The 144179-nt window shown below is 33.0% G+C and overlaps 12 protein-coding genes, 1 long non-coding RNA gene and 1 pseudogene across 16 annotated transcripts; 12 read left to right on the top strand and 2 right to left on the bottom strand.

The window, feature by feature from the left end:
- Nucleotides 1-7561: 7561 nt before the first annotated feature.
- Nucleotides 7562-16835, bottom strand: LOC138321082 (homeobox protein Hox-B4-like). Its single transcript, XM_069264492.1, has 3 exons — nucleotides 16000-16835; nucleotides 10688-10860; nucleotides 7562-8059 (listed from the first exon to the last, which is right to left on the bottom strand). Exons 1-3 carry the CDS (start codon nucleotides 16478-16480, stop codon nucleotides 7817-7819), a joined length of 897 nt encoding a protein of 298 aa, XP_069120593.1. The 5' UTR covers nucleotides 16481-16835; the 3' UTR covers nucleotides 7562-7816.
- Nucleotides 16836-28540: 11705 nt separating this feature from the next.
- Nucleotides 28541-37739, bottom strand: LOC138321081 (homeobox protein MOX-2-like). The gene is made up of 3 exons (XM_069264491.1): nucleotides 37143-37739; nucleotides 31369-31538; nucleotides 28541-30175 (listed from the first exon to the last, which is right to left on the bottom strand). The coding sequence occupies exons 1-3, from the start codon at nucleotides 37636-37638 to the stop codon at nucleotides 29996-29998; spliced, it is 846 nt and encodes a 281-aa protein (XP_069120592.1). The 5' UTR covers nucleotides 37639-37739; the 3' UTR covers nucleotides 28541-29995.
- Nucleotides 37740-52769: 15030 nt separating this feature from the next.
- On the top strand, nucleotides 52770-57587 carry LOC138321079 (ribulose-phosphate 3-epimerase-like). 2 transcript variants are annotated; one of them, XM_069264490.1, is made up of 5 exons: nucleotides 52770-53037; nucleotides 53394-53501; nucleotides 53982-54116; nucleotides 54424-54520; nucleotides 54701-57587. In XM_069264490.1, the coding sequence occupies exons 1-5, from the start codon at nucleotides 52792-52794 to the stop codon at nucleotides 54745-54747; spliced, it is 633 nt and encodes a 210-aa protein (XP_069120591.1). In that variant the 5' UTR covers nucleotides 52770-52791; the 3' UTR covers nucleotides 54748-57587. The 2 variants fall into 2 exon arrangements, with proteins under 2 accessions (XP_069120591.1, XP_069120590.1); XM_069264489.1 differs by having other exon boundaries at nucleotides 52771-53037; nucleotides 54424-54510.
- Nucleotides 57588-59033: 1446 nt separating this feature from the next.
- On the top strand, nucleotides 59034-63701 carry LOC138321078 (perlucin-like). The gene is made up of 5 exons (XM_069264488.1): nucleotides 59034-59153; nucleotides 59896-59984; nucleotides 60124-60217; nucleotides 60723-60954; nucleotides 63588-63701. The coding sequence occupies exons 1-5, from the start codon at nucleotides 59102-59104 to the stop codon at nucleotides 63610-63612; spliced, it is 492 nt and encodes a 163-aa protein (XP_069120589.1). The 5' UTR covers nucleotides 59034-59101; the 3' UTR covers nucleotides 63613-63701.
- Nucleotides 63702-64038: 337 nt separating this feature from the next.
- Nucleotides 64039-67977, top strand: LOC138321077 (uncharacterized). The gene is made up of 4 exons (XR_011208278.1): nucleotides 64039-65368; nucleotides 66355-66443; nucleotides 66689-66782; nucleotides 67906-67977. It is a non-coding gene; the product is annotated as an uncharacterized lncRNA (long non-coding RNA).
- Nucleotides 67978-68141: 164 nt separating this feature from the next.
- LOC138321076 (perlucin-like) lies at nucleotides 68142-71350 on the top strand. Its single transcript, XM_069264487.1, has 5 exons — nucleotides 68142-69342; nucleotides 69610-69698; nucleotides 70414-70504; nucleotides 70629-70864; nucleotides 71234-71350. Exons 1-4 carry the CDS (start codon nucleotides 69297-69299, stop codon nucleotides 70862-70864), a joined length of 462 nt encoding a protein of 153 aa, XP_069120588.1. The 5' UTR covers nucleotides 68142-69296; the 3' UTR covers nucleotides 71234-71350.
- Nucleotides 71351-71766: 416 nt separating this feature from the next.
- On the top strand, nucleotides 71767-76550 carry LOC138322438 (perlucin-like protein). Of its 2 annotated transcripts, none has more exons than XM_069266465.1 (5): nucleotides 71767-73402; nucleotides 73570-73655; nucleotides 73906-73996; nucleotides 75726-75963; nucleotides 76448-76550. In XM_069266465.1, exons 1-5 carry the CDS (start codon nucleotides 73339-73341, stop codon nucleotides 76476-76478), a joined length of 510 nt encoding a protein of 169 aa, XP_069122566.1. In that variant the 5' UTR covers nucleotides 71767-73338; the 3' UTR covers nucleotides 76479-76550. The 2 variants fall into 2 exon arrangements, with proteins under 2 accessions (XP_069122566.1, XP_069122565.1); XM_069266464.1 differs by having other exon boundaries at nucleotides 72765-73402; nucleotides 73567-73655.
- Nucleotides 76551-85483: 8933 nt separating this feature from the next.
- LOC138321074 (perlucin-like protein) lies at nucleotides 85484-90445 on the top strand. The gene is made up of 5 exons (XM_069264484.1): nucleotides 85484-85709; nucleotides 86914-87002; nucleotides 88588-88678; nucleotides 89279-89504; nucleotides 90126-90445. Exons 1-5 carry the CDS (start codon nucleotides 85658-85660, stop codon nucleotides 90148-90150), a joined length of 483 nt encoding a protein of 160 aa, XP_069120585.1. The 5' UTR covers nucleotides 85484-85657; the 3' UTR covers nucleotides 90151-90445.
- Nucleotides 90446-93212: 2767 nt separating this feature from the next.
- LOC138321073 (perlucin-like protein) lies at nucleotides 93213-97151 on the top strand. Its single transcript, XM_069264483.1, has 5 exons — nucleotides 93213-93403; nucleotides 94899-94987; nucleotides 95365-95455; nucleotides 96049-96274; nucleotides 97034-97151. Exons 1-5 carry the CDS (start codon nucleotides 93352-93354, stop codon nucleotides 97056-97058), a joined length of 483 nt encoding a protein of 160 aa, XP_069120584.1. The 5' UTR covers nucleotides 93213-93351; the 3' UTR covers nucleotides 97059-97151.
- A 1433-nt stretch (nucleotides 97152-98584) lies between these two features.
- On the top strand, nucleotides 98585-101186 carry LOC138321072 (snaclec 3-like). The gene is made up of 5 exons (XM_069264481.1): nucleotides 98585-98725; nucleotides 99024-99112; nucleotides 99320-99404; nucleotides 99755-99977; nucleotides 101085-101186. The coding sequence occupies exons 1-5, from the start codon at nucleotides 98647-98649 to the stop codon at nucleotides 101110-101112; spliced, it is 504 nt and encodes a 167-aa protein (XP_069120582.1). The 5' UTR covers nucleotides 98585-98646; the 3' UTR covers nucleotides 101113-101186.
- An 11045-nt stretch (nucleotides 101187-112231) lies between these two features.
- Nucleotides 112232-139973, top strand: LOC138322191 (perlucin-like protein). The gene is made up of 5 exons (XM_069266242.1): nucleotides 112232-112538; nucleotides 113485-113573; nucleotides 114379-114469; nucleotides 139284-139500; nucleotides 139946-139973. Exons 1-5 carry the CDS (start codon nucleotides 112487-112489, stop codon nucleotides 139971-139973), a joined length of 477 nt encoding a protein of 158 aa, XP_069122343.1. The 5' UTR covers nucleotides 112232-112486.
- On the top strand, nucleotides 117798-120542 carry LOC138321071 (uncharacterized; annotated as a pseudogene).
- LOC138321075 (perlucin-like protein) lies at nucleotides 121851-124931 on the top strand. 2 transcript variants are annotated; one of them, XM_069264486.1, is made up of 5 exons: nucleotides 121851-122327; nucleotides 122774-122862; nucleotides 123070-123154; nucleotides 123511-123733; nucleotides 124830-124931. In XM_069264486.1, the coding sequence occupies exons 1-5, from the start codon at nucleotides 122303-122305 to the stop codon at nucleotides 124855-124857; spliced, it is 450 nt and encodes a 149-aa protein (XP_069120587.1). In that variant the 5' UTR covers nucleotides 121851-122302; the 3' UTR covers nucleotides 124858-124931. The 2 variants fall into 2 exon arrangements, with proteins under 2 accessions (XP_069120587.1, XP_069120586.1); XM_069264485.1 differs by lacking the exon at nucleotides 121851-122327 and adding an exon at nucleotides 122339-122511.
- Nucleotides 126346-130522, top strand: LOC138322436 (perlucin-like). The gene is made up of 5 exons (XM_069266463.1): nucleotides 126346-126436; nucleotides 127047-127135; nucleotides 127294-127384; nucleotides 129395-129611; nucleotides 130125-130522. Exons 3-5 carry the CDS (start codon nucleotides 127309-127311, stop codon nucleotides 130150-130152), a joined length of 321 nt encoding a protein of 106 aa, XP_069122564.1. The 5' UTR covers nucleotides 126346-126436; nucleotides 127047-127135; nucleotides 127294-127308; the 3' UTR covers nucleotides 130153-130522.
- Nucleotides 139974-144179: the final 4206 nt, after the last annotated feature.

Genomic DNA, 144179 nt, shown 5'->3' with positions numbered 1-144179 from the left:
TCTAGTTTTGTAGAAAACTTCCGAGGAATTGCGAGTAACAGTGAGTTACGTTATTATGACGTCACAAAGGTTCACGCTCAATTTAGCGCTGGATTTATAGATCTCGAATCAAGCACGTCATGTAGACGTTTACTTTACCGAGTAAGGCTGCAAGCAGGTCTAATAATGTGAAAACAGACAATACGACATCCAAACCGGAGTTACAACGTGACGTACATATGTACGTGGGCTATACGTCAATCTTCAATAGGATATTAAGTTTTTTTTTCCGCACGGTACGGTGTTGATGATTTTGTTAAAGGCCCATTACCTTTCCGGAACAAAATATAAAGGTTTCTTAAAAAAACATTAATAACATCAGATAATGCATACCGATGACCTAAAATAAGGTTACGACACCAATCATATGCAAGATTTCCTGCGTAATATATGAAAGCAGTGGAGAGTCAATTCGCTGATTTGCCGTCTGGCGCAGCGATAGTCATCTACCGCGCGGTATTTAGGACGAAGGCGGGAAACATAATACACCCGCGTTATGAAAATAAACATTTTATTTATTTTGATCAAATCGTTCAGAAGGTGATAATAAATGTAGTATTAACGGTAAGTTAATAATTCTTAAGACTCTACAAAATTATCGATCTTGTTTTACATTCCCATTTTAAAAATTAAAAGCCGTTTCGGAAAGGTAGTGGGCCTTTAAGTGATTGTCGTATTCGTTTTATAAAAAATATTCAACTGAAAAACTGGTGATTATGCAATAAAACAAATATTCCATGGTTACTGTGCTCAAGTTCATAATATTTACCATCACCTCGGGTTAAATATTATGAACTAGAGCACAGTAAACCATGAAATATTTGTATAATATTTCGATCTGCGTTAAGAACGAATGTTTTAGGCTATTAATTACATGGGTGAAACTAACTGCAATATTGTACATGTAGCTCAAAAGACTTCAGGCAGAAAATAGTGTTGGTGCCTATTACTGGTAATGGAGCAAAGTAATGATTATGCAAACCATTATTAAAGCGTTTGTATGTATTTTATCTTACTTGCTTTATATCACTAGCCTACTAGGCAATACAATTGTACCGTATGAAATATCAAATTCTCAGCAAGACATTATTTTTTACGTATACATATCAAGGTCTTTCTGAAGTGAATTTAAATACTGCAAGTCCACAAATTATAAATTTGACGTCTTGTGAGTGGTATAATAGTTATGTTTGTTTTGGACAAAAATATTATGTAAAAGCTTGTATACACATAAAATAATTGGAAACAACAAATAAGTATAGAAAATCGTGCCTGAATGATTTTCGGAGGCACTGCTCCGCTAGGACACATAAGAACCAATTCGTACCCGGCCGAAGGGAATAGAAGGATGGGTACGTATATTCGTAGCCAGAATTGAAACAAAAATAATATGGGTGCATTTTATTCTCTGCCGGATATTCTGTAGATATCCCAATAGCAATTTAATTTCCTTTCGTCTTGAAATTATGATAATAGTTGGATTACTTCAAAAGAAAAAAAAAATGTACATGCACACCAATTTACGGGCATTGACAAATAACGAATCTCTGGATACCACTGTTAAAAGTTTCAAGATAAATGTCGCAAAATGCATTTAAATTCTTTTGGAATTTCACTAATAGAATGCCATGATAACACTAACATTTCAGCAAACTGTTTTTGCATTTCGGAACAATTTAATGAAAAACCAGAATGGGAAATATTAATAATACATACGGATACAATCATAATAAAAATGTAACTGAATATATTTATTTTTCATACATTTTACCATATCTCAATAGCACAGTTTTTATACACGTGAAATGATTGCTATATTTAGATTTTATGGAACATAATCAGTGTTAATGTCATGTGGATGCACGTGAGTGTGACTTCCTTTGGTGGCAACAAACATGCCGAAATAGTTTCATCACGGAAATTTTGAAAATTGCAAAAACACGGTGCCTGAGAATACATGTATTTTAAAATTGGACAGTATTATCTTAATGAAATTAAATTAAATTTACTAAAACTTTCAGGAGGTGGGCGGGTGATCATGATCACATCATACTCATCCACTTGACTACATGTGTATTATTGTACCCTGATGCATTTCTCACCACACTCGGTCACTCTCTCCTCTTACTCTACAGTAAAAAGGTCCTATTAATAATTCTCCATCTCTCGATATTCTCTTTCAAACCTATACTTAATAAAGGGGATTTCCAACCGAAACAACTATTTATGATAGAAATGTCTGCTATTAGTAGTAACCTGCATGAGTAGGGACCTCTTATATAGCAAACTATCTACCATAGCAGTAGTATTCAGAGGAAGTAATACAAATATATTTGTACTGCAACAAACTACATCTGTATCAGGTGAAAACCTACTGGAAGGCCAATCAGGGTTTAGGGGGAGCTTTGATTACACGTTGGTACATTCCGTACCTATGTTTGAATTAACTGCAGGGTATATAATAATTTTATCATATATAATATATTTGATCCATTTTGATTACTCTCTATATTTTTGATACGCGTTTTTTTTTACTGATATCAAGGTTTTGTTTTGAACAATTTCAGGACACCTTTGGGTAAGTTTTGAGTATTTAGATATTGTTTTTTACTGTTACCTGCAATATAAATATTGTGATTTATCAATTTTATTTCACATTTTATACAAGTCAGGTAACTCTGCCTTCCATCTTTATTAGGCTAGTATATACGTATGTTTACTGCATACTTCCAACCTCTCACAAAGGAAAAGTGTGGCCAATAAATGTCTTGTTACCACAGTTGAGTCCACAATAATCCCCTTTCATGGTCAATCAGGATTACTTGACCATGAAAGGGGCTAAATCCCCCATTCATGGCCAAGCAAAGGTTATTGCATGGCTTTCGAGTAATAAGTCCCGAGTGACGAGAAATCATGCAATAACTGACTTACTGCATGCTTCTTAACCTCGAACAGAAAGACAGGTGGATTGAAAAATACACACCCTTCTATCCCTATACCTCTGACTCCCCCATTGTTCTGTGTTTGATTTACCTGTACCTATTATGCTTGTGAGTACTTTTCGGTACTAGGGTTCCTTTGCTCAATGTTAATACACCAGTTTGTCATAATCCATCGTAAGGAACACAAGGATTTTACCATGTGTAGAGATAAAAACTTTGATTATGTGAAATTTTGCTCAAAAATATTTTTGGGGACATGTACAGTATGAAACAATTGGATTATTATCAAGCCCTATTCAACAATTGGAAGAAAAAGAAGTATTAAAATGGGGAAATTTTTTTGAAACATTAAATGTAAGTAAATTGTATTTAAAATCAATTCCATTTGTATAATTTCAAACTGTCATTTGTTGTGTAAAGGTTCCTGATGAGTTAAAACTTTTCCTTACAATGCTTTGAAGTTGATATTCAGCTATCATATGATAATTATTAATAAATTAATAAACATTAATCATTTGAAGCTTTTTGATGTTTATTTAAATAAATGTGATTTCCGTATTGCATTGTCTTTTTGAACTTTTGAATGACCAAATCATTAGAACAAGGTGGGTAATAATTATATCCCCTCTCTTACAGCTTTGTTACCATGGTTGACGGCACACATGTCCAGCCCCTTTCATGGTCATATCATAATTCTGATTGACCATGAAAGGGGTGGATTCAGCCAATTTCATGGTCATGTAATCCTGATTGGCCATGAAAAGGGATTATGTGTGGACTCAACTGTGTTAGCAAGTGATTTATTGGCCACACTTTTCCTTTGTGAGAGGTTGGAAGCATGCAGTAAGTCAGTTATTGCATAATTTCTCGTCACTCGGGACTTATTACCCCCTCGCTTTGCTTCGGTGTAATAAATCCGGGATCCCTTATTACTCGAAAATCATGCAATAACCTTTCCTTATAGGGTAGACAGTTAATCCCGTAACCGGTGAATACTGCTAATCGCTACAACCATTATCATCGACAGCCATAGTATCACATACAGAAGAGGAGGTCATGTGATCCGGTACCCGCCATCTTTTTCTGACTATCTTTTAAACTTTTTTTAATGATAAAACCTAAAGGCAAATACATGTGAACAATCATTTTAGCGCCTAAGAAATGTATAATATCATAAAAAGTCATAAGTTTGACTCTAGTAATCAACAATGTTTTTTTAACTTGTTAAAGTTTGTTAAAATAATAATTGAGTGTAATTCAGAAATTTCAAATTAAACCATAACTTTTTTGCATGCTCATTTAAAGATGTGATATAGACACAATAGTTATAACAACGTCTTTCAGAAGGAAGAGTATCTGATCACACTAAGGATGCAAGAGTTGTCGCACTTGTTTCTTATCAATTTCAAATTAACGTCATAGAGATTAGAGTTATTTCCCTTTCATCAATGGTTATTCATGGTAAGCGAGAAGATGCCACACAATGTAGTGAATGTATCTTAAAAAAAGTAAATGGAATAATTATCAAACGGACCTAGAATGAAATGGGATAGTGTTTTTCTCGGCCTACAAACAATCAGTAAAATTTATTTCATATTTGAAAAAAGAAATTTTCTACGAAGCCAAATATAAACATATAAACTTGGAAAAGGATATCACGATATAGCAGAAAATACTGTATGGCAAGAACGTTATCAACAGATGGACAATTGCATAACTATATTCTTGTAACAGCCATTTTTGTAGGATTGTTTTTAATTGTTAATTAAGACAAGAATTTGTAATAATCAACAAAACCATTCACACCCATTTCGCTTTCTTCATTTAGTTTCAATTTGACTTAACTTCTCATATTAGCTATGTCTCCAAGTTGAAACATAATACACATGCATATGTACTATACACGAAATTACAACTATTGTAAAGCTTTCTTTATATATAAAGTGAAAATGAAGTTTCATTTTGATCATATATTTGAATTGGTAAAATTATTATTTTTCCTATAATGGAACCGGATAGGGGTTACATAATTTTCAATAAGATAATGAAATAAAATAAAAGCTCCATTTCAATTTTCTTGCTCGAAATCATCCCTGTTCTGATTGTTTTACTGGCCAAATCTAAGGACATGGTAGTCGTTTAGTGTAGGCAATCGACTTGATAAAAATCAGCTACAGTGTTCACCATATATATGACGATGATCATCTTGCAAATCTCGAATCATTGTACCTACTGCTCCCAATGCATTCTTCTTCCTAACTGACGTCCTTCTTCCTAACTGACGTCCTTCTTCCTAACTGACGTCCTTCTTCCTAACTGACGACCTTCTTCCTAACTGAAGTCCTTCTTCCTAACTGACGTCCTTCTTCCTATCTGACGACCTTCTTCCTAACTGACGTCCTTTTTCCTAACTGACGTCCTTCTTCCTAACTGACGTCCTTCTTCCTAACTGCGTCCTTCTTCCTAACTGACGACCTTCTTCCTAACTGACGTCCTTCTTCCTAACTGACGTCCTTCTTCCTAACTGACGACCTTCTTCCTAACTGACGTCCTTCTTCCTAACTGACGTCCTTCATTCCTAACTGACATCCTTCTTCCTAACTGACGTCCTTCTTCCTAACTGACGTCCTTCTTCCTAACTGACGACCTTCTTCTTAACTGACGTCCTTCATCCTAACTGACGTCCTTCTTCCTAACTGACATCCTTCTTCCTAACTGACGTCCGTTTTTCTAACGTTTCCCTTGACACCACCTCAAGTTTGGCCTTGGGATAAGTTATCATCCGTACAAGAAAGGCTGTATGTTCTGTCCTCTAGACGAGACACACCATAATTTTTCTGCCCCTGTTTAGCGCTCAATTCAAAGGGAGTGGGACGACTGGTTCGCTAGTTGTCAGTATAATGTGACCTGGATGGGATGTGCTGGTCGGTGCCTTTGGCGACAAAATTCAGTGAGATGGCTCTATAAAATGGGACAAGAGATCAATTATTACAAGGAGATAAACCACGGAAATTAAGTAGTCTCCCAAGAACGTAGAGCCATTTACACACTCCATGAATTGTAGGTAAGCCTGTCTTTAAATGACATTAGCCCAGTCAACCAATCAATCTTATATCTAGACGAACAAGATTGTGGATTAGAAATTTGATATCAACATACGTGCACTGCGATATATACAGCTTTGTCCTGGAATTCCCCACTTAATTAACTATGTTTTATTTATCATCTGTCTATCATTTTTTCTTCGACGAAGCTGGGGTAGTCCACTAAACCTGCCTATATTATTAGGCTTTTTTTTTAAATTTAAAGATGCTCCACCGCTGACAAATGGTATTTTTTCACTATTAGACGATTTAGTATTTTTCTTCAGTTACAAAAGTTACTTACTTGAGACCATTACCATTATTGAAAAGTTTGAGCTTCTAATTTTACTTCACGTTAAAAATATAAAGAATAATTAATTGCATCCCGAAAAAATTCCGTGCCACTATATCCTATACGGAATGAAGTACTGATTGCGCATGCACCAAAGACGAAGTAAATTATTTTATATTATTTTTTGTGTTAATTATATATATATATGATTAAACACCAATTATTGTTCAAATGATGAACATTTAAATATCATTTATGCTCAATATCATTTATGCTCTGTCGGCAGTGGAGCATCTTTAATTACAAAAAATAATAATATAGGTAGGTTTAGCGGACTAAAGCTCAGTAGGCTTACTTTTTCAGTTATCGTAAAACGAGTTGGATTATTGTTCTATTTCCATGTTGATGTTCAGTGTTATTAGAGAAGTCGGGATGATTCTCTAGGTCAATGTATAGTTAAGTTGTTACATGGCTCACAGTGTTTGGAACCCGCGATATAAATACATGTACAGTAGTTCACTATTGTAATGGAAATAATCGCATATGAATGCTAGCGATTTCGATAAAAAAAAGAATACTAAATAATTTTTGTCATATAGAAATAAACTGAACTAGGATGCAATTAATTGCACTTTTTAAGAGAGTTTCTATTAACGTCTTCGGGTAAATTAAAGTCAGTTCATGTCAATTTCACCAGAAATAGTTGAATTCAGAGTAAATCATTTGACCTGAAATTGACTTGAAATACAAGTGTTCACTTCAATGTTATAGACCAATTAAGTCTTAAATTATTCATTATTCTTCATGTAAAATAGAAATTATTTTCAGGCAATTTTCAAATGTTTTTCAGATGAATTTCAGGTCAATCTATTTTCAAGTAAAATTGACTAGTGATTAGTAGTGTTCACCGGTATGGGGTTTGGCATTCGTATTGCAATGTAAATATTTATTTACTTTGTATTAACATGAAATGTATTTTAAGTTCAATCCATGTGGGAGATTTTACATTATGCAATTTATTTATGGTTTCATGTTCCATTTGAATATCGTTTGTATTTGATATCACAACAAAGGAACACAACGAAATGTCATAAGGAACGGGTATATACACAGGCTTATCAAATTGTCTTGGTATATTGGATAGTACAATGCTCGTCATACTTCTCATGGTATGGATGTTTCAAAAAAGCAAAATCCAAGAAGTATCAGCCTCTGTCTACATTTAATTATGAAATCATAAAACAAAGATAATCAATATTAATACACCAAGGTAAAAAAATATGATGTCTATACCACATTCTACTACTCATTTCTCCAGTGTTCGTTGCCAAAGAAAAGTTCAAATCAAGGGCAACATTTATCCCGGCTTCAAATGCATTCAGGATTTTATCTCCATTCGCCTTTACTTCGAGAATATGAATAATGTTTAGCATTAGTCAATTATAAACACTAACACAACGTCAACACTTAGAATGCTTCGGTTCACACGCTTTGTCAAATTTGTAGTTATAGTCCGCGAATTTGTCCTCCAGGTCCGATAGAGACTGTTGGTATGTATCTCCGAAAGAGTCTGATAGCGCACTGTTTTCAGAAACGTGTGGGTTTATCATAGGTTTGATTTGTCCCGTGATTTTGTCCTTTCCTAGTTGTGCGCCTTTCACTCGTTTCCACTTCATCCTTCGATTCTGAAACCAGACTTTTACCTGAAAAATATTCAAGAAAATCCTAGATGAACACACAACAAAATGACATATAAAATATGATCGTATGACAGTGATTTTGTCATTCTATTTCAGGTTTCTGACGTCATATCATTGTTCAGATTAACCTGGATTTCTGTTTCACTAAAGACGGAAACATTTGATGTCTTAGTATATATTACTGACATATTCCTAGTATTATATGTTTAAGAATGGAATATCATACATACCTGTTATATACACGTTACAAGGTGATGGAACGAAAATAATAAGTATTTGTAGTGTTATAATTACACTGTGTGACAGACAGATGTATATTTAAGCTAATTAATTAGAAACATTTCGGAATACTTTTGAATTTCATGAGAAATTCACTTTATAAATGATTTGAACATCTAAAAAGTAATGAATGTTTAATGTTGAATACGTCAGTAAATATTACAACGATGCACATTTCGCATTTTATTACTTTTTTTTACATCGAAGCCTTAGCAAAATAAATAGCCCTGTTTCAAAATTTGATTCATGATCATGAGAAGATATTTCGAAATTTTACTTTTCATAAGTGTCTGTGTTGACTGTCTATAAAAAATCCCTTATCGTGTTCAACACAAAGACATCGTTGTTTCATAAGCAGTTTAAGTCACCATTCATCTGTCTAGACATTAGTTTATATTTTTTTGAATTGCATTTAAACGAATTTTGTTTTCGGATTTTGACGTCAATCGTGCATCATCAACACTAGGCATAGCCTGAATACAGTTGTACGATACAGGTTAATTATAAAATGAGGCCGACTTTTGATGCCCTTTTACAATTTTTTTAAAATTCTTTGGTTATGGTTAAATGTTATGTTTTCCATCGACTATCTATACAATAAATAAAATTGAACTGTAAGATCATTGTGGATACAATGTACTTCAGTTACACATTTATATTCTGGAATAAACACTTACTTTTCTACACGATGACTTAATTGACATTCTAACATTACAAATCCCCATTTCTTTTCCACAAATAAAGAAAACTGATAAAACAACAAAACTTTAATTCCAATAATTAATATGAAATTAAATAATGGTTGATTTCATCAAATCATTAATGCGTACATAGACGTAAAACTATGTGTTCTAATAGAGTAAGTTGTCTCTGTTTAACCTACTGATACATCATATAAATCTGTCAAATCCGGGTTGTATTCTTAATTGAGAAGCACGTCGACATGGACCACTGATTTGATCTATCCTAGATATGGCGGATATTCGATGAGTCTAGCTATTTTGTTTTTTATGCATTATTTTCAGAAATTTCCATACCAATGTATAATTTGCATGTAATTGACAAAATTTTAATCGACTTTAAGGTATTAATTATGGTTAGCTTTTATCCAGGTTTTCATCACTTATATGTTTACACGTACTTAGCTCTCATCATATATAGTCCTACTCAAACCAGATGTTTATTTATATGTATAATAGACCATATGAAGGTGCTTTCTTTTCCAGCAGGGAACTATAAGATGTGGAAGATGAAAACGAGGCTTAAGACTTTCATATGATTTGGAACATAAACAACCAGTGATTGAATATGAAAATAATTAAAAATCCGTTGGTGAGAATGACCCATACCTATGGTACTTGAATACCTGGTAAGTACAGGTACTTGAATACCTGGTAAGTACCTTTGGTTGTTAATCACAGTATATATTTGTGAACCGTGACCAATTTACTTGTTGAAGACAAAAAGGACGTGGTGGTAGAAACGCTTGGAAAGTGTATAACTTTCAGGGCATCCAGTTGACCCTTGACTTTTAGCAGTTTCAGAAGTCAAATCACCATTTCTGAGAAATCTGAAGAGTCAAAACCTATGACAAATAGACATGTGGTTCAAACCCAAAAGTCAAATCTGATTTTCAAGAGTCAAAAATATACTTTCAGAGGTCTAAGGGATGCCCTGCATTTCATTTACAATTTTAAGTTTGATTTTGCGCAAATAATTTTATTATAATCATTGTTGCGAGAAGTAATAAAAGTATGACTTTTCCAGGTCATAGGTCATGTGCAGGGTATTATGTTCATGGTATTTAAGCAAATATTTATTATCATGGATAATGTTTGAACTTTTACGTAAACAGTTGGTAGGTGTAGAACTATAAAATATGGATTGACTGCAAACTAACTTATTTTCCCCATTTTGCGGGTCTTAGATATCGCGAAATTTAATATACACGAAAAAGTGTCAAATGATAAGAATATTCTAGATTATATATTGTCATTAGAAATATTTTCCATAGTTTTGTACAAAAGACGGGCAGTCCTTTGTATGACCTACATTATTTACCTGTCTCTCGGTGAGATCGAGAGCCACTGCTATTTCGTAGCGTCGTAGTCTTGTCAGGTAGTTGTGGATGCCCTACATTATGGCCTACATTATTTACCTGTCTCTCTGTGAGATCGAGAGCCACTGCTATTTCGTAGCGTCGTAGTCTTGTCAGGTAGTTGTGGATGCCCTACATTATGACCTACATTATTTACCTGTCTTTCTGTGAGATCGAGAGCCACTGCTATTTCGTAGCGTCGTAGTCTTGTCAGGTAGTTGTGGATGCCCTACATTATGGCCTACATTATTTACCTGTCTCTCGGTGAGATCGAGAGCCACTGCTATTTCGTAGCGTCGTAGTCTTGTCAGGTAGTTGTGGATGCCAAACTCCTTCTCTAGTTCCCGTATTTGATTTTTAGAGAAAGCTGTCCTTTCTTTTCTAGGCTTTGATGATAGGTCTAATTTGAACGCCGAATTTTCCCCATCTGAAACATATAACAAACAACAACGTTTTGATAAATAGAGCTAATTGAAAAGATAACATTACATAAAATGCAGGTTTGTTTATATTTTTCATAAGATAAAATTAATTTTCATACGAAACACACAAAAAAGAGATAAAAACACGCTTTGAAAAATATTCCTGTCCATAAAAAACGAATTGAAAATATATAAAATTTTAATTTTTGATAGAGATTACATGGAGTTGTAGTTATCTCAATGTAAGGCAAATAAGAATTCTTTACTAGCTAATCGAATAGATAATGTTAACAAAGTTGAGATTTATAATTATCGATTGAATCGTTAGTCAGATTGTTTTTCATATTTTTCATATATTTCTAATTTTGTGCATAAAACAACAGTGAAGCACTAGTTTGTAGCATCAGCCTTTGTTCTTAGGTACATCAGGGATAGAGAATTTCAGCATTACATGCACGATATATTACAATATTGTTTTTGCATGAAGCAAACCCTTTTTAAATTTAGTGAGGGTTTGAAGTGACATAGGAAATGGACTTTCCGGTAGGTTTCTTCTACAGATATACATAGAATCCTGGACCTAATAATTTAATAATCATTAATCGACTAACTAGCCAAAGGAGAACTGACCCAGAACACAGGCCAATCAACCCCCTTCACTAATTCATTCCGGCGCTGCTCCGTCTGCGGTTTTGTCTTTTACAATTGCATGTCTGGAGAGGCGCAAAACAGGGAACAATTTCAGAGGATCTCGTATTTTAAAAAGTTGTTTCGTTTGTATAAATATGGAGAAAGTAATATTTAGAATATTTGTTTTATCAGTAAAAAGTCTACTACTTTATAGATGTTTTTAAGCAGTATGTAAGACTAGTTAATTCTCTAAAATAAGATTGTTTATCATTTCTCGTGAATTTTACCCTAGATATGGCCCAATGTACAGTACAAAATAGCTGAAATTCGACAATTAAACAGATAGCATGAATCTCTTGAAATGTGGCGAAAGGTTAATTGCAGAAATTCGGCACAGAACGTCGATGGAGTGATAACGACGGATAAAGTAAATTAAGTAATTTCTAAGCTCTTAAACCAATCACCGGTCCGTCAGATCCGACAACGAGTCAAAACCGCTTCATTGAATTTGTTTACGCAAAGTAGTTAAGGGTGCATTACATGTATCTCTTGGGCTAATTAGAGGTAACCGTTCGTTTAAGTGTAATTCGAAGTGAATGTTTGGGTTAAACATTTGATTCTACTATCGCGCCCTCGAGGTTAGAAATCAAGTATATACGTTTGATTTGGGTGTTCCGTGTGGATGTAAGGACACGTGTTACTAGTATATGAAAACCACACTCCTTACAACACGTTTTGGTTTTGTACTTCTACGGCTTAAATTAGATTTAAAATTAAGGCGTGGCGACATGATCCATTCATATGATACTGTTTCGTACAAATGTACAACAGTCTTAAACAATCACAACATTAATGGTGACATTTTTAACGTTTTCAAATATCAATAGAAAATAAAAGAAAATAATGAAAAAATGAAGAAAATAATATTTTTATGCATGTTTCAAAATGATAAGCATATATTGTAACGTTAATAATTAAAAGAAAGTTTAAATTTCAGGGAAAGTTAACATTTCAGTAGATCCATGTATGTATACAGTGTAAGCGATTTCACTATACCTTGACATTGATATTTCTGAGAGTTTATTTATTTGCGTATTGCTTGTCATGGGACGTCAATCGAAATCCACAAGATAATGCATTTCACGTCATGACCCTTTCTGATTACGAGCTAGAATTTGACCTTCACATTTTTAATCGTGCCATGAATTATTTTACCTTCGTTTGGACCCAAATCTATGTTTACGTATTCCTATCTTTACTTGATTGTTCAATCCTTACATACAAATCTAATTAACTTTTTTCAAATCTTCCATTTCTGTTAATAACGGTTTTCAACCTTCGCTTAAAATGTTTGGGTGGCGGATGACAATATCATACTATTTATTGTCATTTTGGCGGATATTCCGCTCACATTTGCCTATTTACTTTTATGTAAAGTTTGTTTTCATGTTAGATAAAATAATATTATTATCAAATGATAATTTTGATGTATACTTTTAAAAAATGAATATTTTATGCGGCCACTTAACTTAAGAAGAGAGCTAATGATCGCCACTCAATTCACAGTTTGTTACTATATGGTAATACCAATCCCAGTATTACATATGCAAACAGATCTAGAGCTTCACAGCATGGAGAATTCAATGAATGCAACCATAATTTAAGCATAGAGTATATATGTATATGGTCGAGTGAGGCCGACTTATATTGATATATTTGTCACATTATCCATTTGACTTTTTGTAAAGGGGATTGCGTATTTTGCAGGAGGGGAAAATATCTTTCTTTTCTTTGCAACCTTGGTTTGTAACGTATCTAATTAACAAATGTTTTTTTTTTTAATATTCGCTTAACATAAAGAACCTACGTTTAAATATTTCTATTTTTCACACTGGTTAGCTATTTCATCGATATTAACATGATCTTGGGATTTTTCCTTATCAAAATGAATAATATCGAGGCAAATCTTCTAGTCTTCTTGTTTCTATTTTTATCGAGGAGACAATTTCGCGAGTTTTTCAAATACTAATCCACGGGCAGAATTGTTCGTGCACTGACAACTTCTACCATTAATAAGTTATACAAGGTTGCTTTCCCACCAGTCTTTCTATCTTATTCACGAGTATTTATTTTCGTGAAAATCACAATGTCCACATATTCAATATTCCAAGGAGACGACAGTGATAGTAACCAATAGAATATCGAGGATACCGCCCGAAAAAAACCCAACTAAATTTGTATAGAGTTACACTGGCCATCAAAATAAAATCATCGGCTGAACACTGAAATTTTGGCATGATAATGTCCTGCGACATGTTTGTTTCCTAAGTTTCAAAATAGTAGGAAATAAAAATCAATATTAGAATTCTGTTGGGAAAATCTTCGATCTATCAATAACGTTAAATTATGTTATTTTAACGTATACATGTACCTCGAATATAAAATATTTATCTTGTTTTTTTCATAGTTGAAATATTACAAATACCATGAATATTTATTAGAGAAAACGAAATTATTTCAAAATCAATTCATTTTGCATCATTGTGACAAAATAAAGTTCAATTTGGATTGAAACTGATCTACACAACTTTATGATTTTTATATATATATAATTCTTATATATTTCAAAGAATCATGCGCCATAATAGGCAATTTTCGCAATTATTTCGAATATTTATGCAACTTCAGCTTAATACACAGTAACTATTATGTCTTTATTATATTATTATGTAATAGGATATGACGTTAGATTTTGTGTATGACTAATACTTCAACCTTACTTGTAAGCAGTATTGTCATTGACTTAAAAAAATCCATCCAAATCATCCAATAAAGTAAAAATGTCGTCACCATTTGTATTGTGGAGTCAGAATTGTGAAGTTTCATAGGATTACAGGGAATTATGAGAATGACCTAAATAGACTATATTATGCTATACAGTTGTATCACCAGTGTGCCGTTATCATCAGTTTATATTGTGTTAGAAAACAGTCTTATTTGTATATCGTATCTCCGTAACATAAAACAAACCTAGTAAAACTAATCCTTTATTTTATCTATCATATACAACAATTTAATACAAACATATCAGTAGATGGAATCGTTTGTTGAAAATAATGATTTTAGCTGGAAATCAAGGCATTGTGTACGTTACGAATTAGGATAGCTTATCTGGTGAAATACTATTTATAGAATTACCTATTAAATATAAAGGTGAAATAAAAGCGGTGGCTTCATTTGTCATTTAAGACAGAGGCATTTCGTACACTCAAACAATCTTTATGCACCAAACATAGAAATGAAGCTTATACTTGTTTACATCTTATTCAAATAGAAAAAAGAAGTCATGCATTGCGACAGAATCTTTAATCTTTAGAACATTTAAATGTTTTGCTCTTCTTTTAAAAGTGTAACAGAAAAAATAAAAAATGACGAAATTGATACCATAATTCGAACGTACAAAATGCACCGGTTTTTAATTTATTGCAATCCGCCTAGGAAATGCGTTGATTTCTTAGAACGTTTGTTTTTAATTACCCTAGATTTGGACATCCATAACCATTTACAACCTAGTTTTTCCAATATCAAAATAATGTTTTTCTTCAACAAATATACATCAAAACATACAAATATCTCATATGTTGGATTGTATATTTGTGATACATTGTAGATTGTTGATGGGAAACAACATTGCACAAAATCAGTCATAATGTACACATGTTTTGCACATGTATTTGAAATAATGACCCGTCCAAATAGATAAAGAAGTTATATCGCCTTATAATAAATAAAAATGTTATTTTAATATTTGAAAGAAATATAACCAAATCACTATAACAACACATAATATCTCATCATTGTATCTAAAATTGAAAAAAAGAGATATAATAGAAATAAATTTAGAAAATGTATTTTAGTAGCTTTTTGAGGATGTGAATCTTTATTTATGTATAGTGCAAATGGATAGATACGTTTCTCCGAGATAGGCAAATGTCCAAAACACTACGTTCATGACCGCTAAGAAACACGATACACGATAAAAAGATCAAAATTCAAATCCTGAGGGCATTCTTCTATTCTTACTTTTTTGGTAGAAGCCACGTTCTTGTATTTATAGTTTTTAAATCTGCTATATGTGAACATTTCTTTGCTGTGAACATTGACGTTGACGTTAGTATTTCTCCATTAATTACTTTTATATTTTAGTTTCCTTATCACTATTACTTTATTTGTTTGAGAAATTATAACATGTTATTATCTATATTATCAGATAAAGTATTTCATGACACGCATATTATTTAGCACGGATTAAGAAACGAAAACATTTTTATCCAACTGTCTGCTTTAGATACTGAGGGAGGAGTCAGAATTGAAAGAGGAAAACATGATTAGGTAGAATGGTTTTAAAGAGTACAAACACATTTGTCAGAGAAATTAAGATAATGTGTTTGAGTAAACATTAATTTTTTTCTGCAGGACATCACGGGACGTGGTATAACGGATAATTGTCTTACCTTCAGCCTTTGTACACGAGATCGGTGACGATGACGTCGATGGTGGTGAATCTGTTCGCAATGACGTCAGCTGTGAGTAAGATGATGACGTCAGGTTTCTGTCATTGGAAGGAAGTTTGTCCAGTCCAGAATTGGATAGAATGTCTTTACTGGAGACTGGAGAGAACTTATAGTCAGTTGTTGTTGTCGTGTCTCTTGACGACAATGACCTACTAAAGTAGTCCGAGTGGTTTGACGGAAATCCGCTTCCGAACCCGAAGTATCCGCCTGAAGGTCCATTTCGGGAATAACGATAGTCCGTTCCAGGATGGGGATATGTATAGCCCCCGGAGGAGCCAGGTAATGCAGTAGAAGGTCCTCTATACACTTTAGCTGCGAGACTAGCCTGGTTTTGGAAGGGCTGGCTAAAACCATAAGGAAATCCCGACGTGTAATGATGGACGCCCGGAGAATTCACGCCGTAGATAGTCTGGTGAGCCATGGAATTTAATTATCCAGCAAAAAGGCCATTACTAACACCAAAAACTCAGAGACCAAATAAAACAATCTTCATCAAAAGCGTGCGCTCAATATAAATATATTTGTATTATAAATAACTAAACGTTCATGATGATGATGATGATGATGATGATGACGATGATTACTGTGAGTATGATGACTGAAGCAATGATGATGATGATGAGGAGGAAGGTGGTGTTCGTGGGGTCCTTGGATCTTTATCGCTTTCTGCCGCATTTGTTTTACTTTCAAGTTCGCAGATGTTTTAGTTATGCCTTCGACATTGAAATTCGGTATAAACCATTTTTACTGGAGGGAATATTTCCTCCACGTGGAATCAGAGCTATTTGGAAGACAGTGTAGTAATCTTGGAACAAGACTATCGATTTCCCAGTTAATTCGCCGATCAACGTGGTTGGTCCAGCAATAAAAGGTGGGGCTAAATCATCCAGGCGTCTCTGATGGACAGAATGGGCGGGGTTGGTTCTATTTTTATTTTCTCTTAACTCCAGATGGTAGCCATCTTAGATAAGTGAACTGATAAATCGTTTAATTTTCTAATGTGTACAGGTTTTTTACAACATTTACCATGCCGGAGACGAATTACATACAGTTGTATGCAAATTAGATGAAAATGAAGATGATTAGTTAACCGATAGTCATCTCTTGCCAGATATGTTATTCTTAAATTTTTTAATTTCACGATTTTACATCTGTAGTACAAAATCTTCCTTAATGCATGGTCGATATGAACTATTGATGTAAAATGCACTTTTCAAAAATTGTTTTTTCTCTCTCAATTAAGTAACAGATAAGAAAGATTTAGAATAGCTTTCGGTTATATTTTATATGTGTTACTATCCTTACTTGTTAATTGGCTGAATACTGAAAACTTGCCCACTTAGTGTGAAACATATATCTTTGTGTGAAATAAAGTTTATCTTGCCTACCTTGACTAGTCGCATTAGAAGCGAAACGACAACTAAGACCCCGTCGTCAACATTTGATAGAATTATTTACTTCTTTTTATTATACTGTTTTAACATCATCATCATCATGAATACCATAATTCGGTAATCATTTAATTTATTTTGTTTCACATCTTAGTCACGATTTTTGTGTATAGTACGAGAGAGTAATAGTATATGATCTTAAATCTTAAACAAAATATGTGGTTGTGTGCGAAGTATGAAATTCATACCAAATAATACTGAATCCGGAATAAAGGTTAATTCTAGACATTGAAGAGGGAAAATATAACGTTTATTATGTTTGTCTTAAATTATGATGATGGTTGATGGAATGGAAAAGCTTCTTCTTCTTCCGAACCACCTGATCCCATCTTGCTTTCACATGTTTTTAGAATTTACAGAGTGTTTTTAGAAAACCTGTTACGACTCCAAATGAATTTTTATTTTATCTTTTAATTTTTAATCATGAGATAAGAAACAACAATTAACATATGCTATCATCTTTTGTGGGAACTATGGCATTAAACTATGTTGTCATACATCATAACCTAACTGATGACACCATCAAAATAAGAACATCTCTGTTTAGCCATATATTTGGCAATTTCAAAAATATTTTTGGCGTCAAAATGTTCCAAATTATTGTGAAGTTACGTTTTATGAAATATAAAGGGATTTCTAGCTTATTTTGACATTTTCTGTATAAAAGATAATTCAGAAGAAGGGTATTAGTATGGAAACGTACTCAAATGCCATATGGATTTTTCAAAATGATCTCAGCTATTTGTCTAATCTCTATTTCTCTTTTCTTGTTTGTCAGCATGAGGTAGAGTTCGAGTTGGATTTCGTCATTTCGTCGATGTTTATTCTTTCATCCTGAACTACATATCAGTTCTTATGTTGTATACGTAGTTGTCCATGCTTCATTTCGTGGGGAGAATATTTCGCGGATTCCTAAGATACTTGTTTGTAGGTAAAGATTTTCGCGCGTTATCAACTTCTATATATGCTTATACAAGTTTTATCGTTCTTTCCATTGTATTTGCGAATAATTAATGATTAAGTTTGCTGCAATTAACTTGACTATAAATACAGTAAAAACTGCTTAAAACATCACCATATAAAGGAAACCTCTTTAAAAAGTACAGGCTCATTCGGTGCAATTTACTATATATATCATGTTATCAAAGGACATTTTGCTATGTCACCTTTAGTGTCCGTAATCGACAGGTTTATCTGTATGGCGAAATTCCCCGAAAATAAAAACATATTGAGATGTTAAGTTATTAACTCGACAATAACATTAAGTTTCACATATATAAGATCTGGTAAGTATATATGATAATTAATGTGATAACATTTCAGGGAGCATTACTACTTCACATAAGTGTATGATAAACACATCAGAGGGCAGTATGTTGTTTAAAACATGCATGTGGAATCGACCACACAGATGCATTACCAAACCAAGAAGGGAGAAAACCAGATTTCGAAGCATGGTATATATTAATTGGGGTAAAATGTATTGCATTAAAAGATATTTGTAAGGACATGCTATGTATGAAAACAATATAACATCTGAAAATTTTAGTAAATAGATAAATACAGTGGATTACACTTATTTAAGTACCAATGAAATGGTGCATAACGTGACACGGCTTGGAATATGGAAATTAAGTATAACTAGATCACGTAAGTTAATTAAGTATAATAACGATCGTGGTAATGTTTAAAATGGGGAAGGGTTAGCACTCATATTAATGAATGATGCTTCAATAAAGCAATAGTTTGTCATCTTAGTTCTTTTTAATCAAAACTAAGAAAAGAGAATATAAATATGACAATGCAACATCAAATTAGGTGTCAACAATACTAATCAAATGCAAGTAAGTTTCCTGAAAAGTTGAATGTGATCCAACGACCATTTATGCGTCAAACAATCCAATCTAAAAGTACATGAACTGTAAACATGGGACTTATTTGCTCCTTAACAAAACCAGTATGGCGTAGTTAATTTCACAATGGTTACCATACGTTGTCTACGTATTGTACAATTCTCTATGATTAGTTTTTGTTTACTTTGGTCGCCTTGTCTCAAGTTCTCTTATAACTACTATATACTTCTATATGGCTAATGTAGTGGCCATTTACTACACCCTAAGCTCTCATATGGGGAGTACATCGGTGGAGGTATATAGGTATTTGAGGAGGCAAATTAGCGCTCCAGATTAATGAGGTTTCCAGACTGTTGGTCAGGTTCCTTAGGGAGAAGGTAACGTCTGTGGACATGGTAGCATCGCTGGAGATCAGATTTTAATTTTGAGAATCACAAAACTTGATTTACTGCCTATAGTTATCAGTAGATGTGTAACGTAATACTGGAGATTGGCTCCCTTTTGATACTTTGAAACTATCAATGTGGTATGAACTTAATAGATTTTAAATAAGATATGCAGGGTATTTAACACACTGTATATGTACAATTAGGATAGATAGATTCTTGGTTTTCAATTTTGTATGATTATGCTGTTGCGCTTTTCTTCACTACCTCTGTGAGATATTTAGAAACTTGATTAAACAATACACCTGAAACATGATTGAGTTCAACAACAGATATGTAGCAATCATATGATTATTAAAAAAATAATGAATAAAAATACATTTTCCTCTTTTTTTCTAACCATTATTCAATCATATGCAGAAGATATTGAGCCAGTCTATTAGCTATTCCATAGACTACTCCTAAAATGTAATTGATATTTTGAAGAGAACTGCTAGTTCATTTAAACTTTTGCTTCTTCTATTGCCTCTAATTGCTCTAAATGTATATATGCTCTGGCGTACAGCATTATACAACAACCACCTACGTAATAGGAACACTTTGTGATGACCCGAAATGACATTTTTTATCATCTTTTTGTTATAGAGATCATTTTCTCGTTATTCTTTGTGTGGGCTTTGCGATCTGACTGAATAGGTAACTTTTACCAGTGATAAGTGTAACTTCACCCTAGACTGGTCATCAGTCTCTAGAATATTGAACATCATTAAAATTGGGCTTGCGAATCCGACGTTTCAAACTAGATGGGATAGTGTAGTATTATAATTCTGCTGGGAAATTCTGATCAATAACATAGGGTCTGGAGACCAGTTTAGCCTGTCCTTTTATTTTACCTATTGTGAGAACAGTTGTCGCTTTTCTCTGGACGCAACCTACCAACACGTGCGTCTGCGCGTGAGTGTAGTACAGCTGGGCAGCACCTGTGTCATAAGGCAGTGGTGTGAGGTGTGAACCTCATAAAACATATTCTACTTCCTCTTCTCGTGACAGGAAATGGAATAAATCGTTTTAAGATTTTTTTTATTTATTTTTGAAAAGATCTTTATTACCGTTTGTTTGCACATGTACGTCTGAGGCGTCCAGTGATAAATGGATTACTTGTACATGTGGTTAGCAGATTGAGTGCTTCTTCATCTGTTTACCTCCTGTATACAATATCAATGATAAAATGAGATATTTATATCCACAATTAATAGTAAAAACTTCCTAAACGTCATTTATTGTCAGAATTAATGGCAAAGCCATGAAAATTCCATACTATTTTAAAACAAAATGATCTCTTTATAGGATGCAATTGTATTGCTAATGATTAAAAGAAAGGGTTGAAACATAATTTTCGTTCTAAGAATTAAATGGTAAAATACGAATCTGTCATACCATGCGTTAATAATCAAATACAGAATATTATCTTACATGTATCAAAACTCGTGATTGAAAACAGAAGTTCATAAGTTTATAAAGAAGGATCGAATTCGTTTTACAATTTTAAAGATTTAAATCACCTACTTAATCTTATAATTTTTTGTAAATATAGCTATGAAGAACAATCAAAGTTTCATAAGTACATGCATGCATAAACACTTATATGTATTCTATGTGTCAACTTAAAAGGAGTGCAAACTTCTTTATTACCGTATTTGTGCTTTCATCATTGCATGAACATAATTCAACGTGATGCCATTTGGTAAAAAACCTGTTATTTCTCGATTAAACACGACGTAATATGTGTAACGTAGACTCCCGTTTTTGTTTTAGATTGGTAGCTAAAGAGTATGTCTTGGACAGTGCAACTCCATTATTCCGTCAACGAGAACATTGTCTGACATTATCGACATTCCGTGTTTTCTACTTCTCTTTGACAATTTAAAAAGTCTTTTTACCACTTAAAGCATAAACTTAAAAAGCAGTTTTGTATTTAAAATTCGAACCCGCCACGTCTGTGAATTAAGCATCATTCCGCCGGTGGTATCGAGATGAGCGACGTTCATGTTTCGCCACGGCTTTTTCTAATTAGTTTCAAAAGGCATTCCTAGCTGGCTTAGCAGTTAATGCCAGAGAGGCAAGAATAACAAATATGATTAAGGGATCTTTAAATGATAGGCGAGAATTAAACATGGCTGGTTTATACAGGTGCGATAGAGAAAACCTGGCCACACAAGCATCATAATAGTTTTAGGGTCTTTCTGGTTTTATAAAACAAAGAATTCCTAGGGATTGTTATTTTTATTATCAAAATAAACACTGGCCATATATTATTATATATGCCATTATTTATCACATTTTCAGCTATGAATTTAAAGGATGCTTTCATTTTGATATCATTATTGCATATATTATTTTGACGATAAAAGACACAAAAGATAATGAACATCTACAAATCTAGACAAACTAATAGAGATACTACACTGGCCGTCTGCAATACTGACCAGGGATTGAAGCTTAAATAACAAGGAGTCAAGCAAAAAGCACACATTTTAATGAAAAGAAATATGCAAAAAAATCTCATCTTTTACATTACTCCAGTGTTTAGTAATTTTTTGTGCGAAACCGTTCTGAAAACATCTTCTGGAAGGACAAAAAATATCCAATTAAAATAAGCTTACTTTGGATAGTTTAAGATAAAATTCAAGTATGTATCCAACAGCAACCATGCATTCTTTACAGTTTTTAATGTATTGGTTTTATCATTTGTCACATTGTACGAGTAAGTATATGTCGAATCCTTTTTTCAACTTTTTTGAATATCAAACCAAAACCTATATAAAAGTCAAGGGATCGACAGTATGGTTCGGATTAAAGATAGGGAACAAGTCTATACGCTGCCCAGCGAAGGATTCACGGATAATAAAAGCCGAAGAAAATAAATCAAATATTTGAAAAAAAAATATAAAAAAATGAGAGAACTAAAACTTATGGAATTGTTCTTTAATACCATGTAGGTTAGGGGAATCATCAGGGTATTTTTTTAAGGAACCTGTTGTGAACATTTACGCTAGTTTAACTTTAAGCTACTACCTTGGAGTGGATATATAATTACTACCAATATCTGACAAACAATGGGGCTTACTGGTTCTCCTCTGCGGTTGTTTGATGTGTATGAAAAGAAAATGAGAAAATTCTGCTAGAAATTTTGTGAGCAATTATTTTTTTTATAAAAGCTCCGGTGTCTTCCAAACTGTCAGACGAGGAAATTCACTCCTTACATGTTAATGCTTTGGTAAGTGATTATAATTAATTTTCTCTTTGTTTCTGGCTTACCGATGGCAGTTTAAGATAGGACATGTATGATGAGAAAATTTTAGCATTTTTATATTTTTAGACTTACAACAATGTGCATAGCTTAAAAATAATTTATTTCTCTATTCACGATGCCATTTGTCCTCACATTAGTAAATATGACCAGCCCTGAAGCATTATGCTTTCTAATAATCATAATGGAGCAATGTACCATTCTATAAATTATTTTATTTTTAGTCGGTGTCATATTGTTTTCCAATTTTTATGACTATAGAAACAATCGTGTGTTCGGTTATTGTTTGAACACCCTAAAAAGGGTAACTGTATAGTGTCGAATGATAATGGATACTTTAACGCCACAGGAGTTACGAAGATAATGATTGGTGACGAGCATGGTAAAGTGTTCATACCACACACCAAATCTCATATTGAAATATTTCGTTCCCCTACTCGATAATCCACATATCTAAGATACGTTTTAATGATTGCCTCATATTGCCATTACTTTGTTCCACGTCTGAGATTGTGTCATAAACAGGATTTAATTAAGTTTTATGTCATCGATAATATAGATGACGGTTATTACTCCGGTGCAACTGGTTCTATACTCCCTACGCGTTTTCAAGAGCATCTGGACGGATGTTTAGTTTTATCATACCATCCCGACGTTTATAACATCGATATTTTTGGCACTCTTTTCGTCAAGCTACTACTCCTGTAACTAATCGACATTACAGACATTGTATGAAAGTCTTATTGATACGCAACAAGATGAATGAAATTAGATAGACTTTGTTACCGAATCACTCGAATTAAATATAGTATACGTACATGTCAAGATATTTATAACATATATGTATATGGAAGTCGGATACCATGTCCTAAATTAGATAAAAAATTGAAATAACACTCATCTGCTTTCAAACATCGTTTTAATAATGACAAGTGCCATGAAGTTATCAGTAGAACAATTGAATATGCAAATTATAACCATTACCAATTACGTTTGTACTTACAAATTAACAAAATGAACTGTGTAAAGCACAAATTTTAGTTTAGAGAAATCATATCCCAAGACATAACATGCTCTAAATTAAATCTTTGAAGAAAGAAAATGGCTAAGGGCGTCCATGTTTTGTAATTAATGCTACATGTGTAGAAACCGTAGGCTGAATCTCCTCACAACAAAACCTTCCCTTAGGGTTAATGAGTATTAATAAATAAAACAAAACGCTTCTGAAAACAAAACTCCGTTAGAGCAAGAAATTTTACCATGGATATCGATGTCGAAAATACACGAATAAACAGTTAAAAAATAAACATCTTCAGACAGTTTCCTCTCGACCGCTGGAACTCATGTCACATCAATACTAGGGAGCGTGCGAAGAAAAACATTGCGGCAAAACGTTTCGAGTCCCGCCCTCGAGCACATGGCTTGAGGGTCAGATTCCCGCCAAATCTGCCGACCACGTGTGTTCCCCTGAGTCTGTCAACAATCCTTTCCCCCCGTGCTCCCTAGAGGTGATTTATCGGGGTACACGCAGGCTCAGGTGAAGCGAGAAATCTCTCTGGCATCCCAGAAATAATGGCGGGTGTAACTGCTCCTGTAGCCGGTCAGTGCAATGCTGCTCAAATATAACATTGATTTGTTCAGTTTGGGAGTTAGTACAAATGTACAAGAGTAATTTTACTGTAAAAGGTTAGACGACCTCTTAGAACTAGCCAAACCTATTTTTACTTGTTTCGTTAAAGGATAAGGTTTTTTCATCGTCGATCTAAAACAACCAAACACAATTAGGTTGGGTGCAAGAGAAAGGATCTTCAGTAAGCGAACTCCTACTGGAATTCTACACCTAACACAAAATACAGGAGCGATCCGCGTACATAGGTTTTACTCTAAAGGATTTCAGCAAAATAATTCCATGTTATTGTGAACTGTTATTGTGACACACAAAAAGCTAAATAACCACGTATATGCGTGCTATCATATTCAATAACTACTTCAATTCCAATCCAGTAAAAAGGACATGAAACATAAAAAATAGAAATGAATAATTAAATAAATAGAAAATGAAATGAAATTTAAAAAAGAAATACAATTCTCTTTGAGGACTTATTCTCGTGACACATATTTTCCCATTTTGCGTAGACAAAAAGTCTCGTAATGCTTCCGCTTTTTAAGATGTCATGTTCATCTCGACTGACCTTAATATGTTTTCATGTATATACCTGTTTTAATTGTGAAGTGCTTCTATCTAACAACCATACCTGCATTTTAGATAAAAAGGACTAAATAACAGACTGTGAAAACATTCCAGATTTCCCACTGTGCCATTCGGGTAAAACTGAGTATTTTTGGCAAAGAGGATCCGTGAATCTGTGAATCTCATCGCCGTTCCGCCTTCCGATCTCGCGTGATTTGTGAAACATCTGTACAACAAACGTTTTTTTGCCATATTTCCGTTCCAGCATCCGTACAGCTGCTCTCAACGAACAGTATCCCATGGTAGGCCAGCCACAGAGAGAAGGAGTGGGGATGGATGCTGGTACTGCAACAGTCGCCTTTGATCACAGGGGTATTGCACCCTTTGTAGTCTGTACTCGTTTGTGAAGTTACTGTTCGATTGGAAATATTCCGAATAGTTTCATGTGTATTTGTTTTGAATTTTTGAACCTACTGGTGCAAATTGAAAGCATGTCAACCATAGAAAAGTCTTTTTCCCCTTTTTGAAAAAAATATACTTTCAAGTCAATACTGACAATTATAATTAGATGTGCCGATTCAAAAGAGATGGGGAAGATTTATAGTGGTGATTGAGCGTAAAACCTCAGCAAGTCATTATATTTAAAAAAATGCACCAAGAGCGTAACATATACTACAAAACAGTGTAAAGACTTATTAGAATAATATATTTATAATATCTATGATTTTCACAAAGGATATTGCGAAGACCTTTAATGATCACCACTCAATTTGGTTGCGATATAAAGCTCTTGTTTGTTCCTTGAAGTAAAAATCAAGCACTGACTTCATTACTTCTGTCACAATAATTAATTAAGTTTATTTCGTGATTCAGTAATTAAACGCAATTAGCAATGAAGTAATTTAAGCAGATTACCATTACTATGCTTAAAAATATGTAAATGACATGCATGATATAACGATGTATCACCTTTTATGAAACTTATCAACCATCCGTATTCTAAAAACCGAATCTAGTAAGAGAAACAACATAATTATATAAAATGTTGAAGAGCATCGCGGAGGGAACAGATGTATCTAGTATTGAAATCAAGTTTTACTTTGTAATTTTTGGTCTTATTTGTTCAACATCTTATCAACAAATATTGCATTGTAATCTAAGGACACCACAGATTGCGGGCGTAAGATTGATTATCATCTTCAGTGGTGTGACAATTGGACGGAGATATCTTTCGTGTAAAGTTTTGGCTGCTTTATAGTGCTACCTCATCGAAGCGTAATGCCAAAGACCTACTGATAATGGATAAACCAGTCGTCCCATTCTCGAGCTACTTGGAATTGAACAGGAATTGCAATATGCATTGATATAGGTTCTGGTATTTTAGTCCTCGGAAAGATACCAAAAATTCTCTCATTGGAGATTTCCCCACAAGAGTAGACGATTAAACTTTGGTATAGTGATGTTTTATTAGAAACAAAAGTTTTATTTAAGAATAAAATACGATCACCTTTTCATATCATCGCAATTAAAAGCCTAAACCAAAGTATGACAACAAGTATGACAAGTGGCCCTTGCTTCTGTGAGCACATCCATGATAGCAATATAAGTCAGACTGAGGAAAGTGACAATCACGATACAAACATTATTAACAATATTTCTTTTCAATCGATTTCATCATTACCTGAAGTCAAAATCCCCAACAGTGGTTTTGTAGGGTAAGTTCTCATCCTCAATACATTGTGTGACCGAAGTTCGCATCCCTAGCAGTGATTGTAAAATTTCACCTACAGAGGGAAGTTGATGATATCAGAATATCTACAAATATGTCAGAAATTAAATTGGAATGCCCAATTTGTCAGAAAAGTTTAATAATAACGGGCTTCTGGTGTGAGAATGACATTTCAACATGTACAAGACGAACATGTGTTCTCTTATCTAAACGCCTGTCAACAGTCTGGATAGGATTGCAGAAAACGACAAAACCTATTAATATTAGTCGATAATGACTCCTTCCGAGATGAGCCCTCTGTCAGAATAGTAACATCTAGTGTAAGTTATGGGTGTTGAGCCGGGCTTTATACATACGTACCTGTGAATAGTCCAATTAGCAAAATATGGTAATAGGGTGGGTATTCAATGAGACCTGTAAATTACAGTGTACAGCAACATATTAAAATCAAAGAAACAATAGTATTCTGTCAAATCTTTAAAATGATTATAGTTTATAAAAGTGACAGTAACAGTAAGCCTTACTTGTTCAAAATTGAGTAAAAACTTGTATTCGTTCAGACATACTTAGTGCACTATATTGACATTCAAGTATATTTTGGTATCAGAGTTGTAAAAAAATGTGTATGGTATATGGATAATCAGTTTAGCGTGTTAAACAAAATGTAATTTTACAGGTTAAACATTGTGTAAAGTATCAAAAATCTAACTAGTATGATCAACATATTCGACCTGTGATATACTGTTACTAACGGCATTTCGCGGCTACTTTTCGCGAAATCAATTTCCATACACGTTCGCCAAGATTAACTTTCGCGAATTTTAAGATCGAATATAATTACATTTGTATCTCTATAAGTAAGGTAGATAATGAGTATTCGAGGAGACACACTTTAGAGAAATTACTTTAATCCAGTAATTTGCGAAAGTAAATCGCACACGAAAAGAAAATTATTTACAGTATATTGTACGGTATTGATACTCTGCCAAACTTGTTAAATACGATGCACATTGTAACTTTTGCATATTTAACTTCAAAACAAACAATGGATGATAGCGAGTACATAATGATGAAGGAAGAAAACTGGGTAGTTTATGGTTGATATCTTGTTCTTAGCCTATTCTACTGTTTCCAAAGTAGCAAAAGTTACAGTTTTACAGTTATATTGTCACCATGTGATTTGTGTAATAAAATTTAATTAATTAATGAACAATCCTTCAAAGTCCAGATACAGTATATATGGATAGATATATGTCAGATCATGTATTGAATTTAATCTTATTTTAACAATCCTATTGATTATTATCAATAAATTTGGTTGAAACGAAATAATATATTTTACTCTTATATTGAAATTACTTGCAAATTTTATATGGATTCACAGTACTGTATCCAAGTCAATTTTAGGTAAATTTCATTTACATTTCGGGTAAAAATCAGGTACATATAATCTTAATGCTTTAACGATTCACCTTATCCTAGGCCAATTTTATATCCAAATATCTCCATGAACAAATAGTTCTGAAATTTCCTTGAACTTTGTCAATTGTCAAAAAACACAACAAACATACATAATGATTATATTAACATTTTAATATCGTTCTAACATATTTGTACCAATTATTCTCTGATGTATTGTTATAAATATAGTAAAGTATTAGTCTTATTTATAAAATTAATTATAAAGTATTGTATGAAATAATCAAAATCACAGTTATAAAAACATCATTTTCCACATTCATACACACACATACGAGTCAGAGTCGCTTCAGTTTCTATATTATCATAATTATCACGAAAATGTAGTTTGACAGTTTAGGTTTTGCCTCGATCGAGATATACGAGCGTACGACTCAAAGTTTCAAGCTAGAGAAGATACTCTAAGGGGTATCATCATTCCGCTGGAAAATTCTTACCGTAACCTCAAATTAGGATCTTGTGACTAATAAACTGCCATAGATACAGATATTTTCTTATGATTTACAGATCAAAATTGCATTTATCTATTTCTCTGATTTGGTTGTAGGCTTTATAAAAGACGTTGAAAATACCTTCAGTATACGTAAAAAAGTCATTTTCATCACTATCACCATTAATATTTTTCCCTCGCTTTCTCAACACTCACGGCATATATATTATAGGTATATTTCTAAAATTAACTCAAACATTTACTATACCCGATCTCTCAATATACTGTCCATTTTCAGTCACGATTACACACATTTAATGGGTACCTCATCTCGTCCTCGATAGAATTAAGGAAAGTTTAGACGCCGTATACATTCAAATAAATGTGCTTTCTACGCAATAAAATGTATAAAAATTTTAATTTCAAACATATCTAACCCCCACTGTATGTTTATTACGTGATCACACATCGTACATATTATATCACGGTACGACAATCACATTTTCAAAGGGTTATAAACTCGTCTGATCAATATTAAACTCTACCGTTATTTTTACTGGAAAACTGACTTCATTTCCAAGGACAATAGTAAAACAAAACCATTTTCCTTGTCACGTTACGTTTTAGTCTTTTCAGACAACCAAATACACGCACTGGAGCACATGAACCCATGTGGTCGGGTCACTTAAGTAACCTTTGACCTTATCATATCCTCCTCTTCACGCCCTGTGGATCCATATCTGCCATTTCGATCAGTTCCTGCAAATGAACATTTGATACCCGGAGTATATCGCTCTAGAAATACAGGATATATCGTTAGGCCATTTATTTGTTTACACTCCTTTATTTACCGACATGGTCGCTGGACTTAGAAACGCTACTAACGTATTGGTTCACAGAATCATCTCTCACTTTCCCCGACAAAATGTCCGTCATCAGATTGTTCGATCTGTGTACTTTCAACCTGTCCACAATGTACGCGCGAATTCATCAGCAACAACAAACCATTTTCAAAATCTTCTCGATCTTAAAAGCCATCGATATTTGTTTTTCAATCGTGCAAAATGTTGCTCTGAATTATCACAAAAATGAATTGAATTTTTTTTTTCAAGATGGCGGCATATCACAAACGGACGTCCTTTGAGAGTCGTCTGCCTGGGACACACTGGTAGATGTAATGTTCGGAGCCATTATTGGCTTAAGTTGTCCGTCCACTTTGTCTTTCACTAACTTTGTACCTTTCACTCTCTTCCATTTCATCCGTCGGTTCTGGAACCAAACCTTTACCTGTAAATAGCAAAGGTTCATGACATATCACAATAGGTTTCGTTCAACAATTTGAAATGGTTAGTAACCTTCAACATTTTCATTATAATACCGCCTAAAATGCTTTACTTTAATGTGACAATTCAGTCTAAGAGAACATTAAAATTGGTACATATATCGGAAACAACCCAGTTCTAATGGAAAATAGATCAGTCGGTTTTATGTGATATGCCTGAAAAGCCCATGATGGTGACATGTGTGTGAAATGTTCAAACTCGTTCGCTGTCCGCCGTTACACATCGTGGTCAAACTTCTTGTATGCCGAACCTTGTCCCTTGCTCGTAGAGTAATGCAACATTTGTCTAGAACTGCTCAAATCGCTCTGACAGTAGTGTGTTTACCTTATTAGGTGAATTATCTTTCCTAAAATCATTTTATCACCTTCTCAGTGGTTATGTAGTTAATTTGTTTAACGTGCAGGACTTTGGCTCGGGTATAGTTACAGCGTCCATATTCTACCAGCTTAATCGTATTAATCAACGATTTGATATTTCAACGATATTAATTAAAATACTAACAATGTCGTGGAATTTTGTAAATGTTTTACGTTATATGTTTCATAAGAAATGAACAATACATTTATGCTATATTTTGCTTCTTGGTTATGTAAAAGAATTAGCCTATGTGAATTATCCCTTTAATATGCAACCCATTTAATAAAAACGGTCGGAATTTATCAATTGCAAAATAATTGCTTACAAGCAATGACGCGAACAAATGCAACTTCATAGTTAGAATTTAAAGAAAAATAGAAATAAATACTTGCTTCCATCATAAAGTCTTATCACTACTGATTTAAAATAATAATAAATATGATTAACTTGGCTGCATCTAATATTAATCATTCCTGAATAGAATGTACCTTATATTAATGGGTCCTTCATTGTTTGTAACTAATGATTAATGGCCCATTGATTATTTGTATCTAGCATTTATGGGTAATTTATTGTCTGCCCTTATATTAATCAATGATCGACTGTACCTTACATTAAATTTTAATTTTATGAAACTACGAAAAAGAGTTGTCTATAATCGACTTGCCTAATTTATTAATGTATTATTAACCTTGTCTTTTATTATCACTATATAATACGTGTTTCTGCATATTAAATGATAATTAATTTACTCAATCTAAATTAATGCTAATCGTTTACCTGTCTCTCTGTGAGATCGAGAGCCACTGCTATTTCGTACCGTCGTAGTCGGGTAAGGTAATTGTGGACACAGAACTCCTTCTCCAGTTCCCGGATCTGATGTTTCGTAAATGCTGTCCTTTCCTTCCTGGGCTTTACTGATAAATCTAACTTATAGGGGTCGCTTGTGTCTGAAAAGTAATAATAGATATATCTTCGGTCAATCTTGTTTTCTTTTTTTAAAGTATTTTGAAATGTCAAGTCAATTTATGATCTCTTCTGGTCAATTAAAATGAAAAACACAAACATACAAACAAAATCCTATATACATCCATTCCCTTGTTATTGATTTATAATTGACGTTAATTTTGTACTTTGCTTTTATTTTAGTTTTCTACTCGTAGAGTGCATGTTCTCAACAAGTCACCTATTGCTCATGATGATATTGTTTTCTGGGCTTATTTTGGTCGCTGTTTCACCTTGTTGGACAATTCCAATTTAAATTGTTTATATTTTGGATTCATAGATTCCTTTAGATTCAAAGTTTAAATGCCTTTTATTGTACTTTGTCTATTTAACAACTATTGACAAACTTTATTTCGATTTAAATTAATGCCCAAATGTATATTTACACAACACAGAAGAGGAAGAAGAAAACTAAATAGAAATAAGTTAGAGATTGCTTTACTCCAATATCCACAGTTTAAAATCTGTCGGGAAATAATTTCGTTTTAAAGATCGAGATACAGGCGATCTGGAGAATCATCTTCCTCCACTTGTCTATATCGCGCTTGAGTATCAAAGTAGGCCCCGCATCCACAGTTATGGCATTCGGCGCGCTTCACTGACTACTCTGATGCTGGGAAATGCGTTTCCGAACGAGATTACGCATATTTTCAGTTTTATATACGTTATATCAACAAACATGTTTTCTCAAGCATCAGAGATATATTTTGGTTACGAAAAACAAATAATCTGGGAGCTAATCAGGACAGACGTTTGGGGTAATTTTGTTATTATCTATTTGTGAAGGATTCTCTTAGTTGGCTTACTGTTGGGAGTGATATGTAAATATGATCGCCATTTGTATTCTAACAGGATAGTGTTACACAACAGTTACAGATACAATTATACATTTATCATTTACTGAAAAAAACCCACTGAAAGTGTTATCCTGTGTATTAATTTTATATTTTTAATTGGTAATTTTGATATATATATAAAATAATTTGATAAGAATAATTTTCTATTTCAACAATTTCGTTGTCATTATTTATCACATGTTCATGTTATTCTAATAATCAATTTTTGCATTTGCCTACTTATTTAATAAAAGTGCGTCATATATCAATTTTCCTTAACATTTTTCTATTTGCATTTTGTTAATAAATCTATATGTAACATTTCACACAGTATTTTCTTAATCATTGAAAAATACCAACGCCCTATATAGGTCCAATGCTTTTTACAAAGCAACTAACGTGATTGTTAGATGTTACTAAGACTTAAGAAGATACAACGGATATTTTATTTGCTTCAAATATCTTATCTGAAGTATAGGTCAACAAATCTAGTATTCATCATAATTATCAACAGCGTATCCAATAATGTCACTTAAATATTTATTCCAATTACGTGTTAATCTAATGACTATTTACAAGTGTACAAGCTGATTCTAAGGTATTATAGTGAGACAGTGGAATACAACATAGTCATTAACATACCGTACTAATCTATTGGGTTCGCTCTATTAATTGTACATATGTCATCATTATCTGGTGATTATTGTCTTGTTCTATTGTAGGCAGGTGCTACTTATATCCATGTAAAGAAATCAGGCAATGGTTTTCAATATAGATAATTTTATTATTTATTATTTTAATTATAGACATTTTCCACAAATTTTCACCGAATTTCTTTTATGAAGAAATGTTATATACAATATATAATAGATAATTGAAAACTTTTTGGTAGAATGCATTATTTTATATCAAAATCATAGCATGGTGCTTTTAAAGTTACGTAAAAAAAAGATATGTGAGTGCAAATTTGACCATAGTTTGGTATCCAAAATAAAAAATAAATCGATGAAAAGTGCATAAGGTGGTTATATGTGAATGAGGTTTAGTAATTTATTGAACATTAGAATATGGCTCAGTTGCATTCGTTCAAATGGTCCAATTGATTATCATGTGTACGTAAATATGTCTGACAAGTCCTATCAGTCGATCTTACTAAACGTTAATTAATTAAGTGATTGAGCGCGCGGGAGTAAATTAGCGATATATTAATTGACAGCGCTGATTAGATTGGGCCCATGATTTATGTGTTAGGGGAGAGTTTACAGCACCTTAGGGGCACGTGAAGGAGGGACCGGTATGGGGAGGGCCAATCACAATAGTAACACGATCTCTGGAGAAATTGAAAGACGATGGGAAACATATGTTATAGGTGGTATAGAAGAGATCTAAAAATTAGATTAAATTAAATTGATGTGACTAAATGTTCCGTGATTAACTTTGTGTTATAGGGTTAATAATTATCTATATATTGGTTCTAAAGTAGCGTTTAAAAGTACATTGTCCGGTAAAAATTACGTTATAGTAAAGCATGGTACTGTTGACACGAAAATCAGGTGTCAGTAAGTAAAAAAAAATAAAATGTCTCAAACGACTAACTTTAAAGTGATGACCATTATTAATACGCCGCTTAGGTATTATTTAAAAAGATACTTTGGTTATGGGATAAAGTCTATATGTAATTTTCATTTGGATGGCCAAGCAGTTTAACTTTATTAGTATTAGTATTTACCATTTGTGTTATTAAACATTTCTTTATGTTTAATTGCACACAGTATGCATGTTTGGGGAGTAAATTGAAATGGGTTCTGCCTATAAGTCAAACTAATTAATCATAAATGTTTTGCAAAAGCAAAAGTTTGGAATTATTCAAATTGGTATCAGGGCATTTATTAATATCTATATTGCTTGTTATTCCACAAAGACCGATCGAGTATGCAATTATCATAAACATGAAAGATAAACTGAATACTGAACTTGTCAACCAGTATTCATTTTTTAGTATACTAATTGATACAGTGATAAACTTCCAGTCAGATCAACAATAATTTGACAAAAACAAATACCATTTAGAATTTTTGGTCGTTAGTAATGACAGTAGGTACATGTATGTCATATGTAATTTTAATTCAATTGTTCAAAAAAGATTTCCAAAATCAGAGAATTATTTTTATTTACAAAACAATAAAATAAATATGAAATCATTTTTAATTTCAATGAAGATGTTATTACGCAAAACGTGTATCTTCTGAATTTTTCATACAACTTGATACAAAAATAATAAGTAATTTACATTTGTCATTAAAAATAATATTACATATACCAGACATAATAAAATCATGCGAACATTTTATTCCATACTATAAATATATTACGTTGTTTATATGAATGTTATATATATATATATATGTGTGTGTGTGTGTAATTGACATTTTATATATTTAACTTATTATTTTTACGTTACAGGAAAATATAAAATAATGTAATATGTACTGCATTGTTTATATTTTTGTACTATTCTAGTCAGAGTAAGGAGAGTTAGAATAGCGTTTTTATTACAAATCTCGTTATGTCGATATTAGGTATAAGGTTTGAATGTGACATTTTAGTTTAAAAATCGCTAAAATATATATACAAAATAATATGCACCTTTCTTGGCTAATATGGCACGAAGACACGGTATTACCGTTATATATTTCATACACAATATCCATCGATGTGATTACTGACAGAAGAAAGTAAAGTGTATTTATATTAACAGGTGTATTACTGTTATCAGTTCTTTATTTATATATAATCACATTTGAACGTTTATGCAAAACAAAACGTGCTTTAAGTTTACACTGTCGTTATCTAATTAAAAATTACATTGTTTTTATCAACAACTTGTAGTTATATATGTTTGATTGTTAAAATATAGGAATAATTTTTCTATTGTTTATTTGATATAACGGTGTTAAGCTAAGAAAATATTTATTACAACAATCAAGTTTTAATGTCAATAATGCAAAACTGCATATGATACGAAACAATCTTCATTTTGTAGAGAAAGTGAGAAAAAGTAAATATAGTCAAACCAATTACACTGTTGACTTGGTAAGCCTCTTGCTGCCTTACGGGTGAAAACAATTATCTAAACGAATCTAATAATTCATCATAATATTGATATTTGTCCACACAAATATACATACATTCAGTTTGGACGTGATATGTTATATAGAGTCAAGCCTCCCGTGCCCAATGAATAGATTGGGATATAACAAATACGTTAAAGTGGTGTCTTAAATTCTTTAAAATGTCATGAATCAGCGAATCCACGATACATTTGCTTATTTGGTTTGTATATAGTTTCCTCTCAGGTTATTTGACTAACTGCTCATTCGCAAAGATGTTTGGAAAATTGATGGAAACTACACAAAAATATTTACATTTTATGTAGCTTAGGTTCGTCGATGGTGCTTAGATTTGTTTATTTTAGGAAGTCAGGCTGATACTGTCCGAAAATTATATAAGGTACAACTACAGCAAACAATTTTATGAAATTAGAAGTACAATAATGCTTAAGAAAATGTGAAGGAAGCTTAGTGTAATCAGGAATCTGTCCCTGGACATTGTTTTTCCCGAAAAAAATAGCGTTTCTAGTAAAGGATCTCTTTGTCCAATATTCCGAGAGTGTCGCCCTGTCAACAATATGCTTTAGAAATATGCACTATATACGTAGAAATCTGTTATATACATATAAGTTATGTTCTACAAAAGACAGAAAAATTATATTAAAATGATTTTTGAAATCATATCCTAACCCAGAGTTGTTTGCAATGTTTCATTTATATTTATTTTGGTGTGTTCCTCTTTCAAGTTACCTACGGTTATCTTTAGTGCCCCTGATGAGTATTGAATGACTATACATGTTGCAGTGTCAATTTGTACTAGTTTATTGCGTTATATTTACAGTATGTGACACTCATACCATCCATGAAAATACAGTACAATAACATGAACAACAATACATGTGCCTTTAGTTTATATCATAGAATGTCATTTCATCGTTAATATAGCATATTTATCAAGCTATGCTTCCCGTTAATTATGTTTTCCATTTTTGTAATAACCTCTGAGAATTGATGGTACAATGTAGCCTATTTATATAGTCTATTGAATAACTTCGGATGTTGATAATATATAAATGTAATAAACAAAACTCGTTATCTACATCTTAGCAAGCTTCACTTATGCACAATGCTATCTACATTTAAGTTTGTTCAAAAGTTTATATCAAAGTTGAAAAATATCGCTTTTCAGTGTGTTTTATAATATAGTTTAATAAATTAGCTTCTCCCCTGTAAATAAACGTTTACTTAGTAGATATTTCATTTGTGTAATTTACGGAATTTAAAAGCGGCATGGATGTAACATTAATAATTATCATGTATTGGATTTGTTAGATCTGAATGTGTTCGATTCCATCTACACCTATATGAAAATATAGTCATTTCGTTACAATTACCAAGGTATTTTTAGCATTTTGGAGTTTACATTTTGATTTCAATATCACCCCTGTTGAAATGATTCTAACTTATATTAATGTACACATGATTCAATGACATTGGATTGTTTTCTTACTAGTAAATGTAACATTGACGTATCTTGGTTGCATTTATGTAAAATCGTTTATGTTACTATTTGTTTACGTATGATGTAATAACAGTGACTTACCTCTGTTCTTATTCTCCTTCCGGTCTAACTCGTCCGTTAGACAGGGGCCCGTGGGGGACGGGCTACACGATGACCCACACACGCCGGACTCGTACGCGTCTGATGTTTCACATGGCAGTACCCCAGAGGTGGGGCTGGACCCTATTAGGGGTGGGGGACCTGACGTCACGGACGGTAAAGAAACATTAAAATCCCTGGATGACACGGGAAATAAGTTGGCAGATGGAGAGTTAAACGTCCTGTTAAAGTTAAATCCGGGTGCATAGGACCCTGACATAAACCCCCAATCACCGGGGTAACCGGAATACCCGAATCCCGAGGGTGGGGGAGGGGGCAGCCCGACCCCCACTCCTACACCACCAGAGGGAGGGTGCATACAGTCAAAGGCACTAGATCTCTGGTGGAAAAACCGGCCCATGGTCGAGGCATATCCGCCACAGGTACTGTTAGAACCATTCTGTGCGCTTGGATTAAGCGGTCTTTCTGGTTCTTCCATTATGACGAGAAACTAAACGACAATTGCGATCTCTCCGTCATAAATCTGCTACTTAGGAACGGTGCGTTGATGACAATGATCATTTCAGCTGGGCCCATGCATTTGTGTCAGTTCGCAGACACGCTATAGATAAGAAAAATGCTGCAGTCACTTTCAGAAAGGATACCATTCCGTCTCGACCAATCAGCTTAAGCGTCTTATGTTCGTTTTGGCTCTCATCACCATTGTCTCAGCCAGAAATATGTTGAACCCATTGTGTCTTTTGTACATGTAGGTTTTTTAACTAATGTTACAGTAGATATGGTTCTGGATTAGGGTTGTATATCATAAAATGTTAGTTACAGCTGAACAACACCAAACTGTGCATTACAGACACGGAATTTCTATTAGGCCTGTGTCTCAATGTTCTTTACGTGTTTTCGTTAATTAATTACGTAATGCATTATGAATTATATCTTTAATATATGATAAATTCTATACATTATTTTGTAAGACATCGCAAGCTTACTAACGTATATTTGAGATAAAAAATCATAAGCTCCATGTGACAGTTATATCAAAGTTGGTAGAGAATCATTACGATGTGGAAGTCAATAAAAAAATTTTGGATGATGTCGTAATACGAAATCCAATGTTATTTTTAAACTGAACAAGCATTGTTTGTTTCTGGTTATTCCATTTTCGTCTCTGTTAATGGTGTTTAGTGGGTATCACATTTCAGTTGATAGTATATGTCATTGAAAACCTCTTGCAGAGACAAATGTAAAAATATTGATTGAAATCGAGGTCATTTGGTTATTTTCATTTTGTAAACTCATTCGATAAAAGTTATAAGCTACATAATATCTGTTACGATATATCTTTAGTGAGAAAAATTTACTTTATATACAGAAAGATGTAATTAACCATCATCTTGCATAACTTGACAATTTGATACGACTCTTGTCTTCTAATGATCTAAAACTTCTACAGGATTTAGGCCTCTTTGTTAAAAAGTCATTTGAACTGAGTTAAAGCTGTGTTGATAAGTGTTTAAGTTGTTGTTTTAATATACTGTAAGTTATGTATGTTTTGTTATCGGTCCCTTTTGTATGGATGTAAGAAAGGATTAAGTTGAATTGAATTGAATTAAATTATCAAAAGCTTTGCTGACTAGATGATGATTCCAACACTTAAAATGGGTTTTGTTTACTTTCGATAAGTTAAGGTTAATGTTTACTCTATCGGTATGGATGAATGTGGTGTTTGGGTGTGTTGTAGGAGCTTGATGTATCTATGTACTTATTTCTATAATGTAGTGTAACCTCACTGAAATTGCTGATTATACCGAGAAGGACATATCATTATACTTACAACATGCGCTTCAGTCGTCCCTGTTCAAAATAGCGCAGTACATTACAGAAGTAATTAGGAACAACTAACTAGACTCGTCATGATTATTAATGAATATGCTATTATCAATATCTTCTTCACAGGGCCGGGTGTTCAAGTCTAAATCAAATGTTGATATTCGGTTATTTATATATATATATATATAATTAGATAGAAAAAAAACCATAAACCACTTCTTCATACACTTTGAATAACATGATTATATGTATACACCTCAACTAACAACAACTACTCAACAGGAAAAACAGGATGCATTTTTATAATCCACTGTGGGGATAAAAACTTAATTATTTAACGGATACCAGCACAATATGCAGAATGTTTATAATAACCATTCCAGGTATTGTCTACCAACTTACATTCATGACGGTTTGATATTTTATGATCGGCGATTTTTTCTTGAAAACATTTTCGAGGCGACTTAACTTGGGATTAAAGTAATTGCCATTTAAAAGTCCCTAGTTTTAAAATCGCGAAATTACGTCACCGCGATATTTAAGTTGGTGTACAATACCACGGGTATATATGGATTGGTTTTAATGAAAGTACTGAAATTGCGATTATCACAATTAAATTGTTTCTTAATGTCAAAATACCACAATGGCACAAAATATTCTTTTCATGGAGAGTGTTTACAACTTCTAGTACTAAAGGTGTGTCATTACTGATATCATCTATCATTCTGTACACACAGAATTATAGAGGTGTTTGGTTGACGGTACTACAGAGAGTATACGACCACTCTGTTTGTTTGTGTAGTAACCCAGTCCCAGTAGCTCTCACTGCCCTAGTACGCGTTATCCTTTGTCGATTCCGTTTGAAGTAGAGAAAATAATATACAAGCTGAGAGTCGTAGATCTTTCATTTTAATGGAACAAAATGTGTTCCGGAGGATAACGTATAGTCGTAGGTCTTTCAGAGGCGATCTCATAAATATAGCAATAAAGCAGCAGTTATGGTTAAAGAAAATACTCATTAGTGAAGAGGGTGTGGAAAATGGCCGCTTAGTATACACAGGAGCTCAACTTCAATACATAATTCAAGTCTCTGAGATCCGAGAAGGAAAATGAAGGTTGTTGCTGTCAAAATAGGAAATAAATGAGAACATAATTTGTGGTAAGTGACGCTATATATCAAATCAGCGTTTCCTACTGAAAGTGGTACGTAGTTGAAACTGTAAGTTGATGCCAGAGATCAAACTAAACTTGGAGATACCGTTAGGTGTCCCATAAGGGGATAACTGTTTACTGAAATAATACAACTTAGTAAGATACTACTAACTACAAAACAAATAAGTCTCAGTTTCATAATGATACGTTCTTGAAATAAAATTAATGATACGTTCTTGAAATAAAATTATCTTGACCAAACCATGTGTTCTCCCGACAAAACATCGGTGAATCATCAATGAATTATAATTATGTTGAACACAATATACTTAATTTGTTTGTTCTCAAGCTGGTAATGTTCACATTTGCCCACAAGTCCTTAAACATTTAAACACCGTGTACTACATGGAATATCACAATGGGATCGACTTGAGTGTATGTGTGAGAGGTTAAAACTAAGTGCTAAGTACAGTTAAACACTGTTATAACGAACCTGTCGGGACCAAGGAAACCAGTTCTTTATAAGCATACTTCGTTATAAGCACACTTTGTTTTATACGTATTAAAATTAAATCAAAGGAACATTGGCGAGTCGTACTGAAAAAATAGTACGATGTAACCATGTAACGTTGTAAGCGTTTTTTTTACTAAAGTTGAATGTGTAAGTTGGCTGATTCCGGTGATAAAACCATACTTGGGTTTACCATTATATATCCCATAATGATCCCACTAACGACAGGCTAAATAATAATAGTATCATAACTGTGTGTTCGATAAGTAATTCAAAAAATACACTCAGTCCGTCCAAAACCAAATATCGTTTAATGCATAACACTAGTAGACTAGCCAACAACTTTAAAAACACATGAAGAAGTTTACTTTTTCTCTTTAAGGTTTAAATAAGTGATTTCTGTATGCCTATATATCACTTAGGTGTACTTGAACATAACTTTGTTGATATAAACTGTTCATCCATCCGTCCTTACTTGAGATATTACTATTGACTCGTAGATTGTTGTATTTTGTAAATTTCGGCGCAATATGCAAACAAAATGTCCATTTTCATTGCAATTCCACAGGGTTTCGTTCATATTTCTGTCACCAAAAAGCCATGCCATTATATTTACTAATGTTAATAGTATGTAGTAGAAGTGATGGTTTTGTGAGAAAATATAAGTGCTATTTTTCACCCGAACATATATTTCTATCATTGATATTTTAACTCAATATTGACCGATCAGAACACAACATTTATAGTGAAGCCATATTTTTTCCTGGAACACTTTGTTTTTGAAATATCAAACAAGATAAATAATATTACGTGAATCTTCTCTGTTTATTTCATTTTAAATTGTTGGGGCATTAATATGTTGCAGTAATTAATATTATGTCATTTTCCTTGATATGTGCGCCATGTGTGGAACTTAAATTAGTAAGCGAGAGAATCGTGGCTGATGAAATGAATATACTGGTATCACTTGGCCTAGTTTATTCTTAGAATCGAGAATAAAAAAATGTAATAGATAGAATATGAAATGGAAACATTGATTTTCACCAAGAAACAAGAATATGCTATATCTTCCCCTAGTTTGAAACTGAGGACAAAATTTGTGAAGATTATTATAACATTTTAGAGACTGTTGGCTAGTCCGATGCGGAGGTAATGATGTCATTTATACTGGGAATGTGCATGTTCTATTCTATCGAGGTGAGAACTCAAATTATTTTGTTCTATTTTGCATAGAATCTTTAAGAAAGTTCTTACGCCTAATCTTTGCTTTTTCTTTCCATGACCAGAATATTGGTATCTTCCAGCCTCATTTTTCACGATAAAAGATACAAATGAGCGTATCTATTGGGATGAGCCCCATGACCATCCTGTCATGAAATATTGGTGTTGGAGAGCTGGCCACGCGTACCGATCAACTCGAGAGCGGTAACACATACCGCGCTAGGTAATAAATCTAGTTATTATCTCCAAACAATGGACAGCATTCACGCGACCAAGATAACACAATAGAATCGTGCAGATAAGCAACGGTCGGACGTAGTTAACGTCTCAACTCGATACCTCAATGGAATATTAGTATCGGCTATTTACGATAATAGAAAAGACAACGGTAAGATCTTCATGCAAACGTAGCTGCATTTTTCGGCGAAATGCGGAATCGGGAGGCATTAGACTACATCTTACAACGCTGTAGATCATTGCACAGGATATGATGACCATTATCAACGTAGAATTATGTAATATTCACCTCGAACCCCAGCGTAAACAGGTGCAAATTCTTTTCATTGAACCGTGAAAAATGTACGTAATATTTCTGCATGCTGATGAAGGCCACTGGAGGTGGCGGTGTAATATGGCCCACAATGATATCTTGTTCCTCCATTATCTGGTCCAACACGTGCCGAGGGTGTCTGTGGAGTAGCGGATTACAGTAAAGGTATTATCTACATGCAGAGTGCAGTGATACACAAGGTTAAGCGTCGTGTGTACACTATAATGTTGCACCCTTTATAAATAACATTGATAACAGCCCTTGATACAGCGGATAGTCTCAGAGCATTGTGAAAAATGGACTTTTCGAAAAACAAAATAAAATCAGGGAGATTAGAATATGATTCCTTTAGAAACACATTCCAGTGAGGATTTTGTAATACGATGGAACTTCCGCCTGTATGATCTGATAGATAGTGATAAGTTGAGTCTTCCCTTTGTGATATAGAATTTTATTTTATTTGTTACCGCAGATACAAAATACACAAAAAAAAAATCAATATGAAATGCTCTTTTATTAAATATTATGTGTATACTGCAAGTTTTAGGTATTAATCATGTAATGAAACTTTAATCAGTCCCAGAACTTTAATTAATATTTATTTTTATGTATTATAGTGGTAAAAATGATAATACCTTGTACATAGATATATATTTACATGAGATAATTCAAAATTCATATATAAGATTCAAATTGTAAGGTATTCAGTTATATGATTCCCGCTTAACCTCATTCAAAAACGTATTTTGAATTACGTATATCTTAATAGGTGCTAAGTGTTTAAAGGTATATTTTAAAATGAGAAGTTGATGTACTTTCAGATTTACTGAGACAGACTGATTTAATTTAGAGTTTATGAGATTTCAAAAATAATGTTCTCAGACAATTTTTGTAAAAATTATGAAATCAATGTTAAGGGCCACTACCTAAGACAAACTTTTTGCAAAAAAAGGCAAGGAGTACAGAAAAATAATGCAAAATAAGAGCAGTAAGTTAAAACATCAGATTATCAGTTTATTATCAAACCAAAGTCGTTCTCCTGTATGCATTAACGCATTAAGCAACATCAAATAATGTAGTTAATAATGTCTTAAAAATATTCTCAAGCCCCCTTCATATTACTGAATAACAATATTAAAATACTCAGCATAACAAAACATAATAAAGACATGAAGCAATGAAATTACTCAGGACAATATCATCATGTAGTTTGGACAGAGAGACGTTGCTTAGTTACATGTACTGAGACGAAATATGACAAAAGTTACCAAGATGTTGTGAGAAATGCGTTTGTAGGACTTTGGGGGAGAGGTATCCGGAAAAGCAATCAATCCGTGCACACATGTTTATTTCTCACAAACGACCTGACCAGACCTAACTCGGGCACTCATTTACAGAGGTACAGTTACAGCTAGGCTAGGGGAAAGTCTTCAAAGACTGGTGTGAAGCCCGGGCCGGGTTGATCGTGTAGCGATATGATGGCTATCGACTTTTAAATTGTCGACCGGCATCTTATCGACTCATCGATCAACACTAACCACAATAGATAGGTTTGGTGGTGGGGATTTATAGCACCCTAGATGTAGCGGGGATCAAGTTTATTACTATGAGGAAGATTTCGTCTGAGATGCTGACAAATTAGTCAGGTTTATGAATGTTTGCTGTCAATAAGTGTCAAGTATCGTTTCCGAACAAATGACGTTACTTCATTTTGTCATTTCTGAGAAGTACATCTAAACATCATCATCATATCGTATTACTTTAAAACCCTATGTTTTTGTAAACAGTCACCGTTTTCTTTTTGTATTAATGCGCCAATAATTTATAAGGAATTTAAGCTTATTGACAATTATAAAATTATGCATTCAAGACATTCTTTATTTATTTAATGGAATTTTTTTCATAACCATTAAGAAAAACATAGATAAGAAAATTAAATAGTCTTCATGATAACACAGCATTTGCTTATTTACGTAACGGAATCCTATTGTCATTATCATTAAACTCCCCCCCCCCTATTTCTACAAGCAATAATAAATATCAGCTTAGTTTTGACTGCGACATGGCACATTTTCGGATGTATTCTTTTTAAATTCGTTTTTCTACAAAACGGATTTATGTAAATATCAATGAGAGGTAGAGACAAAGTCTTTGTAATACCATTTAGACAGAGCAGTAGAGAAAGAGAAAAAGTGAAAGCACAGAGGACTAGATTGTAGATAGTCTGTGAGAGGATTGATATGCTCATAAGTATTGAGATTACAGATTGAATTCCATAGTGTAACCGTAAAGAGGGTAGTGAGAAGGGAGAAATCAATTTTATCAATTTTGAGTATTACTATTATAATTATAATCTAAAAACAATATTAAAACATTCACGTATTTAGCATTGCATATATAGGATTTAATTCTATGACTAGAATATAAATTTTGTATAGTCTTTCTCTATCGTTATCTTATTCTCCTATTTTATGTTTCATTCTTAATTTTGCATTTTCCTTTCATTTTTACTCATTATATTCAATAATATTTTCTGTGTATTATATAAATATACTCAATTTGCATTGCTATGGGTTAATATTTGTGTTTCCGTCACAGAAGTTACAAACATATTTGACGGAATATGCTTGTGTACAACTTTAATATTTATGTAAACATGATTCTGTTTAGAAAGACAGCGTTAAATAATTAAACGCGAATTAAGTACAGTTTACAGATTATTTTTTAAACAAACTGATGTGCGAAATTGATATGTGTCAACGTTAAGCACAAAGACATCCCCTTATATTTATGCTGGATTTAGAGAAAATAACAATCCTTTTTGAGATGCAAAACAATTTAAAGGTACATTGCTATGTATAATGGCAAAACGTTATCTGGAGCATCATCTTATAGATATTTCAAAAACGTGTAAAATGGTGCATTTGATCTTCAAAATATACGGATAGGCGTAGCAGATATCAAATAATAAGTATATCTACTGAATAAGAAAATAATAATGGTTCTACTAATTCTGCAACTAACAGGGAAACTTCTCAAATAACCAATACATTGTTTTACATGTACAGTTAATCATGTACAAAAGCAAAAGCTAAAACAAAGAGCACTTATTTTTCTTCTATTTTCAACTAGAAGAGAATCTCGGGTCTCTCAATTCTGTATGACAAATTATGTGACAGACCATGCCTTCACTTGGTGTTTGGGGAATTTGAAGTTGATAATTTTCCTGATCAATCTAGTGTCTTATTTCTCGTTAAACTTTCGATATTCCAATGCGAAATGCATGCATGTTGTATATGAGCTTTGGCATGGTGTGTTAATTTGTCAAACAATTGTCCTCGATTCCTCGGTATATCAATAAAATCGCCTATTCGGTTGTGATTTCATATTTTAATGATAGGCTCACAAAATAACAAAAAATATTAACTCCATTTTTTAAATTCCTTCGTGAAATTATATAAATATGTATATTAAAACGTTTTGTAAAAATTCATTTCAGAGTTCCATCAATGGCATTTTTCATACCCGATGAAATCTTAAAGCATTAAATTTTTTTTGTAAATCCTTACGACAAAAGTTTAAAATAGTAAAGTTTCCCGACTCAAGTTTTTTACCAAACTTTAATTCACCCAACCCTCGTCATACTCGTGCATATCATCTAGACACCTTCATTATCAAGCATGTTTATTTGTACAAATGTATGTTAAGTTATTTAATTGGCAGTCTGATGGGATGCATTTGGTGAGTACGAAAAACACAATAAAGTGAATTTGAATATATAAAAAACTTAAAGGCGCATCGATCACCATGCAGATAGTTTACCATTCCTTACTGCTGGCAATATTAGATGATCATATAGAAGTATGGTTATGGGTTTAATGTTGTTAGATAAGAAGACGATCTTACTAAATAAATATATTCGTCACACGTTGTGACGTCATATAACATTAACTAATCAAGATTATTAATTAATTGATTGATTAATACCCTGTTCTTTGTTGTTAGGACTGATACAATTTCTATGGAATGTCCTTGTGAATTACCGTCCGTGTGTAGACACATGAGGTTGTTTTGTGTATAAATACCTCTTGTTGTATTTAATTAACCCTGTACTGATTGATTTGCATTTCGACATTAGGTTCTCTCGGAAACGTCTGAACAACCCCCATGAGAATTCTGGCCATTTCTTTGTGGGTTAGACCCGTGCCTCGTGCACCTTTTAGCCCACTTGTGAGAAATAGTTCGCGTTCCTCCATTGCACAACTGAACTGCGCCCTCTGATAATGATGTCATGATTCACGTTGCCGTGAAATTGATTCGACAACTGCTGCGCGCGCAGCTGACAGGGAAATCGGAACAAGCGTCTGTCAATTTCATAGATATCGTGTTTGTAAATAAAAGTTTGCAATCGAGATGTTTTCATTTTATTTCATCATCTACATGCTATATGTTTACATATAACACTGACAACTGACAATAATATCTAGAAAAATATCGATTTGTTGAAAATTGTATTAATTGTATATCTGGTAATATTACAGTTTTATGTGATATTATTTTAACTGAGCTGGCAATGGTGAATAAATCATGTTGGATAAATAAGCATCTATAATTGAAATATATTACAATAAGACATAGAAATATGTATATTGTTCTGTTGAAAATGTAGTATGTAGTGTGCTTGAATATACATATATGTATTGGATTATTTATAAAAGTTTACTCTAGGAGCTTTAATGATTTTGTGCAATATTTCCAATCGTAAATTTTCGCCCAAATAATATTTTTGCACATGTCACTAGTGTAATATGACTTGGAGCGATTTTCATTGGCTGGAAATCCATTGTGACGTCAGACAGACACAATAAAATGACGTCAGGAAAAATTATGTGACGTAAGGATTACGAGGACGGCGGGACAAAATAGCGGCCTTTGCTGGATTTTCGGAATACATTTTGACGTGAAATTCTTTGTTGTGAAAGCATTTGTAGTCATGTGATAAAAAGTATCCTGAAGTTGTACCAAGGCTCGCAAAAATAAAAAACAACTTCTTAGACTTGTTTCATAAAATCTCATATGAAATGAACATTCATGTAAGATCCTATATTTTCGAAATATAAGCATGCCTTTATTAGTATACACTGTATGTGGGTACGTATTACTGATATCTAGCTCAAACGGTTATTTCCCACGAAACTGGGACAATGCGAACCCGCTGTATCTAGGAAATAATACACACTTTCCCCCACAGAACACAAAGCATACGGAGTCTTACATTTTCTGGCGTTTACTGGGTATTTTTTCAGCAATTAGTTGCTTAAAATATGTTTGTAAATCCCACTAACGACCAGACTCTCTCTGCTTGGATGGAATTGAAGCCGCGCATTATTGTCGCTTCGCTACCATCCAAAATAATTTTTCGTCTGAAGTCGACGCTACCTGATTGAAAAAGCAGACTCGGAACATCCCGGTTTTTACCGTAAAGTTTCAATTCTACCTTTGATGTGTACATTTGGGAGATATTTTGCTGAAATTTGATTCACCATCAGACGAACGCGCCTGTTTGCGCGTGAGCACGCGAGGTCATCATTCAAACCTCCCATGCTGAAGAGTTACAATAGAGTTGGGATCTCTCTCAGTATGCGATCATCGTTTTTGATCGGTTTGATTTAGATCAAAGTGCACAGATTGCCGTCAAATTGAATGGTAGATATATCAGAAGAAAATATAGAGAGTTGGAAACAAGCACAGACTTTTTCCTCATTTCCGCTAGAAAGCTGCTAATAGAATATCACATCAAGTTGTCATGTCAAGACGCCAAGACCTTTTGAAAAGACAGCTCAATTATATATAAAGATACAGTCACATTTAAATATGTGCTTCTCTAGAGTTTTCAACCCTGTGTCTGCTGACCTCTATATTTATAAGACAGTATTACATCGATGAAGCCTAAGACATTTTTAAGTTTAGACTTAACAAATCTCGGATGACTTAATGTTACAATTTTTTAAAAATATATAATTGGCTATACAAATGTAGTTAATTTTCTAACATGCTAAGATTTTATATATCCATGGGGTTAATGGGGAAAGGCAATATTGGCTATCAAAATTTTATGAAGAATAATTCTTGTTGCGGCCCTCATCACAAAGCAATAAGCAGTTTATCTTGAGAAAAATGTATTATTTGGTTTTGTTTATATAAGTTACTGATCATTTAGTAAGATGGCCAAGACATCTAAAACTACCGTTGTTTTATTAATTAATTAACTCACTGTGTTTTTACTCCTTTCTATGGCAGTAGATTTTACAAGTCATTTAAAGAAACTACCCAGCCAAATTTAAACTAGTTCAACTTACTCTGATCTATTCCAGTAGGAATTAAGAGAATAGTTCTGTTTTTGTGTTATTGTTTTTTTTTTTTTTCTATATTTTTGATATTCTGAAACCAACCAGACAGCAAGCGAAAAAAACACTAGCTAATAAACGCAAACTTCTCCGAAAAACTAATTTAAAAAAAATCAGGCATTAAATTACATAGGTTTCGTAAATTGTTTAACAAAAATGAATGATTTCTATGCAATTTATCAAACAAAGATTTTGTTTTAATTAATGTTACATATCTTAAGATGGCAATATGTACTTTCTCTATATCTGATGCACAAGTCTTTTATCGCCGAACTCCTTAACAGTTTTCTAACCTTTTGACCTTAAACCTACCGGCGCGAGAAAGCAAAACAGAAAATGCCATGACACTCATAATGAAAATACAAAGGTCTAGGAGATAGCAATACCAATTGTATTATTTTTATTTCATAAAATAAATAATTATATGGTAAATTGATATCATCATCAATCGCTTAACCTAATATCAATGTGCTGTGGCAGCTTACTGTAAGGCGAGTTTTGTTTTTGGTACAACGTTCGTGTGCAAAACATAAAATTTATCATCGTTATTTCCAAGAATAAAATAGAAGATAGATAAGGTGTTAAGGTATGTTATTGTTGGTTGTATACTTGTTATCTTTTTTACTTTTTAATTTTTATTTATTTCCCCGTATGCCATCGTGGAGAGCATTAAGTTAAGATGGTAATTTTACATATTTGTGATATAATCAAATAATTCAGGATACCAAATAAACAAAGTCTTGTCGTAAATACAATTAATTCTTAGTCCATAATTATCTAACTTAATTTTCACTAACGATGAGTGATCGAATGATCAAAATGCATCTATCAGTTTTGTTGCATGTGTACAAAATGTTATTTCAGTTCGAAAAAAATTAAATATATTAATTTCTTCATTGATTGATTCAATAAATACGTAAAATTTCTCATCCCTTGAATGTGTAGTATTGTTATCACCTCGTATACCCTTTATAGCTAGTCACTGTTACGTGATGTGTTTGTTGCAAGGATTTATAAGTATATACGTCCTTGGTTTGTTGGTAATCCATAATAGATCTGATGACAATAACAAATCACTAAATCGAGACGTCACACGCGCATTACTTGTTGTATTAATGTAAAAGTCAGTGAGGTTCAATTGTAAAGAAAACTACACTTACTTCATCATGTTCACAAGTTATAATTGAAAATGTGATGAGTTATGTTAAATATATCAAATACTGATATGATGCTGTCGACTTTGACCTGTTGCTCCACCGCCGACAGAGCATAAACGATATCCATCATTTGAACTATAACTTATGTATAATAGTGTTAATATGTGTCTAATTAACACAAAATGCATATGAAATATTTTATTTTCCTTTGTGTGCCTGCGCAATCAGTACTTCATTTCACACAGGGCATAGTGACAGAATTTTTTTTTTGTGGCGCAATTAATCATTTTTGATATTTTTATCTGGAATTAAAATAAAATGTTCAAATGTTTAAATGGTGGTAATGGTGTAAAGTAAATTACTTTTGTACTTGAGGAAAAATAGTAATCCGGCTACTCCTGTTTTTGATAGGGAAAAATACCATTTGTTGGCGGTGGAGCATCTTTAAGTTGTATAGAAGATGTAATATTTTGCAGTTTTTTTAATTTGATGTCGCATGTGTATTTTTACGATCACACACGATCTTTTTCAGACATTGTTTGTGGAAATCGAAGTGGTAGGAATTCCAAGAGATCGATGATGATATGATGAGGTCATGTCTAATCACAAAAAACACATACGATGGCGAGAAGTTGTACTTGGCGAGTATTGGACGCTGACCAGTATCCTTTCTGTCATGAAGAAAATGTTTCAGAATAAATGAACTACATTTTTATGATACACATGTCCCGCTTATATATAGTTATTGTAAACCGTTACTTAATATTCAACTATAGCATTGATAACATTATTTTATTTTCGAAACAGCACATCCCCTTTTCTCCCTCGTCTACTTTTATTAGTGTTAATAATGCATTACTACTTTTCTTACTTTTCCCCACATAATATAATGGGCTATTTTCTCAAATTCTATTTTAATTCTAAATTTGTTTTTATTTTTGTTGTATAAATATATTTTGCCTATACAATCTTTTTGTTTGCATAATTTGATAAAAAAATTGCTCTACAACTCTATCTATGTTCCCGTAAAATGTTATGTTACAACAGTTATTGCGTTTTATTCAACTAACCATCTTCACATGTCAAGGCAAGATGTAATTGGTAGGCGAAGGTGTCAACTAACATACGCATTAATTGCTATAATAACCACACTGTATATTATCATACTTAGAGTATACTGTTTGCTATTTCTGTATATGTACTACTGATATTCTATAAACTATCCATAGCATGAAAAAAGTATTATTTATCTTTGACGACTTTCCTTTGTTAATGTTACAACCCTACATGGAAATCTCGGGGCCAAGTATTTATGGTAGACCTAATATATTTAAAGCATACAGCAGTTAAATAATCATATTAGTTTTCTTCTATTCACTTTCCCAACACTTGAAAATTGTATTGAAAATTTTGACTATCAAAAGAATGAATATAGGCCTTAAAATCTTTCTGGTGTAAACACTTAATTACTGAAGTTTAGATATTCGTTGATATGATGTAGTTCCGTTAACTGGCTTTTTTCAGAACAAAATTACTTTTACCAATATCCTATTCACAAAATGTAAAATGTTTACAAAAATACCGTATGTTTATTTCAATTTACTGTCACGTGATACATGTATATAACAATATATTACTTAATAATGTATAACAGAACATATTTCACGTGCACTTGTAACATGTCCTAGCTACATTTGTACTTTCTGTGATTGATTTCCCATTAAATCGGGATCCCTTCATTTTAAAAATCTTGCTTATTGTGACCTGGTTATTGAAAAGGAGAATGGTACAAAAGGCATTTTGAAGGATATTTTTTCTCTCTCTTTCTCGTTTCAACATTAATAAAAAAAGTTTTGTGATTTTCAAAAGATAATTGTCTCTATTTGTAGCAAGTTACCATATAAAAAATATGTCAAACCATTAGACTTCTATTTTTTTTATGCACTATGTCGGCCATTTTGAAAAAAAGTGCATTTCTTACATATTGTGGAGAGATAAAATTTCGTCCTAATTTACTTCAATATTTTCACTTGAATCACCTTTACGACAACAACAGTTTTACCTATATCACGTTTTTTATGTAAATCTTTTAAAGGTTCACTGTGATGAACATATATATTAAACATTTCAGTGTGAAATTATAACATATTGGGCTATAATTTTCACATTTTAGTGAAGTTAATGTAATTTTAAATTTTCTACCGGAAATGCTGAAAAATAAATTTTGTTTCGGGACAAAAAATCCATAGTTTTATGATTATTTCAGAAACAGCAACTTGTTTTCTTTTGAACTGCAAACTTTTAGAAAAAAGTTTATCATCAGAACGTTTTTCTGCGAAGCTTTGGATGTGTAAAGTCATTAAAAAAAAACCCAAAAACTAGGAATTTTCGTTTTCAAAATTTAGGGGGGGGGGGGGGTTAGTCCATTCAGTATAATGGGTTGACTGTGTTATATTATTATTTTCTTAAAGAAAACATTGTTTTTGAGCTTTGTTTTTATTTTGCAAATATTCATACATATTAAACAACCAATTTGCAAAAAGTACCTTTAATTCATAATAGTGCAAAAAGAAGCAAATCACTTTTTTCAACTTTATCTAAATTAGAAAAAAATTAAGTCATCAGATGAAAATTGACGTTTCACCAGAGCAGATCCTTGACACTTTAAGCGTTCCATTGGACTAAATAAAAAACTATACTTTATTTGACATCAAATGCATTGAATGAGATATCTTTAACGTTTAGCGGGAAAATAAATACGAAACAATGGTTGTAAAATAAATTTGGCTTCTTGTTTACTTACAAAATGGCGGCGCCCACGAAAACACCTTCTTGTAAAATTGGTCCATCTATTTTGAATGCAGACCTCTCTGATCTAGCATCAGAATGTCAGAGAATGATGGACAGCGGTGCAGATTATTTGCACTTAGATGTGATGGACGGACAATTCGTCCCTAACTTAACATTTGGTCATCCTGTTGTAAAATGTCTCCGACCAAAACTTCCTGGAGTTTTCTTCGATATGCACATGATGGTTCAGAAGCCTGAGCAAGTGAGCTTTGTTTTTATTTAAACAAATAAATAATGGAATAAGTTTATTCGAATACTGAAAACTCTTATCAATACTTTATGAGCATGCGTTTGACCTAGTTTGATCCCAGTGTCTTGTGTACAAAATATGTACATGTTTCGCAGCACGTTTCATCAAATATTTGCTTCAATTCACAAATCTATCAATGGATTCCACGATATTACGCAATACAAAACAGCATTAGAGATGAAAAGCATGAGATAGAATCTGTTAGCAAACATGGTCCTTTACATTTATTGTAAATTACTAGCCTACATTGTAAATCATCCTTTAAGCAAATATATGTTCCGAGTTATCTCCCTTCCATCGTGTTTTAGTGGATTGAAGGAATGCATGATGCTGGTGCCGACCAATACACATTCCATTACGAGGCGACAGAGGATCCAGCAGGATGTATCAGAAAAATCAGGGAAACAGGGATGAAGGTAATAAGTTGTATCAACAGTCTGTATACATGTTAAACCATTGTTTCAATTCTTCACTAAATGTTTTGAGTTATATTGACCGCTATATATATATCTACGCATAAAAATGTATGGGTAAAAGAAGTAATACCAACAGTTATTTTCCATATAGCACTGGATCCTTATAAACATATGTCTGTAGGATACGAATTACTTATTATTTTTATGTGTATATATAGTAGGAAAAAGAAGTTATTTTAAAAGTGGGGACAAAAGATTGTCGAATTTCGAGGCGATCTGCCCCTTTGTCAAGACACAAGAAGAACTTGACAAAGAGGCAGATCGCCTCGAATAAAAATGTAATTATACTGTTCACTTAATATAAGGACATGCCATGTTTAGGAAGTGGAGGGAAAGCCGGATAACTCGGTGAAAAACCATCACCCAGCGGTTAGTACCTTGCAAGTGATTGTTTTAGTGAGGAATCTACCTTTGTTTTAGGCTGGGATTGGCATCAAACCTAACACTCCCGTGGATGTACTAGTTCCCCTAGTCGACTTAGTGGATATGGTCCTTATCATGACCGTAGAGCCAGGATTTGGTGGACAAAAGTTCATGCAAGATATGATGCCAAAGGTAAACAAAAAAAAAAAAAGTTTTCAGAAATAAGTGAAATAAGCATAAATAATTTCTCTATAGATTATTTACTTAAACTCATTATAATTCTCTTATTGACCAGGTTTTTACGGCAGTTTCATACATCATTACATGGAACTATGAACTGCCTTTGATGCAGTATTTTGAAAGTTTAAAAAAATGATGACTTTTATATAATAAATATATGTAGATATTCTCAATCTGTACCAGGTATAGGCTTTTATTATAATGTTGTGTTTGTGTATGATATATATGACATGTATACTGTAATGATTTTTTTTTCAAGGTTCAATTTTTAAGAGAGAATTTCAAAAGTGTAGATATCGAGGTTGATGGAGGAGTCAGCCCTGCAACCATTCAGCACTGTGCGGAGGTAATATATGGTGAGGTCTGATCCAGGAATATATTTCTCGATCTGTTTGTCAAAATCATATTTTGGATGTGTATACATGTTACAAACAAAAACAGGGGATTTTTTTTGTGCAAAGGCAAATAACTCTGATTGTGACTTCAATATAAATGTAGTGGTACTACAATAATGTCTGTTTCTTTTTTTTACATAGGCGGGTGCAAATATGATAGTGTCTGGGAGTGCTGTAGTGAAGAGTGACAATCCAAGGGAGACAATGCGACATATGAGGAACATTGTTGATGACTCTATACAGAAATCTATGCTGGAAAGATAATTCATTGTATATGTGTTTTACAGATATATGAAAATGTGATAAAAGTGCTAAAAATGATTTTCTGTTAAATACTTTGCTATTAGCTATTTTGATCAAAAGTCGAAGTTATATATGTGGTAGCAGAGCTTTGATTTATTGATCATTAGCACAAGATATTTAGTACAATGTAGCTCAAAAAGTCTGCTCTTGAGTTTGAATTAATTGTATTATCAGTTTGTATGAACCTCTGGCTGGCAGCTAAATTCCTCTCCCCACTCCCCATGTTAAAATAGTGGTGAACTTAACAAAACTCTAGATCTATTTCAATGATTGATAGTACAATTGGCAGGTGCTCAGTAGAACTTGGATACTTGGATTGTAAAAATAAGAAGGAGTTTTGATTGGATCAATCGTCACAGACCAGATGTAATAGCTCAAATGTTAGTATATGTCAGATAGGAGCTGGCATTTCTTGGGTTTAAATCTAAATATGGCAATGTTTTCTTCTGTTATAATATCATCGTGTAAAGGAATCCTGTTTTAATTAAATTAAAAATGGCCAGTTGTTTTGTATAAAATTGTATGCCTACATGTAGGTAAATGTTCATCATAATGGTCAAATTAAAAAAACAATTGAACAATTGCTATTTATGTGAATTATGCCAACAACTAAGAATACATTCAAATTTTTATAGTGTAACATTAATTGACTCATGGAATGTTTTTAATGTGAATCTCAATGACTTTTATATTTATTTTTAATATTTGTGATATAAAAGCCTACTTTCATGAAGCTTACAAATACTTTGCATTACAATCATAACGCATCTGACCTCTTGGAGTTACTTCCCCTTGTTTCGCTCCGTAACAGCTGTTTAAGGGATGAGTAGAGGTACCTTTATAATTTCTATAATACAAGAGAAGTGATAATGGCTAACTGTGATGTATAACAGGAGAGCTGTGAAAAGATACGAGAAGTTGTATTAACTTAATAACCAGATATACTATATAGCCAGGAGATTAACTACTGTATAATGTGAGTACCATCGGGGTAAAGGGTATTTAAGTTTAGAGTTCATTTATGTACTTACTGTATATATATAATGTACTAATATGTGTTTTTGCAGCTAAGAATTAGTTGTTCCCTTTTTGAGAAAAAATTGCCATGTTTATATATTTTGTTGAAAGATTTATATATACCGGTATGTGTATCTCTTCTGTGTATAGAGATTTGGATTAATTCTCACTGATATAATATACAATGTATATTGTAAAATAACTAGTATCCCTTTGTTTATGTGGTCTGTTTACATAAAACAATTCCTACGTGTATATCGCATACCATTTATAATTTATGTATACAAATTCATATCTTTAGAAATCCAATCAGAACCTTGATTTGTTCTACAGATTTCTGAGTTTAGTATTTGTTTTGTTTTTCCGGGTTTTTTTTATTACTTGTTCCTGTAGTAATGGTTTTATAGTATTATAATATCATAATAGCATTACTATTAGCTTATGTCAGTGAGCTGCTGTAAACAGATTACAAAAAAAAAAAAAAATCCTATCGTTACAAAATTTCAAATTGTTTTGGGTGATAATTTAATTGTTTCAGATATGTTAATTGATACACCTTTTAGTGTATTTTAAGCACCCATGAATTTGTGCAGTGTAATTTTTATAGGTCTGCATGGTCTTTCCATAAGAAATTATTTTTATTTTGCCTTTTTCAAAGAGGCCGCAGTGGCCGAGTGGTTAAGATGTCTCAACATATTACCACGAGCCCTCCACCTCTGGGTTGCAAGTTTGAATACCATGTGGAGCAGTTGCTAGCTACTGATCGTTGATTGGTATTTTTTCTCCATGTACTCTGGCTTTCCACCAACAATCCAGGCACGTCCTTACATGACCCTGGCTTTTAATACGATATAACCAGTAAAACCATGATTTTCAATATGTATTTCCTGGCTTCTTCGAATAAGGATACCATATAGTCCAGGGGTGTAGAGATTGTAAGTGATCGAAACCTCTGAAATATCGAGAATGAATCAAATGTGGATATTGCTAATGTTACAGATTTAGTATATTTTATTGAAAGTTTTGGAAAAAATGTGTATGCTATCAATGATAAAATCCATTGCTTTATGTATGAGGATTTTCCTATTTATATAAATCATAAATTTTATTTATTGCCATGCGTAGAGGAAACATCTATACCTGTTAAAACCAATAGGACAGTCTATTGTAATTGATATCTTCTTACTCCAAAAACTTAGGAAAATTATAAAGTATTTCATTATGAAATGTTAGTTAAAAAAAATCTGTTCTCATGGAAATGTTTGATGAATGAAAAAAACCGAATATTAAATTAAGAAATATATTTCAAACATAAATAAATCATTTATAGTTAATTAAGCTTTAATAACAGCAGATGAGTTTCCTTTATCTTACAGGTACTCTTAAAGAATGAAGTTTTAGTAATCAGTAAGAAACTAATTTCTGTGTTGTTTTACTTGTTGTAAAGGCCTTAATTATTTTCCATTTTACAGATACTGTAAGAACAAATAACTGTTAACCATGGTGCCAGTCGTTGTTAAAAAACAACCAAACATGTATTCAGTGATGATGTTGTTGATATTGATAATGATGATGATGATGATGACATATTTTGATTTTACTTTGGTGCAAAAACAAATGAATATGGAATACTGTCCAGAACATAATAGTAGGTCTATGTTGCAAAATATTTGTTAAATTTCACAATAAAATGTCAATTTATACAGTTGAAAAATGTATATTTGTTATTTTTTGCTTCAACCGGAGGAGAGAGAAAATGCTTGTCGCCCATAACTAGATTTCTCAATGTTTATAATTTGGTCCAACAAACTTTCAGACTACTATTCGTGATATACATCCCTGGACTGACTATCTCGTAGTAAAACTGGAGGCAGTTCAGGAGAACAAAACCCACCAATCACAGGCTTGAAGATACTTCCTTTGGCGAGCGACGCCCAACTTCAAAGCAACACAGTCAATCACAGTGTACCGTTATATAATTCCTTTGACGTACATCAAAGGATCAAATTACCTGTGTCTTACGTTGCCTCCAGTTTTACTATGATATAGTCCAAGGGTGGATATAAAGTCAGTGATAGTAACCCCTGGAGTATCGAGGGTTGTGTCAATATAGTCTTCATATTTAAAGACAATTTTAAAGTCACGTTTATTTTAGATACGTGTTGTTATGCAAACTTTTTCTAACTTATAATTCCAAAAAGCAAAACCGAATTTGACCTTATTTGTTTAGCTGCTTTCATCAATGAAACGTGTGTATAAACGTCATGTACGATTTATGAAACATTGATCATAAAAAATTTTGTTCAATGATCTCTAACTCAATCTTGGAATGTGCTTTCCTAGAAAATGAAATAAAAACGAAAACTCAAACATATGGATTTAACGCTACGTTCAGATAAATATTTCAATAACGCTTGAGATCGGATAGATTCCCTAAATGTTCATTACCCTGACGAAGTGATTGTCGTCCAGTGCCGATGTCTAACATTGATGTCTTCTAAAGTCATATGTGCTATAACGATTAGATAGATATGATCAGATTAGAAGAAGAAAAACGTCATTGAAGTCCGCACCTATTGATGAAATAAACAGCTGCAGAGTTTATTAAAAGCAAAAGACAAACATCTTTGATGCTTTAAAAGCACAAACCTATCAAGGGTTAAATATCTTTCAAACTGGGTTTCCGTGCATTTCGGGTAACTTGATATGGATAACAATACAACCTTTACAATGTAGAGATCATTGCACAATATCTTTAAGACACCGTAAAATGTGAAATAAGATCGCAGACCATTGCGAGTCTTCATAGTTTGACCATATGTACGCGCATTACTGCATAGCAAACGTGACTATGTTATTTTCGTTTACCAGTATTAACCAAATAAAACGAAGGGAAGTTCCTCTGGTAGACCAGTATGTAATAGTTTTTCCAACGCTATCTAAGTAGTTGGGTTATAGAATTAAGTCCGTGTATTTGTAAGTATTGCAATTCCTTGAATGCTGATAACTGTTGGTGCTAAAAATTGTTCTTGATTTGCCTTTGCACACTTACATATATATAGTGATGTATAGTTTAGTATATAGTTACTTGGCTGATATTGTCCTTGAGATAAAGGTTTGATAAACACAATTTTATAGCGTGAATGTCCATTATTACAGTACGTCAGTCTTATCTGTGAATGCCCTACCTTGGACAGGTTATATACGTATACACTACCAAACATGATGTCTAGTATACAGTTGGTTTTGTTTCTGTTACTTCTTTGCATACGAGGTAAATATGGCGACTAATACCTACTATACTGTATGTTATTTATGGTAGTATCATCCTGCAGAAATAGCGAATAATCCATCTACTTTATATCAATATACGTTCCACATCTTACATTATGTAAGTAAAACCGAGTATCTGAGATAGTTTAAACATTTTTACATAAACTTTTGATAAAATCATTCTGATTTTCATAAATATTGATTTCCCTGTTAACTAAACACTCTGGAACCACAGTTTGTGTTCGTTCATCTTCTATATATCCTTCTACTTACCATCTGCTCCAAACACGGATGCCAAAACAAGGTCACTGTAATGTGTGTAAATTGACCTTTGACCTACATAATGTCTGTTTTCTGCACTATTTACCCCTAGAATTCCATATCATCTCGCGGTGACCTAGATTGTAATGTACCAAAAGTAGGTTACAGTGATACGTGTTTTTGATGTTTACCTATATCATATAAAACATTTTTCTGTGTGGTGGTACATGTATATTGCATTGTGTTCCAAAAGCAGTTATATGTAATTGAATGTTAAATCTTTATATTTTGAATATTTCCCACTAGATTATTTTTGCTGTCATACAGGTGTCTAGGTGATACGGTATGTTATGGAAGTCTTATTTGTCTTTTTTATTTGTAACCAATTCTAAACGACACTTCGTCATGTTAGTAAAGCATTTATGCATACTATTTAACTAACACCATATATACATGGATGCATTGCATTATATTTGCTACAGAGATTTCCTCCTGTGAGAATGGATGGGAGTCATACGACGGACATTGCTATATGTTTGGTGATGTCAAGGTGTCCTGGGCTGTAGCATCGGTACGTCACCTATAATTCATTTTCTTATAAAGCTTTGCAGATTGTTATAAATCCATAAGACTGTCGAATTATTTACTATAAAAGTAAACCCTGTACAAACTGGTGTATACAACTTTATAAATGTATTGCTATTTTGCAGGCGATATGTAAATCGTACGACAATGCCCACCTGGCTGTTATTCCTAATTCTCACGTGGACAACTTCTTACGTCAGTTAGCCATGCGATATGCATGTAAGTATCGGAGAAACTAAAGGCTAATGTGAGTATGGATTGGAAGGATGGGTTTGTCCATTGTTAATAATTATATACTCCTCGTAGAAGGAGCTATTTGATGTCTTTGGCAGTATGTTAAAGTGATATAACACTATAGGATAGACTAGAGTTTCTACTATCGCAAGGAGACTTAACATGGATATACAGCAGTCACAATTATGCTTACATGAAGACCGTCACAAATAAATTGTGGAATGTTGTACAAACTCATCCAACTAAATCAAATCATTTATTGACTTAATGCTTTACAGACCATCAATATACAAACAAATGCACATGGCTTACGAGATTTGCTAATCCAACAAAAGAAGTTATCTTTTTATATTATCTTTAATATTTTCCTGTATACTCAGTTCCTATTTATTTCTCTACCAATTGTAAGTAATAAACATACACTAGATTACATCATCAGTGCAAATATAAGATCTAGACCAAGGTAGACAATTTGTTTGTTTGTTATTAGATGGACACAAGGAGATGATCCATTACTGGCTGGACGGAAGTGACGCTGTGATTGAAGGAGACTGGATCTGGACAGAGAGTGGACAACGAATCTCCTACACACACTGGAATCACGGCGAACCAAGCAACTCAGAAAGTGGTACCGATGACTGCTTGGCAATGCACAGTCAGATGGGATTCCGATGGGACGACCTTCCTTGTCTGTATAAAGCAAGGTTTATTTGTGAGGCAGGGTAGGTTGTTGTCATTTACAGTCCCTCTTAATATAGTAAACGTTTATAAATGGTTCAGAAATTGATTGTTTAATTTTGCATATCACCAATTGTAACCCTTCTTAATACTTGTGTCTATAAATGGTTCAGAAAATTGATTTGTTTAATTTTGCATATCACCAATTGTAACCCTTCTTAATAGTTTGTGTCTATAAATGGTTCAGAAAATTGATTGTTTAATTTTGCATATCACCAATTGTAACCCTTCTTAATAGCTTGTGTCTATAAATGGTTCAGAAAATTGATTGTTTAATTTTGCATATCACCAATTGTAACCCTTCTTAATAGCTTGTGTCTATAAATGGTTCAGAAAATTGATTGTTTAATTTTGCATATCACCAATTGTAACCCTTCTTAATAGCTTGTGTCTATAATGGTTCAGAAATGTGTTTAATTTTGCATATCACAATTGTAACCTTCTTAATAGTTGGTGTCTATAAATGTTCAGAAAATTGATTGTTTAATTTTGCATATCACCAATTGTAACCCTTCTTAATAGTTTGTGTCTATAAATGGTTCAGAAAATTGATTGTTTAATTTTGCATATCACCAATTGTAACCCTTCTTAATAGTTTGTGTCTATAAATGGTTCAGAAAATTGATTGTTTAATTTTGCATATCACCAATTGTAACCCTTCTTAATAGCTTGTGTCTATAAATGGTTCAGAAATTGATTGTTTAATTTTGCATATCACCAATTGTAACCCTTCTTAATAGCTTGTGTCTATAAATGGTTCAGAAAATTGATTGTTTAATTTTGCATATCACCAATTGTAACCCTTCTTAATAGTTTGTGTCTATAAATGGTTCAGAAAATTGATTGTTTAATTTTGCATATCACCAATTGTAACCCTTCTTAATAGCTTGTGTCTATAAATGGTTCAGAAAATTGATTGTTTAATTTTGCATATCACCAATTGTAACCCTTCTTAATAGCTTGTGTCTATAAATGGTTCAGAAAATTGATTGTTTAATTTTGCATATCACCAATTGTAACCCTTCTTAATAGCTTTGTGTCTATAAATGGTTCAGAAAATTGATTGTTTAATTTTGCATATCACCAATTGTTACCCTTCTTGATAGTTTGTGTCTATAAATGGTTCAGAAAACTTATAGTTTAATTTTGCATATCACCAATTGTAACCCTTCTTAATAGTTTGTGTCTATAAATGGTTCAGAAAATTTTGTGAAGATAGTTTTTGTAATTAAAATCAATTATCTATTAATGTATAATTTGAAATTTACACTTTAATTGTTGTAATCATAAATCAATAACCTTAACACCAGGACATTTCCCGTGGGATCGTTCTATTAATTAGCATATCAATCACACAGGTTTCTCTGTTGATTTAGGTGATATCAATGTGTTGTTGCGATGTTAACAATGTCATAGACAAATTTTTCTCCCTTGCTTGACAGGGTTATCCTGTGGTTACTAGGGAAAAGATAACTCTGTCTTTTACCGGGGTAGGGAAAAGACAGCTCACACGCGCTAGACAGTGACGTCATCAATACAAGCGGTGACCATTTTTACGCACAGCGACGTTCTTCACCGTTTCTCATGAAAGTATGAGAGAAAAATAATCTTACATGGGCCTGTCAGGTGGACAGGGATATCTCAACCCTTGTGAAAGATTTTGACCATCAACCCTCGGCATCCTCGGGTTGACCAGCCAAAATCTTTCACTCGGGTTTAGATTTCCATGTCCACCTAACAGGCCCATGTAGGATTCTATTAATCTGTTTGTTTACAAGTAAGAATAACGTTCCTTAATTATTCCATTCGAGAATACACAGAATAGTTGTGAAAGTAAGAAGTCGTTTATAGATAAAAACAATAAAGAATAAGAATATTCGTCGGGAACAAGGAAATTACAAGGATTATGGATGAATTGGATGGGTGTGACTACCTTCTGAAGAGGAACATTTTCTTCAACAAAATCACTACATACATATGTGGGGAGCGTGTCCACAATCAGCAATCCTGCTACGCGGATTTACACACAGACAATTTTTAAAGGGACAATTCATTCAGGCTAATTCTTTTACATAACCAAGAAGCAAAATATGGCATAAATGTATTGTTTTACATTTCTTATGAAACATATAACATAAAATATTGACAAATTCCACGTCATTGTTTAGTATTTTTATCTATACCGTTGTAATTATAAATCGTTGATCAATACGATTCAGCAGGTAAAATATGTTCGCTGTATCTATACCCGAGCCAAAGTCGCGCACGGTTAAACAAATGAACTGCATAACCACTGAGGAGGTGATAAAATGATTTTTTAGACGAGCCAATTCACCTAATAAGGTAAACACACTATTGTCAGGGCGATTTGAGCAGTTCTAGACAAAAGTAGCATTACTCTACGAGCAAGGGACGGGGTTCGGCATACAAGATGTTCGACCACAATGTGTAACTGATCTAATTTTCATTAGAACTGGGTTTTTTCCGATATATGTACAAATTTTAATGTTCTTTTAGCCTGAATTGTTCCTTTAATGCCTTCATGGAATTAAAACAAGTATTGAGTTTACGTTTGTAGCAGTTCAAAAATAAGGTATTGATCTGTTTTACATGTCAGTGGACACTGGACACAACTCGGTTAATGAATCAATCAATATCACGTCCTCACTTGTATTATAGACATAAATAAATTGTATATCAAGTGTAAACAAATGCCTTTGTCGTATATACTATATAATATACTTACACAGACCAGTACAGCTTTATACTTATTTTTTATGCTAAATCCGACTTTCTGATTGGCCTATTTTTTTCTTCATACTACTATGAAGATAAATCCGACAATAGCGCGAAAACTCGACGTTTTCATGTGCCATCGACGTTGCATTTTGACATGGAAAAATATTTCCTTGAGAAATCATTGGAATCGTACGTGTATTTTGTTAAATCAAGTCTAAAAATAATTAGAAGCATCAATGAAAGTAAACTTTGTTGACAAAATCGTTAATACCCAAAATAGACGTTGTGAATTGATTTTGAAAAGAAATCCCATAACTGACTTTTTTTTCGAATAGCCTAAAAATAATTATTAAGTATTCGTTTGCCAACTTTAGTGAGAATTCGCTATCCGTTTCAGACAGTTTTTTCTTAGCCCTATGGATTTAAAAAAAACCCAGCGACATAAATGCTTAAAGCATTCGGTTTAAAAAAAATGAACTCTGGAAATATCAAAACATTTATTACAGTTCATGACATATACATTCACTGGTATAACTGTTCAATAGCCCGCCCTGACAATGAATACTTCTATAAAAGAAATATTTTTATATGTTAAACCCGAAATTACGTACACACTAATGTGTCATATCATACAATACCATAATGAATAAAAATTTCACTATTTATTTCTTTAATTAAGCTAATAATGCTTTGCACCTTCCCCGATACTCCAGGGGTTCCGATCACTTAATATCTCTACATCCCTTGACTCATAGTAAAACTAGAGGCAACAATTTTTGAACAACCGAGCCCTGTTACTGTTGTGTAAGAGGTTATGTCGAGCGTTAGATGGTATTAATATCCAGTTAAGAATATAAAACTCTTTCATATGTGGATATAAAGGATAGGGATATTCTACCCGAGGGTCACAAAATGTAGTAAAACCCGAGGCTTGCCGAGGGTTTTGCAACATTTTGTGATCCCGAGGGTAGAATATCCCTATCCTTCATATCCACTTATGAAAGAATATTTTTCTTTCATACCTCGACCTTTTATTGCAATTTTACAACTATAATATCCCGCCATTTTAAAATAAATTCGAAGAAATCCACGACTGGAAGTCAATTTTCCATACATGAAAAATTACGTGATATTTTCAACACAATTTCCGTTGTTTGCATCTTTTATAGTAAAACCAGTCATATTTGTGAAACAAATGTTAATATTTTACCGAGGAAATAGATATTTTGTTGACGCCGTGACGTCACGAGGCTTTATTGCATGGGTAGCCATGCAATACAGCCTCAGGCGACATGAGTGTATTGCCCTGGACCAGCCAGTATTACACGTGTAGGTATGAAAGAAAATACTATTTTATGTATCGTAAATATCACTTCAAATGCGGAAAGTGTTTAACAATATGCGAATATATTGTACATACCTTTTTCATTTATGGCCGCCTTTACGTTTCATCTAGGATTTTGTTATTATCTCGCCTGTCTGACCTAAATACTTTTGAGACTACAAGTATATAGTGTATGTACTTTTATCACAACCCTGCACTATTGCACTGCGATTTCGTCTTATCATTGAGCTTGCCTCGGACAGACCACACAACGCGACCAGAGATGATGCACCAATTGCTGTTTGGTCTTTTTATGCTCGTCCTTTACTCGCATGGTAAATATGTCTGAAAATCATAAAAATCAAATGAAAATTCGATTTTCAAAAAATCAAATTATTTCACTTGATTATAAGTATTTTCGCATTTATGTATAAGTATTTAACTACTTTTAGAGAGAGTTTAAAGAATGACAAATAAAAAGTGAGAAAAGGCAAAATCAATTGCTCGCGTTATTCTTTACTCAAATACTCTATATTACTTGTTACTATAATAAACAGGCAATATTTACTAATTTGAAATTGCCCAGAATTGACCAGAATTACATGTTAAAATTCTGACCTGAAATTGACTTAAAAGGAACAGAAAAAACAATTTTAAATTAAAGATGAAAATTCCCTCAGATCAAATTCTGCTCAAATTCATATGAAATTCTCGTCAATTTCGGGTAAGATTTTTAACCTGAAATTAACTATTTATCTCTTTTTAGGTCATTTTGACCATACAAACCTAGTTTTTTTTCGTGTCATTTTCAGATCAATTTCAATGTCAATAAATTTCCTGGTAAATGGTTCACTTTAAATTTCAACACAGTATTCATAGAATTTGAGCTGAAAAACAACCGGGAAAATCGTAACCTGCATTTAAGGTCAAGAATTCTTAACCTGTAATCAGGTTAAGGAATATTTCCTGTGTAGCATGAGAAAATAATGAATGTATAATGAATAAACATAACTAAAAAGAGAAAAGGATATATAGCATGATTCCAATATCCAGTGATTGGTGAAACTTCGGTCGTCAATATGTATATACCATTTTGTGTTATATTATGAATAATGAGATGGCTTCACGTAAGTTGAAATACTAGTGCCCAATCCATTGTATACAAAATATCACAATACAATAAGTTTAAATAGAAATACCCATAACTAACATACATGTAATTAGCAAGCTTCTGTGTTTCATAAATGCCATCAGTGATAGGATAGTTAGGTACACAATGTAGCTGCATCGTATGACCAATTTGTAAGTGTTCTATTTATAGAAATTTCTTCATGTGACAATGGATGGCAGACGTACAATGGGAATTGTTATTTTCTCGGAGATTACGAAGTGACCTGGGCCACAGCATCGGTAAGGTGATACCTCAGTACATTAGGCTTTGATTGATTTATATGGTGATATAAGGTTTCTTTTTAATTTGTATTTCAGTTTATTTTGATCATAATCTTTGGTATATTGAATTATATTGTCTCACCTTACACTTAATAATTTAATCAATTTTATTGAAAAAAATCATTTTTGTGTATTTGCATATCTTATAACATTTGTTGCTATGTACATTTAAACATTATTATGGTTCATTTTACATATTGCAGTCGATATGCAAATCATTTCACAATGGACACTTGGCTGTTATCAGAAATTCTGACGAGGACAACTTCTTAAGACAGTTAGCAACACTATACACCCGTAAGTTTCACGAATCAAATACTATCTATAATTATCATTATATGATATTTGCAATAACTTACAAGGCTGATGACAAAGCTATTGTGTCGGTAAGGCATAGCTACACTGAGAACATCTGACTGCATTTTTCACGTTCATAGTGAAATAAAGGTATGTTAAGACATTACTTCGTGTTTGAAGTTGTGTTTTCCATGTAGAAAATTTATTTAAGAATATATTGGTATTAAATATGTACATATTTAACCCGGTACACTAGTGACCTTTGTAGATTCCCTTGTCCTTTTATATAGTATATATACACATGTACACACATCAGATTTCTCACAATCTACGTTACCAGTCTCTGTGGTTTTATTGTCATACATATGTACCTTTAATAGTGTATATTCATATCATTACTGAAAATACTTTATAGCAAATGTATCCCACCAATGGTCTTTCTTGACTGATATGTTTAATGTTTTCTTGTTCAGTTTCATGCAAAAAAAGTGAAGGGAAAACTTGTCTGTGCGGGGAAGTCGGAAATTATATTGTTTAAATGTTTATTACATTTCATGGCATTGAACTTAATAGAACATGTGTCTTCAGTTGGCAAATAATGGATCTTACATGGGTGGCTATGTGATATGAAATTTATCAAACGAATTTAATAATTTGATATGCCACGGAACTTAAAGCGAGTGGCATAACAAATTATTTTATGAGTTTAATTTATTGAGTTCGAATGTGACGTTTCCGTTTACTGAGGCAATCATGCGAGCCATACATATATTATGACGTCAAAATTACATGTGACGTCATAATTGTGTTATTACACATGTGTCTTACGATATTTACGACATAGTATGACATTGCTGGACGGGCCAGTTATGTGATAAAGACATATTTGTAACGTGTGTTTTTGTTAGTGATATGTTTTTTGTTCATTATCATTATTATAACTAACTAGTTTCAGAAGGACCAATAAGAAGCTATATGGTGTACCGTTTTTTGATACACTTTACAAAATCCTATATTTTGCGTTTCTATAGAATGTTATTTTGCTGCATGATTTGCCGAGTCAATTAATTATACCACTGAGTATACACAATGCAGTTTACCATCAGATCTCTTTTCCTGATAGGAGGAGATAGGGGATTGTAAGCTTCTGGCTGGATGGGAGTGATTCTCTCATTGAAGGGGATTGGATCTGGGCAGAGAGTGGACAACATATGCTATACACAAACTGGTACCCAGGAGAACCGAGCAATTCGAGACATGGAACTGATGACTGCTTAGTCCTCTATAGTCCTATGGCATTCGGATGGGATGATCAGCCATGTTCTCGTCTTAACAGATTTATTTGTGAAAGATCTTAACATATTTATTTTTGAAAGAAGGTAGGTCAGGGAATGTCACTTTAAATATTACCATCAAGCTTGAAACGTGCTATTGTATTGGCCTAATATTTTATGCGGTAATTTCATAAAAATGACATCGCATTTTGTATTATCGCCTCCGACTAGCTGTTGCAATAAATACAATGTCTGAGAAGAAGTATTCTATAAAGTTTGAATTTCACAAAATAAGATGGAACGTTGAGGATTAATTTAAATGTTTGTTATGATGCTGTAAAACTATAACGATATTATCCTCTCATTGATGGCGTCCCGGTTTATTACGTTTACACCCTGATTATTTTACGAAAGCACCATGGCATAAAATCTGTTCAGGTAGTCTTTAATATCAACAATTGAGTGATAATATATCAAACTTCTCTTCTAATTGGCACAAAGATATATTCAAAACGTAGCAAAAACTATTTTTGATAAACGGTTACGTAGAATACGCAGATTTCTAACTCCAAATTATAACTACTTTACAATTGAAGCACAATCAATACTAAATCTCTTTAATCGCCGTATTGTAAAGACAGAAAAGTTTTGCAAAAAAGTCTTATTTTTTTCTTTATTAGTAGAATATCCTACTGACAAACTAGTCAATATCTCCTGCAATACAAATTGAAATAAAGCAACGCAAATCAGATTTTTGAACGCACTTTTTTTATCTTCATAGCTCGTACAGTATAAAACTACCGAACATTTTTTTTGTACAACGCAGTATGCAGTATCTATGGGATAGTCCATGGGTGGATTTACGACATTGATAGTAAGTCCTGGAATATTAAGGATGACTACACGTGTACACGACGCCAGAAAACAAAAGACGACCCGCGCTACGACAATTAATATTTAAATTTTCCATTTCAAATTATCTATGAACTGATGGTAGTATTCACGGCAGGTTAATAACTTTTCAGACTCTACAAAATTATCAAATTCGTTTTACAGATGTACATTGTACATCTTCAAAATAAAAGCCTTTTTTTGCTTAAGGTTTGTACTTTTAACAAAACGTTAAGTAATATGCGGGTTTTTTTATGTTTTCTGTTATCTTTATAGTATCTTTATAGTTCACGGTCGCTTCTTATCATCGAGCTAGCCTTGGTCAGACCACATAACATGACCAGACAGTATGCCTCTGTTACGGTTGGTTCTGTTTGTAGTTCTCTGCATCCATGGTAAATGCTTTCTCAGCTTGAATACTCAATTTCCATATGGATAAATGCTTTCGTGAAAAATATCTTCAGATAAGAGAATTTTCTCTACCATATGCAGGAAACGCTATTGCAATGTGAAGCGGTAAACTCTCAAAATTATAAAATATTTTTTAAAAACTTACGCAACGCAGAAAAGAAAACATTTTTGACGAAATTTTATTTTATAGAAAATACATATCTTGCTGTTTGTACGTCGTTATTTTATGAATTTGTTGCGATTTTTATCAGAGATTTCCTCCTGTCGCAATGGCTGGGAGACGTATGACGGACATTGTTATCTTTTAGGAGACAGAAAAGTGACCTGGGGAGATGCATCGGTAACGTGATTATTATACTGAACACACACGCTACATGTTCTTTAGAAAATGAGCATTGAATCCCTTTAACATCTTGTCTATAAAATTTGTTGAAATAAAAAAAAATTATATAGATGAAACCAATTATCGACAAAGGAGAAGTGTCAATTTGTCAGTTTGCAGATACAAGGGTTTAGGACACCATGATATGACATGTGATTAAGGTCATATCGGAGTACTTTGTGAGTTATGGGGGGGTTAAACAGGAGGGGCAATTTTCTGTTTTGTCCAGTTTTGTTGGAACTAATTGATATTTTATAACGATTGTTCATGAATTATAATGCATTTATATGTTGAAAGCAAAAAATTTGGAAAATATAACTTAGGGTAAAAAATAGGTCACAGTGACCCAATTTTGTTAAATGTCAATTATTCAAGAATAAAATTCATCTGGTGCCATAATATACCATATCATGATATCCTAAACCCCGGGTATCTGTAAACAAAAATAATGCTTATCGGTCATGGCCACCAGAGGGCCCAAATTGACACTCCCCCTTTCCTTATTCTTTAGGTGCAGGTTCTGTTGCTTCCAGGTTTAGTCTCCACAAATATCTTCTGATCTACATTGAATAACTGACAAATTGAAAAAAAATACAATCGTTATGCAAGGGCAGATAACTGTCTATGATAAGACTGGATATTCATACAGTTAAAGTCATCACCGTTTTTTCAGGCGTTATGCAAAGCAGAACATGCTCACCTGGCTGTTATCCCAAATTATCACGTGGACAACTTCTTACGGCAGTTAGCCACTAAATACGCATGTAAGTATTAAAACAATATCGATTGGAGGTATATGATCTTGTATTTTTATGAGAAAACATAATGTAATTTCGTATAGTAGAGTAAATGTTTCAGGGCCCTTTCTTACAATATAGCTTGTTTCAGATGGACACTCGGAGACGATCCGTTTCTGGTTGGATGGGAGTGACGCTGACATTGAAGGAGATTGGATCTGGGCAGAGAGTGGTCATCGAGTCACATACACACACTGGAATCACGGCGAACCGAGTAATTCTAGACATGGTACAGACGACTGCTTAGTACTTCACGGTGGTATGGGATTCCGATGGGACGATATTCCGTGTTTGTACCAAGCCAGATACATATGCGAATCACCGTAGGTAATGTCTATTTTAATGAATATTATTTTGACGAAATAGTCTTGCATGGTTTGTATAATATGCAGATTTATTTGTAAACTGTCCTAGGTAATATTTATAAGTTTTATTTAAATAATTGAAAAAAAAACCCTTTGTGGTAGACTTTAGAATAGTTCACCCTCTTAATGTAACCAGTAACCATAATAGGGTTGAGATAGGGATTTTCATCGATAGAAGTATTATTATCAATATGGCAAAACGGAAACTTTGACAAAACAAAACGTATCTGTTAACAAGAAAAGATCACTCAAATTAACTAAACGTACAGGTGCTAGTTTTAAGGCACTGTGGATTTGTTGCATTTATGATGTTGAAACATTTGTCTTTCAGTGGACATGGTGCTACGTTTTGGCTGATACACCGATACTAATCATAGGAAATAAAGCATAGTGTATTCAATTTAAATATATTGTTTTTGAAATAAATGTATAATGTATTGTATGTGAATTTGTATTTGATACTTAATTAATGAAAATGTAGTCGGAATGACCAACCTTAAGCTCATATTTACACCCGTTCCGGTTGTATGATTGTATGAGCGTACATGTAAGTTAATGTATGAACACATTAGAACGATGAATTATGTCAAACAGGATTTAGCTCCCAAAAATGTGAATGCCGTTAATGCTCTTTTTGTATGTCGTTATTGTGCCTACCGTGTATATGTCGTCAGGGTGAGAAAAGTAGCTTTAGAGCCTTCCTACCCTGACGATTTAGACAGCATGGATGCATATCTCATCGTAAGGTATGGCCCATATGCTGGCATGTATGTGACTTATTCTAGTAAGTATTTATCGTTACGGTAGTTTATCATTTTATTTTAAATTTCCAAAACATTCTGGTCAAGATTTTCCAATTTCTTCTTTATCTGATATTGACATGATATCAGATGTTGACTTCAGGCTTGATGTATGATGTTTATTAAGACAAGAATTTTTAATATTTCTAAATAATTCAATTTTGCTTGTAAAGAACATTTTCGTTGGATCAAAATTTACTTAAGCCCATAAGGGAAAAAATGGCATCGCCGTTTGGAACGTCACTTCTGATTGGCATAATGATTTCATAGACACAAGAGTCCAAAAATGAATTTTGAATATTGAAGAGATTATCTTAAAGTGAACAGTCGGGTAAGGATGGCTAAAATCGGTAAAAATGGTGTGAATGTATCCAGTATAATTTCTTATGAAATGGAAAAATAAAATCTCTCGTCAAAATCTGTCTGCGTACGAAGAAATTAATCTAAAAGTATGGAAATTCTAAAACGTCCTCCCGGCTCACTATGTCCGTGGTTACATTTCCACGCAGCCTCGCTTTCAATGCTTTCAACTTTTCTTTACTTTAATGGTCAGAACTGGGAAACTAAGCAGAACTTGACCGTCGTATTAATATGTGAGAACTTTTGGAAGGCCAATGAACGCATTTAGACTGGTTTTCTTTGCCCGACTATTCTCTTTAAGTAAAATGAATTGTAAGCATTAATTTGAATTTATTTTTTTATGTTATGGTCAATGAAGATATACACAAAATCTAAGTGTACTCTCATAAACCGGTTTATTTAGAGTACACTCAGATTTTTGTGTTATATCTCCATACCATAAAAAAGTCGTTCAAGTTAATCCTTTATTTTATCATTCATGTCATTTTTCTGGTATATGTTCAAACAAATCATATTAGATATTATGCAAGGACCTCCCGATAATGTTTCAAGAAGTTTCATTTATACATATGTACATTATGTTCATGCTTACATAGCGATTACATTAGAAATATCAACAAGCCTTATATATGAAGCAATTTTGGCATTTTGACATATCGCCGTTTTGACTTTCTTAATAAAGACTGTGATATCAGAAAGGAGGATGTATAGTCTGTAGCGTTTTTGGCCCTTTAATACGTCAAATTTACATAAAATGTACCTGTTATTTAGTGATTAAAGTATTGAATTTCAAATATCGGGTTCATTCTTGGTGCAACAAGTATGATTTGTGTGAAACATTGCGGTTGTAGTTGCTATGGAAACCATCCTAAATATCCAATAATTGAGGACGTTTTGTGAATTTTGAAGTCTCTGATCTAGAAACAATAGGAAGCATTCTTAAACAAAATTTGTATTTCTCCTAAAGATGTATCAAGTGTCAACATATTATCAGTAAATATTCATTACAACTTTCATTACAATTGAATCAACTATATACAAAATATTTCTAATACAACACCTTAGTTTCTTTATACTTATATTAAAACATTGAACTTCCTCTTGTGGCACAATCAACTAGTTATCAAAACAAAAAAGGATGTTTTATATTAGAGTTTGATCGATCTATGATGATAAATATTGTACTCGCTCATACGACGTGGGTCGCAGTCTTGTGTCAGTTCCTTGTGAGATAAGCTACACTATCTTCGTCGTACACCACCGCAATCTCATAAAGATGGGCTCCAAAATGACATACATGCTGTGCAAAGGTCTTCTGTTGGCACTCCTCATTGTGTATGGTAATCTTCATATTTACACACATTATCTCAAATAATAAGTCGAATTTGACATTGTTCCCAATTTTTGTGTGGCTCTTTCTTAGTTATCATTGTAACCGCGTCATATTTTGTTAACTAATAACTGAATAAAAGCGCTTTGTATTAATTAACACGAATATTTATAGTAGTCCGAGGATGTCCGAATGGTTGGGAGACATTCGATGGCTCTTGCTATTTTGTATCCGATTTTATAGAGGATTGGACAACTGCATCGGTAAGTTTGACATTGTTGTATAACGAAACAGGTTCTTGTTGGTATGAATAATCTTCTGATAATTAAATTTTATATTTTGTGAACATAAATCTTGCATAAAATAAAAAAAATGTAAAGATTTTTTGTTAAATGGTTTAAGCTATGTAATAGAACTGTCTCTTATAAGATTGAAACTCATCTTTGCATGGAAACATAATTTTTCATGGTTCTGCTCATTTCTATTTACGAAAATATTTCAATAATCTTTCAGACCGCTTGTAGACTATACCATGCACATCTCGTCGAAGTTATAGATGCAAAAGAGGAGAACTTTCTCAAACAAATAATCTCAAATTATCATGGTATGTCATGGTCCTACGGTTTTTTTATTTCCTGTTTAACGTTTCTTTATGAACAGTAATCGTTTTGTGTAAGAATAATATGAGTGCTGTTATTTTGCTTAGTGTTTTCTGAGGACAGCCTTCCCGCCATGTGGTAGGTGTGTGTTAATTCATCAAACAGAAATTTCACTTCTAAGATCATACCTAAAATACAAAAAGAAAATGGAGACATTATTACTAAACAAGAGGAAGTCCTGTCTGAAGTAAGATTAGTGATGACATTGATATAACTTTTAGAAATTGTAATATTCCAAAAGCCAGTAATGTTGAATCAGATAGCTTAGAGGGAAAATAACTTTTGAGGAAGCTGGACAGTTCTGAAAGGAATGAAAAATAATAAAAGTCCGGATCAGATGGTTTCACTTCAGAATTTTAAAAAGTTTTTGGATAAAATAAGAAACTTTTGTTGTGCGCTCTTTAAATCGTAATTTTAAAAGGTCAATGTTCAGTTACCCATGGACTTATTGTGTGTATTCCAAAGGGAGATAAGCCAAGCAACCTCTTAAAAAACTGGAGACCAATTACTGCACTATTTCATTTTCTATTCTTTGATATATGCTGTAATGATCTGGTTTTCAAAATAGTCTAGTTTTTTATTTATTGCAAATGGAATAAACATAATATCAAAGAGACTTTTAAAATTGGCTTAAATAATCTAAACTTCAGAGCATTTCCAAAAAAGGTCTCCCATTTTAGAACATAAAGCATACAGTGAGGATTATTTGAGATACCAATCTTAAAAAGATAAGTGTAAGTTGTTAGTGAGATTTTGGAACTGAAGCCACTGACGTTCAGTAATATTGGTAGATATGAAAGGCATATTTTATATTATGTGTCCATGTTTTGGCAAAAATCTTGGACTCCACGGTTAATTTCAATGTAATTTCAAGACTAAATGGAATAATTGGGTAAAACAATTTTTCGTTTGGTTCATTAATGTTTTTCAGATCTGTACTTTTTAATGCTGAGTATACATTTTGCATGATGAGGAACATAATTACTTATTACTCCATGAATATTACAAAACTCATCATACGTAGAGAAAGAATATGGCGAAGCACTTTTTAACAGCTTGTTATAATATTAATTCCCTTTCTAAACTATGATTGGTAGAGAACGGTTTTATTTTCATCAATTATATTTTTATTGCGCCAAATCGGTGTCCTATGTACAATTTATACTTCTGCTTCAATTGTGTTCTTCTTTAATCTTAGTTTGTAAATAAATCCTTCCAGAAAGCATTCTTACAATAAGATATAATATATTAATATACTGTCCACAGTTTGCCAACTAAATAAAGTCAACTCTTTTATTTAGAATCCTACGCCATTTAGCATTTGATCTAACTCTTCTCCGTAACCAGCCAATTATAATGAGCATATAAAGGATGTAAGACGGATACTTTTTAAACCTCCATCTATATAATTCGCTTACCTTTATCTGAGCTACCCTTCCATAGAAAATTAAAAGTAACAGTGTTAAGATATAAAAAGTCATCTGGATTTTAAGTGAAACAAATAGATGTTAACTGGGATATTAATTAGATTTTATTATGCAAATTCTACCAATTGGAGATATTTTCTTCTGTTTCATGTCTTTATTAGTTTTTTTTATCAAAGTTCCAGATAATTTATGTGTATTACCGTTTACTTTTACGATTTTGAAAACTGATACTTTGACCATTTAACAGCTGGACATCGTGACGTTGTTGACTACTGGATAGGCGGTAACGACATGTTCGTGGAGGGGGACTGGCGATGGATACATTCCGATCAGCGTGTGAACTATACAAACTGGCACCATGGGGAACCAAACAACTACCATCACCAAGGGGAGGACTGCATGTTAGTGTTCATAAACAGCCGACAGCTGTACAAGTGGGACGATCGACAGTGCACGGAAAAACATAACTTTATCTGCGAGCTCGGGTAGGTCGCTAAAGGAACATTGTGTTTGTAAGGCCAGGGTATGATTTCTAAGTCTGAACAAAAGGTAGTATTGGACTCTCCATAAACTTACTTTTTCGGAGAACCGGTGTCTTTTTCTTTAAAAAGTAATTGAATTTGCATTACCCATTTTCTACATTAAAACCTTCCTAGCACGTTCGGTAGTTTTTGGTCGAGCAGTTTATTAAGTTTTATCATTTGAAGAAGAGACATTTTGTTTTATTTACTTGTTTTTATTTCAGTAGTTTTTCTGCACTCTATATTTAGTCAGCGGATTACAGTTTTGCTTCGATTTTCTTTATTGTTTGTGAACCCATTATTGTTTTCTGGTGAAAACATGATCATTTGTATGTCAAAAACATACAGCCGGTTACTTCCGCTGGTCACATAAAGGATGAGATATGCCATTCATTTATTATTATTTTTCATAGGAACAGAAATATGATGTTCGTAATTCTATTTTCAGGGATGATACTGCTGGAATAGTAATTGGTTGACTGTTGAAACTGTTGAATACAAAATTCGACCAAATAATGTGTATATACTGAATAAATATTATTCAATATTTAGCACGTATTTCTTATTTATCAATGCTATCCAATGTGTTTTGCATACGCCACTACCACGTGGTGTGGTGTGGTGTGTGGTGTGGCATTACGTTATATGAAATTTCATTTAAACAACCGCTGGTACATGTGGACTATTAATGTGATCAGAATGTGAACGTCTTTAGCAATGAACTTTGACATAAATACATCGAACAGAGGGACAAATCGTTATCACTACGTTAAAGTATATAAAACTAATAAAGTATATACACGGGTTAAATTGTGTAGAATACTTACCATCAAATTTAAATTTCGAATTCAATTGGGACCCTTAAAACGTGGTATTATTACAAAGGTGGTGTATATACAGAGGTGATCCCTAAATAAGGTTTTCATGCTTTGAATGGAAAAGCCACTCAGTTTATTGAGGCCTTAATAGAATGGGATTATCATCCGGACAATTTCCGAAATCATCGTCACCGGACTTTTACGATAAGTCATTTTATGCACACTCCACATACAGAAAACAAAGAGTTAAATAAATTGAAAAAAGGCCACCATAAGGTGACATATTTATTATAAAATTATATAAAACTCATATCAAAGTAATAAAACAAATATTATGCAAACAAATTGACACTATGCAAACAAATTGACACTATGCAAACAAATTGACACATAATTCAGTTTTATAGAATTATGTTAAAAGATTATGAAACATAACATAATCTAGAACATCTCAATATTGATATTAAGGTGGGGGTTCGATAGAACAGGGCCCAAAAATATGAAAAAATCTCAAAGAGGAACTAAAATAATAAAAAATTGGGCGGGTATACAAAGGGTGGGTTTTTTGGCAATTTGTTGAGTTATTATCAATAAAATGTTGCACAAAATGTATGCCAATATGGCGCCCGTGAAAATTTTTTCTTAGATGAAGGGCTGATGGCTTAGCCAATCAGATTCTTTTACAAAAAAGGTGACGTCATACGGTACCCCAAATAAGGGACAGTCTAGCAAAGGGGAATAACTCCTACTTAAATTGTACACAATTACTTCTATATGTGTCAGTACATAAAATTAGCTATACGTATAGCTTGCATTTATGCACACTCCACATACAGAAAACAAAGAGTTATATAAATTGAAAAAAGGCCACCATAAGGTGACATATTTATTATAAAAATTATATAAAACTCATATCAAAGTAATAAAACAAATATTATGCAAACAAATTGACACTATGCAAACAAATTGACACATAACTCAGTTTTATAGAATTATGTTAAAAGATTATGAAACATAACATAATCTAGAACATCTCAATATTGATATTAAGGTGGGGGTTCGATAGAACAGGGCCACAAAGTTAAAAATATCTCAAAGAGGATTTTTAACATGCCAATATGGCGCTCGTGAAAAATTTTTTCTTAGATGAAGGGCTGATGGCTTAGCCAATCAGATTCTTTTACAAAAAGGTGACGTCATACGGTACCCCAAATAAGGGACAGTCAAGCAAAGGGGAATAACTCCTACTTAAATTGTACACAATTACTTCTATATGTGTCAGTACATATAATTAGCTATACGTATAGCTTGCATATCTCCCCGTCGGAAGTAGACAACATACGTGGACATTGAACGGTTTCTGCTACCGACAATAATTTTCATAGTACGTTTAGGTCTGATATTTACTTCCATTTTTGTACAAGGTATTGTTCTTCTCTTATCTAATAGTTTACCAGAATGTTAACTATATTAGTAGGATATTACATTAAATTACGTTACATGCCATCAAACAATAGTTATCTCATCTATGTTCTATATCAAGATTAACTTTGCGATAAAATAAGAAAAAGAGTTCGTATATATGTCAATTGGTAACACAAGTGTATTTTTTCATATCTGCGACATTGTAAGTTGTCCATGTCCTAAATAAGAACAAATATGGTCACTATATATATTTTGACATCTAAGTATTACATTATATAGCTCGTAATAACGATTATTATTCATTGATCTACAGTCGTCCTAAGATGTCCGAACGGATGGACAGAATTTGGAAATTCCTGCTATATGGCATTCTTTAATAACCAAGACTAGTCAGCGGCCTCGGTAAAGTATTCTTGAAATACAAATGGTCATATTTATTTGAAGGACTACATTTTCATAGTCTTCATGTACCTTCTGATAATTGTTGAAACTAATATCGACTTACTGATTGCGCGTGTACCAAAAGCAAAATGAATTATCTGATACTATTTTTTGTGTGTTAATTAGACATATATACACACGATTAAACACCAATTATTGTTCAAGTGATGAATATCATTTAAGCTCTGTCGGCGGTGGAGCATCATTGATATTGTTACCTTCGTCAAAACACTTAAATTGTCAAAAGTTATCTATATATAAAATGTAGTGGTCAAAAAACTTGTTTTTATAACGTAACGTCACCGTACCCCATTTGGTACACGACCCCTTTTGGTACAAAATTAGGGTTTTCCCCTCTAAAATCCTAGTTACTGTGTTTTGTTATTTATACTATTGTGATATGAAAATACAAGTATAAAATGACAATTTAAGCTCAAATTTGACTTCGATCGTCTAGATTATATTCGTATACGCCTACATCGAAATGGGCGAAATGGCCGTAAATGTTCGACGGCTATTTTATGCTACATTGTTATCCGTTTTCATCTAAAGTAAACGCATTAAATGAATCTCTATATCACTAAAATTCTTCGGATATCATTTCCATAACGATACCTCTTTTATTAGCGCAGATACGCCACTTTTTCTTTGTATAACACCGCAATTCAAAAATCCCGCTTCGCCATTTTTGTTTTACTACCAATGCGCATGCCTCAACGTTGATGACTAAAACGATCTACCAGGCCAGGCGTGCTCGGTTGGGGGTTTTAATGAGATCCGGATTTTAGCAGCAAGGATATGTATTATGTGTTGGTGTCAATTATTACTTTCTGTCTATTAATCATTAAGATTGTATACGATAACCTACATGTACACCTCATATGAATTTTTGTCCCTTAAATAAAATGGAGATAATCAAACAACAGACCAGTGACATTTCCCTCAAGACAATGACATACAAATGTACTCAGTACAGATACATGTAACTTAATGTACAAGCAGTATCTCAGTTAGATTTTTTAAAGTGGTTCCTCAAAATTATAAAATGACTTAATCCAGATTTGCAGGCAAATACTATTTCATTGTTAATAGAGTTCAATTACACAAAAACAGCAATAAACTGGATCAGTGTTGAGAATCACCATGGGGAATTAATGTCACATACAGTCATGGAAAAAATATAACATTGAACTTACATGTACATCCTAGATCTTTCATTATATAGAAGACATTGCTCACAAATATTTCATTTATTCTCTCTCTCCATCTTTTCTATTTACATTAAAAGGGTTGTTGTATTCTTGATTTAAAGTTGCAATGTTATAAAATATAATATATAGAAATAAAAATTCTTAAACAGGTATGACAAATTCTGCATTTCCGAAAACTGTGTTTAGGAATCAATATTGATATATCCAACCAAAATATGAATGTGAGGCCAATGTATACACATACATGTATATGATATTTCAGATGTCCAGATTGACCCCTATGCTGATCCTGAATTTGAACAAACGTGGATCATTTATTTTCATCTGATAACTTGGAAGAAGGAAATTATAAGAATTGTAATTGTGTGTTTCTGTATTGTAGTGTTTAAATGAACCTGTACTACCTCCCTTAGGCCCTATTGCATACATTTTATCCACTAATAAACTTAATGTGCAATTTTATACAGTGTACCTTGCATGTATTTACCTAGTAAGTCGTACACAGTATTAAGGGTACATGTACCATGTTATAATATTGCACTTGTAACTATACTGATTACCATGCATCTACTCATATCTTGTGTGATTCCCAGTATGCTATAAACTTTGAACAGAAAGAACAAATTGAATATATCTAATGAGTGCTGTGACTGTATTTACTGAAAATTTTAACAAGCATTAATTTGAGGGCAATTCCAGTGATAAACAACTAACCTGCTGTTTTTGTCTTAAAAATCATACTTAATTGTCACAGCGTAAACACTCCATTTTCTGAGACATATCACGTCTTCATATAGGTTTTGCATATGGCAATAGTGTTCCAAAATTATTGTGCTATCAATGTCTGAATGCTTGCAGTTTTTTTTTTTTTTTTTTTTCCAATGGAAGCAAGAAGAATATTTTGTAACAGATGGATGAAGACGCCCAGGAAATAAAAAAGAAAATATTAATGCGTTTCCATGCATTATTAATACTGTTCTGAGTGTTTTACATTATAGAAAAGGTAATGTGTAGTCAAAACACTTAAAAAAAATTATACCAGTACAGAGCTATTGATTATAGGGTATCTTTGTTCTATAGAGAACAAAATGCACCATGTACAGGTAAAAAATACAATATTATTGCACTGACATGACCATTATGAGGACTTTTCTTAACCTCTTATTTGTGGTCTTCCAGTAAAAATGGACAGGATATATTTATATATATCATTCCCTGTATAATTTTACCATTTTACAGATAAACTCCCCAGGTAAAAAATGATTTACATGTAGATAATTAATTACATATAATAAGTTAACAGAAGGAAGGATATCTAGTCATTGGTGATTTATATACCCAGTAATTGAATAGAATGGTATTTGTTTTACCATAAAAATATCTATATATGCTATAAAATAATTATACATGAATCACATGTATTTGAATCCTCTTAATAAATTAATATGGGAAAATTTAAATATGTTATGTTTTGTAATGCAAAACCTTTTAAAATAAAAAATGGAAGATTATAACAAAATTGAGTTGTCAAAAGTTATATATATATATATAATGTAGTGGTCAAAAACTTGTTTTTATAAGGTATATCTTTCTGTGTGTCAACGATATACACAATACTGTTTAACTGTTGTTTTTTTTTAAATTCTCGTTGTTTGATTATGATTACAGTTTTTAAATTCTCGTTGTTTGATTCTGATTAACAACACTTGTTGTAAGTTTATACCTTTTGTAGTCTACCTGTCACGAGAAATACTTCTATCTGGCCGAGGTCGATGATGAAAAGGAGAACAACTTCCTGAAACGGTTGGTCGGTAGACATCATAGTGAGACTTTTATCATTATTATATAATTTTCTTGAGTCTTTTTTTTAACATCAAAGATACCGCTTCATTTACCTTGATCTATTATTTATATTTTCTTGTAACACTATATATACATATGGTGATAGCATCACATGTCAGTAATCTACACTGTTATGCTCTAATTTTTAACGAAGCTGTTAATATTTTTAGTTTCTCCTTTTTATTCGAAATAGACTGTATGGAAAATTTAGTGAAAGGTATTCGGGGTATTGTTTATGTGATAAATGTCTTTAGTATGGGATGGACGTGATGAATCATGTGTACGTGGCGTGGGGATTTATCAACCACATTTCAAAGTTACATTTGAAAATTCCAAGCTGTTTCGGTTAAGGTGTTACTTTCAATTATTTGGTTTTTATCAATATTTTCATGTTTTGTACATATTTCCTTAAGTTTTTTTGTTTTTGTTTTTTTTTGTTATTTTTTGTTTGTTTTTTTTTGTTATTTTTTGTTTGTTTGTTTCTTGTATATGTTTTTATTTCTAATAATATTAGAACAGCATGAACATTTCATCCGAGCAGTTGTACGCATTGAAATTCTAATGAAACGCTTTTGTGTTGTTAAAGGGGCAATTCAGTCTAAGAGAACATTAAAATTTGTACATATATCGAAAAAACCCAGTTCCAATGGAAATTAGATCAGTCTGTTTTACTGTGATATGCCTGTTAAAAGCCCATGGTGGTGACATGTGTGTGGAATGTCCAAACTCTCTCACTGTCCGCCATTACACACTGTGGTCAAACTTCTTGTATGCCGAACCCTGTCCCGTGCTCGTAGAGTAATGCAACTTTTGTCTAGAACTGCTCAAATAGCTCTTACCTTATTAGGTGAATTGTCTTGCCAAAAAATCATTTTATCACCATCTAAGTGGTTATGTAGTTCATTTGTTTAACGTGCGTGACTTTGGCTCGGGTATGGGTACAGCGTCCATATTGTACCTGCTTAATCGTATTGATCAACGATTTGATATTTAAACGATATTAATTAAAATACTTAAGAATGTTGAGGAATTTGTCAATGTTTTACGTTATATGTCTCATAAGAAATGTAGAACAATACATTTATGCTATATTTGGCTTCTTGGTTATATAAAATAATTAGCCTGAGTGAATTGTCTCTTTAAGGACACGAATCCTTCTGGTTAGGTGGTTATGACATTTATATGGAAGGGAACTGGCGATGGTGTGAGAGTAATCTCGCTTTGAACTACACAAACTGGCACCATGGTGAGCCTGACAACCACCACAACCACAATAACCACGACGGAAACTGTTTAGAGGCCCAATATACTGACTCTCACTGCATGTGGTAGGATGTACCATGCACAGTAAATAGAAACTATATACGTTAGGCATCATGGTAAGGGTATTATTTTAACATTATAGTCTCACCTGCCTTAACGACTACATGAACTTCTGTATAAAGTCCATTTTCTTAATACAACCATTTCCCTAGGGCTGCAAATAACCAATTTCAATACACATTGACCTCAATCTAAAGACTACTTGGTCATAAAGACCACGGTCACTTAAGTGTAACTGTAATTGCGTTTATCAAATATGTTTGTATATTTTATTCTGTGAAGATGGATACATTATCTCGATTGTGATAGTTAGCTGGTTAACACAGGCCTTTCCATTTAACACACTGATGGATAACACACTGATGGAAACATTTCTGTCCACGGAATTTAGCCATTTGTATTACTTTTATCAGTGTTTGGTGTAAAATTATCGGTAAAAGTGTTAACTCACTAGTAATACTGTTAATGGATCTTTCTACCACCTGATGTTGAAGTTTCTTTTCAGATATTTCCCATATCATGAAGTTAGTGAATTTGAACAAAAGAACTGTCATGACGAAGTTGCATTTAGATCAAATGCGTTTATTACTACAATTTGTAAATTAATGCCATATACATGCATTAATATTTTTTAATGTATTTTTTCTGTTTACAGAGGTTAATGGATACAGCTCGGATAACGATCAGTAGATCATTCCAAGGAGTAAATATAGAGAGCAGTAAACTGACTCAGAAAATGGATATGTTTCGTTCAACACAAAGGCAGAAATCTTGAAATCAAAATAAAATCGTAAATATACGTAAATTGTATGTAGGTTTTCTTATGCATAAACTACCAAAAAAGCAATCATACGGAAGCCTGTTAGGGTCATATTGAAAAAAAATTTCGTTATAACGACTTGATATGTTGTAATAACGACTTAACTATGTCTTAATAACGACTTGGTATATCGTAAGAACAACTTTAACAGGCTTCCGTACAATCATTAATACAATATTGAATTTGGAAATAAAAAAAAAATACATTAAAAAAAAAATAATAAAAATAAAAACAATGCCATGTATCAAAATAAAATCATCCATAATATTACATGTTTTTACATAGTTGATCTGTCTGCACACATTGTCTCCCGTCTTAATATGGACAACAACTTGGCTTTGTCTATTCATTTCGTTTCAGAATATATTATATTGCCAGATGTTAAAGACAATATTAATTGGGCAACAGTCAACATGCCTATACAGCCCTCTGCCTAAATATTAACAGTACATACAAATCATTAAACTGATACATACAGACATATATTAATGTCGATTACTATTTATCAAATGATAATGATACTCTAAACACATCAAGCTAGACATTGATAAACATCTTATCCTGCAACTGTCCCACATACTGACCGATAACTACTGCCGGATAAACTTGTGCTTTATCCGTCAATACGATATGCTTTATCCGTCAATACGATCACGTGAATTTGTTCCATATCTGACGGAACTTTTCTAACTTGACCCAGAACTTGAACCTTCCGGTGAATGAAACGTCATTCAGTCCCGCTAAAACGTGACGTCACATTCACCGAAATGACGTCATTTTTAAGATATCGAAAATCTCGTATGGCGGTGTGTCGTCTTTTCCTTGGCTCATGACAAAGGTATGTATTGTTAAGTAATTCTTTAATGTGTATTTATTGTTATTTTAGTATTTTCATTTCCTTTCAGTGACATATCACACTGAATAGAATTACGGTTACTGTTTGTGAATGCGCTTATTTATTTCCCACGGCAGTAAAAAGGAGTACACTCTCATTCGGTTAAGTGAAGGAATCTTTACCTCCGCATCAAAGAAGCGTCTCGCTTCGAGCGAAACAAAGTAAGGAACTGTCAATTTGCTTTCGTTTTGAATGCCATTATTGTTGCAGGATAAACAGAATACACGGTTAGTATCTTACAATACAAGTTTTATTTTGGTGCTCGACACGGAAAGCCGAGATGACTCGGCAAAGCCTCGTCATCTCGGCTTTCCTAATTCTCGCACCAAAATAAACCTTGTATTGTAAGATACTAACCATGTATTCTCTATATATCATCCAAAACTTTTACATCATTGGAAGTAGATCACACAAATTCTAGAAGACATTCAAAGAAAGTCAAATGAAAAATAATCTGTCAAATCACTGAACTTTATCAAAGAAAGCTTAATTAATATTAATACAATGGCATATTTACATACTGTTTAATTTGAAATGTATTTTTTATCGCTGTTCAAACATATCTTTTTTCTTTCTGAATTGTTATAGAAATCTGGATAACTTTAGTATATTTTCCATTCCCCAACGACTTCAATATAACTGGGTTCTACTGTATAACGTCTTTCAGAGCTATGTAAAATGTTTGTGTTGTCACTGGTATATCATTATCAAGTTCCAAAATAGAATTGCAAATGTCTTTATCTATTCATAGTGTCTTAAAGAAACAGGACGTATGATCCAGACATGCATTTAAAATGAACTCAAATATCAATTTTAAGATAAGCCATTATCTCCAGTTCGGACAAAACCTCTGGGACTGTAATTGCCGTCTGTGCCACCGACAATGGTTTTCACAGTACACTTATATCTGATGTTAATCCCTGTCTTTATACAAGGTATTGTGTTCTTCTCTTATTTCCTGTCTAACTACAATCTCACAAATTATCCCACACTACACACGTGGACTTCCTTAGAAGGACACATGTATTGATAAGGGTATCTAGATACAAGAAACAAAAGCGTAACAATCTTATCTGGTATGAAAAATTATGTATTATATAAATGTGTTACGAAATAACAAATATTTTACGTGACTAAGTAAATTGTTAAGAAAAGTATTTTTGCAAGCTTTCAATACGAAAATGATATGTATGATTACCACGATAATGTAATGGTCTTATAATCACATTTTAACATAATGAACAGAAGATTTACTAATTAAAATCTTATTAAAATAGCTAGCAACACTATACTGTGAACCAACTCTCTTTTGAGTGCAATTTACTAAAGCAAATTTCGCAATGCAGATAAAATCGCGAAAGTTTGTCTCCGTAAATTTATAGCTACACCATATATATTTAAGGGAGTTTCCATTCATTTTCGATAATCCGCAAATGTTGATCACTGCGGACTTGTTTTTAGAAATCGCAAAATTAAGTAGCAACGAAAAACATTGGTTTACAGTATACAAAATAGATATTACATTTATTATTAGATATCTTCACTGTAATCACCGGTTCCAGGTATAAATCGCACCCTCATTTATTTAGGCCTGGGTATATAGGCCACTATTAATTGGCTTCCCTCGTAGATATCCCCACAAGAATTATACGCGCCCAAATAAAAATGTGCATGCATGCGTGTCAGAGAGCGAACAAGGGAATGTGTAATCTCGAAATTTCGCGAAAGTAAATCGCACGCAAAAGAAAGATGTTTAGAATATGAAAACGGAATAAAATTCACATGTCCCCGCTATATGGTAAAAATCCAGACGGACTTTACTGCAGGCAACTAGGTGAAAAAGTTGTTACATGGAGCATGCACAACTTAACTAGTTATGGTTTCTACCTCAACTCATGACGGAACCAATCAAAATCTACCTGAACTCAAAGCAGAACCAATCAAAATGTACCTCAACTCACAGCGAAACCAATCAAATATACCTCAACTCGTGACGGAACCAATCAAAATTTGTGATTTAAAACGTGATTTCAGTGTGGTTTGCACATGGAACCAAGGACGTTTAATTCGAGAAACTGTTGAACATAGTCATTTCAGGCAAAATATTCGTCTATTTGTCTATTATACTCTGATCTACAGTCGTCCGAGGATGTCCGAACGGATGGACAGAATATGGAGATTCCTGCTATATGGCATTTTTCGATACCCAGGACTGGTCAGCGGCCTCGGTAAAGTATTCAAGACAAATGAAAATTTATGTGATACCAATAGCTGATGTATGCAACAGTAAGCGAAATACTCATTTAAATGAAACAAATTGTTAATGTATACAATAAAGTAATATAGGCACTTATATAAACACTTTTTTATCATTCTGTAAAACAAAATTTGTCGCAAGATAGATTCTCGATTGGAAAAATCATCCGGTCTTATTTTTAATGGCAATATAAACTGTTACTGTATGGATAAAACTATTTTCTAAATACATTAATAACCGTTATTCCATGCCAAATTAATTCCGTAAATGATATCTCTCAAGAATAAACAGGACGGGGGGGCAAACATGTCTTTTTGCCCCCCTCCCCCTCCATTTTCGCCGACTGAAATTTTCTAAAAATGCTTATTTGAAAGAAAAAAGGGTCCTCCTACACATTTTTCGTACTTCATTCTAAAAAAATTTCCGCTGCGCGGCGCATTTCCTAAAACGTTCAAGCACATAATGTCAAACCTTAAATAGTGAAAATTCAATACACACAAACTAGACTAAAAATGTCCATCAAGGGATTCTATGTGCTATTTAAAAAAATGTCTCTTAAAAGATCAATTTGTTTATATGTCTTAGGGAGACAATTAATTCATTTTTTGTTATGTTACACAACAATGTGCCGATGGTGTGAAGCCGGTATATTCAGACCGAGTAGGGTTGCATAATGTTATGACGACACAATTATCATTTCTAAATGCAGGTAGCTTTAAATCGAAAAATTACCATGTTAAGAACGCTTTATAATCATTAAACTTTATCGTAAAAACTCATCTCAGCCATTCTAAATCGTATTTTTTTCCCCGGGGGAGACCCCCGGACCACACTAACACCAAATTCTCGCGCCTTTGGGCGCTCGCAAATTCATCAAAATGCATCGTAATAATCATCTAAGCCATTCTTAATCGTATTTTTTTTCCCGGGGGAGACCCCCGGCCCCTCTAACACCAAATTCTCATGCCTTTGGGCGCTCGCAAATTCATCAAAATGCATCGTAAAACTCATCTCAGCCATTCTAAATCGTAATTTTTTTCTCGGGGGAGACCCCCGGACCCCCCTAACACCAAATTCTCACGCCTTTGGGCGCTCGCAAATTCATCAAATTGCATCGTAAAAATCATCTAAGCCATTTTAAATCGTAATTTTTTCCCGGGGGAGACCCCCGGACCCCCCCCCAAACACCAAAATCTCGCGCTGTCGGGCGATCGCAAAATCATCAAAATACATAAAACTAATCCCGGGGGTCACCGTCAGACCCTAATAAAACACCAAAATCTCGCGCCTTCGACGCTCACACGCTAATTCGGCCAATTTGCGTATTCGTTAATTTCCTTTTAGCGACCCCACTGTCTATAAATGTGTACAAGGATTAAATTTAGTGATATATGAAAAATGAACATAAAGCATATATTATATGGTTGGGAGTTGAATTAATCTCCTCCTGTAGGTGTGGCGGGGGGGGGGGGGGGTTTACAAAATATTGAGGACCTTTGCCCCCCCATGACGTTTCATCTTCCTAAGCCACTGTGATATGTGATATGTTTTTGCAGACTACCTGTCACGAGAAAAATTCCTATCTGGCAGAGGTCGGTGATGAACAGGAGAACGGTTTCCTGACACGGTTGGTCAGTACACATCAAAGTGAGACATGCTTGTATTATCATTAAATAATTGTCTTGAGTTTTTTCTTATATCTTGGTCTTTTATAAACATTTTCAAGTAATATTTCATATACATACGGTGATAACATCACATGTCAGTAATCTGCACTGTTATGCTCCCATTTTTATTGAAGCTGTAAAAACAATTTTTCTTTTATTCGAAATAGACTGTATGAAAGATTGAGTGTGGTGTTATTGTTTATGCTTTAATGTTTTAGTATATAGGATGAATGAGGTGAGCCGTAGTGATAGTCAACTACTTCGCGGTAGTTAGGATTACTGCGGGAATCATAGCACGACCCGCGATAACATTTATATAATTTCTTTAAAATTGTTTAGGATGTGATTATTATAAGTGTAAGCTATATTCTTTCGGGACTCTACAAGATTATAAAGCTGATTTCAAAAGTTATATTATAATTTTTAAGGTATTACTATTAATTATTTGTTTTAATCATTATCATTGTTCTTTTATTTCTTTTTCCGTCTTCAGTTTCTAATAGCAATAAAACAATTTGAACGTTCAATTAGAGCATTTGTACGCATCGTAGTCTTAATGATTTTTTTTTATTTGGTAAAGGTCACGAATCCTATTGGTTGGGTGGAAATGACATTTTTGTGGAGGGAGACTGGCGATGGGAAGAGAGTCATCTCGTTATGAACTACACAAACTGGCGCCACGGTCAGCCAGACAACCACCACAACCACAACGATGACTGTTTACAGGCCCAATTTACTGGGTATACCTTCATGTGGTCAGATGTACCATGTACAGCAAATAGAAACTATATATGTGAGGCATCACGGTAAGGATATTATCTTAACATTATAGTCACACGTGTATTAACGATCACCTCTGTATAAAGACCATCTGTTTAATACGACCATTTCCCTAGGGCCGCAAATTACCAATATCCATCAACATTGACCGCTGTCTAAAGACGACCACTTAGTTATTATGACCACGACGTTCTCGTTGTCACTTAACTATATAGGCATGGCTGTAATTGCGCTTATCAAATCTGTTTTTGTATTTTGCTCTTTGAAAATGAATATATTATTTTGATTGTGATTGTTAGCTGGTTAACACAGGCCTTTCCATTTAACACACTAATGGATAACACACTGATGGAAACATTTCTGTCCACGGAATTTAGCCATTTCTATTACTTTTTATACGGTGTAAAACGTTAGGTTAAAATGTTAACTCAGCAGTAATATTGTTAATGGATCTTTCCAACTAATGTTTAATGTGTTTTCAGATATTTCCCATATCATAAAATTTGTGAATTTTAAAAAAATCAAAAAAATCAAAGAACTGTCATGTCGATGTTGCATTTTGATCAAACGTGTTTATTACTATAATTTGAAAACCAATGTCATTAACATGTATTGATATTCTTTAATATATTCTTTCTATTTTACAGAGGCAACTGGATACAGCTCGGATAATGACCAGTAGATTGTTTCCAGGAGTACACAAAGAGAACAGTAAATTGACTCAGAAAAAATGGACATGTTTCGCATAACACAAATGGTAGATAATGGCAGAAATCTTTTTGAAATCAAAATAGAATCGCCAATGTATATCAATTGGTTGTTGGCTTACTATCAAACCGAAAATATAGAATATATAACTCTAGATAGATTTTTAAAGTTCAGTTCATGTTAAAAAATATATTTATTTTTTCACAGGACAGCTGAATCGTCAGTATTTCAATTTCAATAAATACATTGTCAAATATAATGGCATTTTATCCTTCTATGTTATCTATCATTGCAATTATTTAAACAGAATGCTGATACCTAGAGAATGATTCATACCTTGAAGAAAAGAAAGCATTTTAAAAGCTCGAATTCCTGATAGCGAATATTGACGTTGTTTATTAGCTTGACAAAGGGAATATTCTAATCAATAAATATCCTACGTGTTTTTATTTTTGGACAATATATGACAAAACCGAAAAGGTTTTTGTTTTATTTTCATTCAAAGAAAAACCAAACTGCAACCTTTTTTCGCATTGAAGATGTTTTTTAAATTCGATAAAATAAAATTTCAATAATGGACGGAATAAATCATGTTTATAATTTTGGTTTTTCTGACCAAAATAAAAACAAAATTAATTATAACGAATTGTCAATACCTGGCCAATGACGTCATGGTCTTCTTGGCTTATTGATCAGCTACATATCCCTGCAGGTAGAACGTACCTGCTGCCCCTATTGTATGATCGTAAAAGGAACTGTAAAAAGGGCAATAAAATTCCTCTATACAAGCAGAAGCAACACCAGTTTACCACAGTCTCCCAAAACAAGCACCTCGCACTTCATACAAACAACACACAGCATACATGGGAGGCCTCACTTACGTGATCCTGACTGTTGATTACGTTAATGTAATAACCCAACATTAAACAGCTACAAGCCACGCATGAGGCGTATGACTTAAGTTGAATATACACCTCAATTCAACAATCGAGAACCTTCGGCACTTTCTGCAAAGGGCACGGAAATTGCCGAAGATTCCTGATTGCTCCAATTACCAAAGGATGATTTTATTATATAATTAATTCTACAAACGCATTGTTAGGTATCAGTTGTGTATTCCGATTACTACCAATACATTTGTATTCTTTATTTGCATATCCAGTTCCGAAATATATCCACGCTAACGTATTAAAACTTTTTAGACATGCCGGAAGTTATCGCAATCGTGCACATAACAATCTACTGCAAACGTGTGTTTTTCATGTGAATATTTTCGCTTAGTCGATTTTCGATTTTTTTTTCACTTATCAATTTTTGCACTTGTTATGTTTGCGCAGTGATATATTCAAAGAATAACAAAAAAAAAAAAAAAACACCAAAAACACAATAAAAAAAATAACACAATACTATGTATTTGCAATATACATTGAGTATGATAAATTAACTACAAAAAATACAAGTAACACATTATTGTGTAACTTACTTGTGATAAATTAAAGCTGACAATGCAAGTTAAAATTATTAACATGATTTTTTTTAAAAATAAGTATACTCGTTTTTCCAAGAATCGTTTATGAGACATTCCCCGGTTGAGGACAGCCATTTTTGTTTTACATTCCGACGACTCACCGACCCCTATATAAAGCGCGTGAATCGACACACGTGCGCTCATTCATGTACCTATACACCTAGCAGTCCACAGGTTATATCACCTACAAATAGGTAAACAAAACCCTCACCTGTAAAACTATATGGGACTTTTTTTTAGCAAGAAAACATGTCAACTCCTCTAAGTTGTCATTTAGATGTTTCTCAAAATAAAATTCCAACGCAAGTGAATAGAAATCCAAAAATAATCCGTCCACATATCTTCACGTATATCATCGTACCCGACGCACTCAACTGACCATATACACGTGACTATGTACCTGACCCGAACGAGCGACAACTATCAAGGACACACACGTGTCGTTGTACATGTACGTGTAAAACTAAATGTATATTGAAGTGTTTTATTAGTTCGTATTGGACATATGTTGGGATATAGCTGACAACACATTCATCTATTACTTCAATGAAATATTGTCAGGTGAGTGCAGTGTTTATTTTCAATTTGACATTGTTATTTGCAATATCGGGGCATGTGTATCTAAGACAAGATATGCTTAGAATGATACACGTGTGTCAAGTGTCCCGTGCTTTATATAGGGGGTTGGCCAGTGAAGGTTACTAAGCAGAGCAAAAGAAAAATGGCTGCCACTTCCTTAGATACCACACTGTCATAACTAGGGGATGTCTCAGAAACAATTTTTGAAAAAAAATATTTCGTTAATATTTTTTTTTTTAATTTCAACTGCATGTTTTTAACTTGCATTGTCAGCTTTAAGTAAAACTATTCATTAGTATAGGGATGTGAATTCCTTTTACATCAACCACCAAAATAAACAACCATTAATACAATATTGTAAATTTATAAAAAAACACAATTCTAAAACAATGCAATGTATTACATAAGTTGCATGATAAAATCATCAGCGATAACATATGTTTTTGCATAGTTGATCTGTTTACACTCGGTGTATCCTGTTGGGGTATTGTGGACCGATATGATAAGGGCAGTAACTTGTCTGTGTCTATGTGTCTATTCATTTCATTTCAGAATAGTTTATAGTCAGACGTTAAACATGCATATAAAACCCCCTCCCAAAATATTAACAGTTCATACAAATCATAAAACTAATTATATTTAGATATCTTGGATTACTACTTATCAATATATGCTAAAAATCGAGCTATCTGTTGACAAACATCATATCATAAAAAAGGTTACCATCAATATACGTAGATTGAAATGATTCTACAAGACATTCAGAGAAATTCGACGAAAGATGTTGTTATCCCTCACAAAGCTCGGAACTTTATCAAAAATAACTATGAATATTAATATCAATGTCGTCCACAGTTATGTAAGATGTTTGTATGATCAGTCGTATATCAGTATCAAGTTCCAAAAGGTCTATCTTTATTCATAGCTGTCTTAAAGAAACAGGACGTAGGATCCGCACATGCATTTAAAATGAACTCAAATGTCACTTTTAAGATAAGGCATTATCTCCAGTTCGGACAAAACCTCTGGGACTGTAATTGACGTCTGTGCCACCGACAATGGTTTTCACAGTACACTTATATCTGATATTAATCCCTGTCTTTATACAAGGTATGGTGCTCTTCTCTTATTTCCTGTTTAATCACAATCTCACAAATTACCACACATATACTACACACATACACCGTCCTTAAAAGGCCTTAGCTATTGATAAGGGCATCTAGTTACAAGAAACAAAAGCATAACAATATTATCTTATATGAAGAATTATGTATTGTATAAACTTGTACCGAAATAACAAATATTTTACATGACTCAATAAATTGTTAATAAACATGTATTTTGCAAGATTTTAATATGAAAATGATATGCATGATTACCACGATAATGCAATGGTCTTAATCACAATTTTACATAATTAATAGTAGACTTACTTATTAAAAAATGAGTAAAACAATGTTGATCTTCGCGAACTTGGTTTTGGAAATCGAGAAATTAAGTAGCAGCGAAAAAAGTTGGTATACAGTATACTGAGGAGACATTACATTTCCTATTATATGTTTTCATCCCCATCACCGCTTCCAGGTGTAAAAAAGCACCCTCGTTTATTTAGTCCTGGGTATATAGGCCACATTTTAATGGCTTCTCTCGTTAAAATTCACTGTTAGTATACACGCCCAATATAGCATATGCATGCACGCGTGACAGAGAGCGAACAATATAATGTCTTATCGCGAAAACTTGTCCCCTGGAATTAATATCTACACCATAGATATTGAAAGGAGTTCGAATACAATTTTTAAATTCGCATTAGTGAACTCCGCGAACTTGTTTTTGGAAATCGCAAAATCAAGTAGCAGCGAAAAACATTGGTTTACGATATACTAAAAAGATATTAGACGATGTTTTCACCCCATCACTGGCTCCAGATGTAAAAAAAAGCACCCTCGTTTATTTAGTCCTGTGTATATAAGCTACAATTTAATAGTTTCTCCCGTAAATATACATGTAAGTATACGCGTCCAAATATACAAGTGCATGTACGCGTGTCAGAGAGCGAACAACAAAATGTCTAATCGCGAAATGTGCGAAAGAAAGTTGATTTGCAGTGTCTATGATAACAGAATAAAATTCCTATATATCCGCCCTGTGATTAAAATCCAATGGACTTTACTGCAGCCAGACATGTGAAAAAGTAGTTACATGAAGTACGCAGGTGTTTACTTTAGTAAACATTAGCTAGAACTTGTCACGATTTCTACCTCAACTCATGGCGGAACCAATCAAATCAACCTCCAGTCATGACGGAACCAATCAAAAGCTACATCAACTCATGACGAAAGCAATCGAAATCTATCTCAACTAATGGTGGAACCAATCGAAATCTATTCCAACTCATTACGGAACCAATTAAAATCTCAGGTCATGCATGACGGAACTTATCAAGTAATCAATGGAATATTAGTTATGTAATTAACGCATTCTATGCACACGGGTATAATAACGATTTGCACATGGAGCCGAGGGCGTTCACTTCGTGCCACTTTTTATCCTAGTCATTTAAGATATATATTCCTAGTAATGTCTTTTAAACTCTGATCTACAGTCGTTCGAGGATGTCCGAACGGATGGACAGAATACAGACATTCCTGCTATATGGCATTCTTCGATAAACAGGACTGGTCAGCGGCCTCGGTAAAGTATTCCAGATAAAAGTTCATTGTTTATTTTCATGATGCAAATTTGATTTATGCAACACGAAAGTGATGATATTTTATCATTCTAAAATCAAAATTAGACATAAGATAAATTCTCGATTGGAAAAAAATCAGCAGGTCTTATGTTCAATGACACGGTTAAATGTTACTGTTTGAAAAGAAATAAAAAAAAAGCGGTAGGAAAAATTGCAATGAAAATATATTTTCTAAATACGATAATAACGATATTCTAAACCAAAACAATTTCGTAAATGATATATCTGAACAATAAGCATGGATTGCATACACAACATAATCGAAATAAGGCTAATAATAAAACCAAATAATCCGGTTTTATATCATATGTTTTTGCAGACTACCTGTCACGAGAAACACGCCTATCTGGCAGAGGTCGCTGATGAACAGGAGAACGATTTTCTGAAAGAATTGGTGGCTAGATATCACAGTGAGACGTGCTATTATTATATCTTTATTTCTTACAGGTTCACCACGTTTCCGAAAGAAAAATGAAATACAATTGAAAGAATAATGTTGCTTTGTTTCTCTGTTTTCTCCCGTGGCAACTTCACCTTAATTAGAACGACGCAGGGAAACAGAAACATAAGGCGACCCGCGTTATGAGGGTTGATACTTATATCATTCATTCATAATTATCTAGGTAGTGTAGTATCCACGATAAGTTAACAACTTTTTGAAATATACAAAATTATAGAATTATATTTACACTTGCTAGACTTGTTCACTATACACAAATATACTAGCCAATTTTGTTTACCATAACTGCACCGTTGTGGTTAATGTATGACCAATGGTATCTAACAAAATATTTTACTAAAACGCTTTGCGTTCGAAATTCCTATACTGGAGCACCTGCGTTTTTCTAAACATTTCTTCAGAATTGTTCTGTTTATTACTAGTTTTGTTTTCAATAATTGAATTTATTTTTATTGTTATTATTCATTTAATTTCTTACCACTCATTCACATATCAAAATACTCATCACAGTTAACGTTGTATGGCGCCATTTTTTTTGTACAGACCACTCTAACTACTGGTTGGGAGGTAGCGACATATTTGTGGAGGGAGACTGGCGATGGGGTGAGAGTGATAAGTTTATAAACTACACCAACTGGCGCAAAGGTGAGCCAAACAACCACCACACTCACGGTGAGGACTGCTTACAGGCACACTATAATGGCGAACGATTCCAGTGGATGGATGCACAATGCACAGTAAACAATAACTACATTTGTGAGCAATTAAGGTAAGTTGAACCAGTTGGTATTGGGATATGTTGAGCGGAACCCGTTCTGTAAACTTTTGTCGCTCAAAGTGATATGTGCCGTAAGTTTCATACTTATGATTCAAGATGAGCTTTTTACCAACATTTTTGAGAATGACAGTACTTACAATGCAAAGGTTTTAGTTTTAAGATGTTATATTAGGTCTACACAATTACTGCCAAAAATTGTTAGATTTACGTCTACAAGCCAAGTTGTGGTCTACGATTTCATTTCACATTTTTATAGTGTTATTAATAATTGCAAATTGATTTCTGCAGTTATGGTTTCATATATAGCATAAAAACAAGAACTTTTACATCGCAAACCTTTTGTGATGTGACTGATGTTTTATAAGACATTTAGTTGTTTGCCGGTACCTTTAAATGATTTTCACAACGTAATTCATAAAGAAAACATAGTACTAGATTACTGAAGAAAAGCAAAATATTAAAAATTCAGATCAGTTAACAAGGGTTGCATGGTAATTAATCATTTCTCCATTGGATAGACCATAGTATTCAAGTTTGTCTGGGGGGGGGGACCAAAAACTATAGAAGAATTTTTTTGACAGTGGTGAGAATTCGAAGGCAAGATTTGTATAGAGGATTTTCTTTACTATGGAGGTTTCGTTATATATTTCTGTATATATTAAACATTAATATTGGTTTTTAAATAAGAAATTATGAAAAAGATTTTGCATGAAAATTAAATGATTTTAAAACATTTTATTTGTTTTACAGTGGCACATGGATACCACTCGGATGATTACCATTAAATACATCTCAAAAATATGAACATTTTTCGGTTAACATATCCATAACAGATATATTGGAATTGGAATAAAAAGTGAACATATTACCAGTCGACGGTGTTATTTTTCATACCTCGATGAGATGGAAGGGAGTTGAAAGTACGAAATTGTGACGTCATAATATCTATTAATTTAATATGAATAAGACAATATTTCATTTTTATTTCATAAAGTATTTAGGCCAAAACTGAACAGTATCATATAAGCATTATCTCCATTTATTACTTCTCACGTCATCAATATTTGACGTCATATATTTTTATCGATTATTACTCATCATTTACTTAAGCATCAAAAATATTTGGTAATTCATTTTTCTACAATATATTACAGATACGTCAGAAAATACATATTGCTATGTATTTTTTCTTTCATGTAGGTTCAAAATATTGAAATACAGATATACTGCTAAACTAAAACTTTATATATACATGATTCATAACTTCTACGCTATGCTAGGGTGAGAATTTACAGAGAGTGGGATTTTGTCCGACATAATTTTCGATACGTGAAATATGTCTATTTTACATTTATTTACATCAGAATTAAAGCACTTCTCATTTCTAAAACCTTTTAATAGAAGACGAATAAGATTAATAAAATATGTATTGGTAATGTTATTATTATATTTGTTAATTTATTGTACTAACAACAATTAAATGGACCAGTTATAGCACAATACGTGGGAGATATAATACCTCTTTGTGGGAATAATCTTCCTCTTAACTCGTGAGTATACGATTAAAATTGAGCGGGTTGGTTTCACAGTACCTACTGCCAAAGTATCAGAAATTGATGGGTTCATGTGACAGAAACTCCATCCACAGCTATTATCATTGCGATAACTGGACAACATAGTCAGTTCAGACCAAGAATTATACGTACGAGAAGGGTATGAGTGATTGCAAAATCGTTGAAGCTATTGAGATTCTTATCCATTAAAAGATAGATGCTCAATGCAACGATGTTCTTCAATTATGAATGTATTTATCTAAGTCCTTTTTTAATCTAATACCCTCTTACCAGCTATGGCCATTGTAGGTCGTGTGACTTAGTACAATAAGTTTCCAGAACAAATCCGTCTATTTTTGATAAATGCATTTATTTACATACGTCCGCCTCAATATCGTAATCCGGAGTGGAAGGGCGTGTTGTATCATTTCTGAACAAAATCATCAGTGAGGATTCCGCGCTGATCATGCCATCCATTTCTCCAAGTTGTAAGCTAACTTTGATAACAGTTCTTGTTTGCTATTTACATATACATTTGTAGAAGTACATTTATTCCTTATATACACATAAAAAAATATTATGACCCAATCCCGAAAATAATATACTGAGAATATGGATTATTTTTATCAGCATTTGAGGTGTGTCAAGACAAGCGGCCATTTTTGACTGAAAGACATGCTGCCTGTACGGACCAAGAGAGATAAATCAATATCCGCCGTAAATGTAGATTGTACGTCAGCATATGCATGTCATTTGTTAGATAAGCTATTATCATGTATTGAGTTTAAGATAACTGAAGGTCTAAAACAAATGTTCCTGATAGTCTACGCACTTATAATAATGTACACTGTACGAGTAAGTCTGGTGTTTGTCACGCTGGGTTTCCAAGGTATGCTGACCATTGTTTTATATCTTACAATATTTAAATACGTTAACCCTTTATATTTGTTTCTCATTCAATGTTTTTTGTTTGAATTTTTTTTTTTTTTTATTTATTTATCTGTTTGGTAAATATTTCTTAAAACGTAACGATAATGTCCAAAGTTTATCTATATAATATATAACTCTTGTTTGTGTTCTAAGTGGACATGCTGTAGCCGTCATTGACATGTTATTTTGTTTGTTTGTTTTTGTTTACATAAATGGGCAGTTCACCTAATTAAAGGTCTACTATTTACTAATTTCAGTGGCCTTTGGTTGCCCGGACGGTTGGAGCGAATTCGATGGTTCCTGCTATTCGGTTCAGTCGCAAGAGTTAAATTGGATGGATGCCATGGTACCGTAAAAGATCAAAAGATAATATACAAATTATGCTTGCCTAATTTTACGTTCTCTAAATCTTATGTTGAGATAGAAATTAAAGGCAATGATTATTCTTTTCCAGTCTTTACACTCGAATCAAAATAAAGTTACCATCAGTCAAGATGTACGTCCTAGTCAGTATTAACTATTGCCAAAGTTTATTAGATATTGTGTATTGCAGGATGCCTGTCATAAAGCACATTCGTATGTGGTTGAAATTGGGAGCAAAAAGGAGAATGATTTTTTGGAACATCTCACAGGACAAAGTATGCATCTTTAGGTGTCAAACACATATCGTTGTGCATTATTGTCTTATTATTCATTCCTATATCATATTATGCACATTGATATCCTCTATTATTGAAATAAATTATTCTATTTAAAAAATTAAAAAAATCAAAACGTTCAAAACAGATATTTCTTGTCAAATGTAAATATCAGTCTAATAGTTCCTTTTTAACTAGTTTCCTGGAATATCTATGGGTATCTTGATTCTCTTTAATCATACTGGAAATTGAAATAAAAATTTTAAAAAAAATCGTATCATTACGTTAAAATGGCAGAAGGAATCAACGGTTACATTGATGTTCGCTGAGAATAAATTTCTATCATGCAGAACAAGACGAAATCTTCTGGCTCGGGGGGAGTGACGCGGTCGTAGAAGACCATTGGCGATGGATGAGTGAATACCAGACATTCAACTATACGAACTGGTATCAAGATGAACCGAACAATCTAGACCAGGGAGAGTCCTGTATAGCGGCGGTACACAGTGCATCTCGCTTTGAATGGAGGGATTATCATTGCGAAGATAAAAACAAGTTTATTTGTGAGATGAGGTATGTAATTAAATTGTCACAAAGCTTTTACTCTTTTTGTACTTGTGTATGTAGAGGAAATAGCCCGTGTCTTAAAATAGAAGGTGCACAGCGAATATCTTAAAATACTGATATAATGTTAATTCTATCCTGATTATTGATGAATGTGAATATCATAATGAAAATTAACATTAACCCCGAAACAAATTTAAGTAATATTTCTTTACATATATTGAAACGTTCTGAAGGCAGTCATACCTGCATTTATGTAGCGTATATGTTTTCGCTTATTTTAATCGAATAACATTTGAAGGATAATAAATTACTCATATGATCAGATTTATAACATTATTTATTTTTGAAAGGGTTTTTTATTATGATATAATAAAATTTTATTTAGATCTTTAAAATGTTTACTCGGGGTTCCTCAGATGGTTCCAATGTCACTGCCGGACTATCATTTGAGATAATTATTCATTCCAAATTTAAAACAATTTGAATGACGCTGTTTACAATAAAGGTGAAAACGTTTATACTTCCGAGGCACATTTTTATGCTTTATTTCGTTTATCAGCAGAATGTGGAGTGTTACGTAATCATTGTCAAACATGTTTAACTTTTTTTTCGTTAGAATATCTTTAAACCTTATACTGTGTTTGCATATTACAGAGTTATCTGCTCTTGCGGATAGGTATTGATTGTGACGTCATGTGTTTTCGAAAGTATCGTTATACTTTTCGGAGAAACAACGTGAATTGCGCTCACAACATAATGACGTAACAATCGATACTTACCCGAAAGGAAGATAATAGGCAAACACCGAATAAAGAGTATGTCGTCTTAGTCGTTGCATTATATCGAATTGGATTATCAAAATTGAATATAATGCATGCGTCAACTATATACATGTAAAGATAAAAGTATGTGTCCAAAATAAAACCCAACGACTGTCTTCTAGTACTTTCGCTATTTCTTGATTCCTCTTCATCTTATATTCCTTAAGAGCCTTCAAGAATGGCGAAAGTACTAGAAGCAGTTCGTTGAGTTTTATTGTCTACATATGTATGTATATATGTTACATATATATGTATGTATAAATATATGCTGTTTTTCCTGTTTTATTTTCAGGGGAGGATCGTGGATGGTGGTTGGTTAATTAATCAATCAATGTCAATCAATAGATCACATGTAAAGGATAATTGAAATAAACATGTTGTACAACACATTGTAGATATGCATGTATTGTTTTTATTTGCAAAAAGTTATTACACACAGTTTAATTCAAATAGTGTGGTATACGAATTCAAGTATAGCATTGTGCGGTTTTTTCTCCAATTTCAAATATACGAATTGGCAAATCAATGTCATTTGGTTTAGGATATTGATATCTTTCAGTTAAACTGGATTCAAATGCAGATAACAAGTTCGATGATTTTTACACGCAAAAACTATTAACAGCATCGGCATCATCACGATGTATATATCATAAACTGTGTGCTTTTTGGAAAGAAACACATACTAATCAAAATTGTAAAACAAAGGTAGAATAACCCATTAGAAAAAAAGAGCAATCTATACTTAACGCTAACCTCTCTAACGTCTCTCACGTCATATTTCATAAGGTCTCTTATTTCCCCACTAAACTATAGCTTTTACATAAAGTACAGCTTCGTTGTTAAGGTTTTGCAAGTCCTACTAGAACATTTTACATGGTAAAATTACATCAAACGATTACTGGTAGTTCAATTCTCTTCCATAATACGTGTGACGTGACAAACACTGAGAGTCGGGACTAGTCACTGTCAAATGACGTCAGTAAAGAAAATCCGTGGTATAAGATAGTGTAAAAACAACAGTTATGGCATGTCGGAATAATATGGCTATTCACGAATTCTTGTCTTGACCAATAATGATTTCTGTAACTAACTTTTCTCTAAGGCACATCTAGGCATTCGTTAAGACGTGTGATGTGTATTTAGAGAACATCATTAGGAGAAAGTGAATTATAAACACTAGTACGTCATGGCAGATAACGAGTATAGGTAAGATATGATGCGCTACTTATGACCTCGACGACAACGACCACTACGACGATGATGATCATCATGATGATCACCATCATCATGAGACATGAAGAACGTTTATATTAGCTGTAATAGTTCGGTTTTGCTTGTAACAAGCATTTTTATTGACTTAAAAATTACTCAATCGGTCGATAAAGAGAAAAATGGCGTCTCCATTCGTAACGATGCTTATGATTGACCGATATAACGCCGTAATGATTTCATAGATAAAAGTCGTAAAATGAATTCGGAATTTTGAACAGATTATCTATAGTTATTTGAATTGAAAACATTGAAAATGATCCTTAAATATTTTCTTTTAAAAACGACTAAAAATAAAAATAAAAAAATAACTACAGTTATATTTCTTTGCCTTTTATTCTATTCAAAAGCTCTATTCAGAGCACAGGTACCCATTTCAACTTTCCAATAGAATCCCATTTCTTTCAATGGTAATGTAAGTAAGAAAGTTTGCCCATAACTAAGGTATTTCCGGTGTGAACGTCATGTATTGGACGGTTCACTGTACGTGACCACTCGACGAATACACGGAGTATGATACACGTGTCTGATTGTGCTCTATAACACTATTTATATTAGTAAGTATGCCGTTTCCAGAATGCGATTAACAATTTGCGAGATAAGCTACTATCATCCTTTGATCAATGAGATATGAAAGGTCGACGTGGTGTCATCGACTGTGGACAATGATGATGTATACAGGACAACTGTGTCTGTTAATAGTCACCCTGATTATACAAGGTATGGTCGATATGTCACAGGGTATCAAAATAAGTTATACTGATAGACTACATCAATATTTAAGGATTAACTTGAATAGATTTTTTATGTTATGGAGATATAACACAAAAATCTGAGTGTACTCTCAACATAAACCGCTTCGCGGTTTATTTAGAGTAAACTCATATTTTTGTGTTATATCTCCATAACATAAAAAATATATTCAAATTAATCCTTATAATTCAATTTAGTAAAGATAATCTCTTCAAAATTCAAAATTCGTTTTGGGACTCTTTTGTCTATGAAATATTTAAGCCGTCATCTCAACCAATCAGAAGCAACGTTAAATGAGCTGATAAAGTACATTTTTAATCCAATGAAAATGCTCGTAACATGCAAAATTGAATTATTGGATGTTAATACGCAGAAACCAAAATGAAAGGTAGAAGCATAGATTTATCTCCATACAATTCCCCAGGTAAGGGTTACAAATATTTCCGTAGTGTATTAAACAATATTCAAACTTAACGAGCGTTCAATTATAAAAAATATACATTAAAGAAATTCTTTGAATAACGATTTCTATGTCTTCAGGAAATCAGGGATGTTCACCAGGTTGGACTGCGTTCCGAGATTCTTGCTACATAGTAAAACAGATTCAAACAAATTGGACATCTGCCTCGATAACTTCAATTTCTTAAAAAAAACAAGCTTTTCTATCTTTAATATTGTAAACGTAGTGAAACGCAGATAATAAATCATGATGGAAAAGAAACAAGGTATTCGTGATTTTCGAATTCGATTGAACAAGAGACTTAACTATTTCGATCATTTTTACAGAGTGCTTGTGATTCCATGAATGCCCATCTTGCTGAGGTTTGGGATGAAAACGAGGATAATTTCTTGAAAACCTTGATCTCCAGTTATTAATGTAGGCATTTTATCATTATTTTTTATACTCATATACAAAATGCATTATACATTATAACTAATTATAGCTGAAATAACTTTTTCACTATTATTATTATTACTTTAAATATTTCTAGAAAGGCTAAAAACTTTAAACACAGACTTTAATTATGAAGTATCTCAATGGTCCGAGCAAACAAATATCATTTTCTTAACACTTTCCCTTGTAATTTGTATTTATATTTTTTATTTGGTTGTATGTTGTATATTCATCCAGTAACTCAAAATATAAGTATATCTCTCTGAATTATTTTCAAAATCAAAATTTCTTTCTTATAGTCCTGAGGCTTCAGCATAAAATCGTGCACTTTGTGATACGAATATGATATTGGGTACACCATTACTATGACCTAATACAAGGTATTTGAGAACGGGCTCAAAATATGGCAGCAAAAAAAAATCACAAGCTTTATATCTTAAAAACGAGATGATTTTTTTCTATACCCATATTTTCAGGGCAGCTGAGTGCAAATATAAACATTAGCAATTGGTAAAAGCCGTCGGTCATCTTGTTTTTTTTTTCTCAAAATTTCCTACATAGAAATGTTTATATTCTAATATCTTGAAAACTTATCGATATAGAATTTTAATTCTTGTTCTATACCTATATTTTCAGGGTTATTGAATAACAATATGAATTAGTAATGGGTAAAACTGTTGTCGGTCATCTTGGTGTTCACAATGGCCGACATTGAAATGTTAAAATTCTAATATCTGGATAACTAATTGATATAGATTCCTAGTTTTTCTTCGAAACCTATTTTTGTAAGGTTACTTTAAGCAAATATGAACGTAAGTAACTGGTAAAAGTTGTTTTCAGCCATCTTGTTTTCCAAAATGGCTGCCGTAGATATACTTTGATTCTTAAAAGTATCTTAAAAATCAATTGATGTAAAATCCTATTTTTACGTCTTTATTTTTATTTCCAAAGTTACTTGAATGCAAAAAAAGAAATGTTGAAAATAGTAATGTAAATAGTGAAACAATATTGTATCTTTTTAAATGGCAACCGCGAAAAAAGTCAAAAGTGTGATATTTGTTTGATTGGCGTAGAATCCTTATTTATGTGTCAATGCCTTTATGAAAGTTATTGAATGTAAAAAAGGCTTTCGGACGCCTTATTTTACAATATGGCCACCATTTTATCAAATGGGTTGATAAATAGATAAATAAATAATTGACCTTATTTAACAAAAATACAACCTCTTTTGGCTATATTTTCTTGGCACTGGAATTTCATACCTGGTGCATGGGTTCGAGGAGTCGGTGGACGGAATACCAACACCAAGGAACTGTGACATATATTTCATCCGTTGCCATCCATTGAAAAAAAACCTGTTCCTATGATATCTTCTATATCTTAATATAGATCTATAAGTATTAAAACAACTAATGATATTGAAAAATGGGCACCTCTGTTTGAAATGTATACAATCTGTTGTCTATGCGTGAACATCTGTTAGTTTAGGAGACTGAAATTTATAAGCATACTGCCAAAAGACACAGAAAACACATCTAACCCGAAAACATACTGACAATAGCCAAGCCAGGTTTCGTATTAAATATGCTAAGCGCTAAGCAAGAACATAGACTACTACTTTTACAGACTATTGTGTCTCTCGGCAAGAGCTTTCCTCATATCCTTAACTCATGGCCAAGAGTATGCCGATGTTTGAAGAGAAAAAGAAACAACGTAAGATCCCAAATTTATTCGCATTTGACGACAATGCAATGATGGCAACACGTACCATATCAACACCCTACTTGCGGTATAGTTCAGCATATTGGCCCATCTAGGTGAGCCACTAAGCAATATAGTCGAATCAGATAAAAAAGATTTAACTTTGACTTCAGCTTCAGGAAGAAAACAAAGCATTTTGGTCTTTCTACCGATTAGTATGAGGTATTGGAACATCGTGAGATGTAATTGGTCCTTTAGGGATTGTTGCCTTCTGGCATATACGGCAAGGCCCTTTAGTTCGTCAAATTAATGGTACTATCTTATGAATTCATTTATTTTCAAGCAAAGAAATAGAATGTGTAAACTAGCTTCGATCTCAAATCAAATATTTTTACATGATAATAACAGAAAGGAACCAGTTGCTACACTAGATCTAGAATATGGTGGTCTGCATAGTTTTTGATATTAATCTCATCAATAGAGGTAACGTTCAAGAGAAAAATTAATCAAAATCACAACTATGCTTTATATCTCACTGCAAGTGCTTTAAAAATGTTTCAATAAATATAACATATTATTAATTAATGCACTAAACTGCAGTTAGGGCGTTAGAAGTGTACCTGCCGTCCCAATATTGCATGATCTAAAAAGAAGACTTCCTAACTGTTAAATGAACGCCAAGCCAAATCAACCAACCAATCAACTAATATGGTTAGAAATTGGTTTGACAATAATTCAATTTATTCAAAACGCAGGAAGAAAAAATATACATTTACATTACCATCAAAGCCATTTTGAAAAAAAAGAAAAAAGAACAAATTGGACACTTTTTTGATGAATATATCACACCAAATCAAACACACACAAACTATGCTTTTGTATTAGTTTTCAATATATTTAAAAATTCTAGTATCCGTTTCATGACAATGAAATTAAATTTGGTATGTGTTATACCGTCTTACTTAGAATTACCCAAACACCAAATTCCAACGCCTTATACATGTAGTACATATGATAATGACAAGGCAAGGCAATGCATTAAATGTGGACAAATGGACCAATAGAAGAACACGGCACAAACATTTACTTCCTCCCACGGGAGTTCCCGATCGATGATTAAGCGATTCTTGTCAACAAATATCATTTTAATCATAACAAAGCCACACATTAAAAATATCTTCAAAATTATTCAAAATAAAAAAAAACATGGCCTACAGTTTTTATCAATTATTGATATTTGCAGTCACCCGTAAAATATAGGTATAGACACAAATACAAGGACTCTTTATGGATTAGCTTTCAGGGTATTAGATTTTAATTATATCTACGGCGCCCATTTTGATCAACAAGTTTTCAAGATATTATATTGTTCTATATCAATTATTTTTCAAGAGATTAGAAAATAAACATTTTATGTCGGCCATTTTGAAAAACAGTTTTTATCAGTAACTAACGTTCATATTTGCATTCAGTAATTATTGAAATATAGGTACAAAACAAAAATTAGAATTCTGTATCAACCAGTTTTCAAGATATTATAGTTTAAACATTTCTATGTTAGTCATTTTGAAAAATAATATGGCTGATTGCTTTTACCAATTACTAATGTTTATAATTGCATTCAGTAACCCTGAAAATATAGGTATAGAACAAAATCAGGATTCTGCAACATTCAGTTTTCAAGATATTAGACTTTGAATAATTTGATGGCGGCCATTTGGCGGCCATGACCGTCAGCAGCAAGATCCGCTCAGGATTCAGTTTTCAAAACCTTGTATTAGGTAATAGTTTATATATATATATATAATGGTGAACCAAATTTCATACTAGTATCACAAAGTGCAGAATTCTTCCAAAATGGGGCTCCAGCATACATAAAACAATGGGAGATTTTACGTTTGAAAATTTGAAGTAAAATAACCTATGCTTATTTTTATTTTTTCAATTTATCAATTTACGAGAAATACAATGTGGTATCAGTATTGCAATTTTATCTTTGATTTTCTAGCTCACAAAAATTATTGGCTAGGTGGAAGCGACGCTAATGCTGAGGGAGTTTGGCAATGGATGCAGAATAATCACCCAATCAACTACACGAACTGGGGACATGGCCAGCCAAACAATCTTCACGGCAAGAACTGTCTGGTACTGCATTACAATCCTCCAGACTTCAACTGGAAAGCTTTTGATTGTATGAAATATCACAACTACATTTGTGAGACTGAGTACGTTATATACATGTCAATAACATTTAAAGTCATGTTGAAACGTATCATTTAGTTTGATTGAATGGTTTATATTAGATTTGTCTTTTTGTGTATCAGTTAAACATGATATAAAATTAACTTAACATATGAAGTTTTGATTTCACAATCTTTAATTGATTTAGTCCAAAGAAAGAAATTACAGTAGCATAACTATTTTTTTTCTTTGATATCTTTTTCAGATGTTTCATTCATGTAGTATAGGTTACGCAGAACATGAACTTCTTATTAAATTGTTATGTTCATTACGTCAACAAAGTTGTATTTATACTTGATATACATGCAATGAACAATACTAATATTGCTTATCATGGTCAGTTTTCTCAACTTGATCATAACATGTCAACTTTGTAATCTTTAAGTGAGTTGACCGTTGTATTTGAGTCTGATATTAGTTAATATGTCAGATTTAGTTTGATCTAAATATCATTTGTACTTTTCGAACAATTAATGGAATTATGCTTTTGTCTTTTCAGAAATAGTTCCTGGATCATTCTTGGTTAAAAGTCAACACTCGAATATCATAGCATATACAAACAAAATTTTCTTGAAATAAAGATACGTATGGGTTTTTTGTTTTTCTTTTTATGTTTCGCAACGGTCTTTACAACGTTATGAACGTAACATTCAACAGTATTTGCTATTTTTAAACGTTCCATATGTAACGAAAAGCCGGCTATTTTTGCGATTTGAAAAATGTAATTTCCACCTAAAACGTGAGATAAATCAACTTTTCATGATCTCGGCGACAAGTGTACATATGAATTATTTATATCTAATATTTTTACCGAAAAACTTTTTTTTCTATATTGTATCTTTAACTCGATAAAGCAAAATCTAAATATAAAATGTACTTGAACATTTTTATAAGCAGTATAGGCATTGCGATTTTCAATCATTTATTGTATTAAAATTGTCTTTCTGTTAATCCTAATAAAACCGATATGCCGGTTCACCGAACATTTTCCGCGATAAACTGTAATCGAGGGAAAGGAATTATAATAAAAAAAAACTATAAAATGCAAAAAGAGGAAAACATCATGTGAAAGCAATCGTTTCCTTTCAAATAACATTTTAATCACTTTATATTTTATTTGTTTATCTTTATTTTATTAATAGAATTCCATTTCTTGTTATTTTCATTTTACTTCATTTCAATTTTACCTTATCATTTGATTTTTTTTCTGTATAACTTCTGTATTTAGCTTTAGAAGAAATAACTATCCTCCTGTACTATAAATTGACCACTTCCCAATCATTAATCCTACATATGAATTATGCATGATTATATATGGAACAATATAGATGACGTACATTTTGTTATATTTCTTCTTTCGCTTTTTTATTAACTCTATGAAAACATAAATCCAAAAAAAATGTCCCTAAAACCCTAGATATCGTGATGTCACAATGGATACATCGACGTTGTGAATTAATTTTAATTATTATGCTTTATTTTTATTTTTGATTTTAACTTTTCATGCCCATATAAAATTTTAAAAAAATAGTTGTATCAATACTTGAAAAAAGAGAACACTGTATTATTTATGAAGCCGGTTACAGCATTAAACATACGTTACCGACAATGTGACTTGATGACGCTAATTTATGACAGTTTTGAATAACATGCATCATTATTCATCATAGAAAAAAAACCGGTATTTTTTATATAGTATTTTTTACAATCATCCAATGAAGTGTTCCATGAAGCATTTTCATTCAAGAAAACACCCGACTCAAAATTAGACCTAAAGACAGACACCGCGTATCATTATTTTACAAGATATTTTAAACTTGTTCTCGGGTTTACTGACATTTGTCTTTTATTAATCTGCATTAAGTCCAGATCATAGTTATACTAGTATATTTGTATTTTTATATGAATGAATGAACAAAAGACCGTGATAATTTGTATTGAAAGTTAAGATTTGAAACCTTATGCTTATATATCTTGTATAAGACACTTTCCTATTTTCTAAATATTCAATATTTTATATCGACTTACTTTCAAACTTGTTTTAATGGAATCTGAAGTCAGTCATGACTTCGAAATTGTGTTCACAAAATGTTCGTGTATCTATGGGTTCAATATTGATTGCCTCTGTGTATTTAGAGAGTTTCGTTTGCTGTCTCCTATTGTATATTTTAGATGGCCAAGTATATATTTCCATTTATATCGATTTTATTTGTATGCACTGTATTACTACATTTCATGTCATACACATAAGGAAAACAAATGTTTAAACAAATCTTTCTATACAGATAATATGAGGATAAAAAGTAAATTTATTACTTAATTTTGATTCGATTTATAAGCAGCGTTAAAGGATACTGATCACTACTATGCTATGCACATTTTTCTATATTTTATAGTCTTTTAAAGTGATCTAATTGCTATTATCTTTTCAATCTTTGTGTCTGTCCCAGAAATACACTATTTGCCAATCGGTGTACATGAAACATGTGATACAGAGGAGCAATATTATCATTTATTTAGATAAACAAACACACGACACCTACTTCTGGCTCGGTGGAACCGATACCTTTGTGGAGTCCGACTGGCGGTGGATAGGTAGTAATGGTCGTTTGAACTACACCCACTGGGGACACCGCGAGCCAAACGATTACCACGGACAAGACTGTTTGGGAGGCCATCTAAGTGGATCTTCTTTCTATTGGATGGACTTGGAATGCACGATCAAATACAACTTTGTTTGTGAGATCCAGGAGGAAAAGCATGTTCTTATTTAAAACAGCTACATCAAGAAAATACTCTGTATTTGCATATTACAGAGTTATCTGCCCTTGTTGGTAGGTATTGATTATGACGCCATGTGTTTTAGAGCGTAACGTCATACTTTTCGGAGGAAACGAGCTAAATTACGTCCCTATTATAAGGACGTCACAATGGATACCTACCCGCAAGGATCTGATGGTAACATAATGACTGGTAATATAATTAAATCGCATTTCAAAGAAAGGAATTCAACAATTGTTCATTAAAATTATTTTGTCGATCATTAAACCTTCTAACAGTCTTCTTCAAAATACAAGTTTAACCTGTAGCTTGTTTTTCGATACCGTATGTTTATGCAATTGTATTTCCTTCAGTTGGAGAATTATTTATCTGTAGCCTTGTTGGGTTTTTTTACCTAAATTCAAGTTTATCATATGAAGACATCTGTTTTTCCAGTACCGGTACTTCTGGTGGCATTGTCATTGGATGAAACCTATCGGATCTACACTAATGCAATAAATCATGAGATATGATGTTGATTTTAAAAAATAAATTCTATTCACGAAAAGTTTTAATCTTTTATTCCTTATGACTTTATGTGGATAAATGTAATTCATGTTCATATTCAGTGTATATGAAAATCAATAATATGACATTACACTTTTTGCTAAGTAAACACATTGCATTCAATCAGAATTAAGATCTTTTTATTTCTTTCTCCTATTAAAAGATTTCTGTCTGAATTCGGATCTATCAAATAAAGAAAACTCCATCATAAATGAATATAATTAAATCTACTCTAGATAACAAATTTGCGTAGTTCGAATATTCAGTGTTAGACAAGCACGATAAATATTTTAAAACATAACAATAACTGTCTAGTCCTAGTAAAATAAACTTCACAAAATTTTACATTAATTTACCAAGAAAACGAGTGGTAAGTAACAAAATGTTTTCATTCTCTTTACTACCCAAACGAATTTTAATGACTTGTGATTCTGACGTTTTCACTTCATACTCAGTTATTAAGGTTACACGCGGGGTTGTTCGATATGAATTTAATTGAAACGAAATTGAGTAAGCGTCTTCTTGTCACCTTTAAAGATAACTTCGTGATTTCGTGTCGTGTGATCTGTTTCTGCTATCATAATATCGTATAGTAAGCCGTCCAGGTTGAGGAAACATATTTACTTACCTCATATCATTTACTGAAATCTAGAACCTAGATGAATACATTAACTTACACAATAAAACTGGCCATCGAAATATATGTAAAGATGTTTACGTCAGTGTTATTATGAAATCAAGATTTTTTATAACCAGACGAATCTAAATAATCAATGCTTATATTTTATTTTTCAGATAATTATTTTTTCAAGCTAAAATAGATTTTAATATACGAATCCATTAGATTTGATCATCTGTTATCAAGTTGATACGCAGAATCGTTGTCTCTATTATGGCGGGACGATAACGCCGGTTTCTTGTGACATTCTCTGATATTATTTAGGCATTCGTGGCATGAAAAAAGAATCGGTCAATCATGAAGTATAAAATAAAGAAAACAATATTCTAATTACTGCCAAATAGTGACTAAAATGTAACCAAATTTAAGATCAAGTTTGTTAGATCTACCAAAATCATCGGGAATATCCGGTACAACATATCGCCAATCATTCAATGCTGACGATATGTATATTTGAACTCGTCGAGGATAGGGCTTCATTTGATATTTAGAATAGTCATTGAATTCTCAAGCTAGATTGTTCACAATGCATTCACAAAATAATTCATAAACATCAACGCTGAGTGACGCGGCACAGTCTGTGTTAAATTGAATCTTTTATAGTCTTATCAATGGAGTTCCGTTTTTCAATTTTACCGGTGCGAAAGTCATATAATAGAAACCTTTTCCGCCCGCACATAGCCGAAGACAACGAATAAAAATAGAGAACGCATTGCGTAATATACGGAAACAGTTTGTTAATTGTTAAACGCAAATGAAACTTGATAGATAAGTCGCTATCAGCTGTTCTATGGGCTTCACTGACACCGACTGTTTGTGAACATTGACAATGATGGCCATATTCCGATTACATTTGGTGATAATTACACTGTCGATGCAAGGTATGCGATAATTTGGTCGGTCTAGCCAGGTTCCTGGATTATAAGGTTTTATTTGTTGTGAAAAAAATAAGGAAAATATCTTATTATAAAACTGGAATTCACATGAATCCAAATTAGACAATAGCCGCGTTGGACAAGTTATATCAGGTGGTTTTTTTCAGACTTTTTTTTATATTAGTCAAATTAAAAACAAAATACCTTTATTTTGTACTGGCATGTTTCAAAACCTGATTCTTGAAATCTGTAGTAAAACTGCTAATGTAGTTTTGACTTTCCATTTCACACGATTACTAGTGTTGCATTATGCATTATTCTCTCATACCTCTCATACAAAGGTGTAATACTGGCTGGTCTAGGGCAATACACCTATGTCACCTGAAGCTCTATTGCTACCCATGCAATTAAGCCTCGTGACGTCACAACGTTTTTTTTCAAAAACTGGGCTGGATTTACTTTAAAAGATACAAGCAATGGGATTTGCCCTGAAAATATCAATCAATTTTCCTGTATGGAGAATTGACTTGCAGTCGCGTTGTTTTTCGAAATTAATTTCAAAATGGCGGAAAACAATAGTAGTAGTAAAACTGCAATTAAACGTCGAGTTATGAGAGTAAAATATTCATTCATACAAGGACATGAAGGATAGGGATATTCTACCCTATCACATGATGTTTTTAAAAGATTTTGTGACCCTCGGGTAGAATATCCATATCCATCATATCCATATATGGAAGTGTCTTATAATATTAATCAATCAGTCAAACAGTTAACTCGATTGTATATATTAAACATTTAGAATGAAGCTGCTACATGTCACAATTAATGTATAAATTATTTTTGAAAGATGACTAGATTTTTGTAACATTTTCTGAGCAAAGATTTACAACGAATATGCGATTGTAGATGGCAGTATGTCATCAACTGCTAACGATGTCTTTATTTTCAGTGGCCAGAGGATGCTTACCCGGTTGGACAGCATTCGGAGGTTCCTGCTATTCACTATCCTTCGATAAGCTCGACTGGATAGCTGCTTCGGTAACTTAAATTCTTTTGACCATATACATATGTAGCAGATAATGTTTTTGAAAGTTAAAACAAACACCAAAAAAGCTAAATCATAGATAACTAGAAGTACTAATTTATTTAGTATTTTTGTTTTATATCCATATAATCTAATCGTTGTTATCATATACGTTACAGCCTCTGCTAGAACTCTAGCTTGAGGATTCATTAACTATCCTTAATATCAAATGAAGCCCTATTCTTGTCGAGTTCAAATACACATGTCATCAGCAGAGGTGTCTACATTCTCGATACTCCAAGGATTACGATCACTGACGTTATATCTATCCTGGACTATCTCATAGTAAAACCGGAGACAGTCTCGGAGACAAACTGACTAATTATATTCCTGCAGAGACCGACGCCTTAAAGCAGCACAGTAAACCAGAATATGCCGCGCATACAATGCCTTTGATGTACATCAGAGGATAATATTACCTGTGTCTTCTGCTGCCTCCAGTTTTACTATGACAAAGTCCAGAGGTGGATATATGACGTCAGTGATATCAACCCATGGAGTATCGATGATGAGGTATCTAGTTTGGCTTGTATTTACAAAAAATGCACGATCTATAAGAAATCCTGCCAAAAAGCTGATGAAAATTACAAGTTGCTTTATGGTCGAGTGTGGATTTGAGACAAGGGTAGTACTAACTTTAATAAAGTCTTTCTAAATTTATCTGAATGTTGTATATCCTTCCATTCAACCTGTGTGATGTACGAGTACATATTGAAGTATTTTAATAAAATTAATAATAACAATTTTTTTCTATTACAGGCAGCTTGTTGTTCTGTCGATGCTTACCTTCTTGAAATTGAAGGTGAAAATGAGAATAAATTCATAAGCGCGATTATCACAAATCAATATAGTAGGTATTGTTATCTCTTGGACAATGGTAAATGTTATCAGGTATTGCTATAACATTGTATTGTCATGTAAACGTGGAATATATTTTTTCAATTTTAGAAAATGTGATTAAACATAACAATGCTTTACTTTTTTAAAGACATTAGTTTATCATTTATGTCATCAGTTTCTTATGTCATATTCTGTATTCACTTAAAATAGTCATTCTCTACCAGAATGTAAGTGAATAAATACGACCTGATACACATCTTGTGTGTCGATGTCATTTTCCTCGACTCGTTATATGACGGTATCGCGGCCAGAATCACGTTCACGTGACCTCTAGCAATTAGCCAGTCGGCATTAAGTGTACAACAAAAATTACAGTTTTAAATAATTAAAAGAAGACTCACTGATTAAGATATGAGTAAAACAATGTTGATCTTCGCGAACTTGTTTTTTGGAAATCGCGAAATTAAGAAGCAGCGAAAAAAAGTTGGTATACTGTATACTGAGGAGACATTACATTACCTATTATATGTTTTCATCCCCATCACCGCTGCCAGGTGTAAACAAGCACCCTCGTTTATTCAGTCCTGGGTATATAGGCCACATTTTAATGGCTTCTCTCGTTAATATTCACTGGAAGTATACACGCCCAATATAGCATATGCATGCACGCGTGACAGAGAGCGAACAATATAATGTCTAATCGCGAAAACTTGTCAACGGGAATTAATATCTACACCATAGATATTGAAAGGAGTTCGAATACAATTTTTAACTTCGCATTATTGAACTCCGCGAACTTGTTTTTGGAAATCGCAAAATCAAGTGGCAGCGAAAAACATTGGTTTGCGATATACTAAATAGATATTAGATGATGTTTTCACCCCATCACCGGCTCCAGGTGTAAAAAAGCACCCTCGTTATTTAGTCCTGGGTATATAAGCTACAATTTAATAGCTTCTCCCGTAAATATACATGTAAGTATACGCGTCCAAATACACATGTGCATGAACGCGTGTCAGAGAGCGAACAACAAAAGGTCTAATCGCGAAATTCGCGAAAGAAAGTTGGTTTACAGTGCCTATGATAACGGAATAAAATACCTATATATCCGCCCTGTGATTAAAATCCAATGGACTTTTCTGCAGCCATACAAGTGAAAGAGTAGTTACATGAAGTACGCAGGTGTTTATTTAAGAGACATCAGCTATGACTTGTCACGAGTTCTACCTCAACTCATGGCGGAACCAATCAAAATCAACCTCAACTCATGATGGAACCAATCAAAATTTACCTCAACTCATGACGACGAAAGCAATCAAAATCTACATCAACACATAAAGAAAGCAATCAAAATCTACCACAACTCATGAGGTAACCAATCAAAATCTACCTCAACTTATGACGAAAGCAATCGAAATTTACCACATTCAATGGCGGAACCAATCGAAATCTACCCCAGCTCATGACGGAACCAATTAAAGTCTACCACAACTAATGGTAGAACCAGTCGAAATCCATTCCAACTCATAACGGAAACAATTAAAATCTACCTCAGGTCATGCATGACGGAACTAATCAAGTAATCAATGGAATATTAGTTATGTAATTAACGCATTCTATGCACACGGGTATATTAACGATTTTCATATGGAGCCGAGGGCGTTCACTTCGTGCCACTGTTTACCCTAGCCATTTAAGATATAATATTCCTAGTAATGTCTATTAAATTCTGATCTACAGTCGTTCGAGGATGTCCGAACGGATGGACATTCCTGCTTTATGGCATTTTTCGATAAACAGGACTGGTCAGCGGCCTCGATAAAGTATTCCAGATAAAAGTTCATTGTTTATTTTTATGATGCAAATTTGATTTATGCAACATGAAAGTGATGATATTTTATCATTTTAAAATCAAAATGTGACACAAGATAGATTCTCGATTGGAAAAAATCAGCAAGTCTTATGTTCAATGACACGGTTAAATTTTACTGTTTGAAAAGAAATGAAAAGAACGCGGTAGGGGAAATTGCTATGAAAATATATTTTCTAAATACGATAATAACGATATTCTAAACCAAAACAATTTCGTAAATGATACAATAAGCATGGATTGTATACACAACATAATCGTAATAAGATTGATAATAAAACCAAATAATCTGGTTTTATATCATATGTTTTTTGCAGACTACCTGTTACGGGGAACACGTCTATCTGGCAGAGGTCGGTGATGAACTGGAGAACGATTTTCTGAAAGAATCGGTGGCTAGATATCTCAGTTACACGTGTGTTATTATATCTTTATTTACAGGTCCACTACGTTTCCGAAAGAAAAATGAAATACAATTAAAAGAACCCCTATTCCTGTATATTAAAATATATTGTCCCGTGGCAACTACACTTTAATTAGAACGACGCAGGGAAACGGAAACATAAGACGACCCGCGTTATGCGGGTTGATACTTATATCATTTATTTATAATTATCCAGGTAGTGTAGTATTCACGGTAAGTTAACAACTTTTTGAAATATATAAAATTATAGAATTATATTTTCACTTGCTAGGCTTGTTCACTATACACAAATATACTAGCCGATTTTGTTTACCATAACTGCACCGTTGCGGTTAATGTATGAACAATGGTATCTGAAAATAATAATAGCACTAATGGCAATAAACCATATAGTGCGGTTATCGGAGGGCACCTGTTGATTTGGTAGCGTGATACCTCAAAACGTTATGTCAGAATTGCTGACGAGTTATTCGCCCTTTTTAAATGAAGACAACTTGGTACAATGACAGCTTTGATAGAGGCTAAGTTTATGTGAAAAAATAATTGGTTTGAACACTCAATTTCTTCAAAAATTTCGATGCATTTCTTTTGTTTGATATCTAATGTATGTTTTTCATCTGATTTTGGATTGATTTCTCAAATACATTCTGTTAGATGGGAATGGATTTATTTCCGTCATTGACTTCATAATCCGGCATGGCGCCGGCGTGATCGATGGTTTGGCAAAGTATTAAAAGTAAAGTCATACTTTTTGTGATACATACTGAATGCATCGAAATTAATAATTTGTATATTTCATTGTTTTGAATCTGTTTCACTATAGGATATATCCTATCATATTCAACTCGGAACAATTTTGACGATCGTGAATGTACTTGGGCCGAGTTTTACTTTGTTGCCGAGATCGCACATACATTTGTAAATGTAGGCTAGCATGAATGTGACCGATCATTTAAATATTAAACAATTAATTGTAACAGTTAAACACTTCCTTGGAGACGATTGCGATCGTATTGATTCACTTTACCCATTCGGGGCGAGATTCCCTGTTGGGTCGAGTTTACCTAGCGGTCATGACCTATGTATTTCGGTCAAGTCGATCGGCGTACCAATGTGAACCGTTTGCGTTTCTGTACATGTACAAAATTGTTATGGTTACATTGAACAGTACTTGTAATTTTTTGTTTTGAAAGGTGAGTTTTTTTATTCATGCATGACTGCATCCGTGGCGAGACCCCTATAGAGACGGAAGAGGACAGGACCAGCAACAGTGCCTGCAGAAGTTGAGTCGGTGACGTCGACAGTTGGGCCTAGTCATGGGACGATTTCAGGACCTCTTGCAACTGGGAGTGGAACTGACCATTATATGCCACCTGAGCTACCGGTAGCAGCAACACCTCCTGTATTACAAGACCCGGGTACGTCCTTTGGTGTAATGCCAACCCCTATTGCAAGTGTTAATGATATGTTAGGCTTGTGTGTATCTGTTTCAGTGAAGCATAAGATTACAAATGGAAAGTATGCTGTACTTTAACAATTGTTGTCTAACTCAATGGGAGATTCCCATCGGGCTCATAGGATATCTCTAGTTGATGGGGGCTTCTTATCAAACCAAAAAATCAATATCCTAAGATTTTTGACATCAGTAAATGGACAGATGCATTCATTATATATATCAGCATTTATACAGCTCTGCACCCAGAACAGTTGCATGGGTTTTTAAAATACATATGTTGTTTGCCTTGGGGCTCAGAGATGTGGTGGCATGGACTGGATCAAAGATGACGAGCAATATAGGTTAAGAAAAGCTCTTAACTTCCAAGGGGCATGGGACATTATTGACAATGAATTATACCTGTTATATATGCAGCCACAGCGGGTCCCCCTACTTCAGTCACAAAATCAAAATTCTAACACCCTAAAATGTTTCGACTACAATTATAAAGGAAATTGTACACGCCCACACTGTAGCTACTATCACATATGTATTACGTGTAGTGGGGGGCATGCTAGTATGAATTGTGTTAAAATGAATACAAACAACTCATATTCTTTCCGAAAAACAAACAACAATACAAAACAGCAAAGACAGGTGGGAAACAAGCAAGAATCACAAACAGGTGTGGACATTAGGAAACACACCAATAAAAATCACAGCTCTTAGCTACTGGATAGCTAAGTACCCACAGGTAGCAGTAGGGACACAGCTTCTTGGGGAGGGGTTTAAAATGGTTTTAGAATTCAATATCTAGGCTCAAGGATCCCGAGAGAATCCAGAAAATTGAAAGTGGCCTCCATATATCTAACACACACAGACATATCAGAAAATATTTCAGGAAGTAGAATTAGGTAGAGAAGTAGGCTCCCTTTGATAGGGTCCCCTAGATTTAGTTCCCAAAAAGGTGCAAAATGGAGGTTAATTACTCACCTTTCATGTACTTCAGGTAAAAGTATGAATAGTAATATTGATCCTGATACAGTTTCTGTTAAATTCTCGTCATTTGATAAAGTAGTTAAAATTATAGCAGTTGGGAAACGGGACTATAAGGAAAATTGATATTAAATCTGCATTCCGTCCTCCCAATCCATTCGGCGGATTTTCCGATAATAGGATTTAAGTTTCAAGATAAGTATTTCTTTGATAAGTGTTTTCCCATGGGGTGCTCAATTTCATGTAGTCTATTTAGAAAAAAAAATATCAACATTTATTTAATAAGTAGTTAAGGAGAAGTGCAGTGAGCAAAGTCTAGATCAGTATTTGGACGATTTTATATTTGCTGGAAAAGAACAATGTGATACATGTGCTAGGCTCATGTCTTCTTTCGAGAAACATGCAATGAAATGTGTATACGTTTATAAATCAGAAGGTCTAACTACAGTTTTTGTGTTTTTTGGGTCTTGAAATTGACACTATTAAAATGGTAGTCAGGGTACCTTAGGAGAAAGTGGTATATCAGGTCAGAAATCGTGAAAGTGTTGGAAAGTAAAACTACAAGAATTACAGTCTGGCTGAGATTATGTCTTGTTGTGCAAACGCTATACCAATAGCTAGGACCTTTACACGGCTATGTTTAATGCAATGACAGGCATACGGAACCCCTTTTATAAAGTAAGAATATCTAAGTAAATTAGAGCAAACTTAAAAAATGTGGTTGCTATTTTTGAAAGATTTATTTTAATGGGTCCTGTTACTTTGCGGAGAGTACTTGGGGCATTAATGTGGATTTAGGTCTGTATACAGGTAGTGCAGGGAATTGTGAATTAGTTTGTGGTTCCTGTTGGGTAAGTAATTGAATAGTTTTCAGGTGTCCAAGTGATTGGCAGGGAAAATCCATCATGAGAGACATAACTTTCTTGGAATTGGTGCAAATAATTTTTGGCAGTCCAAGTTTGGTCTTATGAGTTCAGGTTTAAGAAATTATTTTTATGAAGACTACTAGCTTAGTAACTATAGTTTACTATACAGAATAACAAAACACCAAAGATACATAAAGTAATGCGATATTTTGCATATATATGTCTGTTAAAGGCTATTCCCAGTCTGCAGTTCAAGCTTTTATTGGTTTGAGTTTTAATTGCAAGCTAGGTGGTCATGATGATCTTACTCAACAATTTATTGTTAAAAAACTGTTGGAGGGAATTAAGAGAGATAGTGAGGAAGGTGGTGACACCAGATTACCTATAACAGTAGACTTTTTGGCTAGCATTATTAAGGTATTTCCCAATTCCTAGTATCAGTATTGCCAACCTCTGATGAGGTCAAATCGGTTGATCACCTTTGAAAAAACGGCTGAAAGGGTCAAAACAAGGGTCATATGCGAAACAACATTTTAATGTAATTTTTAACACTTTTTAACACTTTTTTTGAGGAAGGATAAGCGCCTTATTTATGATGATTCAGTTGCATTAGAAAGCATTATAGAACAATTAATATGTAAAAATCTTTCTTTTTGATAAAAATAATTAACGTGGTCCAGGGTTTCATTATGCTATGAATGATGAAGGCCATTTTTGGTCACCAACAGGAGCATTGTACCTTTTAAAGAATTTTGGCAGAGAGTAATTTCTGAATTTTGAAACAGCTATTAATTGAGCCCTAGTCTAATTTGTCCTCAGCTGGCTAAGGCCTAAAAAACGCATCATAGACATCTTAATGACGCTGAACAGTTTAATTGCTTACAATTTCACACCTTTATTAAAAGTTTGTTAACCTGCATTATAACAAGGGCACTAATATAGTTCTTAAGCCCTGAGATTGTAATCTAAATGTGAAATGGATATATCTGATGTAATTTTGTGCAGCTTTGTAGACAACTTTGGTCCCAGTTGCTTGAAAATCGGGTTATTTCTATTTCTAAAATGCTTACAAAAAACCTCTTGGTGCACGTTTCCTTGCAGGTATTGGTATAATTCAGCATTTTACTTTCCCGGTTGAAATCACAGTCGGTACACATGCTCTTTCAAGGTCTGATGGACCGATTTATATTGATTGATTGACATCATATTGATTATCATATGATGTTTATATTGACGGATTGATTGATTGAATTTATCCAGAATCAATAATTTATTTGATTGATGGCTTGCCATTATGGTTTATTGATGGACCGGCGGCCATCTTAATTGGTGGATTACTGTTTCCCAGAATCCATCAATAAATTTGTGTTGCAATTTTGATTGAATTTGTTTGATGGCGTGCCATTGTGGTCTATTTATGGACCGTGCCGCCATTTGTATATATTCATTAAAGCTGTGACCATAAATCCAAAATTGAAATTCTTTGTTGTCTGTGCATCTAATGATAATTCACGTATAGCACAATACGTGGGAGATATAATACCTCTTTGTGGGAATAATCCTCCTCTTAACTCGTGAGTATACGATTAAAATTGAGCGGGTTGGTTTCACAGTACCTACTGCCAAAGTATCAGAAGTTGATGGGTTCATGTGACAGAAACTCCATCCACAGCTATTATCATTGCGATAACTGGACAACATAGCCTGTTCAGACCAAGAATTATACGTACGAGAAGGGTATGAGTGATTGCAAAATCGTTGCGGCTATTGAGATTGTTATCCATTAAAAGATAGACGTCCAGCGCAACGATGTTCTTCAATTATGAATGTATTTATCTAAGTCCTTTTTTTATCTAATACCCTCTTACCAGCTATGGCCATTGTAGGTCGTATGACTTAGTATAATAAGTTTCCAGAACAAATCCGTCTATGTTTGGTAAATGCGTTAAGTTACATACGTCCGCCTCAATATCGTAATCCAGAGTGGAAGGGCGTGTTGTATCATTTATGAACAAAATCATCAGTGAGGATTCCGCGTTGATCACGCCATCCATTTCTCCAAGTTGTAAGCCAACTTTGATAACAGTTCTTGTTTGCTATATGCATATACATTTGTAGATGTGCATGTATTCCTTATATACACATCACAAATATTATGACCCAATCCTGAAAATAATATACTGAGAATATCGATTATTTTTATCAGCATTTTGAGGTGTGTCAAGACAAGCGGCCAATTTTGACTGAAAGACATGCTGCCTGTACGGACCAAGAGAGGTAAATCAATATCCGCCGTAAGTGTAGATTATTCTCAACATGTCATTTGTTAGATAAGCTATTATCACGTATTGAGTTAAAGATAACTGAAGGTCAAAACAAAAGTTCCTGATAGTCTGTGCACTTATAATAATAATGTACACTGTACGAGTAAGTCTGGTGTTTGTCACGCTGGGTTACCAAGGTATGCTGACCATTGTTTTATATCTTACAATATTTAAATGCGTTAACCCTTTCTGATATATTTGTTTCTTCATTCAATGTTTTTTGTTTGTATTTATTTTTTTTTTTGTTAATCTATTTATTTTTTTGGTAAATATTTCTTAAAACGTTACGATAATGTCAAAAGTTTATCTATATAATATATAACTGTTTGTTTGTTTTTGTTTACATAATTGGGCAGTTCACCTATAGCTAATTAAAGGTCTACTATTTACTAATTTCAGTGGCCATTGGTTGCCCGGATGGTTGGAGCGAATTCGATGGTTCCTGCTATTCGGTTTCGTCGCAAAAGTTAAATTGGATAGATGCCGTGGTACCGTAAAAGATCAAAAGATAATATACAAATTATGCTTGCCTAATTTTACGTTCTCTAAATCTTATGTTGAGATAGAAATTAAAGGCAATGATTCTTCTTTTCCAGTCTTTACACTCGAATCAAAATAAAGTTACCATCAGTCAAGATGTACGTCCTAGTTAGTATTAACTATTGCCAAAGTTTATTAGATATTGTGTATTGCAGGATGCTTGTCATACAACGCATTCGTATGTGGTTGAAATTGGGAGCAAAAAGGAGAATGATTTCCTGGAACATCTCACACGACACAGTATGCATCTTTAGGTGTCAAACACATATCGTTGTACATTATTGTCTTATTATTCGTTCCTATATCATATAATGCACATTGATATCCTCTGTTATTGAAATAAATTATTCTTTTGAAAAAAAAAATAAAAAAAAAAAAACGTTTAAAACAAATCTTTCTTGTCAAATGTAAATATCAGTTTAACAGTTCCTTTTTTAACTTGTTTCCTGGAATATCTATGGGTATCTTGATTCTCTTTAATTATACGGGAAATTGAAATAAAAAATTAAAACAAAATTTCGTATCATTACGTTAAAATGGCAGAAGGAATCAACAGTTACATTGATGTTCGTTTAGAATAAATTTCTATCATACAGAACACGACAAAATCTACTGGCTCGGGGGGAGTGACGCGGTCGTAGAAGACCATTGGCGATGGATGAGTAAATACCAGACATTCAACTATACGAACTGGCATCATGGTGAACCGAACAATCTAGACCAGGGAGAGTCCTGTCTAGCGGCGGTGCACAGATCATCTCGCTTTGAATGGAGGGATTATCATTGCGAAGATAAAAACAGGTTTATTTGTGAGATGAGGTATGTAATTAAGCTTTTACTTTTTTTGTACTTGTGTATGTAGAGGAAATAGTCCGTGTCTTAAAATAGAAGGTACACAGCGAATATCTTAAAATACTGATATAATGTTAATTCTATCCTGATTCTTGATAAATGTGAATATTATAATGAAAATTAACATTAACCCCGAAACTAATTTAAGTAACATTTCTTTACATATATTGAAACGTTATGAAGGCAGTCATACCTGCATTTATGTATTGTATATGTTTTCGCTTATTTTAATTGAATAACATTTGAAGGATGAATAAATTACTCAAATGATCAGATTTATAACATTATTTATTTTTTGAAAGGGGTTTTTATTATGATATAATAAAATCTTATTAAGATCTACAAAATGTTTACTCAAGGTTCCTCAGATGGTTCCAATGTCGCTGCCGGACTATCATTTGAGATAATTATTCATTCCAAATTTAAAACAATTTAAATGACGCTGTTTACAATAAAGGTGAAAACGTTTATACTTCCGAGGCACATTTTTATGCTTTATTTCATTCATCAGCAGAATGTGGAGTGTTTACGTAATCATTGTCAAAAATGTTTAACCTGTTTTTCGTTAGAATATCTTCAGACCTTATACTGTGTTTGCATATTTCAGAGTTATCTGCTCTTGCGGAAAGGTATTGATTGTGACGTCAGGTGTTTTCGAAAGTATCGTTATACTTTTCGGAGAAACAACGTGAATTGCGCTCACAACATAATGACGTAACAATCGATACTTACCCGAAAGGAAGATAATAGGCAAACACCGAATAAAGAGTATGTCGTCTTAGTCGTTGCATTATATCGAATTGGATTATCAAAATTGAATATAATGCATGCGTCAACTATATACATGTAAAGATAAAAGTATGTGTCCAAAATAAAACCCAACGACTGTCTTCTAGTACTTTCGCTATTTCTTGATTCCTCTTCATCTTATATTCCTTAAGAGCCTTCAAGAATGGCGAAAGTACTAGAAGCAGGTCGTTGAGTTTTTTGTCTACATATGTATGTATATATGTTACATATATATGTATGTATATATATGCTATTTTTCCTGTTTTATTTTCAGGGGAGGATCGTGGATTGTGCTTGGTTAATTAATCAATCAATGTCAATCAATGGATCACATATAAAGGATAATTGAAATAAATATGTTGTACAACACATTGAAGATATGCATGTATTGTTTTTATTTGCAAAAAGTAATTACATACAGTTTAATTCAAAAATGTTGTGGTATACGAATTCAAGTATAGCATTGTGCGGTTTTTTCTCCAATTTCAAATATACGAATTGGCAAATCAATGTCATTTGGTTTAGGGTATTGATATCTTTCAGTTAAACTGGATTCAAATGCAGATAGCAAGTTCGATGATTTTTACACGCAAAAACTATTAACAGCATCGGCATCATCACGATGTATATATCATATACTGTGTGCTTTTTGGAAAGAAACACATACTTATCAAAATTGTAAAACAAAGGTAGAATAACCCATTAGAAAAAAGAGCAATCTATACTTAACTTCTCTAACGTCTCTCACGTCATATTTCATAAGGTCTCTTATTTTCCCACTAAACTATAGCTTTTACATAAGGTACAGCTTCGTTGTTTAGGTTTTGCAAGTCCTACTAGAACATTTTTTTCGGAATGGTAAAATCACATCAAACGATTACTGGTAGTTCAATTCTCTTCCATAATACGTGTGACGTGACAAACACTGAGAGTCGGGACTAGTCACTGTCAAATGACGTCAATAAAGAAAATCCGTGGTATAAGATAGTGTAAAAACACCAGTTATGGCATGTCGGAATAATATGGCTATTCACGTGTGATGTGTATTTAGAGAACATCATTAGGAGAAAGTGAATTATAAACACTAGTACGTCATGGCAGATAACGAGTATAGGTAAGATATGATGCGCTACTTATGACCACGACGACAACGACCACTACGACGATGATGATGATCATGATGATGATCACCATCATGAGACATGAAGAACGTTTATATTAGCTGTAATAGTTCAATTTTGCTTGTAACAAGCATTTTTATTGACTTAAAAATTACTCAATCGGTCGATAAAGAGAAAAATGGCGTCTCCATTCGTAACGATGCTTATGATTGACCGATATAACGCCGTAATGATTTCATAGAAAAAAAAGTCGTAAAATGAATTCGGAATTTTGAACAGATTATCTAAAGTAAATTGAATTGAAAACATTGAAAATAATCCTTAATTATTTTCACTTAAAAACGACTACATCCAAGTTATTTTTCTTTGCCTTTTATTCTATTCAAAAAGAATCTATCAGAGCACAGGTGCCCATTTCAACTTTCCAATAGAATCCCACTTCTTTCAACGGTAATGTAAGTAAGAAAGTTTGCCCATAACTAAGGTATTTCCGGTGTGAACGTCATGTATGGGACGGTTCACTGTACGTGACCACTCGACGAATACACGGAACATGATACACGTGCCTGATTGTGCTCTATAACACTATTTATATTAGTAAGTATGCCGTTTCCAGAATGCGATTAACAATTTGCGAGATAAGCTACTATCTCCCTTTGATCAATGAGATATGAAAGGTCGACGTGGTTTAATCGACTGTGGACAATGATGATGTATACAGGACAACTGTGTCTGTTAATAGTCACCCTGATTATACAAGGTATGGTCGATATGTCACAGGGTATCAAAATAAGTTATACTGATAAACTACATCAATATTCAAGGATTAACACAAAAATCTTAGTGTACTCTAAATAAACCGCGAAGCGGTTTATGATGAGAGTACACTCAGATTTTTGTGTTATATTTCCATAACATAAAAAATCTATTCAAATTAATCCTTATAATTCAATTTAGTAAAGATAATCTCTTCAATATTCAAAATTCATTTTGGGACTTTTTTGTCTATGAAATCATTAAGCCGTCATCTCAACCAATCAAAAGTAATGTTACATGGGCTGATAAAGATTTTTAAGCCAATGAAAACGCTCGTAACAAGCAAAATTGAATTGTTATTGGATGTTAATACGCAGAAACCAAAATGAAAGGTAGAAGCATAGATTTATCTCCATACAATTCCCCAGGTAAGGGTTACAAATATTTCCGTAGTGTATTAAACAATATTCAATCTTAACGAGCGTTTTTATTGTCTGGAAAATATAATCATAAATAGCTTTTGAATTTATTTAGAGCACATTTTTGTGCTTTAGTTCAATTATAAAAATGTACATTCAAGTAATTCTTTTAATAACGATTTCTATGTCTTTCAGGAAGTCAGGGATGTTGACCAGGTTGGACTGCGTTCCGAGATTCTTGCTACATAGTAAAACAGATTCAAACAAATTGGACATCTGCCTCGGTAACTTCAATTTCTTAAAAAAACCCAAGCTTTTCTACCTTTAATATTGTAAACGTAGTGAAACGCAGATAATAAATCATGATGCAAAAGAAACAAAGTATTCGTGATTTTCGAATTCGAGTGAACAAGAGACTTAACTATTTCGATCATTTTTACAGAGTGCTTGTGATTCCATGAATGCCCATCTTGCTGAGGTTGGGGATGAAAACGAGGATAATTTCTTGAAAACCTTGATCTCCAGTTATCAATGTAGGCTTTTTATCATTTTATTTTTTATACTCACATACAAAATATATTATACATCATAACTAATTATAGCTGAAATAACTATTCTAGAAAGGCTAAAAACTTTAAACACAGACTTTGATAGTGAAGTATCTCAATGGTCCCAGCAAACAAATATCATTTTATTATTACTTTCCCTTGTAATTTGTATTTATATTTTTTATTTGGTTGTATGTTGTATATTCATCAAGTAACTCAAAATATAAGTATATCTCTCTGAATTATTTTCAAAATCATATTAATTTTAAACTGATTAATTCATAGTTACTTTAACACACCTACATGTATGTAATAAATCAGGTTGCTATTTTAGAAATCATTCAATATATATATACAAGTATGAAAAATAGTTATAAGAAAAAATATCGTAGAAAAAAGTTGGGCCGAAATAGCGCGAACACATCTTATATACGACAAAAGTTTTCATTGCACTTTTAAAGTGTATGATCTAGTATTTAATTTTTGAATCGTACGTGTAAATGTATTTCATTTGATCAAGTAATCTGAAAAATTAATTGTAAGCATGTATGTCACTATTCTTGAATGTCATTGAGTTATTTCATCTGGAAATTTTGTTTGCAAACTGTATGAATTCGCGAGCGGATTCTCACAAAAGTTTGCAAACAAAATTTCTTTCTTATTGTCTTGAGGCTTCAGCATAAAATCGTGCACTTTGTGATACGAATATGATATTAGGGACTAATGACCTAATACAAGGTATTTGAGAACGGGCTCAAAATATGGCAGCAAAAAAACATCACAAGTTTAATATCTTAAAAACGAGATGATTAAGAGTCCTATTTTTTTCTATACCCATATGTTCAGGGCAGCTGAGTGCAAATATAAACATTAGCAATTGGTAAAAGCCGTCGGCCATCTTGTTTTTTTCAAAATTTCCAACATAGAAATGTTTATATTCTAATATCTTGAAAACTTATCGATATAGAACTTTAATTCTTGTTCTATACCTATATTTTCAGGGTTGTTGAATAACAATATGAATTAGTAATGGTAAAACTTTTGTCAGTCATCTTGGTGTTCACAATGGCCGACATTGAAATGTTAAAATTCTAATATCTGGATAACTAATTGATATAGATTCCTAGTTTTTCTTCGAAACCTATTTTTGTAAGGCATTTTAAGCAAATATGAACGTAAGTAACTGGTAAAAGTTGTTGGCCTACAGTTTTTATCAATTATTGATATTTGCAGTCACCCGTAAAATATAGGTATTGACACAAATACAAGGACTCTTTATGGATTAGCTTTCAGGGTATTAGATTTTAATTATATCTACGGCGCCCATTTTGATCAACAAGTTTTCAAGATATTATATTGTTCTATATCAATTATTTTTCAAGAGATTAGAAAATAAAAACATTTCATGTCGGCCATTTTGAAAAACAGTTTTATCAGTAACTAACGTTCATATTTGCATTCAGTAATTATTGAAATATAGGTACAAAACAAAAATTATAATCCTGTATCAACCAGTTTTCAAGATATTATAGTTTAAACATTTCTATGTTAGTCATTTTGAAAAATAATATGGCTGATTGCTTTTACCAATTACTAATGTTTATAATTGCATTCAGTAACCCTGAAAATATAGGTATAGAACAAAATCAGGATTCTGCAACATTCAGTTTTCAAGATATTAGACTTTGAATAATTTGATGGCGGCCATTTGGCGGCCATGACCGTCAGCAGCAAGATCCGCTCAGGATTCAGTTTTCAAAACCTTGTATTAGGTTATAGTTTATATATATATAATGGTGAACCAAATTTCATACTAGTATCACAAAGTGCAGAATTCTTCCAAAATGGGGCTCCAGCATACATAAAACAATGGGAGATTTTACGTTTGAAAATTTAAAGCAAAATAACCTATGCTTATTTTTATTTTTTCAATTTATCAATTTACGAGAAATACAATGTGGTATCAGTATTGCAATTTTATCTTTGATTTTCTAGCTCACAAAAATTATTGGCTAGGTGGAAGCGACGCTAATGCTGAGGGAGTTTGGCAATGGATGCAGAATAATCACCCAATCAACTACACGAACTGGGGACATGGCCAGCCAAACAATCTTCACGGCAAGAACTGTCTGGTACTGCATTACAATCCTCCAGACTTCAACTGGAAAGCTTTTGATTGTATGAAATATCACAACTACATTTGTGAGACTGAGTACGTTATATACATGTCAATAACATTTAAAGTCATGTTGAAACGTATCATTTAGTTTGATTGAATGGTTTATATTAGATTTGTCTTTTTGTGTATCAGTTAAACATGATATAAAATTAACTTAACATATGAAGTTTTGATTTCACAATCTTTAATTGATTTAGTCCAAAGAAAGAAATTACAGTAGCATAACTATTTTTTTTCTTTGATATCTTTTTCAGATGTTTCATTCATGTAGTATAGGTTACGCAGAACATGAACTTCTTCAAATTGTTATGTTCATTACGTCAACAAAGTTGTATTTATACTTGATATACATGCAATGAACAATACTAATATTGCTTATCATGGTCAGTTTTCTCAACTTGATCATAACATGTCAACTTTGTAATCTTTAAGTGAGTTGACCGTTGTATTTGAGTCTGATATTAGTTAATATGTCAGATTTAGTTTGATCTAAATATCATTTGTACTTTTCGAACAATTAATGGAATTATGCTTTTGTCTTTTCAGAAATAGTTCCTGGATCATTCTTGGTTAAAAGTTAACACTCGAATATAGCATATACAAACAAAATTTTCTTCAAATAAAGATAGGTGTGGATTTTTTGTTTTTCTTTTTATGTTTCGCAACGGTCTTTACAACGTTATGGACGTAACATTCAACAGTATTTGCTATTTTTAAACGTTCCATATGTAACGAAAAGCCGGCTATTTTTGCGATTTGAAAAATGTAATTTCCACCTAAAACGTGAGATTAATCAACTTTTCATGATCTTTGCGACAAATGTACATATGAATTATTTATATCTAATATTTTTACCGAAAAACTTTTTTTTTCTATATTGTATCTTTAACTCAATAAAGCAAAATCTAAATATAAAATGTACTTGAACATTTTTATAAGCAGTTTAGGCATTGCGATTTTCAATCATTTATTGTATTAAAATTGTCTTTCGGTTAATCCTAATAAAACCGATATGCCGGTTCACCGAACATTTTCCGCGATAAACTGTAATCGAGGGAAAGGAATTGTAATAAAAAAACCATAAAATGCAAAAAGAGGAAAACATCATGTGAAAGCAATCGTTTCCTTTCAAATAACATTTTAATCATTTTATATTTTATTTGTTTATCTTTATTTTATTAATAGAATTCCATTTCTTGTTATTTTCATTTTACTTCATTTCAATTTTACCTTTTTTTTCATTAACTTCTGATTTAGCTTTAGAAGAAATAACTATTTTGTACTTAAATTGACACTTCCCAATCATTATCCTACATATGAAAATTATATATAAAATCTAATGAAAAATATTTCTTCTTTCGCTTTTTTATTAACCTATGAAAACATAAATCCAAAAAAAAATGTCCCTAAAAACCCTAGATATCGTAATGTCACAATGGATACATCGACGTTGTGAATTAATTTTAATTATTATGCTTTATTTTTATTTTTGATTTTAACTTTTCATGCCCATATAAAATTTAAAAAAAATAGTGGTATCAATACTTGAAAAAAGAGAACACTGTATTATTTTTGAAGCCGGTTACAACATTAAACATACGTTACTGACAATGTGACTTGATGACGCTAATTTATGACAGTTTTGAATAACATGCATCATTATTCATCATAGAAAAAAACCGGTATGTTTTATATAGTATTTTTTTACAATCATCCAATGAAGTGTTTCATGAAGCATTTTCATTCAAGAAAACACCCGACTCAAAATTAGACCTAAAGACAGACACCGCGTATCATTATTTTACAAATAAACTTCACAAAATTTCACATTTATTTACCAAGAAAACGAGTGGTAAGTAACAAAATGTTTTCATTCTCTTTACTACCCAAACGAAGTTTAATGACTTGTGATTCTGAAGTTTTCACGTCATACTCAGTTATTAAGGTTACACGCGGGGTTGTTCGATTTGAAATTAATTGAAATGAAATTGAGTAAGCGTCTTCTTGTCACCTTTAAGATAACTTCGTGTCGTGTGATCTGTTTCTGCTTTCATAATATCGTATAGTAAGCCGTCCAGGTTTAGGAAACCTATTTACCTACCTATGCAAATACTGACTAAACATATTAATATCAAATTAGTTGAGAATTACAACGCGATATCTCATATCATTTACTGAAATCTAAATATAGATTGTATACATTAACCAACACAATAAAACTGGCCATCGAAATATGCTATAGGGAATCAACCAACTAAATAAAAAAGACCTTTCGAAATGGCCCCTGTGTATACAAGAATTGAGAGCCCAGGATAGAATGATTTAGCCCGGCGCTGATTGGCTGGCTAATTATGAATTTCAAAAGTTAAAAAATGTTTTCAGACAGGTAATTATTTCCTAGATAACCATGGATATTGAATTTTGGAAAATTCAAATTGAGATTTAGGTTCAAAATATCAAACTTTGATAATGAATAGGTAAAAAGCAAATAGGATTTCAGGATTTTTCAGTGCAAAATGCGCCTGATTTCAATAAAGCTACCCTGGTTTGGAGTTTGAGCAGAAGGACCCAAACTTTTTTTTTCTATTTAGTGTTATATGAGAACCTAGACTTTAATTATAGAACACAACAGCTAACTAATATTCCTTTGTTTTAATAATACAGTACAAAACTTTAACAAAGTTTAACACTGTGGTCTATGTAAAATCATTTAGTTGGTTGCTCTCTGTAAAGATATTTACATCAGTGCAAGGACGTACATGTTATAAATCCTTAGTCAGTGTAATTATGAAATGAAGATTTTTTTTCTAACCAGACGAATCTAAAATAATAAATGCTATATTTTGTTTTTCAGATAACTTGACAAACTAAAATAGATTTTAATAAACGAATCCATTAGATTTAATCCTCTGTTATCAAGTTGATACGCAGAATCATTGTCTCTATTATGGCGGGACGATAACGCCGGTTTCTTGTGACATTCTCTGATATTATTTAGGCATTCGTGGCATGAAAAAAGAATCGGTCAATCATTAAGTATAAAATAAAGAAAACAATATTCTCATAACTGCCAAATAGTGACTAAAATGTAACCAAATTTAATATCAAGTTTGTTAGATCTACCAAAATCATCGGGAATTCCCGGTACAACATATCGCCAATCATTCAATGCTGACGATATGTATATTTGAACTCGTCGAGGATAGGGCTTCATTTGATATTAAGAATAGTTATTGAATCCTCAAGCTAGATTGTTCACAATGCATTCACAAAAATAATTCATAAACACAAACGCTGAGTGACGAGGCACAGTCTGTGTTAAATAGAATCTTTTATAGTCTTATCAATGGAGTTCCGTTTTCAATTTTACCGGTGCGAAAGTCATATAATAGAAACCTTTTCCGCCCGCACATAGCCGAAGACAACGAATAACAATAGAGAACGCATTGCGTAATATACGGAAAACAGTTTGTTAATTGTTAAACGCAAATGAAACTTGATAGATAAGTCGCTATCTGCTGTTCTATGGGCTTCACTGACACAGACTGTAACAGTGTAAATGTGTTTGTGAACATTGACAATGATGGCCATATTCCGATTACATTTGGTGATAATTACACTGTCGATGCAAGGTATGCGATAATTTGGTCGGTCTAGCCAGGTTCCTGGATTATAAGGTTTTATTTGTTGTGAAAAAAATAAGGAAAATGCCTTATTATAAAACTGGAATTCACATGAATCCAAATTAGACAATAGCCGCGTTGGACAAGTTATATTTTAGTGTTTTTTCAGATATTTTTTTATATTAGTCAAATTAAAAACAAAATACCTTTGTTTTGTACTGGCATGTTTCAAAACCTGATTCTTGAAATCTGTAGTAAAACTGCTAATGTAGTTTTGACTTTCCATTTCACACGATTACTAGTGTTGCATTATGCATTATTCTCTCATACCCAAAGGTGTAATACTGGCTGGTCTAGGGCAATACACCTATGTCACCTGAAGCTCCTATTGCTACCCATGCAATTAAGCCTCGTGACGTCACAACGTTTTTTTTCAAAAACTGGGCTGGACTTACTTTAAAAGATACAAGCAATGGGATTTGCCCTGAAAATATCAATCAATTTTCCTGTATGGAGAATTGACTTGCAGTCGCGTTGTTTTTCGAAATTAATTTCAAAATGGCGGAAAAAAATAGTAGTATTAAAACTGTAATTAAACGTCGAGTTATGAGAGTAAAATATTCATTCATACAAGGACATGAGGGATAGGGATATTCTACCCTATCACATGATGTTTTTACAAGATTTTGTGACCCTCGGGTAGAATATCCATATCCTTCATATCCATATGTGGAAGTGTCTTATAATATTAATCAAACAGTCAAACAGTTAACTCGATTGTATATATTAAACACTTAGAATGAAGCTGCTACATGTCACAATTAATGTATAAATTATTTTTGAAAGATGACTAGATTTTTGTAACATTTTCTGAGCAAAGATTTACAACGAATATGCGATTGCAGATGGTAGTATGTCATCAACTGCTAACGACGTCTTTATTTTCAGTTGCCAGAGGATGCTTACCGGTTGGGACAGCATTCGAAGGTTCCTGCTATTCACTATCCTTCGATAAGCTTCGGTAACTTAAATTATTTTGACCATATACATATGTAGCCGATAATGTTTTTGAAAGTTAAAACAAACACCAAAAAAGCTAATTCATAGATAACTAGAAGTACTAATTTATTTAGTATTTTTGTTTTAAATCCATATAATCTAATCGTTGTTATCATATACGTTACAGCCTCTGCTAGAACTCTAGCTTGAGGATTCATTAACTATCCTTAATATCAAATGAAGCCCTATTCTCGTCGAGTTCAAATACACATATCATCAGCAGAGGTGTCTACATTCTCGATACTCCAAGGATTACGATCACTGACGTTATATCTATCCTGGACTATCTCATAGTAAAACCGGAGACAGTCTCGGATACAAACTATATTCCAGTAGAGACCGACGCCTAACTTTAGAGCAACTCAGTAAACCAGAGTATACAGTTATACAATGCCTTTGATGTACACCAGAGGATAATATTACCTGTGTCTTCTGCTGCCTCCAGGTTTTACTATGACAAATTCCAGAGGTGGATATATGACGTCAGTGATATTTGGAATATCGAGGATGAGGTATCTAGTTTGGCTTGTATTTACAAAAATTGCACCATCTACAAGAAATCCTGTTGCTTTATGGCCGAGTGTGGATTTGAGACAAGGGTAGAACTAACTTTGATAAAGTCTTTCTAAATTAATCTGAATGTTTTATATCCTTCCATTCAACCTGTGTGATGTACGAGTACATATTGAAGTATTTTAATGAAATTAATAATAACTATTTTTTTCAATTACAGTCAGCTTGTTGTTCTGTTGATGCTTACCTTCTTGAAATTGAAGGTGAAAATGAGAATAAATTCATAAGCGCGATTATCACAAATCAACATAGTAGGTATTATTATCTCTTGGACAATGGTAAATGTTATATCATGTATTGCTATATCATTGTATTGTCATGTAAACGTGGAAAATTATGTTTTCAATTTTAGAAAGACATTAGTTTATCTATTCAATATATCATCCAGTTTCTTATGTCCATATTCTGTAGTCACTTAAAATAGTCATTCTTCTACCTAGAAATGTAAGTGAAATAAATACGACGCTGATGAAACATCTTGTGGTGTCGATGTCATTCTTGTCCTCGACTCGTTATATTGGACGGTATCGCGGCGCAGAATCACGTTCACGTGTGCCCTCTAGCTTAATTAGCAGGTCGGCATTAAGTGTACAACAAAAATTACAGTTATAAATAATTAAAAGAAGAACTTACTGATTAAGATATGAATGTGTTAAAACAATGTTGAATCTTCGCCGAAACTTGTTTTTTGGAAATCGCGAAGACGAATAAGAAGGCAAGCGACAAAAAAAGTTGGTAAACTGTATACTGAGGAGACAATTAGCATTATCCTATGTATATGTTTTACATCCCCGATCACCGCTGCGCAGGTGCTAAAAAAAGCACCCTCGTTTATTCAGTCCTGGTATATTTAGGCCACATTTTAATGGCTTCTCTCGTTAAAATTCACTGTAAGTATACACGCCCAATATAGCATATGCATGCACGCGTGGACAGAGAGCGAACATTATTATGTCTAATCGCAAAAACTTGTCCCGGGAATTAATATCTACACCATAGATATTGAAAGGGAGTTTGAATACAAATTTTAAATTCGCATTAGTGAACTCCGCGAACTGTTTTTAGAAAATCGCAAAATCAAGTAGCAGCGAAAAAACATTGGTTTGCGATATACTAAATAGATATTAGATGATGTTACCACCCCATCACCGGCTCGGGTGTAAAAAATGCACCCTCGTTTATTTAGTCCTGGGTATATAAGCTACAATTTATATAGATTCTCCCGTAAATATACATGTAAGTATACGCGTCCAAATACACATGGTGCATGCACGCGTGTCAGAGAGCGAACAACAAAATGTCTAATCGCGAAATTCGCGAAAGAAGTTGGTTTACAGTGCCTATGATAACGGAATAAAATACCCATATATCCGCCCTGTGATTAAATCTAATGGACTTTTCTGCAGCCATACAAGTGAAAGAGTAGTTACATGAAGTACGCAGGTGTTTATTTAGGAGACATCAGCTATGACTTGTCACGAGTTCTACCTCAACTCATGCGTTTTCTGTACATGTACAAAATTGTTATGGTTACATTGAACAGTACTTGTAATTTTTTGTTTTGAAAGGTGAGTTTTTTTATTCATGCATGACTGCATCCGTGGCGAGACCCCTATAGAGACGGAAGAGGACAGGACCAGCAACAGTGCCTGCAGAAGTTGAGTCGGTGACGTCGACAGATGGGCCTAGTCATGGGGACGATGTCATGACCTCTTGCACCTGGGGAGTGGAACTGTCCTTTATTTGCCACATGAGCTACAGGTTGCAGCATCACCTCCTCGTAGTACACGACCGGGGTGGTACATCCTTTGGTGTTAATGCCAACCCAATTGCAAGTGTTCAATGATATGTTAGGCGTGTGTGTATCTGTTGTCAGTGAAGCATAAGAATTACACAATGGAAAGTTATGCTCGTACTTTATTCAAATTGTTGTCGTAACTCTAATGGGAGAGTACCCATCCGGGGTACATAGAGCTATCTATAGTTTGATGGGGCTATCTTATGTCAAACCAAAAAATCAAAATACTTTGTAAGATTTTTTTACATCTAGTTAAATGGACAGATGCATTTCCATATATATATATCGGTCAGTTTATACCAGCAGTGCTACCAGAATCTGTCTGCTAGTGGACTTGTTAAAATACATACTGTTGTTTGCCTTGGGGATCAGAGATGCGCGTGCGTGTTTTTTTTTTTGGTGGATGGTGGCATGGACTTAATACTCCCAAGGGGCATGGGTACATTGAGTGTGGACAATGAATGTTATAACCTGTTAATATATGCAGCCCCAGCAGGGACCACCTACCGTCAGTCACAAAATCATAAATCTGAACAACCCTAAAAATGTTTCGACTACCAATTATAAAGGATCATGCGTTACACCGCCCACCACTGTAGCTTCTATCACATATGTTTTACGGTGTTAGTGGGGGGGGGGGGGATGCTAGTTGAGGAAATGTGTCGCTTAAATTAAAATACAAACAACTCATAGTTGAGTTTTCCGAAAAAAAACAGAACACAACAATAACAAGAACAGCACCACGACAGGTGGGAAAAACAAGCAAAGAATCACAAAACAGGTGGTGAGACATTAGGTAAGACATCCAATAAAAAATCACAGCTCTTAGCTACTGGATGGCTAAGTACCCCACAGGTAGCAGTAGGACATAGCTTTCTTGGGTTTTTTACAAATGGTTTTAGTAACGTCAATATCTAGGGCTCAAGGATCCCGAGAGAATCCAGAAAATTGAAAGTGGCCTCCATATATCTAACACACACAGACATATCAGAAAATATTTCAGGAAGTATAGAATTAGGTAGAGAAGTAGGGACTCCCTTTGATAGGAGTCCCTAAGTATGTTTTAAATAAATAGTCATATTGATCCTGATACAGTTTCTGTTAAATTCTCGTCATTTGGATAAAGTAGTTAAAATTAATAGCAGTTGGGGAAACGGGGACTTTAAGGAAAATTGATATTATATCTGCATTCCGTCCTCCCCAATCCATTCGGCGGATTTTCCGATAATAGGATTTAAGTTTCAAGATAAGTATTTCTTTGATAAAGTGTTTACCCATGGGGTGCTCAATTTCATGTAGTCTATATTAAAAAAAAAAAAAAAAAAAAAAAAAAAAATCAACATTTATTTAATGAGTAGTTAAGGAGAAGTGCAGTGAGCAAAGTCTAGATCAGTATTTGGACGATTTTATATTTGCTGGAAAAGAACAATGTGGGGACATGTGCTAGGGCTCATGTCTTCTTTCGAGAAACATGCAATGAAATGTGTATACGTTTATAAATCAGAAGGTCTAACTACAGTTTTTGTGTTTTTTGGGTCTTGAAATCGACACTATTAAAATGGTAGTCAGGGTACCTTAGGAGAAAGTGGTATCTCTCTCAGGTCAGAAATAGTTTGAAGTCGTTGGGGAATGTCAAACTACATGAAATACAGTCTGCCTGAGATTATGTCTTGATGCGGCCATAACGCGTAATATACCAATTGGCTGAGACCTTTACACACGCGCTATGTTTAATGCACATGACAGGCATACCGGAACCCTTTTTATGTTAAGTAAAGCCAATTATCTAAGGAAATTTAGAGCAAGACTTAAAAATGTAGGGTGCATATTTTTGAAAGAATTATTTTAATGGGCTCCGTTCTTTGTTGTGCGGGGAGTTTCTTGGGGCAATTAATGTGGATATAGGTTCCTTCTGTTTTACAGGTGGTGCAGGGAATTGTGAGTTTAGTTTGTGGTTCCTGTAGGGTATGTAGATTGGAATAGTTTTCAGGTCCAAGTGCATTGGCAGGGGAAAATTCCATTCATGGAGAGTACATAACTTTGTTGGAATTGGTGCAAATATATTTTTGGCAGTCCAAAGTTTGGTCTTATGAGTTCAGGTTTAAGAAATTATTTTTTTATGAAGACTATTAGCTTAGTAAACTATAGTTTTACTATACAGAATAACAAAACACCAAAGATACATCAAGTAATGCGATATATTGCATTATATATGTCTGTTAAAGGCTATTCCCAGTCTGCAGTTCAAACTTTTATTGGTTTTGAGTTTTAATTGCAAGCTAGGTGGTCATGATGATCTTACTCAACAATTTATTGTTAAAAAAACTGTTGGAGGGAATTAAGAGAGATAGTGAGGAAAGGTGGTGGTGATTACCTATAACAGTTTTTAAAATTACAGTAATGAGAACAGCTTCGCAAATATTTATTGCGTTTAAATTCGTTCTTCGTCTTTTCGTTTTCAATATTGGTTAATATCAAATGTTTTTTTCGTGAATTTTTGAGGTCATCTAACCGTGACCCTTCGTTATGGCAAAGAACACATTTTTTGGATAAGATTGGACAAATAGGACAACTAGCATTCCTATCATTAAATAAAAACATTATACTAAATAATTAGGATATTATTGATGTTATACTCTTTCCATTGTCCAGAACACGGAAGCTATTGGTTGGGAGGAAGTGACGTCTTTGTAGAGGGAGACTGGCGATGGATGAATACCAATCAGCGATTCAACTACACCAACTGGCAACAGGAACAGCCAAGCAATCTGCCGGGCTATGACTGTGTAGGGGCCCATAGCGACGATTATAGCTTCAGGTGGAGAGACTATGATTGTACAGAAAAACATAAGTATATTTGTGAGGCTAGGTATGTTGAAAAGAGATATTTTTTTTTCTGCAATAATATACAGAATGATATATTATGTTCAATAGATTTCACGTGACATATATTAACTATGGATCTAAACGGCAACAGAATTGTTTTGCATATATTTGAAATGTATTTAATTTATTCACTAAAATATTACCTGATCAAGATGCAACTGATAATTATTTTAGGAACGATAGGAATAGCAGACTATTGAACATTTACGACAAAGGTATTGATTGCAAAACTTACAAATCAACAAACTTGAAGCTATTAAATTCACATGACATTCAATATATAGTTTGAAGCGCCAGTTTCAAAATCGTTTATGATATATATTAAGATAATAACACAATTCGCTCGTTAAGATGTTTGTGAATTTTAAAACTATATTCGTAATGTTAATGTAATGTAATTATGATTTCCGTCTTTGGGTTTTTTTCAGAAGTGGCACTTGGATAATCTTTGGTTAAGAGTCGATGAATGTAACCGTGTTAAACTGGTATAAAATAAATGCGTTGTTTAAGTAACCTGAATATTCTTGTAACGTTTCATTTTTAGATTTTATTTAACGTAGTGAGATGGGGAAGTTCAAAGGAGACGTTTAAAGGTATCAATTTGTTAAACGACACAGTAACAGAAACAGGTATACAAATACCACTGGTTTATACAGAGTTTTCATGAATATAAAAATGGCTTTTATTTCTATATGCCATACATATTTAGATACAAAATGTACACCCCTTTCCAGCTGGGGGAATACACTGTAAAAAACGTTAATACCAAAATTAATTCAAAATATTATTTTAATTAAATATAAAAAAATTGGTATAATCCATTGAAACGTTTTATTAATATTATTATAATTTTTCGTAATTTGGTATAATAGATTCTATGGATAATTTTCATTCCTTTTATCCATTAAAAAAACGAATTTCTTAATATACACAGTTATAGGTTATTTTGTTGTTTATTTTCTGTCCAAAACGTGTTTGTTGTTCCATTTGCTAATATATTTTTTTTATCTTTTCGAAATCACACATCGTGCGTGCGTTCCATCATCGGGTTGGTACCGATATTACTGGCACGACTCTGTTGTAATTGTAATAGTATTCACCGTACCAACAATACTAAACCGGTTTTATGTGTCATGAAGTGTACGACTCGGATAAATATGGCGGATTTCGTCTTTGGGATTTGAAGATTTCTCGAAGATATTCATTTTCGTAGTAAAAGTACAAATGAATAGGAACGAGCTATATTATGCATAGCACAAACTGGGCGTTGGAGATATTTATATGTAGATAACATTAATACTATCTTCATTTTTTAGAATTTTAATGAATATCAGAAATGCATAAAACTTCATGAATGATGACATGCTATTTCATTCTTTTTAATTAATTTTAATGAATATCCACTGAAGTCACATGATTTGTCAAATGACAACATGAGTCAAATGACTTCTATATACATTTCCCGCCAAAACAGTCACAATCCAAAATGGCTGCTGTATGTGCTGGCGTGTGGAAGGGAAAATTATTCATCTTAAAATGGAATGTTTGGCACATTAGTGAACGGATTATTCCATTCCTGGATATCTTAAAGCACAGATGAACTTTTTCAGTAAGTTTTGATATTTCTGGAGTCCTTTTCAACATAAAATTGTGCACACTGATATTGCTATAGTAATTATGCATATATATTGTTTTGTGCAATGTCTTCAAATGTTATTGAACTAAATTGCAAATATAAACTATCATTCTTTACAACTATAGATTTATTTTGGGCATATACTTCACGCTGACTCCAACTTGCATTCATTAAACTTCATGAACACGACTAAGTCCGTGAATTTTTATAAATTGTTCCAGTTCATGAAGTTTCGTGATAAACTCATGAATTGTTTGAGTATACTGCTGCGAGTTGTAGTTCATGAATAACTCATGCATTGTCACGAATAAGCATTCATGATCATTCATAATGGTATTTAGTTCATGAATATTCTTAAAATATTCATGAACTTTTTATGGATTTACATGAATGGTTTGTTCATGAATATTCATGATTCCATGAATATAAGAGATTTAAAAATGTTCACGAACTCATAAATGAAAAGATTCATGAATATTCATGAAATATTTTTTTCTAAATTATTCATGAGGTTTTAATTTCATGAATTGAATAACATATATATATTTCATTCATGAATAATTCATTAATTATTCTAGAATATTCATAAATTATTCATCAACATGTCGCAGGGGTAAAAAAACAAAAGTGTCAGATTATGGCCAGACTGCATAGAGATATGGAGAGAAGCCGATATCTACTATCATGACTCGCTGAGGTAATAGAGAAAGAACATCTTCGAAGATTGTGTTTACAGTCAGGTTAGCGTTTTTATAGTCCGCCCTATCCCTAATAGAAATATTTCCTCATTTCGTTATTCGAAAGAAAATATTATTATCTATCTTTCAAATTTATATGTATTTTCTTCAAAATCTTAAAGAATTAAAATGTATGCATATAGATAATTCACTTGGTATTTAAAGTGGTTTTCATTTTATTGTCAGTGTTGGTAGATATGTAATTGGTTGAAATATGCCTACGCCAATGCAATAAATCATACTTGGGGAATTTGATTTTAAACTGAAAATATTTCCAATTAAAGTATACATGATTTAATTTGTCTATTTCATGCATTTTTTTTACATCAAATACAAATATATTACCCGTATACATTATACATTAAACCTCTATTTAAATACAAGCCAATACACAAGGCTACTACACTAGGATATTACGTTGATTTTATTGGAACAACATTTGAAAAAAATACGCGATTCTATGGAAGAATAATAGCGAACCTTCAGTCTATCCCCTTAAAACATAAAAGTGTTTAAATCAGAGTCAGTATTTTCTAGTTTTCTTTTCCTCAAAATCATAGGACATTTCCATTTTATTTTTCAAAGTGCATTGCAATGCTCTCTTTTAGTTACTTCCTATTAAAATGATCTGATAAAAGTTTCTGAAATATTTTCTAGAAAATATTCTGAAAGACGAGAAAGAATGTGCATGAAGTCAAGAATAGGTCATAATAATGCATTACTTATGAATATAACAATTGACATAAATCTCTTTTTTTTTGCTTTATTTATTCTACTTTTTGTTATAGTTTTTCTCTTGTTCTTTGTTTGTTCTTTAGTATCGACTAGGGTGATCGGGTGGTGTAGTTGTAAAGCCGCTCGCCTTTCACCTAACCGGCCGGTGTTCGATCCCCGGCACGGACGTGAAAAGTTCAGGGGTCACCTGCCTAATCACTAGGGTTTTTCCCCAGGCACTCCGATTTCCTCCCACACTAAGACCCCTCGCGCGCTTACATTGTACATCCAGGCCATCAATAGTGATTTACATAAGTTGTATAACTTGTTGCACAATTGATGTAAAATGAATAAAGTTTATCTGATATCATCGTGTCGGCCGACATGAAAACATGTTTAGAGACAATCATAGGTACAGGTACACTAAAATGCAGTCTCAAGATAAGGCGCCCTTTTATGAACTGTGTTTTACAAATACAATCGCTATCTAACCACAAAGTGTATTTTAAGAATTTGACTGTTGTGTGCCGTTCTGGTTTTTTTAAAGAAAGTTAGACATTAATCCCAACCAAGTAAACAATGAACTCTCTTGATCAGAAAATCGTTTTCTATTTCCATTTATTTCAAGATTACTTTGTTCATCTGAAATATCAAGGATAAATATCAGATATCGATGTATCTATACACAGGCGATATTTCTTTAAGTAAATTTCACGTGAGTTTGGGCAAAAAAGTGAAGTTTCATGCGATTATCAAATTTGAAGTTAATAAATTCACATGACATTCAATATACAGTTTGAAGCGCCAGTATCAAAATCGTGATATTACATATATTAAGATAATAACATAATTCGTTTTTAAGTTTTGTGGGAATATTTAAAATTATGTACGGAAAATTAAATGTGTAGTATAATGTGATTATATGTCCGTCTTTGGTTTTTTTCAGAAGTGGCACTTGGATAAACTATGGTTGAAAGTCGATGAATGTAACCATGTTAAACTGGTATAAAAAAACGTTGTTTCATTAACATGAATATACTTGCCACGTTTTATTGTTAGATTTTATTTGAAATAAATATGAGAAAATTCAAACGAGACGTTTAAAGGTATCATTTGGTTTTTACTGAAATGACACAGTAACAGAAGCAGGTATACAAATACCACTAGTTTAAATGAAATTATACCATAGTGACACACATAATTTGTACAGAGTTTTCATTAATATAAAAAAGGCATTTATTTCTTTATGCCATAAATATTTATATGCAAATTGTACATCCCTTTCCAGGTGGGAGAAACCTATACTGTAAAAAAGCGTTAATATCAAATTAGAATTTAAAATCAAAATTTAAAATTTGAATTTTACTTAAATAAAAAATAATAAATATATTCCATAGAAACGTCTTATCTATATTGTTATAATCATACGTGATTTGGTATTATAGATTCGATGGATAAATTTGGTTCCTTTTATCCATTCCAAAAGGACAGATTTCGCAAAATACATAGTTTTAGGTTAATTTCTGTTGTTTTATTGTCTGTCAAAAACGAGTTTATAGTCTGTTTGCATTGCTT

The sequence above is a fragment of the Argopecten irradians genome, chromosome 4 (assembly GCF_041381155.1).
Source record: "Argopecten irradians isolate NY chromosome 4, Ai_NY, whole genome shotgun sequence".
NCBI classification, from domain to species: domain Eukaryota; kingdom Metazoa; phylum Mollusca; class Bivalvia; order Pectinida; family Pectinidae; genus Argopecten; species Argopecten irradians.
Note: the sequence above shows the minus strand (reverse complement) of the source record. Positions and strands in the feature narration are given on the sequence as shown.

Excerpts from the sequence above, each read along its gene's own strand:
- LOC138321078 (XM_069264488.1), top strand. The coding sequence starts at position 59,102 with ATGATGTCTAGTATACAGTTGGTTTTGTTTCTGTTACTTCTTTGCATA. Across the intron at positions 59,154-59,895 it reads GTTACTTCTTTGCATACGAG|AGATTTCCTCCTGTGAGAAT; the intron begins GTAAATATGGCG and ends TATTTGCTACAG. Across the intron at positions 60,955-63,587 it reads AGGTTTATTTGTGAGGCAGG|TGGACACTGGACACAACTCG; the intron begins GTAGGTTGTTGT and ends TTTACATGTCAG.
- LOC138321081 (XM_069264491.1), bottom strand. The coding sequence starts at position 37,638 with ATGGAAGAACCAGAAAGACCGCTTAATCCAAGCGCACAGAATGGTTCT. Across the intron at positions 31,539-37,142 it reads GAAGGAGAATAAGAACAGAG|ACACAAGCGACCCCTATAAG; the intron begins GTAAGTCACTGT and ends ATTACTTTTCAG. Across the intron at positions 30,176-31,368 it reads TCGATCTCACAGAGAGACAG|GTAAAGGTTTGGTTCCAGAA; the intron begins GTAAACGATTAG and ends TGCTATTTACAG.
- LOC138321075 (XM_069264485.1), top strand. The coding sequence starts at position 122,463 with ATGTACACTGTACGAGTAAGTCTGGTGTTTGTCACGCTGGGTTACCAA. Across the intron at positions 122,863-123,069 it reads TAAATTGGATAGATGCCGTG|GATGCTTGTCATACAACGCA; the intron begins GTACCGTAAAAG and ends TGTGTATTGCAG. Across the intron at positions 123,734-124,829 it reads AGGTTTATTTGTGAGATGAG|GGGAGGATCGTGGATTGTGC; the intron begins GTATGTAATTAA and ends TTTTATTTTCAG.
- LOC138321073 (XM_069264483.1), top strand. The coding sequence starts at position 93,352 with ATGGTTTTCACAGTACACTTATATCTGATATTAATCCCTGTCTTTATA. Across the intron at positions 93,404-94,898 it reads AATCCCTGTCTTTATACAAG|TCGTTCGAGGATGTCCGAAC; the intron begins GTATGGTGCTCT and ends TCTGATCTACAG. Across the intron at positions 96,275-97,033 it reads TACATTTGTGAGCAATTAAG|TGGCACATGGATACCACTCG; the intron begins GTAAGTTGAACC and ends TTTGTTTTACAG.
- LOC138322436 (XM_069266463.1), top strand. The coding sequence starts at position 127,309 with ATGAATGCCCATCTTGCTGAGGTTGGGGATGAAAACGAGGATAATTTC. Across the intron at positions 127,385-129,394 it reads CTTGATCTCCAGTTATCAAT|CTCACAAAAATTATTGGCTA; the intron begins GTAGGCTTTTTA and ends TTGATTTTCTAG. Across the intron at positions 129,612-130,124 it reads AACTACATTTGTGAGACTGA|AAATAGTTCCTGGATCATTC; the intron begins GTACGTTATATA and ends TTGTCTTTTCAG.
- LOC138321079 (XM_069264489.1), top strand. The coding sequence starts at position 52,792 with ATGGCGGCGCCCACGAAAACACCTTCTTGTAAAATTGGTCCATCTATT. Across the intron at positions 54,117-54,423 it reads TGCAAGATATGATGCCAAAG|GTTCAATTTTTAAGAGAGAA; the intron begins GTAAACAAAAAA and ends TTTTTTTTCAAG. Across the intron at positions 54,511-54,700 it reads CCATTCAGCACTGTGCGGAG|GCGGGTGCAAATATGATAGT; the intron begins GTAATATATGGT and ends TTTTTTACATAG.
- LOC138322191 (XM_069266242.1), top strand. The coding sequence starts at position 112,487 with ATGATGGCCATATTCCGATTACATTTGGTGATAATTACACTGTCGATG. Across the intron at positions 113,574-114,378 it reads TCGACTGGATAGCTGCTTCG|GCAGCTTGTTGTTCTGTCGA; the intron begins GTAACTTAAATT and ends TTTCTATTACAG. Across the intron at positions 114,470-139,283 it reads GATTATCACAAATCAATATA|AACACGGAAGCTATTGGTTG; the intron begins GTAGGTATTGTT and ends TCCATTGTCCAG.
- LOC138321074 (XM_069264484.1), top strand. The coding sequence starts at position 85,658 with ATGGTTTTCACAGTACACTTATATCTGATGTTAATCCCTGTCTTTATA. Across the intron at positions 87,003-88,587 it reads AGGACTGGTCAGCGGCCTCG|ACTACCTGTCACGAGAAAAA; the intron begins GTAAAGTATTCA and ends ATGTTTTTGCAG. Across the intron at positions 88,679-89,278 it reads GTTGGTCAGTACACATCAAA|GTCACGAATCCTATTGGTTG; the intron begins GTGAGACATGCT and ends TATTTGGTAAAG.
- LOC138321076 (XM_069264487.1), top strand. The coding sequence starts at position 69,297 with ATGCCTCTGTTACGGTTGGTTCTGTTTGTAGTTCTCTGCATCCATG. Across the intron at positions 69,343-69,609 it reads TGTAGTTCTCTGCATCCATG|AGATTTCCTCCTGTCGCAAT; the intron begins GTAAATGCTTTC and ends GATTTTTATCAG. Across the intron at positions 69,699-70,413 it reads TGACCTGGGGAGATGCATCG|GCGTTATGCAAAGCAGAACA; the intron begins GTAACGTGATTA and ends CCGTTTTTTCAG.
- LOC138322438 (XM_069266464.1), top strand. The coding sequence starts at position 73,339 with ATGGGCTCCAAAATGACATACATGCTGTGCAAAGGTCTTCTGTTGGCA. Across the intron at positions 73,403-73,566 it reads GGCACTCCTCATTGTGTATG|TAGTCCGAGGATGTCCGAAT; the intron begins GTAATCTTCATA and ends GAATATTTATAG. Across the intron at positions 73,656-73,905 it reads AGGATTGGACAACTGCATCG|ACCGCTTGTAGACTATACCA; the intron begins GTAAGTTTGACA and ends ATAATCTTTCAG.
- LOC138321072 (XM_069264481.1), top strand. The coding sequence starts at position 98,647 with ATGTTCCTGATAGTCTACGCACTTATAATAATGTACACTGTACGAGTA. Across the intron at positions 99,113-99,319 it reads TAAATTGGATGGATGCCATG|GATGCCTGTCATAAAGCACA; the intron begins GTACCGTAAAAG and ends TGTGTATTGCAG. Across the intron at positions 99,405-99,754 it reads GGAACATCTCACAGGACAAA|AACAAGACGAAATCTTCTGG; the intron begins GTATGCATCTTT and ends TCTATCATGCAG.
- LOC138321082 (XM_069264492.1), bottom strand. The coding sequence starts at position 16,480 with ATGGCTCACCAGACTATCTACGGCGTGAATTCTCCGGGCGTCCATCAT. Across the intron at positions 10,861-15,999 it reads CTCGTGTACAAAGGCTGAAG|ATGGGGAAAATTCGGCGTTC; the intron begins GTAAGACAATTA and ends TATATGTTTCAG. Across the intron at positions 8,060-10,687 it reads TCGATCTCACCGAGAGACAG|GTAAAAGTCTGGTTTCAGAA; the intron begins GTAAATAATGTA and ends AATATTTTTCAG.